The following is a 124,108-nucleotide window of genomic DNA, read 5'->3' on the forward strand; positions in this document are numbered from 1 at the left end:
GGGGGGGGGGGGGAGACAGGAACCTGTTCCCCCGTATGGGGGGGGAGACAGGAACCTGTTCCCCCGTATGGGGGGGGGTGGAGACAGGAACCTGGTTCCCCCGTATGGGGGGGGGGGTGGAGACAGGAACCTGTTCCCCCGTATGGGGGGGGGGTGGAGACAGGAACCTGTTCCCCCGTATGGGGGGGGGAGAGACAGGAACCTGTTCCCCCGGGGGGGGAGACAGGAACCTGTTCCCCCGGGGGGGGGGGGGGGGGGGGGACGAGACAGGAACCTGTTCCCCCGGGGGGGGGGGGGGGGGGGGGACGGGACGAGACGAGACAGGAACCTGTTCCCCCGGGGGGGGGGGGGGGGGACGAGACAGGAACCTGTTCCCCCGGGGGGGGGACGAGACAGGAACCTGTTCCCCCGGGGGGGGGACGGGGGGGGGGGACGAGACCGGAACCTGTTCCCCCGGGGGGGTGGGGGGGAGGAGAGAGGAACCTGTTCCCCCGGGGGAGGGGGGGGGCATGAACCTGTTCCCCCGGGGGGAGGGGGGGAACATGAACCTGTTCCCCCGGGGGGAGGGGGGGGGTGGAGACAGGAACCTGTTCCCCCGGGGGAGTGAGGGGAGAGACAGGAGCCTGCCGCTCCGAAGATGGGGGGGTAGATGAGGAGCCTGGTCCGCGGAGGGGGGAAGGCAGCCTCTTCCTCCTGCCTCTGGGGAGCAGGCTCCTGTCTCCTCCTGAGACCCCGTTTTTAAATTTATTTATTAGTGTCGCAAGCATGCTTACATTACACTGCAATGAAGGTTACTGTGAAGTTCCCCCAGTTGCCACATATTAGTGCCTGTTCGGGTACACTGATGGAGAATTTAGGCAGAGCCAATACATCTAACCAGCACATCTTTGGACTGTGGAGGAAGCCGGAGCACCCGGAGGAAACCCATGCAGACACGGGGAGAATGTGCAGATTACACACAGGCAGTCGCCCAAGCTGGAATTGAACCCGGGCCTCTGGGTCTGTGAGGCAGCAGCGCTAATCACCGTGCTGTCCCCAGGAGATCAGGGAATTGACAGCCCTGCCCCCACCGTCGCCCCTCTCTCCCCCCCCCCCCCCCCCCCCCCCCAATGCAAGCTGAAGATCTGATAAACCATAACTGAATGACCCCTTCGTATGATGTCATTTTCTGTTCAATATAGAGATATGTCAATTATGTCGTCAACTGCACCTAGTTTTCCCATCTTTTAGTATTTGTGTTGAATTTACTCATTAACCACTGCTCAAAATATATATTTTTAGTGATTCATTTTGGTAGGACAAATTTAAATGTGGATTACAGGGTCAAAGGTAGGGTTCTGAAGAATGTGGAGGAACAGAGAGATCTTGGGGGTTCATATCCATAGATCTCTGAAGGTTGCCACTCAAGTGGATAGAGCCGTGAAGAAGGCCTATAGTGTGTTGGCGTTCATTAACAGGGGGTTTGAGTTTAAGAGCCGGGGGTTATGCTGCAACTGTACAGGACCTTGGTGAGACCACATTTGGAATATTGTGTGCAGTTCTGGTCACCTCACTACAAGAAGGATGTGGAGACATTGGAGAGGGTGCAAAGGAGATTTACCAGGATGCTGCCTGGTTTGGAGGGTAGGTCTTATGAGGAAAGGTTGAGGGAACTTGGGCTTTTCTCTTTGGAGCGGAGGAGGTTGAGAGGAGACTTGATAGAGGTTTATAAGATGATGAGGGGGATAGATAGAGTGAACGTTCAAAGGCTATTTCCTCGGGTGAATGGAGCGGTAACTAGGGGGCATAACTATAGGGTTCATGGTGGGAGATATAGGAAGGATGTCTGAGGTAGGTTCTTTACGCAGAGAGTGGTTGGGTGTGGAATGGACTGCCTGCCTGGAGTCAGAAACTTTAGGAACATTTAAGAAGCTATTGGATAGGCACATGGAGTACTTCGGGATGATAGGGAGGAAATAGCTTGATCTTGGTTTCAGACAAAGCTCGGCACAACATCGTGGGCCGAAGGGCCTGTTCTGTGCTGTACTGTTCTATGTTCTATCCCAGAAAGTATTTCTTATTATCCTTATTATTCAACTGTTCCAGTCAAGAGGACATCTTTTAAATTTGTTAAAAGTATTTACTGGACTAGATGTGTACATCTTGAAATAGTTCCTGTCTCTCAATTTTTAAGGAATTGATTAATGAATTTTTATTTTGGTGCAATAATGGGTGGGTGGGGCGAACAGATTCAAATCTTTTGTGTTTGTCTTGATTACTGTAACACTGATTCAAAAGATATTGCACAGCTGTTTTAATAAGATTTGGTATAATTCAAGTGATGTGCAGATTGGAAGCAAGTACAACTATTTTAAGTTGGCGAAATGTCTAATTAAAATGTGAAATCCCACAGGTTAGTCAGCATTGCTGGTCTTGAGCATATGTTTCCTAAACCAAAACTGTTATAATTTAGTTAAAATTACATGAAGATCAAAACTTGATAACGTCCTTTATTCTAAATGCTGTTTAGTAATGCAGCCGCTCTTTTTATTCATTCACGGTGTGGGCGACACTGGCTAGATCAACATTTTTATTACCCATTCCTAATTGCCCTTGAGAAGTTCTTGCTGCTCAAAACTGTGCATCCATGAGACACTGTGAGCCATTAGCAGCAGAATTGTATGCCACCAGAGTCTGTAATCTTGTGACCTGGCATATACCCTACTCTATAATGACCATCAAGCCAGGAGGGTCAACCCTGGTTCAATGAAGAGTTTAGGAGTGTAGCAGGAGCAGCACTTGACATTGCAAAATATGAGGTGTGAATTGGGTGAAACTTCAACATAGGCCTTCTTGCATGCCAAACAATGGGAACAGATTGTGATAAACAGATGTCCCAAAGCTAAAACCTCACTCTATATTAAAAAAAAACATGTATCTTGGCTAATATTTAAAAAAATTAAACTGGACAAAGGCATTAAACTGACTGACTATGACTCTGGCCTTCAGAATAGCAGCAACCAAATTATCTCTAAAGAGGCGCTAATGCCCCTGTGACTGCGAGATCAAATTCTAAAGGCACAAAAACAGAAAATGCTGGAAAATCTCAGCAGGTCTGACAGCATCTGTGGAGAGAGAATAGAGCTAACGTTTCGAGTCTATATGACCTTCCATCAGAGTCCTTTGTTCAAATCATCCAGACTCAAAACGTTAGCTCTATTCTCTCTCCATAGATGCTGTCAGACCTGATGAGATTTTCCAGCATTTTCAGCTTTTGTTTCAGATTCCAGCAACTGCAGTAATTCGCTTTTATCAAATCTCAAGGAGTTGTGCATTTACGTTTTTACAGCCAAGCCGTGGCCTATGAAGCTGACCAGTTTGCGAGGACAAAAACACCCGGAAACCTCTGTTGAACTTATTAATGGTTGATGTATCAAGAGCCCAGATGAGTAATGTACATTCTTTGTCCAAGCCGTGGTGAAGTGGGAGTCATGTCCCATTTCCCCTGCTGCTAGAATGTATAATACTGCCTTGTGGAGCTGAAAAAAGCCAGACTGCCATTTTTCCACTTAGCAGGTAGCAGCAGAAAAGGGCTCGCTTCAGGTGAATGCCTGGCTCCCACCTACACTCTCTCATCTGTGCTTTGACTGTACTAGGTAGAGTTTACTGTGAAGTAATTAATAGGCAATTGGATCACCAAAACTGAGGGGTTGAGAAAATGCACCATCACGTGTAAGGAGGGAAATCAAAAACACCTTTCTGTTTATGGATGGGTGCTGAGAGGAAAAATCGGGGCTCTTTAATCTAAACCCTGCTCTTCCAGTCTGTAACACAGAGCCAACAACTAATGGATCAGATCTAAGCTCTGCAGCCCTGCCATTGCCTATCATGAATGGTGGTGGACAATTAAACTTCAAACTGGAAGAGAAGGTTCCACAAATACTCCCAACATCGCAGAATCCAGTCTTCAGCCAATTTAATTTACTCCACATGAAATCAAGAAACAGCTGGAGGCACTGGATACTGCAAAATCTGTGGACCCTGACGATGTTTCAGCACTAGTATTGAAGACTTGTGCTTCAGAACTAGCCATGTCCCTAGCCAAGTTGTTCTAGTCCAACTACACTGGCATCCATCTGGCAATGTGAAAAATTGACCAGGAATGCCCTGTCCCCCCCAAAAGCAGGGCAAATCCAACCTGGCCAATTACTGCCTACCAGCCTGTTCTTGAACATCAAGTGTTATTGACGATGCTCAGCAATAATCTCATCCACACTCAGTTTGGGTTGTGCCGGGGCCACTCAGCTCCTGACCTCGCTGCAGCCTTGGTCCAGACATGGACTAGGGATGTCACAGTGGTTAGTACTGCTGCCTCTCAACGCCAAGGACCTGGGTTTAATTCCTGCCTTGGGTCACTGTGCGGAGTCTGCACGTTCTCCCCATGTCTGCGTGGGTTTCCTCCGGGTGCTCTGGTTTCCTCCCACAGTTTGAATGACATACTGGTTAGGTGCATTGGCCATGCTAAATGCTTCAGTGTACCTGAACAGGCGCTGGAGTGTGGCGACTTGGGGATTTTCACAGTAACTTCATTGCAGGGGTAATGTAAGCCTACTTGCGACACTAATAAATAAACTAAAAACTGACAAAAGAACTGAAGGTGAGAGTAACTGTCCTTGATATCAAAGCAGTATTTGACAGTGTTGCAACAAGAAGCCCTAGAAAAACTAGTCCAATAGGAAATGGGGAAACCTCGCCAGTGGTTGGAGTCATAATGGAGGGCAAAGGAAGATGGTTGTGGTCGTTAAAGTCCATCATCTCAGTCCTGGGACATCACTGTTGGCGTTCCTCAGGGTAGATTGCTAAGCCCAACCACCTTCAGCTGCTTCATCAATGACTTTCCCTCCATCATAAGACCGGAAATGGGGATAATTGCAGATGATTGCACAGCATTCACAATTTGCGACTCGTCAGATGCTGAAGTAGTCTGTGCCCATATGCAGCAAGACCTTGACAATATTCAGGCTTGAGCTGATATGTGACAAGTAACATTCAAGCCACACAAGCGTCAGGAAATGACCATCTCCAACGAGAGAGAATCTAATCATCATTCCTTAACATTCAGTGGCATTATCATCGCTGAATCCATCACTATTAACAATCTGGGGGTTACCATTGACCAGAAACTGAACTGGATTAGCCATATAATGGCTAACTGGTTGCAAGAGCAGTTCAGAGGCATTCCACACAGCATAACTCCACAAGAACTGTCCACCGTCTACGAGGCACAAGTCAGGAATGTGATGAAATACTCTTGCCACTTGTCTGGATGAGTGCAGCTCCAACAACACTCAAGAAGCTAGACTCCAGACAACGCAGCCCACTTGATTGGCACCCTATCCACCACCTTCAACGTTCACTCCCTCCACTGTCAATGCACAGTGGTAGCAGTACCCTAAATAAGGTGTATTGCAGCAACTCACCAAGGCTCCTCCGACAGCATCTTTCAAACCCGTAACCTCTGTCACCTAGAAGGAAAAGGGTAGCAGATGCATGGGCACATCACCACCTCCTGACTTGGGACCACATTGCCATTCCTTCACTGTTGCTAGGTTAAAATCCTGGAACTCCTTTCTTCACAGCAGTGTGGGTGTTCCTAAAACACAGACTGCGGCGGTTCAAGAAGGCTGCACACCACCTCAAGGGCAGTTAGTGATGTGCAATAAATGCTGGCCTAGCCAGTGCAGCAGCCCAGACCCCATGAATGGACTGAAAAATGATGCTCTAAGTCAGCTCCATAATTTTTTTATTACAATAGCTTGAATTTGCAAACTGGTAAGAGTTCCATTATTTTGGATTTTATCATTCCCAGGTCACTTCAATTGGGATAGCAGCTTGCTTCCCATAAAATACTTTTTGGACTGATTTTGTCCTGCAATCCAGAGTTGCCTTTTCCTCAGAAACTTCCTTGCATTTTGAGCACAATGCGATGCTTAGCCAGTAATGATTTTCCTTCCACGTTGTCAGATGAGTGGTTGCCTTTAGGCACGTAGATAAATTCCACTGAAATAGTTGATTTGAAAGTGATAAAGCAGCATTGTTTGTTTTTCTACATTGTAAAGTAGAATTCTGTATAGTTGTATTGCTGTCCTTGGGCTGACTTTAATCCTGGAATATTGCAGCACAGAAGGCAGCCAATGGGCTCATAGTCTCTGTGTCACTTCTTTGAAGGAGCCACCTAATAATTTATCCACTTGCTGTCTCCTATTTGAGCATTTATCCAATTCCCTTTTGAAAGTTTCAGATCATCTTTTTATTAAAGAAGTGCTCATCTCATCTTGTTCTTTTGCCAATTGCCAAAATAATAGATACATTGGTGGTCATCTTCCAAGATTCTATAAACTCGGGAACGGTTGCTACAGATTGGAGGGTAGTTAATGTAATCCCACTGTTTAAAAAGGGAGGTTGAGAGAAAACAGGGAATTACAGACCAGTCAGCCTGATGTCAGTAGTGGGGAAATTTCTAGAGTCCATTTATAGCAGAACGTTTGGTAAACAGTTGTAGAGTCAGCTGGATTAGCGAAAGGGAAATCAAGCTTGATAAATCTACTTGAATTCTGTGAGGATGTAACTAGTACACTTGATGAGGGGAGCCAGTAGATGTGGTTCATTTGGACTTTCAGAAGGCTTTCAACAAAATCCTACATGGGAAATTATTGAGATGGATAGAAAACTGGTTGGCAGACAGGAAATAAAGAGAATAAGTTGGTCTTTTTCCAAATGGCAGGCAATGACTTGTGGGGTACCGCATGGATCGGTGCTTGGGCCCCAACTATTCAACTAATTTAGATGAGAGAATTAAATGTAATATCTCCAAATTTGCAGATGGCACAAAGGTGAGTGGGAGGGTGAACTATGAGAAGGATGCAGAGATGCTTGTGTGATTTGGACACTGAGTGAGTGGTCAAATGCATGGCAGATACAGTATAATGTAGATAAATGTGAGGTTATCCACTTTGGTGGATAATAGCCATTCAGATGATCCTATAAATTAAGAGAGTAGAATGTGCAATGAGACCTGGGTACCTTCATACACCAATCGCTGAAGAATGCAAGTGCAGCAAATAGTATGTTGGCCTTCATAACGATGATTCAAATACAGGAGCAGAGATGTCTTGTTGCAATTATACAGGGCTTTGGTGTGGCCACACCTGGAATATTGTGTGCATTTTTGGTCTCCTTCTCTGAGGAAGGATGTTCTTGCTGTAGTGGAAGTTCAGAGAAGGTTTACCAGACTGATTCCTGGGATGGCAGGACTGGCGTAGGTGACATTCAGTCGGTTATGATATTCACTGGAGTTTAGAAAAATGAGGGGGGCAATCTTGTAGAAACCTATAAAATTCTAACAGGACTAGACAGTGCTGATGGGGGAAGAATGTTCCCAATGATGGGGGTGTCCAAGACTGAAATAAGGAGAAATATTTGCACCCAGAGAGTGATAAGCAGAAAGCAGATGATCCAAAACATCGTATGTTTTCAAGAAGGACTTGGATGTAGCTCTTGGGGTAAAGGGGATCAAAGGATATGGAGGGAAGGTGGGATCAGGCTATTGAGGCTTAAAGGGCCAAATGGCTTATTCTTGCTCCTATTTTTTTTAAAATCTGTCTTTTTCCACTGGAAACAGTTTCTCCATATTTACTCTTATCAAAATTCTTCCTTATTTTAAACACCTCTATCAAAAATAACCGCAACATTTTCTAACGAGGAAAATACCAGCTTCTCAGTCACTCCACATGACTGAAATGTCTCACCCTGAATACGTTTGTTTAACACACAAAAGCATGATAATGAGGGTTTCTTTAAGACCCTTGAGGTGCTGAAAATTGTTTTGTTGCATTTGAAGTTGACTATCACTTTCTTGGGCAAGATAACTGTCCTTTAGGGCTCTTTTATTTCCATCAATGCAAATTCAGTCATTTTATACATGTGTTGTGCATGTGACATTTCTTTCACTGGTACATCTTTGTGCCATTTGGAAACACTTGGATACTTGCAAAAGATGTGGGTGGCACGGTGGCACAGTGGTTAGCACTGCTGCTTCACAGCGCCAGGGACCCGGGTTCGATTCCCGGCTTGGGTCACCGTCTAGGCGGAGTCTACACGTTCTCCCCGTGTCAGCGTGGATTTCCTCCCACAGTCTGAAAGACGTGCTGGCTAGGTGCGTTGGCCATGCTAAATTCTCCCTCAGACGCCGGAGTGTGGCGACGAGGGGATTTTCACAGTAACTTCATTGCAGTGTTAATGTAAGCCTACTTGTGATACTAATGAAAATAAATAAAATAAACTTTAAAAGATGTTTGTAAAGTTTGAATAGTAAACAAATACAATATATAGCCAGACACAGACTGGTTTAACACAATGGTATCTTGAAGTTAATTTTATATACCTGAGATATTTGTGTTGACTGGTTTGAGGTTTATAGAGAACCGTTCTGGAAGCATGTTCATAAAGTTTAAATGTACCATTGGCATATGTCAGCTAAGGGCTTCAAATATTTTGCTGTGCCATTGAGTTCTTTTATCCATTTTCTTCCATAGGGGCAATATTTTTTTAGCAGTGGAGCTGTTGGAGCAACACTGTATGGCTACAATGGCTCCTGCTCTCACTGAAACGGCCACAGAGGGACATGGATTCCAGCTGTCGTCGTCTTCCTTGCCCTCCAGTTCCATTGAACCTGACACATTTATGAACGAGGAAAACTCCACTACAGAACAGAAGCTAAATGGGGAATGTGACACACAATCTGCTTGGTCTCAACTTGCATATCCATTTGCAGGACATGGGCTTGGCAGTGATGCAACTGATCTGAAACATGTACCTTATGGTTCTGCAATTGTGCATTCTTCAATCCCAAACAATACAGCTTTGTTAACCAGTGCTAATTCTCTACTAGACATACTGTCTTTAAAATGTAATTTTAATAGCAGGAAGAAATTGTTTAGCAAAAACTCAGTAATTCTTGCCAAAAAAAAGTTATCTTGTGACAGAACTAAGCCAACATCTGCTTCTAATGCTAGCAAAATATATGTTGTACCTGATGTGGAGCTTGGTAGTAATAAAAATGGTATGAAAGATTTAAGCTCCCAGAAAAACAGTCCTTTGAAGTGTAAGGGCATGTTAACTGCTGCTAGTGACATGAAATTGGCCTGTAATTCAGTTTCAGCGAACCTCAACACTCACGGTGGCATAACTTCAAATCAAAAAGCAGAGTTGAAACCAACCAAAGCAAACAAAACTTGGGAAACTGTACCAGCAGAGGATGACATTCCGATTGGAAATTTATTGAGTGGTGCCAAGCAATCGGCCCAGCAGAGAAAACAAGAAAAACAACTCAGTAATTCTGCAAGTACAAGGGAAACTGAAATGAATACTCAGCTGCTTGAGTGCCTTGGCAGACAACAAGAGCTAGCTAAAAAGGCCAGCCGACTGAGAAAGCGTTTACAGCTAATACAGGCTAAGCATGTTGAGCATCATGTTCAGTGCCAAATTCAAGAATTGATAGAATCCCAGCACCAAAGGCTGACAGAAATGAGCAAAATCACCAGTTCAAAGACCGAGTCTGCTTTTTGTGCTGGAATAGAATACAGTGACGGTGAGCAGGCTGGATTCATCCCAAATCCCAACAACTCTGAACTCTACGAATATACGTGTTTTTCAAAAGCACTGATTTCACACATCAAAGAAAATGTGGATTCCGATGCAACTGTCAATAGCACAGATGAAGATTCAGATAGCGAAGAGATTTCATTGAAGAGGAATATGCCATTGTAAGTAGAATTCTTACTGTCATCTTTTCGGTTATCATTTCTAGCTGGGTGGATTAGGTGCAACTCACAAAAGTGTTTGTATTATTGAACCTCTTTCTCATTTTTCTTTAAGCTCCCTTGTGGCAACACCTGTAAATTGGGTCACTTTGACACCATGGCAAATTATTTACCAAACGCAGAAAAAATGTATACTTTTGTAATATTTTATGGGCTACAGATTGTTGAATCATTGGATTAGTGGTTCTAGCTTATATTATCAGCTTTTAACATCATTTGTATAATGGAGTACTCTTGGATAGAAATTGTTCTCGTGGTGATAAGGAGCTGAGCAAAATTGGTTAGTGTAACTCCTAATGGATCAGAAAAATGTTTGGCTAGAATAGTTTTGAAGTGACAAGGAATTGAAAACTTTCTTTTGAGCTGATCTGGGGATTGGTATTTCATAGAATCCCTAAAGTACAGAAGGAGGCCATTCAGCCCATTGGGTCTGCACCGACGACAATCCCACCCTGACCCTATTCTCGTAACCCCATGTATTTACCCTGTTAATCTTTTGACACAAAGGGGCAATTTAGCAAGGCCAATCAACCTAACCCGCGCATCTTTGGACTGTGGGAAGAAACCAGAGCACCTGGTGAAAACCCATTCAGACACGGGGAGAACGTGCAAATTCCACATAGTCACCCAAGGCCGGAATTGAACCCGGGTCCCTGGCGCTGTGAGGCAGCAGTTCAAACCACTGCTTAAACTAGTAATATGTACATCAAGGGTGTAGTTATCAGCACTTTTGTGTTACTGGTGTGTATCAACTTGAAATGACAACATAACTCCAGTGAACAACAGTAAGGTCCTGTGAGGGAAGTTGTTCTACATTTCCCAGCTTTACAAGTGTGACCGTTACTCCAGTGTGGCTTCAAGTAAAGTTTTAAAAATGTCCAGGTTGTGCTACATTAATTGTGTAACAAGGAAGTGATATTCTGATTCAGTGTGAAGAGCCTGTGACTGTTGTGTAGCAATAAATATGAAACACAAACTTGGGAACATATGAACATTTAAAAAGAAAAGGGGAAGGGAAAGTCATTCGTGCGTGTATTTCTTCCCCGTTTTTAAATGCTGGCTGACTGTAATGTCTTCTAATCCTGACAATGGTTCTTAACTCAAATATTAGCTTGTATATTCTCTCCGTGTGTTTCTCACATGGTTTATCTTTAGTTTTATTTGATTTCAACATCTGCAATCATTTTGCTGCTTATATATGTAGTGACAAATATGACTTATTTTAGCTGAGGAGTACAGAGGTAGGTACTTTTGTTTCGTCACTTAGATTTCTGGGCTTGTTACGGCACATGAGGTATAGTTGACCATGTTTATGTGCACCAAAATTGTTTCAAACTGTTCTGCAACATATTGCTGCCTTGAACACTTATTAAACCAGGATAACAGAACATGGGTACAAACTGGTGAAATTTTGGGATTGATGTCAGGTAGAAATCTATAGAGTAACCAATATCTAGGATGGTGCTGGCATTATTGAAGACTCACCTGAAGAAGGGGCTTGGGGCTCCGAAAGCTTGTGTGGCTTTTGCTACCAAATAAACCTGTTGGACTTTAACCTGGTGTTGTTAAACTTCTTACTATTATTGAAGAGGCAGTTGAATATTGTGTTGGTGGGAATTGTAGATTTTTTAAAAGTAACAACACAACAGCTAAACACCACCTCTTCCTATACTCTTACTGGAAAACACAAATATCTAACTGATATATATCTGAATTGCATTCACACTTTCCACTAGTGCAGCTTTTAAAGATTTATCACACTGGCTTTTTAGTGCCGCTGTACAATTTAATTCTGTTTGAATGTAACTTGATGCCCTCTACATGGTTACAACAGGCACCATTTGGAAAACAAATTGATTGGATTTGCTGTTCACTCAAAATAATTCAGTGAACTTAATCCTCTATTATAAAATATATACTGTTGTAGAATCATAGAAACCCTACAGTGCAGAAAGAAGCCATCTGGCCCATCGAGTCTGCACCGACCACAATCCCACCCAGGCCCTACCCCCATATCCCTACACATTTACCCACTAATCCCTCTAACCTACGCATCACTGGACATTAAGGGGCAATTTTAGCATGGCCAATCAACCTAACCCGCACATGTTTGGACTGTGGGAGGAAACCCACGCAGACACGAGGAGAATGTGCAAACTCCACACAGACAGTGACCCAAGCTGGAAATCGAACCCAGGTCGCTGGAGCTGTGAAGCAGCAGTGCTAACCACTGTGCTACCGTGCTGCCCATGTGTTAAACCTCTTGTCATAAAATGAACCAATACTACCTAAACACTTCTTTTTTTACAGAGAACAACAATGAGTTGGTTGGATGAGAAATTTACCAGATTATAAATTATTCCATGTGATCTGTTCAAAGCAGCCATGAACCTGACTATTCCATCTTTTAGTCATTCATTTCTGTTCTTCACATGCTGAAAGATGCATGATAAGTATTGTATATTGAAATGTTCACTATGCTCTTGGTACAGACAAAATTGCTTTGGATAAATGCATTGAGGTTTTGTAGGAAGAAATTGGTTTAAAAATTTGCATTGTTTATTTGCATGAATTTTTTATATTCCCACACTATGCAAGTTAGGCAAGGCAAAGCATCTCTTGGAGATGCTCTACATAACAAGATTTCAAATGTTGCAGTGTTCTAAATAGTTTCTGCAACAAGATTTTTTTCCCCCTACTTATGGCATCTTCTGTCACTTTAGAACATTAGTCTTCAATATTAGAGGCAGTTTGTGGCTCATATGCTGTCTGACTTATTGCTAACTTGAGTCCTGTACTGAATAACTAATTGAGTTGACAGTCTAGAGACTTTGCAATGTGTTTAGTATTTGGTAGTGATACAGGATTAAAAAATGAGAACTGACACAATGGGTGTGTGATCTTTACTGATTACTGAGACGGGCTAACACCTTCATGGTCCTTGACCTGAAACTTTAATTCTGTTTATCCCTCCACAGATGCTGCCAGACCAGCTGAATGTTTCCAGCATTTCCTGTGTTTACTCTAGATTCGTGTCATTTTCACTATTTGGAGAAACAAAATTCTTTAAAAGGCCAGAAATTGATCAGTTTCATCTTGACACTTGTGTGAACACTGTTTTAAAAGCACAACTTTTAAATATCTCACACCTCATTCTGATGGGCAAAAATTGACAATTTCTGAAGTAGTTAAAATCCTTCTGCTTAACTTACAGCTGACAGTCTGTGAAATTGCAATAGACATTTAATTGCAACAGTGAGAGCTGTGGTTGTCACATGTAGAAGAAAAGCGCAGCAGAGTTTTATCAGTGTTCTCTTTAGTTACATAGTGCAAGCCCAAGTGTACATATAGATAATATAGAGTAAATCTGACATTTTACAAGAAATAGAACCTCGCACACTATTTTCCTTCAAGTGGTTATTTAAATCCTTTTAGATCTTAATCTTCTCCTGAGACCCCCAACGTCATAGCTATCCAGTGTACTCAGCCACTTCTTAATACAACAAGGACTATCAGCCCTGACATAGTGCTGAAGACTTGTGCTTCAGAACTACCTGCATACACAGCACACAGGCATTTACCCGGCAACACTGAAAATTGCTGGGTCAGATTCCTAGATCTCCATCCCTAACAGCACAGTGGATGTACCTGTACCATGTGGGCTTCAATGGTTGAAGAAGACCACTTCCCACCTGTTCAAGGGCACTTGGGGATCAGCAATAAATGCTGGCCTTGCCAGCGATGCTCGTATCTCCGGAACTAATAAAAATAATTATGTCCTGCCACAAGAAGCAAACCAAATCCAATCTAACCAACTGCCATCCATCAGCCTACTTTCACTTACCAGTAAAAGTTATCAACACCACTGTTAAGCGGCACTTACCCACCAATAACCTGCTCATTGGTGCTTAGTTTGGGTTCCACCAGAACTACTTAACTCTAGACCTCATTACAACCTTGGCCCAAATATGGACAAAAGAGCTGAGATCCAATATTGAGGTAAGTGTAACTGCCCTCAATATCAAGGCAACATTTGACTGAGTGTGGCATCAAGGAACCCTAGTAAAGTTGAATTTGAGGGCAGGTTGGGTGAGGTGGAAATCTCTCCACTGGCTGCAAGCACAAAGTAAGATGGTTGTGACCACTTGAGACAACCACCTCATACCCAGGAATTCAAGATGTGCAGGTTAGGTGGATTGGCCCTGAGTGTCCCAAGGTGTGTACATTCGGGGGATTAGGGTAAATAGGAGAGGTTACGGGGATAGGGCTTGGGTCGGATGCTCTGTCGGAGAATTGGTGCAGACTTGATGGGCCAAATGGCCTCCTTCTGCATTGTAGAGATTCTATGATTCAATGTCTTCTTGCCAATCTTTCCACCACTGGAAACAATTTCTCCATAGATCAGGGTTTCAAACATGCCAATTAAATCGTGTGTTAGAAGAAGTTGACCAGTTTAATATTGACGTTGTATTAAGGGTGTTCAGATTGTACATTGTCTCCAGAACCTGACCACTGGTCTGAATCTTCCAGTAAGAAGTCTCACAACACCAGGTTAAAGTCCAACAGGTTTATTTGGTAGCAAATACCATAAGCTTTCGGAGCAATGCTCCTTCGTCAGATGGAGTGAGGAGCATTGCTCCGAAAGCTTATGGTATTTGCTACCAAATAAACCTGTTGGACTTTAACCTGGTGTTGTGAGACTTCTTACTGTGCTTACCCCAGTCCAACGCCGGCATCTCCACATCCTGAATCTTCCAAGCAGCATCAATGATAGTCTGATTGCCACATTGCTTGAAAATTCCCCTGATCTGACACTGCAAAGAACAGTACAGCACAGGAACAGACCCTTTGGCCCACCAAGTCTGTGCCGACACAGATGCCCCTCTCATCTAATATTTTCTTGCCTCCACGTGGTCCATATCCCTCTATTCCCTGCCTATTCATGTATCTATTGAGATGCCTCTTGAACGTTGTTACAGAATCTGCTTCCACCACCACATCCAGCAGTGTGTTCCAGGCACTCACCACCGTCTGTGAAAGATTTGCCGCTTGCATCTCTTCTAAACTTTCCCCCTCTCGCTTCCAATCTATGCCTCCGAGTAATTGACCCTTCGACCCTGGGAAAAAGACTCTGACTATCCACTCTATCCAAGCCTGTCATAATCTTGTAAACCTCTGTCAGGTCCCCCTCATTCTCCAACGCTCCAATGAAAACAATCCAAGTTTGTTCAACCTTTCTTCATAGTCCATATCTTCCAAACCAGACAACATCCTGGTAAATCTCATCTGCACCCTTTCCAATGCATCAACATCCTTCCAGTAGCGTGGCAACCAGAATTGTACACCACTCCAAATGTGGCCTAACCAAAGTTTTAAACAACGGCAGCGTGGTTTTCCAATTCCTATACTCAACGCCCTGATCGATGAAGGCCAGCATGACATATGCCTTCATGACCACCTTGTCCACCTGAGTTGCCACCTTCAGGGAACTGTGGATCTGCATGCCTCGATCCCTCTGTATGTTAATATTTCTAAGGGCTCTACCATTTACTGTATACTTTCTTCTGCAGTAGACCTTCCAAATTGCATCAGCTCTCATTTGTCTGGATTAAATTCCATCTGCCATCTTTCAGCCCAGGTCTCCAGCCAATTTATATCCTGCTGTATCCTCTGGTAATCCTCACACCTACATTTTCCTCCAAATCATCTATTTATATCCGATTTATTTCCACTGATCCTTGTGGAACAACGCTTGTCACAGACCCCTACTTAGAAAGGTATCCTTCCACTGCTAATCTCTGCTTTCTATTCCCAAACCAGTTTTGTATCCATCTTATCAGCTCACCTCAGATCCCATATGACTTCACCTTCTGTATCAGCCTGCCATGAGGAACCTTACAGAAGGTTTTACTAAAGTCCACGTATACATTACTGCACATTTCTTCCGGAACCCTCCAACCTGGTTTTGCCAGAAATGCGGGGTGTCCCTCTGGCAACCACATTGGAGTGGAGTTGAGTCGGGAAGATAAGACATGCCCCATTTTACAGCACTAGCTACCATGATGCAAGTTTAAATTGCCAGTCTTTGTACGAGTGAGAGTGGGTGGTTGGGTAAGTAAAGGGGTGATATGGGTGGGGTGGGTGGCATCAGTAGTGTAGTTACTTAAGTGTTAGACCGTGTTGTAACCTATCTAACATTTCCTCAGTAACCACCCAGTTAGATAATACTGCCCCAGGGTAGATTATTATTTGAAAGGGTGTAAATTGAGAGACGTGGAACATCAGCAAGATCTTGGTGTCCTCATGCAGCAGTTGCTGAAAGTGAGTGTGCCAGTACAGCAGGCAGTAAAGAAGGCAAATGGTATGTTGGCCTTCATAGTGAGAGGATTTGAATAATGGGGATGTTTTACTGCAACTGAATAGGGCGTTGGTGAGGCCACCCCCCCCCCCCCCCCCCCCCCCCCGGAATATTGCGTGCAGTTGTGGTGTTGGGGTCATTGTTTGACAATAAGGGTTAAACCTTTCAAGATTGAGTTGAGGAGAAATTGTCAATCTGTGGAATTCACTACCACAGAATGTAGTTGAGGCCAAAATGTTGTGTGATTTCGAGAAGGAATTAGATATAGCTCTTGAGGCTAAAGGGATCAAGGGATATGAGGGGGAAGGTGGGATCAGGGTATTGAATTTGATCAGCCATGATAATGAATGGCGGAGCAGGCTCGAAGGGTCAAATGGCCGCCTCCTTCTATTTCCTATGTATGTCTCCAACTCAAACTTGGAGTCAGAGTCCTGGGGAGCAGGAAAATTGCCCGTTGGAAATTGAGACTTGGGCAATTCCCACATAGGTCTGTGCCTCAGAACCATTGCATGAACCTGACACACTGGAAGCTAGAAGGTTTTGACCCCTTTTTCTGCAATTCATAACCAGATACATTGTGGAGATTAATAGCATTGATGGATTTAGTAGAAGTGAAGTAAGTACACGAGGCAAAAAGGGATTGAAGGTTATGTTGATAGGGTGAGATAAAAAAGATATAGGAGCACACTTGTGTGTGGCACATTGACCAGGTTAACTGGATGACTTATTTCTGTACAAATTCCATGTAACTCCAGATTCAACAATCTCTCCTTCTAATTGAGTTTGCTCATCCCTGATATAATTCTAAGTCTCTTCTATTCCTTCTCAATGTCCTTGACATCTTCCTAAAGTGTGGTTCCCTAAACTGAGCAAAATACTTTAGCCTTGGCTTCATTGGTAGCACTCACGCCTCTGAGTCAAGATGTGGGTTCAAGTTCTGTTCTAGGACATGAGCACAGCAATCGGGTCTGACCATCTGTGCAGTACTGAAGGAATGCTGCTTAGTCAGGGCTGTCGAATTTCAGATGAGATGTTAAACTGAGGCCCCTCTCTCGTGGGCATAAAATACCCCATGATACTATTTTAGCAGAGGGTTATACCTTATATTTTGCCGACATTGATCCCTCAATCAACATCCTAAAAACTGATTTACATGGTCATTATCACATTACAGTTTATTGGATCTTGCTGTGTGCATATTGGTGCCATGTTTTCGACATTACAACAGTGAATACACTTCAAAAATTATGTCCACTGGGTGTAAAGTGCATTGGGGCATCAGGTTGTCATAAAAGGCACTATACAGATGCATATTTTCTTCTACAATCTTTCAATCCACATGGACCAGGTCCCTCTAACTTGCTGAAATTGGCCCCCTCCAGCTGAAAGTTTTTTCACTTAATTGTTCCCCGACCCTTATTGTTTGTTATATACATCAATGATATCGATGAGAATGTGGGGGGAATAAGTTTTGCAGATGATACCAAGGTTGGTAGGGTGGTAATAGTGAAGACTGGTTGTAGGTTACAGGAAGATATCGATGGGTTGGTCAGATGGGCAGAGTAGTGGCAGATGATATTTAACTCTGATAAATGCAAGGTGATGCACTTTGGAAGAAGTAACAAGACAAGGAAGTATTTAATGACTGGCAGGACACTAGGAAGCTGAGTAACAGATGGACCTTGGGGTACTTATTCACAGATCCCTGAAGGCAGCAGAGCAAATGAATAGGATAGTTAAGAAGGCATGTGGGATACTTTTATCAGTAATGAGTATAGAGTATAAGAGCAAAGAGACTATGTTTGAGCTGTACAGAATGTACACAGCTGGAGTGGTGTGTGCAGTTCTGGTCACCTCACTATAGGAAGGATGTGATTGCACTAGATGGATACAGAGGAGATTCACCAGGATGCTGCCTGGGATGAAGCATTTAAGCTGTAAGGAGAGACTGGATAGGTTTGGATTGTTTTCTTTAGAGCAGAGAAGGCTGCGGGGGGGACATGATTGAGATGTATAAGATTATGATGGGTATGAACAGGGTGAATTGAAAGCAGCTGTTCCCCTTGTTTCAGGGGTCAATTACGAGGGGGCACGGTTTTAGGGTTGGGGCAGGAGATTCAGAGGGGATTTGAGGAGAAAAAAATCCAGAGTGGTGAGAATCTGGAATGCACTGCCTGGGAAGATAGTGGAGGCTGGCAACCTTACAACTTTTAAAAAGTATTTGGAGGAGCACTTGAAATATCATAACATTCAAGGGTGTGGGACTAGCCTCCCATCCATTGAGTCTGTCTACAGTTCCCACTGCCTCGACAAAGCAGCCAGCATAATTAAGAACCCCACACACCCCAGACATTCTCTCTTGCGCCGCCTTCCTTCGGGAAAAAGATACAAAACTCTGAGGTCATGTACCAACCGACTGAAGAACAGCTTCTTCCCTGCTGCTGTCAGACTTTTGAATGGACTTACCTTGCATTAAGTTGATCTTTCTCTACAGCCTAGCTACGACTGTAACACTACATTCTGCACACTCTCGTTTTTTTTCTCTATGAACAGTATGTTTTGTCTATATAGCGCGCAAAAAAAAACTTTTCACTGTATGTTAATACATGTGACAAATCAAACAAGTGCTGGAAAATGGGATTAACCCGACTTTAGTGGTAGTTATTGTCAGTGCAGACCCAATGGGCCGAAGGGCCTTTCCTGCGCTGTACGACTCTGACTTTGCCATAACTACTCTAAACCTTTTCCAAAATGTTCTCCAATTGAAACAAGCTCTAGTTGCTGCAGTTCATTCCCAAGCACTACTTTCAACACTGCTGCCTTCTCTAAAGGCTGGAAATACAAGAAGAAAAGCTTTCTTATACACTCTTCAAGAATTCCTCCCCTGCCCCCTTGTGTTCTTCACACAATTATTAAGGGAGCACTTACCTTTTTTGCAGTTTACTGTTTGCAGCTAACAGTGTGACCCCGAGCCCACTCGACATCTCGTGGTTAGCATTTTTAACTTGATGTGCATGGGAGAACAGGAGATTGTGCGTAATCTACCTGAAAAGGTTTTAGAGTGCTTGATTCTATAAGGGACCAGCTATTCCACTCTTCTTTTGAGCTAATGTGGAGAGAGTAATTTTGTCATTTGGAACAAAAGAGCAGCTGAAGAAATGATTGTCTCCAAGAACCACAGTTGGTTAACCTTGTCAATTCTTTCATCAGTGATCTGGTGAGGTTGATGACTGCTAGGACCATAGCTCAAATGTAAACTTCAACAGCTTTGATCTTCCATCAGATTGATGCAACAGTAAAGATGAGCACCACCTGGAAGCCTGAAATGTGTTCAGAGGAGGAGGATTGGGTGGTTAAAAACAGCTGGATTAGAGTTGAGTTTAGTTGTTGAAAATGTAGGTCTGTTATGGTAATCTGGTGCTGTCCAGTAGCAAGTTCTGACTGGTCGCAGATGTGGCTACAGTGACAGTATTTTAGCCATGTGCACATTTTAGTAGCAAACACCTCCCATGCACGCACTCAATAGATTAATATCTATGTGAAATACATTTACTATTTATTTAACACACTTCAGTATCCAGGGAAATAAAGTTGTTGCAATGAACAAAAAATGCTCACTACCTTTCACCTTCCCAAGAAATGCACTAAAATGTTAACATTCAAATGCACACACTGAATATAAGTATGATATCACTCCATATGGCTCTGCTAACTACACTCAATGAAATATTGGGAAGACTGAAACTATTGTTTTCAGTCCCTACTGCAAACTCTATTCCCTATCTCCATCCCTCTTTAAGGCAATAGTCTGAGGATAAGCCAGTCTTTTTGCAACCTTGGTGTCAAATTTAATCCTGAGATAAGCCCCAGCTTTAAATTTGTGACCATTAAGACCAGCTGTTTTCAACTCTGTAGATTTGTCCCTGCTTTAGATCTTATGCTGAAAGCCTCATTCTTACCTCTGGACTTGACTATTCCAACGCACTCTTGGCTGGTCTCCCGTACTCTACCCTCCACAAACTTGAAGACACCCAAAACGCTGCTGCCCTTGGTCTTGTACTAAGTCCTGTTTGCCGATTACCCCTGTGCTTGCTGACCTCCTGGCTTCTGGTCAAACATTTTAATCCTTATGTCTCTCCCCTGTAATCTCATCCAATACCACAATCCTCTAATTCTGGCTTCTTGTGCAGCCACAATTTTAATTGATCTGCCTATGTCTTCAGTTGCGTAGGCTCAGAACTGCTCTCCCTATGCCTCTCCAGCTCTCTATCTTGCTTTCCTCCTTTAAGATACTCCTTTAAAACCTACAACTTGAACTAAACTTTTAGTCATCTGACTTAATATCTCCTCATATACTTTATTGTGCTGCCTTGGAACGTTTTATTCATTAAAGTTGCTATATAAATTGTTTAGGAAAAGTGTGAAGATTCTTCAGAGGGTGCAGTGGAGTTTTACCAGAATGGTTCCAGGAATGAGGAGCTTTAACTACAAGGTTACGTTTGAGAAAGTGGGCTTGTAATTGGAGCAAAGGATATTGAGTGGGTGTACAAGATTATGACAGGTTTGAATATGGTAGTTGAAAGCTGTTCCCATTAGCTGATGGTACAAACAATAGGTAGGTACAAGACTTGTGATTTGGACCTTTGCCCAACAGGAACTGGGATGGAAATGACCAAGCCCAAATTGATTGAATAGTTTACAACCAGCAGACCAGAAATTTACAGACATCAGCCTGAATTGGACATAAGTCAGAATGCCTACCAGCCAGTCTCTTCATTTTGCATTATATTATAACAGGATATGATTGTGCATTTGAGCTGCTAACATGATTTTTAAAACTCTGTAAATGGCCTAATTAACATAAATGAATAAAAATCTGGCATTGAAACTTTCCAGCCTTACTGTATGAAGGAACTAGAACCAGTCAAAATCTTGTTGGTTAAAGCCCTGTTGGGGTTTGGAGAGCTCTGTGATCATGCTGCATTTTCCGAAGTGAGTTGTTTCAGAGGTCTGGCACTGCTTGAATGAGAAATGAATTATACATGAGTGTAGTAATTCAAGCCCCGAGTCTCCACTTTCTTTAACTATCCCCAGTTAAAGTTTAAAAGGACTATGTAAATAGAAAGCATTACAGCAGTGCAACTGATAAAATACATATTTGAGAAAGTTGCTGGAAAAATCTGGAATATACAAGCATGGAAACTTAGTTCATAAATTCACTAAATTAACCCCAGGGAATTACGACTGTGCATGTCTTTTAATAAATGTTACCTTCAAAGCTAGAAAACCAACTGTTTTGAAACTTGAACTTTTTGATTATTTTGCTTTATAGATTGAATGAAAATAAATAAAGGCTTGGATTTAAATTCAGCAATATTAAATTACTGGATTATTTGTACAGAAAGTTGATTTTTAAAAAGACACTAATACCCAGTCACGAAGTTCATTATTGTCTGTCTTGGTTCAGTGGGGAAGCAGGAAGGCAGATAACTTCTGGGTAACTTCTTATCCTTGCCACTGATTCCAGGCTGAACCATGGTTGTTAATTGTTGAATCTTATGCCATTCGGCCTCATTGCCCCTCCATCACAAAGACAGATTACTTTCACCTCCATAGCATTACCTAACCCCATTCCTGTCTTTACTTGTCTCCTGTGGAAATGTTTATCTATGCATTTGTCATCTTCAGTTTCAACTACTTGTGTTCTGGCTGACCTCTCACCTTACCTCATGCTTGGTCCTACTTATTTATCTCCTCCATCTGACCATTGACTAGAGTCAGTAGATAGTATTGTATAGAAGCGGACTATTTGGCTCATTGAGTCTGTGTTGACTCTTTTGAAGAAGTCAGTTAGTCTCGCTCCTTTTCCCCATATCCCTACATTTTTGTTCTTTCAAGTGTTTATCCAATCCTCTTTTGAAGGCCACTATTGAATTTGTATCCACAACCCTATTGGATAATAATTTCTGAATAATAGTTAAGGTGAAGTCTCCATAGTCCCAGATGACCATAGGGAGAGCAGACTGGTGGTGATTTAACCTGAGGATCACCATACCTCAGGTGAGGGGCAAGGTTGAGAAGGCAGGCCTTCATGAATAACCTAATGAATAGTAACATAGGCTAAATAGCCTACTTCTATTACTATGAAACTATTTAACCATTTGGTGAAATCATGGCCAGTCTGTGCCTTAACCTCATATACCCACCCTTGCCCCATATCCCTCAATGCTTTGGGTTAACAAAAATCTTTCAATCTTTGTTTTAAAATCCCTTCTGTACTCTGCATGGCCTTGCCAAATTTATTTGAGCAAGGAACCCTAAACTGGGCACGATATGCTAACTATGATCCACCAAATTATTTCATGGTGGGACAGTTTAGAAAAGTTATCTACTCCACCTAACTTGTGCTGTACCTGAAATGGTACTAGAAATATTAGCTGGTGCTTGTGAGCCAGCTTTATTACCTTGGGGTTGCTGCGTATCCATGAGGTGCGTGCATTTGAAAGCTGGTGAAAACTTATTAAGTAAACCCAATATATAAAAGCAGTTTCTGTCCTCGGAAATAAGAGGCCACATCAATTAAAGTTCGCACTTGGAGAAATAATAATGAGCAAGTTAGAGAAACACAAAATAATGTCTCTGGAACCCCACCAAGACCAGCCTAGAAAAAAATTGGAGCAGGAGCAACCCAAGTCACACAGATTGGTGTTGAAATGGCAAAAAATAACCCAACAAGGAAGGATGTGACAACTGAATGGAGCCTGGAGAGAGAAGAGGTGCCTGAAGATGGAAGTAGGAGCAGAAGATGACAACCTTCAACCTCCTGATCCCATTGTTAACTAATATTTTACAGAAGCAAATTAGTGTGGATATTAGAAATCTGAAAAATAAACTGCTCAAAATACTCAGCAGATTATGTTGGCATCCTTGGTGAGTGAAATAGAATTAATGTTCCTGCTCCAGCATCCAAACTGTTCATGTGGTATTTTTGATGCATAGTAATAGTGAATCTTTATCACCTTACAGGACAATAATCCAAATGTTTTAAATTTTGAAAAGTGCTATTTATGGAGCAATGTAATATTGACAGTGGAGCAGAGGTTGGTATATTTGTAATAAAGAATTATAAAACATTTTTTTTTTCAGTGAGTACAGGTCAGAATGGAGGTGGACCGTTCACCGAGCTGAAATTGCAAACCGGTGGACGTGGCTTCAAACCCAGATATCAGAGCTGGAGTATAGGATACGACAAATAAATGAAATCTACAGGCACATATGTGCTGCAAAGGTAAAATAAAGACTAATAGAAATCTTATTTCAATAAATTTAAAGGGAAATACTTAATATGACCATTGGCACTAAATAATGGCTGAATGCTTCTCTGGTTCCTTATGCCATTCCATCTGAGAACATGAACACGTCCTGTAGGGGTCATTTGTCCAAATTTGCAGCCTGTACTCTCAAACTGTACCAACAGCTGCATTTTTAAAAAAAAATATTCAGCCAACCTGAGTTAGCATCAAAACATTCTCGGGTACATGGCTATCCCAGCTAATGTTACTACTGGACAAGTCAGACCCTAGAGTGAAACCTAGTTTGCTAAATCCTAACTTATTTTTTCAAGAAACTGTGGAGGTAAGTTACTGAACAAATTCACAGGAGTCTGCTGATGGACCTTTGACAAAAAGAATAAAATATTTATTAAACATGAAAAATGAACAATATTACACCAGACCAATAAGGTTGGAAAGATCACAATGGAGACAAGAATATGTTTTAACTATTTATTCCTTCATCCCAGCTGAATCTTTACAGATGCATACAAATTCGGAAAGATAAATCAATTTATTATATCTATCTTGTATGCTAATATCCAAGGTATGTATGCAGTACATGTCAATCAACTGGCGAATTGTGGTCAGTCAGAAGTACATGACAAATATGACCAAAGCAGCCTCTATGGATTTCTCAACAACCCACCTAGATGCTTGTCACACCTTGAGCCAGCTTGTCTCGTTGAAACTCTTTCTCTCCCGTGTTTCCAATCTCCACATCTGAAGAACTTTCCTTAGAATTCTCTTCAAACATTACTCCTACTCAGACGACTTCAACCAGGATCCACCTCCATGGTTCCAATTTCCCCTTCTGAGATTCCTTTCCTCTGGATCTCTGCGTGCACTTAAACTTCACCCTCCAGGCACATTTTCAGGCTTTTGGCTGTGCCACACAGAATCCACTGATCCAAATGGGTACCTTTGCCTTTATGGTCCACAGCATGGAGTCACCAACTGCATGTTCGGCTGCATTCTCTAATGTCCAGGCTTTCTCTTGAGCCTGCTCACAGCTCTCTCTCTTTAATTTGGAACCCATTGCTCTGCTCTTTTTTTTAAACAGAATCTGCTTCTGATCTCCGTCCTGGGACAGTTTTACTTGGGATAGTCTTCTGAGACCTTTGTCCCTCTCCCTTTGCCTCTGTCCTGCCCCTGGGATGCTTCTTCAAGATGCTTCTCTTTAGTTCACCTGACCTGCAGTTTTGCACTGTTTCACTTTTTTTTCTTCCATTTCTTCTGTGCATGTGCACAGGGTCGGTTCCCAGCTGAAGAATGTAAACCGTGTCAAACTGCGCACGTGTGGCTATCTCCCCCGCGCATGCGCTGACGTCCTGAGCACCTCACAGCTCCCATTCAACTCTACGTTTCTCCCAACTCTGGCTATTTGTGAACACCCCAGTTCCATCACCTCACAATCACCAGCTATGGAACTCCTGTCATCAGGGTACGTCTTTCTTTTCAGCACAGGTACCAGGTTTTGCCTAACAACAAAATCTGGAAGAGGACTTTACTACTCAGTCGGTATTGCAGTTGGGAATTTTTAGTTGTCCTCATCAGCCCTGAGCTCGGATAGAGAAACTCACCAGGGTTCTTATTACTGATCATTACTCAGCGATTCTTGTTGAAAATTGCATAAGAAGCAGTCTGGACCCAAAGGGTAAATTATCTTTCATCACTCATTATATAGGATCACATGTAAACCGGTTACTTGGTCAATGTAAGCTAAATGCTTTTAATTTCTTGTGTAATCTGCTGTTTGCATGAAGGTATTTCATCTTTCAGAACAATCTTTTGAAGGCTGCTTTGTTAATTCATGAGAAAAGGGAACTCATTTGAAAATGTTGTTGCAGCCAAATGTTTCTTAATTCCAGTCATTTGTGTAATTGTTGTCTAGGAAGTGGTGATCCTGGATGATCCTCAGCCTTCCAAAGCCATTCTCAAAAAGCAAATGCAGATGATGGATGCAGCAGCTTTATCCGCTGTAACTGAGGATAACAAAACTCCTGCAGAGATAAAGGATTCAACCCTGGAATGCAATTTGGAAATGTCTCCAAGCAGCCCTTCGCTTCTTCTAAGGAATATAGATAAACAGGTAGAAAGAAAATGTAGAAAAATGTTAAAGCTGGAACCAGTTGATTACTTGCTCTGCCAGTAGTATTACAGTCACAATCTATCATACAAAAAACTGTTTAAATAGTTGAGATGAGAAACTGAGTTCTGTAAGATTGTTTTTGGCTTAAACTTCATGGTAAGGATAGTTCAAGGTGGAAGTTGCTGGTTTGGTATTTACTTCACATACACAGAATCGTGCTCTTTAAGACAGAGGTTGAAAGGATTGTTTATTAATTGTCTACAGAGTGCACAGCTAACAGAATCAGTCAACAGTTTGATTCCTCCACTCAATTTATCACCTGCTTCTTCTCCTGTCTCCTGTAAGGCATGCAGACGTCTCGATGGCATCACCTGCAGGTAAGAATACTTGTCAGTTTGTCTCTTTCAGTCTCGTTTTTGCATTTCTTACAAAGGAGTGTGATTCACAAATGGTTAGCAGTTACTTTATGCTGTAGGACTGAATGTCATATTGTTGCCAAAGTAATGTTAATCAAATGGAGCTCTTTAGAGTTACTGACCCATGCAAACCAGTTTAAAATCTCCAGGCTGTTAGATTAATTCTGAGAAGGGGGTCAAAAATGCATGTCCTTGAGCTTAAAAGATAGAGTTCAACTGCATTTATAACTTCTAAGTTTTGTGGTCTATCAGGAAAATCCCAGATCATCTGTGCTGACCTCAAATTTCAGTGTGGGTGTACTTGAGACAACATTGTTCCGGGCAGTGCACCGAAAACATGTGATGGAAAATTGTGTTGTTAAGACAGATGCTGAAAGCCCTTCCTGGATGATTTGCGGATTTTAGCTATATAACGTTAAACTTGGAATATAGAATGAATTTGCAAATGATCTTTTAATTCAATCTACTATTAAAGACATGGGAACAAGACATTTGGAAAATCACCAAGGTTAGGTAGAGTCAACACAGTTATATAAACAAGAACTTGTGTTTGGCAAATCTGTCAAAGTGTGTCATTATAAAGGTGGATGAGGGTAAAACAGTGGATGCAGTTTATCTGGATTTTCAGAATGTATTTATTAAGGTGCCACATGAGCTTGTCATGGGATTGGGGATAATTTATTAGCATGGATTGGGGATTAGTTAACTGACAAGTAACGGTATAGTAGAATAGTGGTTACGTTGTTATGTTACTAGACTAGTAATCCTTGGGGTCTGAATTAATAATTTGGAGACATGAATTCAAATACCATCATGATATTGAGGGAATTTAAATTCAGTTCATTTAATAAATCTGGAATTAAAACGTGCTAGTATCAGTAATGGTGACTATACAGCCAGTGGGATGTTGTAAAACCTATCTGGTTTACTGATCTCCTTGAAAGATTGAAACCTGCTGTTATCCAGCTTGGCCTTTATGTAACTTCAATCCACAGTATTGTGATAACTCTTCACTGACCTCTGAAGAGGCCTAGTTAGATACACAGTTGTATGAAACTGCTATGAAAAACCAGAATAGAAATAAAGCCAGATAGACCACCCTGGCATCAACCTAGATATTGGATTAAACATGGCAAAGACCTATCCATCCCAATAGAGCCTGCAAATCACCCTGACAACGGTCTAGAGACTTCTGCCAAAATTGGGAAAGCTGTTCCACAGACTAGTTAAGCAGTCGCTTGCCATAGTTCTACTCAGAATCATACCTTTCAACTGATGTTTTAGACTCTGTATTAACATCCTTTTTTCAATTCATTCATGTGGGCATTGCTGGCAAAGTCTAGATTTATTGTCCACCTCTGATTTTCCCTTAAGAAGGTGGTGGTGTAGCCCTTTCTGGAACCACTCCAGTCTGTGTGGTTTAAATACTCCAGTGGCAGGTTAGGTAGGAAATTTCCTACTTGGCAGTGGGTCAAAATCCATAAATGGCAATATATTGCCAAGTTGGTCTGTAATTTAATGGCAAACTTGTAACACCTACTAGGTGCTAAGAGTTTGGAGATTTGGGAGGTGCTGTTGAAGAACTGTGGTCAGTTGCCACAGTGGGTTGTAGATCAGACAGACTGTAGCCCCAGCACATCAATGGTGGAAGGAATGAATATTTAAGTGATGTTTGGGACACCAATCAAGCAGGCTGCTTTGTGCTGGATGGTATCATATCGGAGAAGGGGGAACATTATTGAGGTGTGTAAGATGATGAGGAATATGGACAGGATAAGTAGGGAGCAGCTGTTCCCCTTGGTTGAGATATCAATCACGAGGGAGCATAGTTTTAGGATTAGGGCAGGGGCACTGTATGAGAAGCGTTTTTCATTCAGAAGGTGGTGAGAATCTGGAATGCACTGCCTGGGAAGGTAATGGAGGCTGGAACCCTTACAACCTTTAAAAAATATTTGGATGAGCACTTGAAATATAACATTCAAGGATATAGGGACAAGTGCTGGGAAATGGGGTTAGCGTGCCTTTGGTGGTTATTGCTGGTGCGGACTCGATGGGCCAAGGGCCTTTTCTGCAGTGTATGACTCTGTGATTTCAGTGTTGTTGGAACAACACAGCCAAGCAAGTGAAGAGTATTCAGTTACACTCAGAATATGGTGCTTGTGCATACTGACATAATTTCATGATGTTGCCAGGCACATTAGAGGGATCAGGCTGCAATCAGAGCAGCATTGTTCATAGCCCCAGAAAGGCCAACAAGCTTTTATTTTAAGGCGATAACCACCTAGACTCTTTCATTCTTTTCCGAAATTTAAAAAAATATTAGAAGTAGAATTTCCTTGACCTGTTACGATTGCCATAGAGACTGATAACATTTGAACAAACAAACTAAAATCAACATAGGTCAAACATTAATTACCAGGCAACAAATAGACCAAGCTAATGAAAAGATAATGCAAAAGTAACTGACTAACGGAATTGAGGTATGTCTTACAACCCCTTTCGGGGTGCGCCATGTTTCTGGCAGATCTGTAGCATTACAGGAACAGTTCCAAAGTAACACCCAGCTGTCCAGCAGCCTCACTGTTTCCTGCTACACCAGGTTGAAACTTTCAGGGTCCTTCAAAAATTGTTCCACTCAGCCCGATTTTCTGGATCCAGTTTTTACCAACTAGGCAACTTCCTGTTCCTTAACTCTCCAAGAGCCCAATTTGTTCTGTTTTTTCCTCCCTTTTGAACAAAAACTGAATATTCACAAACATTCTGCTTGGTTGTTAACACAGGACAGTCCATCTGCTTCCCCACAGCACTGGTTTCTTTGTTTCTCCGCATCTCGAAAGCTGGCCTTTCCCTATGTAAAAGTATTAAGTCTGTCACTTGGCACTTCAATAGGTTTCTGTTTGAGTTTCTCCCCTCCCCCGCATGGCAACCAGGTCATGGGCATATTTCCAAACAGATGTTCAACATGACTGCATGACCCTTCTTTTCAGGACATTGTAATTCACCTTCAGTTAAAGCAGACATTTTAAAACATTAAAACATCTTGTAAAGGTCAACTACATAACATTTATACCAACTTGTCCCCTGCCAATTGCTACTTACCTTGGAGTTTCCTGAGATTTTGTTAGCAAATGCCAGAGTATAAAGGAGCAGATATCAGTGTAAATAAACAGTTGGAACGTGAAGAAGGCATATACCACCTTTCTTTAAATTTTTAAATTTCTCTTTATCTTAACGATATGAAGGTTAAACTTTAAAGGCACCAAACCATCTTTTATGCATATTAAACGCAGCATGTTTAAGAAAATACAATTATAGAAGTTTTTTATACCATGTAACCAATTCTGCTATCACAGTTTATAAATAAGAGTCCCCCACTATAACTACACTTAGCAAATTTGCAGGGAAATCACAGAGGCACATAAACCAATCTATCTATCCCACTAGTTGGTGGCCTATAAAATATGCCAGAAGTGTAATAAAGCTGTATTCTTTCTTATGCCAACTAAATAAATTCTGCTTTGGAGCCGTCTAGGACTTCCTCTCTCTCCAGCATTGTAATATTATCCTTAATCAATACTGACAGCACTCCTCCTTTCTTTCCTTCTCTATCTTTTCTGGGCATCATGTACCCAGGAACACTGACCAGTCTAGCTGTTTTATTTGAGTCCGATCTCCATTATTGGCGCAACTTTATTCCCCCCCATGTGGTTAGCTGTACATGCAGCTCACCAGTGTTTCTAACCATGTCCTATTCATTTATATACATGCCCAGTAAAACTGATGTAGACTGATTGCATTCTCTCTCTTACTCTAACTGGCTCTTCCAATCCTTTGTGCACCATTCTTCTTTTGTTACATCCTGGTTTCTATCCATTTTAACAGGTTGATTTAAATCCTCCCCAACAGCACTAGCAAATTTAGGGCACTGGTGCAAGCTGTCTAGGTTCCACCTCCCCAGAAGTAGTTATAATGTATCAGGGATCTAAAGGCATTCCTCATGCACTGTGTCCACCTATGCATGCATGCACTCTGTCCTCCTATTTCCAGATTCACCAGTGTCGCATTACTACCATTGAGGCCCTTCGAACTAATCTCCTTCCTACTCCCTAAAATCTGGATGCAGACACTCGGACAGTTAATGTGTAAAAGCCTAGTTAGTCTCCATAGTCCCAAATGACCATAGGCTGCTTTCCCCTTTTGGAGGGGAGAGCTGACTGGTGGTGATTTAACCTGAGGATCACCACACCTCAGGTGAGGGGCAAGGCTGAGAAGGCAGGCCTCCGTGAAAAGCCTAATTGGGTCACAGCTGGAAAATGACCTGTATAAAAAGTTGAATGGCTGCCATCTGTGCCTTAAATTTTCTATGGCTGGAATTTTATCAGATGTCAGGTCATAGAGTCATAGAGGTTTACATCATGGAAACAGGCCTTTCGGCCCAACTTGTCCATGCCGTCCCTTTTCTAAACCTGCTGCCTGAGAGGGTGGTGGAGGGAGATACTCTAACAACATTTAAGAAGCATCTGGAAGAGCACTTAAATTGCCAAGGCCGAGTAAGCAATGGACCAAGTGCTGGTAAATGGGATTACTATAGATTGGTATTTGATGGTCGGCATAAACGTGGTGTGCTGAAGGGCCTGTTTCTGTGTTCTATGACTCTGAATGTTTACAAATTTAAAGGTTTCAATATGTTTTATTTGAGAAAAGATTAAAACACTTCCTCATTGCTATCACTTCAATTAACAAAATGTTCTTGGAGTTCCAAGAGAGAGAATTACCAAAAAAGACACACTTTTTCACGCCTTCTACTTTAAAATAAATGAAAAGTAATATTTTGTAATCCTATTGTAGAAATTAGTTGGACAACAATAATGAGACTTTCTGAAAACAAAAATTTTCATAAGTATGCTAAATTAAGATTTGACTGCTTAGTAGGAAGTGGGAAAGATTTTTATTTGAAAAGGCCAATTAATACAAATAGTCACTTCCACTTCCCTCATTTCTATGCACATGATATCAATTGATTCACATTTTCTTGAATACGAAATAAAAAATTGAAAATGATTTTATTTGTTGTGTTGGACACCTAATCTGAATTATAGTGGGGCTCCAGCATGCATGTGGCAGTGTTTTGAGAATAAAATTGATCACTTCTGGTAACCGTTGTAAGCATCTCTAACTGCTACAATTGACTTTAGGTTGAAAACCTTTGTCGTGAAACAGTGGTTTTCTATTATATTATCTACTAGTCACAATAGTTAAATTTAACTTTGGCTGTTAGTGTTTTAGGTGGTGACGAGTCTGGCTCTTCAAACCGTTCTGGTTGTGAAGAGTCTAAGAAGAAGCACCCAGACAGGAATACACAGCGGGTTCTTTCTATGGATGAAACGTCAGCCAGAACCAGACCTCTCCAGATGCGACATAAACACAGACTTTTCAGTTGTATTTATGACACAAGCAGACAGGTGAGTTGAACTGCTTAAAACAAGTGCAAAAGGATTTTTGTTTTGTGGTCAATGTTTCCAGCTTTGTAATTTGAATTTTGTGCTCATCAAAGCAGTGTACTGTTGGGAATTGGAAAAATTACCATGTCTAGTATCTAGTGTCAAATGAATGACAGTTTACAACCGTGGGCCCTCATTCATTGGGTTGAAACTTTCCAAACTTGGTTAAAATAGGACAGTAAACAGAGGAGACTTCCATCTCATCAATTTGAGCTGAAATGAACGAGGTCCTAAAGATAAATAGCAGTATTTGTCCCACGATATCATTTGTACTTTTTTGCCAAATAACCACATTCTACTTTCATAATATTGATTGTCATACATTTGTGATGTATTAGGCCGTAGCTTCTGAGCTTCCCAGCTTAGGTTTGTTGGGTGAGGGTACCTCAAAGATGCACTGGGAAACTTCTCTCAGAACTTCACAGGTAAGGTTTGCTCGCTAGTTTCCCAGAAATGCAAACCTCTCATGAACAATTAGATGGATTAACCATGGTAAATGTATGGGGTCATGGGGATAGGGTGTGGAAAAGGGCCTGCGTAAGATACTCTGACAGAGTCAATGTAGATTTGATTAGCTGGATGGCCTCTTTTGCACTCTAGGGATTATATGAAATCCATCTAAAGTTTCCAAACAACAGTCATTCATTTTGTCTTTCTATGTTCAGATAATGCTACATGTTGTGGGACTAAGCTTGCACAATACATTTCCAACTGCCCCTTATCCATCACCTACTCCTGTAAATGACAAATTCTAAACTGCTAATTATGTGACTTCTTACCACAGAATCCCTACAGTGCAGAAGGAGGCCATTCGGCCCATCGAGTCTTCACTGACTCTCCAGAAGAGCATCTTACCTATGCCCACCCCTTTGCCCTATCCCCATGACCCCGCATGTTTACTAAGGCCAACCCATCTAACCTACACATCTTTGGAAGATTAATTATTTCAATCTCTGCTGCAAGTCTCTTGTCACACAGAACATCTACTGCTGACAACTGTCAAATCTCTTTCACTGTTGTTGTACATGTCTTTCCCATTAAATTACCTTTCATTCCATATTATTGAAATGCAGCCGACATCCACATAGGAATTTAATTTTCTTGGCCGAGTACTACTGAATGTGTTCACTGAGCATTCCTTTGATGCTATTTTAATATAACCCTAAGGACATCATACAGTGAGCCTGCAGAGGAAATTAAAGCCTACCACTATAGGAAATTTAAACTCCAAAATGTTTAAAAAGAATCTGTCTACTGCAGTATTGCTTTACTTACCAAATGTCAAATCCACATTCCTCAATAGGAAGTACATGATCACATTTGCTTCCCTGGAACCCATACAAATCCTGAATGGGCTTCTTACTGTTAGCAATATCACTAGAAATTGCTCCTATAGGAAACACACCGAGCAGTTAATTAAATCAAACCCCATTAATTACACGAATGGCAAAGCAGCAGCCAAGGGAGTTTAGCTTATAAACTACAAATCCGTTCTAATTCTCTCTTGTCTAAGTCAATCTCCTGTGGAAACAACTGCTTCTAAAAGACCAGTGGTAATTAAATTATTTGTGGTAGGAATTTCTTGTGTGCTTAAGTGCAGCCAAATTAACTTCAAAATATATGAAATAAAATCTAAATTCAGCATAAGCATCAATGCTACAGGTTCTTTGATGCTGATTTTGAGCTGCTCTTCAAGAGCAGGTCTTGCAACAGGTAGCAACGAAAAAGTACGCAAATGCTGTAAATAGGGCAGTCAACAGCTGAAAAGGGAAAAGACAGATGATAGAACAAATCGAGAATACGTACCTAAAACAGCTTGTTACAAATGTTGACTGATCGGTCATCTATATCAATGATCTGGATGATAATGTGGTAAATTGGATCTGCAAGTTTGCTGATGATACAAAGATTGGAGGTGTAGTGGACAGTGAGGAAGATTTTCAAAGCTTGCAGAGGGATTTGGACCAACTAGAAAAATGGGCTAAAAAATGGCAAATGGAATTTAACGCAGGCAAGTGTGAGATATTGCACATTGGAAGGACAAACCAAAGAAGAACGTACAGGGTATATGGTAGGACTCTGAAGAGTGCAGTTGAACAGAGGGATCTGGGAATACAGGTACAGAATTCCCTAAAAGTGACGTCACAGGTGGATAGGGTCGTAAAGAGTGCCTTTGGTACATTGGCCTTTATAAATCGGAGTATTGAGTATAAAAGTTGGAGTGTTATGGCAAGGTTATATAAGAAATTTGGAGTATTGTGTACAGTTTTGGTCACCTAGTTACAGGAAGGATGTAAATAAGATTGAAAGAGTGCAGAGAAGGTTCACAAGGATGTTGCCGGGACTTGAGAAGCTGAGTTACAGAGAGAGATTGAATAGGTTGGGACTTTATTCCCTGGAGCGTAGAAGATTGAGGGGAGATTTGATAGAGGTGTATAAGATTTTGATGGGTATAGATAGTGAATGCAAGCAGGCTTTTTCCGCTGAGGTTAGGGGAGAAAAAAACCAGAGGGCATGGGTTAAGGGTGAAAGGAGAAAAGTTTAAAGGGAATATTAGAGGGGGGCTTCTTCATGCAGAGAGTGGTGGGAGTGTGGAATGAGCTGCCGGATAAAGTGGTAAATGCGGGGTCACTTTTAACATTTAAGAAAAACTTGGACGGGTTCATGGATGAGAGGGGTGTGGAGGGATATGGTCGAAGTGCAAGTCAGTGGGACTAGGCAAAAAATGGTTCAGCACAGACAAGACGGGTCAAAAGGCCTGTTTCTGAGCTGTAATTTTCTATGATTCTATGGTTTTGTATTTCTAGAATTTGGGAAGCTTACTTTCAGAAATAATGACCGATTCACTAAGGCTGGCAGTTGGGGAGATGGATTTTTTTTTTTACAAACTGCAAACACGATATCAAACCTTAAGACCTCAATTAGGATGAAACGTGAAGCATTGTCCTTAACTATAGGAAGGATGTTGAGGCTTCAAAAAGGATGGCCAAAAGCTTTGTCGAAGAAGCAGGTTTTCAAGCGCGGTTTAAAGGAGGGTAGAGAAGTTCAGGGATTTGGAGCAGGAGTTCCAGAGCGCAGCCACCAATGTTGGTTACAGATGTTGCCTAACCTGCTGAATGCTTTTCAGCATTTTCAGATTTCCTGTATCTAAAGTTTATTTATTGGTCCCAAGTAAGGCTTACACTAACACTGCAATCAAGTTATTGTGAAATTCCCCTCGCCATTGTCTGGCGCCTGTTCGGGTCAATGCACCTAACTAGCACGTCTTTCAGAATGTGGTAGGAAACCGGAGCACGGAGAGAACGTGCAAACTCCACACACAGTGACCCAAGCTGGGAATCGAACTCGGGTCCCTGGCGCTGTGAAGCAGCAGTGCTCTGTGCAAGCTGACTGCACTGTTTGTTTAAACAACAACCATGCGCTTCCAAATAATCCATTGGTAATCAAGTACTTTAGGATGTCCTGATGATGTGAAAGTCTGTTTTTCTTATGTGATGGAACATAGAAGATAGGAGCAGGCGGAGACCATTTGGCCCTTCGAACCTGCTCTGCCATTCATCATGATCATGGCTGATCATTCAACTCAATAATCCTGCTTTCTCCCTATAACCTTTGATCCCATTCACCCAAAGTGCTATATCTAGCCGCCTCTTGAATACATTAAATGTTTTGGCATCAACTAATTCCTGTGGTAATGAATTCCACAGGCTCACCACTCTTTGGGTGAAGAAATGTCTCCTCATCTCCATCCGAAATGGTCTACCCTGAATCCTCAGACTGTGACCCCTGGTTCTGGACTCTCCCACCGTCAGGAACATCCTCCCTGCATCTACCCTGTCTAATCCTGTTAGAATTTTATAAGTCTCTATGAGATGCCCCCTCATTCATCTGATCTCCAGCGAAAGCAATCCTAACCTAGTCAATCTCTGCTTGTACATCAGTCCTGCCATCCCCGGAATCAGCCTGGTAAACCGTCACTGCATTCCCTCAAGAGCAAGAACATCCTTCCTCTGGAAAGGAGACCAAAACTGCACACAATATTCTAGGTGTGGCCTCACCAAGGCTTTGTATAATTGCAACAACACATCCTACTCCTGTACTCAACCTCTCGCAATGAAGGCCACCATACCATTTGCTTTCTTTACCGCTTGCTGCATCTGCATGTTTACCTTCAGTGACTGGTGCACAAGGACATCCAGGTCCCACTGCACACTCCCCTCTCCCAATTTACAGCCATTCGAGTAGTAATCTGCCGCCTTATTTTTGCTTCCAAAGTGAATAACCTCACATTTATCCAAATTATGCTGCATCTACCATTGATTTGCCCACTCACCCAACCTGTCCAGATCATGCTGAAGGATCTCTGCATCCTCGTCACAGTTCACCTTCCCACCCAACTTGGTATCATCTGCAAACTTTGAATGTTACATTTTGTTCTCTCATCCAAATCATTAATATATATTGTGAATAGCTGGGTTCCCAGCACCGATCCCTGTGGCACCCCACTAGTTACTGCCTGCCAATTTGAAAAGCACCCATTAATTCCTACGATTGGTTTCCTCCCTGCCAACCAGTTTTCTATCCATCTCAATACAGTTCCCCCAATCCCGTGTGCTTAATCTTGCACGATAATCTCTTGTACGCAACTTTGTCAAACACTTTCTGAAAGTCCAAATATATATCGACTGGCTCCCCCTTGTCCATTCTATTAGTTACATCTTCAAAGAATTCCAACAGATTTGTCAAGCATGATTTCCCCTTCATAAATCCATGCTGACTCTGTCTGATCGTGCCACTACTTTCTAAATGCTCCATTATAAAGTCCTTGATAATGGATTCAAGAATTTTCCCCACTACCGATGTTAGGCTTACTGGTCTATAATTGCCTCTTTTCTCTCTCTCTATTGGAGTAGCATTAGCTACCCTCCAATCTTCAGGGACTGTTTCTGAGTCTATAGAATCCTGGAAGATGACCGCCAATGCATCCACTATTTCTAGAGCCACTTAAGTACTCTGCGATGTAGATTATCAGGCCTGGGGATTTATCCACCTTCATTCAGTTCTTCCCTCTCACTAAATCTTACATTCTCCAACATTTCTGGTATCTGATTTGTGTCCTCTTTTGTGAAGACAGAACCAAATTATGTGTCCAGTTGCTTGGTAATTTCTTTGCCCCTTATTATACATTCCCCTGTTTCTATCTGCAGGGGATCTACGTTTGTCTTCAACCTCTTTCTCTTCACATATATCTGTAGAAATTCTTAGTGTCAGTTTTTAGGTTCCCTGCCAGCTTACTTTCATACTGTATTTTCCCCTTCTTAATCAATCCCTTGGTCCTTTTTTGCTGAATTCTAAACTGCTCCCAATCCTCAGACCTATTATTTTTCTTGGCCAATCTGTATGCTTCTTCCTTGGATCGGATACTCTCTCTAATTTCCTTTGTAAGCCATGGATTGGCCCTCTTACCCATTTTGCTTTTGTGTCAGACAGGAATAAACGGTTGCTGCCGTTCCACCATGCGTTTCTTTAATGTTTGCCATTGCCTATCCACTGTCATCCCTTTAAGTAACTCTCTTCAATCGATCAAGGCCAACTCATGCCTCATATCCTCATAATTTCCTTTATTAAGATTCAGCGCCTTAGTCTCCAAATCAACTACTTCATTCTCCAGCTTGATAAAATATTTTGTCATGTTATGGTCACTCATTCCCAAGGGGTCTCGTACAGCTAGATTGGCAATGATTCCCTTCTTATTACACAGTACCCAGTATAAGATGGCCTGCTCTCTACTTGGTTCCTCCACATATTGGTCAAGAAAACTATCCCGTATACACTCCAGGAATTCCTCCTCTACAGCATTATGGCTAATTTGATTTGCTCAATCTATGTGCAGATTAAAATCACCCATGATCACCAATATTCCCTTATCACATGCATCTCTAATTTTGTGTTTAATGCCAGTCCCAACATCACCAGTGCAGTTTGGGGGTCTATGTATGACACCCACTCATATTTTTTGCCCCTTGGTATTTCTCAACTCTACGCATACAGACTCCGTGTTGTCAGAGCTAATATCCTTTTCTCACTATTGTGTTAATTTCCTCTCTAACCAGCAATGCCACTCCACCACCTTTTCCTTTATTCCTGTCCTTCCTAAATACTGAATACCCTGGGACATTCAGTTCCCATTCCTGGTCATCCTGCAGCCATGTCTCCCTAATCCCAATTATATCGTACCTGTTTACATGTATCTGCGCAATTAGTTCATCGACTTAATTGCAAATGCTCCACGCCTTAAAGTACAGAGCCTTTAAGCTTGTCTTTTTAACGTTGTTTGTCTTGCTCCCAATATTTTTCTCTATAGTCCTGTTTGAACTTTGTCCTTGGTTTCTCTGCCTATCACTTTTCTTATTCCCTTTTCTACCTTTTGTTTTTGTCCTTGCTCCCTCCTTCTCTAATTCCTTACATAGGTTCCCATTCCCCTAGCATATTAGTTTAAACCCTCCCCAACCGCTCTAGCAAACACTCCCACTAGGACATCCGTCCCAGTCCTGGCCAGGTGTAACCTGTCCAATTTGTACAGGTCCCACCTCCCCCAGAACCGGTCCCAAAGACCCAGGAATCTGAAACCCTCCCCCTGACGCCATCTCTTCAGCCACATTGATCCGATATATCCTGTCATTTCTACTTTGATGAGCACGTGGCACTGGTAGTAGTCCTGAGATCACTACCTTTGAGGTCCGATTTCTTAACTTTCTTCCCAACGCCTTGTATTCTGCTTTCAGGACCTCATCCACTTTTTTTTTTAACCTAATGTCATTTGTACAGATGTACACCACGACCATCGGCTGTTCACCCTCCCCCTCCAGAATGTCCTGTTCCTGCTCTGAGACATCCTTGACCCTAGCATCAGGGAGGCAACATCCCATTGATGCGCGATTAATTCACTCGGGAGGCTAGGACGTACCCGGGAATAAAGGCTTTTATTCACAACAAGAATAGAGCATACTGCTTAACAATACCATCCCAGACTAAGGGCCACTAGGAAGGAGCAGTGACCTTCTTACTCCTGTAAGAAGGCGGAGCCAAACGGAGTGTACCACAGAACAATGCTAACAGGTGGAACACCCCAACCCTAACCCCAACAGTAACAAGAGTAACATATGTACAAGTACCCATAGTGGTAACCATCTATGGTTCACCACATTCACCCCTCCTTTAAAAACAAAGGCCGGTGGGGTAAGGAGACAATACGAACTGTCCATATGTTCACAAGTTCAGTCGTATCGGAGGTCCGCACAGTCTCTGCGACCTCTGCAGCACTGGCTCCAGTGCCGGTTCTGGTGACCGTGGTAACGACCCTCCGAGGTGGTGTCCCGTGACTCCTCCATTTCCTCACACACCTGTGGACCTCGAGGTGGTGACAATCTCCTGGACTCAGGCAAGCTGTACACGGGAGTAAGAGGATTAAGTGGAGGTCCCGATGCTGCCCGTGCTGTGTCAGGAGGGGAGAGAATGGGCAAAGGAATCCTAACCAGGGGTGCGGGAGTGACGGGGGTTTCCAGGTCTCCTGCAGGCGCCAGATCTCTGATAGAGATCGTGTCCTCTCGCCCGTCAGGATATGCCACACAGGCATATTGAGGGTTGGCGTGGAGGAGATGGACCTGTTCAACCAAAGGGTCAGACTTGCGGGCCCGAACATGCCGCCGCAGGAGGACAGGTCCTGAGTACGTCAACCAAGACGGCAGTGAGGTCCCAGAGGAAGACTTCCTAGGGAAGGTAAACATCCGCTCGTGGAGTAGCGTTGGTTGCCGTACACAGGAGGGACCGGATTGAATGGAGCGCATCAGAAAGTACCTCTTGCCAACGGGTGACTGGAAGACCCCTAGACCTTAACGCCAGTAAAACAGCCTTCCAGACTGTAGCGTTTTCTCTCTCGACCTGTCCGTTACCCCTGGGGTTGTAACTCGTAGTCCGACTTGAGGCAATTCCCTTAGAGAGCAGGTATTGCCTCAAGTCGTCGCTCATAAACGACGAACCCCTATCACTGGATATAACTGGGGTAGCCGAACAGGGTAAAAAGACTCCGCAGGGCTTTGATGACCGTGGCAGCGGACATGTCCGAACAGGGAATGGCAAAGGGGAATCGGGAGTACTCGTCAACCACGTTGAGGAAATACACATTCCGATCTGTCGAAGGAAAGGGGCCCTTGAAATCGACACTCAGTCGTTCAAAAGGGCGAGTGGCCTTAATGAGATGTGCCCTGTCAGGCCGGTAGAAGTGCGGCTTGCACTCTGCACATACCTGGCAGCTTCGAGTTATCAACCTGACATCCTCTATGGAGTAGGGCAGATTCCGGGCCTTTACAAAATGGAAGAGCCGTGTGATCCCCGGATGGCAGAGATCATTGTGGAGGGCCTGTAGCCGGTCCTCCTGCACACTGGCACATGTTCCACGCGACAGGGCATCTGAGGGCTCATTGAGCTTCCCCGGACGGTACATGATATCATAGTTGTAGGTGGAGAGTTCGATTCTCCACCTCAAGATTTTATCATAATTTTTCCCCTTAACGTGTTGTTGAACATGAAAGCCACGGACCGCTGGTCCGTGAGCAGGGTAAATCATTTGCCAGCCAAATAATGGCGCCAATGCCGTTCGGCCTCCACAATGGCCTGAGCCTCTTTTTCCACAGAGGAGTGCCGAATTTCAGGGCCTTGGAGGGTGCGAGAGAAAAAGGCGACGGGCCTGCCCGCCTGGTTAAGTGTGGCGGCCAGGGCGAAATCAGATGCATCACTCTCCACCTGAAAGGGGATGGACTCATCGACAGCGTGCATCGTGGCTTTCGCGATGTCGGCTTTTATCCCTTCAAAGGCTAGGCGAGCCTCAGCTGTCAGGGGAAAAGAGGTAGACTTGATGAGCGGACGGGCTTTGTCCGCATAATTGGGGACCCACTGTGCATAGTACGAGAAGAAGCCTAAGCATCTTCAGTGCTTTGATGCTAGTGGGTAGGGGAAGTTCAAGGAGGGGACGCATACGGTCTGGATCGGGGCCGATGACCCCGTTTTCCACCACGTATCCGAGGATTGCTAGGCGGTGCTTGCTAAATACGGACTTCTCCCTGCTATAGGTCAGGTTCAGGAGAGACGCAGTGAGTAAAAACTTCTGGAGGTTGGCGTCGTGGTCCTGCTGGTCATGGCCGCAGATAGTGACGTTGTCCAGGTACGGGAAGGTAGCCCGTAGCCCGTTTTGGTCCACCATTCAGTCCATCTCACGCTGGAAGACTGAGACCCCATTAGTGACGCCGAAAGGGACTCTTAAAAAGTGGTAGAGACGGCCATCCGCTTCAAAGGCCGTGTATTTTTGGTCCTCTGGGCAAATGGGGAGCTGGTGGTAGGCTGACTTCAAGTCGATGGTGGAGAACACCCGGTACTGCGCAATCTGGTTGACCATGTCAGATATGCGCGGGAGAGGGTACGCGTCCAGCTGCGTGTACCTATTCATGGTCTAACTAGTCTATGATCATCCGGGGCTTGTCTCCAGTCTTGACCACCACGACTTGTGCTCTCCATGGGCTAGTGCTAGGTTGAATGACCCCTTCCCTGAGGAGCCGCTGAACCTCAGATCGAATAAAGATCCGATCCTCAGCGCTGTAATGCCTGCTCTTAGTCGCGATGGGCTTGCAGCCTGGCACGAGATTTTCAAATAGAGAAGGCGGGGTTTTTGAGTGTCGAGAGACTGCATGTGGAGCGCGCTGGACAATTTGGAGGCTGCTGTTCTCCCACTGAAAGTGGAGGGAGTGGCCCATCGTACTGCAGGGTCACACTCTTCAGGTGGACCATAAAGTCTAGCCCCAGGAGTACCGGAGCGCAAAGGTGAGGTAACACGAGGAGCCTGAAGTTCTCGTAAACTGTGCCCCACACCGTTAAGGTTACCACACAGCTCCCAAGAACGATAACAGATCGGGACCTCGACGCCATGGAGATTGTCTGCCTGACAGTTTGCACACGGAGAGCGCACCGTTTCACTGTATCCGGATGGATGAAACTCTCCGTGCTCCTGCTGTCAAACAGGCAATGTGTCAGGCGCCCGTTTACCTCTATGTCCATCATGGACTTGTCGAGTCTGTGAGGCTTGGCCTGGTCCAGGATGATTGACGCCACTGTTGGATCCCGAGTGTAACTGCAGGCAGCTGAGATAGTCGACGACGAGGACCCCTGCTGGTCTTCTGCGGCCGGTGTCGACCAAAATGGCTGTGCCCACGCATCGCACGTGGTCGCTGATGTTGAAAGCGGCGGCACCCACAGGTCGCACGTGGCTTGCATCGTCGTCATCGGAAATGGCGGCGCCCGTGAATCGCACGTGGCTGAAGACATCGACGAGGCCGGAGACGAGGAGATGGATCCTGGGGAGTCACACGCAGCACTGCTAGGCTTGGAAGGGGTCTTTGCTCGGCACACTTTTGCATAGTGCCCTTTCTTCCCACAGGCGGAGCAAAACACCGTCCTGGCCGGACATCTCTGACGAGGGTGCTTCGCCAATCCGCAGAAATAGCACCGTGGGCCTCCAGGAGCTGCCACAGCCGTCAGGTCTGAAGTTGAGAGCATTATCGCGCAGTTCCAAAGAGCCGCTGGGTACAGTTGAGGCGGTGGCTGTACTTGCCACGATGTTCCCACGTGGTCGGTGGGGTAGGTTTCAAGACTTCTGGAGGCCGTTTCCATCGCATCAGCCAATTCTACCGTCTTAGCCAGGTCCAAGTTACCCCGCTCTCGCAGCCGCAGGCGAATATAGGATGAGCCGATTCCCGCCACGAACGCATCTCGGATCAGATCGTTGGTGTATTGAGTAGCCGACACCTCCTTGCAATTGCAGGCTCTGGCTAGCTGTTGAAGTTCGCGCAGGTACTGTCCCGTAGTTTCGCCGGGCTGCCGCCATCGAGTGGCTAATAGGTGACTAGCATGAATTTTGTTCGGCGGTTTATGGTACAGCTTCTTGAGTAATTCGATGGCCTCTTTGTAATCTTGGGAATCACGGATTGTTGCATACACAGTGTCGCTCACCCTTGCATGGAGGACCCGCAATCTGTCGCCGTCGGTCTGGACTGCTGTCGAGGCGTCGATGTAATCCTGGAAACACTTCAACCAATGGTCGAAAGTATTCGACGCTCCCGCGGCACGCGGATCCAAGGTTAGCCGATCGGGTTTCAGCATCTGCTCCATTTTTCTTCGAACCAAATTTTCGGTATTTTGTTGTGAATAAAATTGATGCGCGATTAATTCACTCGGGAGGCTAGGACGTACCCGGGAATAAAGGCTTTTATTCACAACAAGAATAGAGCATACTGCTTAACAATACTATCCCAGACTAAGGGCCACTAGGAAGTAGCAGTGACCTTTATACTCCTGTAAGAAGGCGGAGCCAAACGGAGTGTACCACAGAACAATGCTAACAGGTGGAACACCCCAACCCTAACCCCAACAGTAACAAGAGTAACATATGTACAAGTACCCATAGTAGTAACCATCTATGGTTCACCACAACCATCCTGGAGTCTTGTTGCGCCTGTCTATTCCCCTTATAATTGAGTCCCCTATAACTATTGCACTGGCACACTTTTCACCTCTCCCCTCTGCAGAAGAACCAACTGTGGTGCAACAAGTTTGGCTGCTGCTGCTATCCCCAGACAGGTCATTCCCCTCAACAGTATCCAAAACGCTACATCTGTTTTGTAGGGGAATGACCACAGGAGATTCCTACACTACCTGCCTATCTCTTTTGCTCTGTCTGGCGGTCACCCATTCCCTTCCTGCCTGCGGAGCCTGAGCCTGTGGTGTGACCACCTCTCCATACGTGCTATCCATGATCCTCTCCGCCTTGTGGATGTTCCAAAATGTCCCCAGCTGCCATTGCAGCTCTGAAACTCGAGCTTCCAGGAGCTGTAGCTGGAGACACTTCCTACATGCATGCTGACCCAGGGGACTGGAACTTTCCCCAGCCTGCCACATGGAGCAAGAGGAGCAAACCACGGCTTGGAGCTCTCCCATCATGCCTTACCCCTTTAAATTAAACTTTTGAAAGATGTTTTGTTTCAGATTATATCCAATTCTCTAGGATCCTTCTTTCCTGCTCCTCATTACTACCGAATATAAACTTTAAGCCACAGAAATTATCTCTGAGACTACTAGTGATAAAATTATTAAATACTTACCCCACCTTTCTACTTGCCAATCAGCTCTTTCCCTTGTGTCCTCTACTACTGCAGCAGGGCAAGACAACACCTTTCTTTTACCTCCTCTCAGTGCCTTTTTTCTTTGGTTAGAAGAGGAGGGAGGGAAGGAAACACTATTGCAATGTTTTGTTTGGGCTTAACCACTCCTTGACACTTCTTAGTAAATGTTGCTGCGCCGACTTCTCCAAGAATGAATAAACTGAAGGGAAGTTATTACTATACAGCACCATCTCATTCTCTTCTGCTGTAAATATTGGGAATGGTTAGATTCGGTGCAAATATAAGCTTTTTCCTGAGTCAGTGGAATATTGTAATACATAAAATGTATATTTTATTCCAGCTAAGCTGCTGCAAGGCCTTGAATGTGTGGTGGCTTGGTTCAAATTGTCGTCTGCTATGAGTTCAGTTGTGAGCAGTGTATCTGTACACATGAAATTGCTGTTTACCAGAATTTAGTTTTAATATATTAATTACATTTACAGGTTCAACAGGCTGCAGTGGTGCAGTGTAACTGTTGCTGGCCAGTATCCTGTGAAATGTGTGGCCCAGACAACACAACTGACGCGTTGGACCCGAGGACAATGACACTGGAAGAACAAGTAGCAATGTTAGACCCTTGCTTCCACCCAGTATTGTCACTCCATTGTGGTACGGCTGATCATATAACTATATTTTTCCATCAGAAAAGTCTATTTTAAAATTGCTACATATTTATACCTTTTCTTGGGATGTTTTTGTTCTATTTATATTTTCCCTCCATTCTCTGCTAAAACTATTGATTATGGCTTGATACTTCATACATGGAGGTGATGGCCTAGTAGTATTATCGCTAGACTATTAATCCAGAAACTCAGCTCATGTTCTGGGGATCTGGGTTCAAATTACTAGATTGGCTCTTTCTCCCCTCTTCCCACTTCCAAGGTTCCACCCACGAGAGCATCATTCATAAGGTGGCTCCTCCCAAGCGTTGTAGCCAGTTTTTCTTGAGTCTTAAAAAGTGTTACTTTCTCTAAAGAGCATCTTTTTTTTATTTTTATTGGTACCTTTCGGTACTTTATTTCGAATTTAAAAATTCAATTCAAATTGCCACGGCAGATGGTGGAATTTAAATTCAACAAAAAATATCTGGAATTAAGAATCTACTGATGACTATGCAACCATTGTCAATGGTTGACTAGGGATGAGCAATAAATGCTGGCCAGCCAGTGACTCCCATGTCCCATGAATGAATAAAAAAAACTACACATGCTGTTAGAACTGTGGTGTATCACTCATATGAACTTAAATAGTGAGTAATGATAGGCTGTCATTTCTGAAACTATCTCTCTGTGTACTTTCCAGCAACGGTCACTTTCTGGGGTCAGGAACTGAAGCCCTGGCTGTGTCCCCTAACCACCTCATATCTCACACTGGGATCATATTTGACTGTATCAGTCTTTCCCTGTGAACTGATAAAATTGCCAGGTTTTCGGCTTCCGATTTCTATACAATCACTCCAACTAATGTGGCTGAAATGAGTTAAATCGGCAGAAATCTGATGTTGGGATCTTGCGATCTGTCTGCTTTATTGCTACACAGATGATAGTCACAAAATATCAAAGCCAAACGCCACTAGTAACCAGCATAAATTTCTTCAGCCAGAACAAACCCAAGCATTCAAGTAATCCTATACAGTAAATTATTGGCTTTAAGCAAAAATAAATATTTCTGTAATTATTTAGGTCAACTGATTGACCATTTCATCTTTGTTTTAATTAATGTGGATAAATTGCATTGACAAACACCCACAGGATTTAATTACATAATTGAGAGGGAGGGAAAAGAAGATCTTTATTGCAAACTGTGCTGTTCAGTTTCGTAATTCTTAGTAGGGCACAAGTTTCCTATGAATTCAAATGGCTTAAGTAAATGAGTTTAGAATGTTGTACCATTTCTGTCCCCTTTCGCCCGCTGCTGGCTAGCTCGCCCTCCTCCCTGCCGGTGCCGCTGCCTGTCTCGCTCGCCCTTCTCCCTGCCGGTGCCGCTGCCTGTCTCGCTCGCCCCCCTCCCTGCTGGCGCCGCTGGCTGTCTCGCCCTCCTCCCTGCTGGCGCCGCTGGCTGTCTCGCTCACCCTCCTCCCTTTTGCAGTGAAGTTAGCAGGCCCATGTACTTCCATGATATAATTGGTTTTTAAACCCTGACCATGGCATCTAAGAAAAGTGTGTTTACCTTTGAACAGACTATACTTACAATATCAAAATAAGTGGAAATCATAAACTAGATAAGAGTGCTTTAGTGAAAGACGTCTGAAAAACATTGGTGTAAGGTGTGGATGTCTTAACAGTTTGACATCAAGAAGCAGCGTGAAAACACGCAGAATAAATTTTTATCACTTTTTATGTTTATATCTGCTATGTTTGTATTTAGGGTTCTCTCAGTGTGGTTCAGCATTCTAATGTCATTCTGTAATCCAGAAATTTCCAAGTCCAGGAAAGACTTGGTACCAAGCAGGTCTCCAGGCTGGAGAGGTTATAATACTTGGATCAACAGTATTTGTGAATGGCCAAGATATTTGTGATTGAGTGTGATGGCACAGGATGAAGCTGTGTGTCCAGCCTGTCTGAACTCTGAGCTGATTGTTTGTTTGGATTTCTGTGGAGAAGTATTGTGTAAGAGCTTGATTATCAAAATCCAAAATTGATTCCAGTTGTTCAGAAACCTGGGTATTGTCTTCTCATCAACATTTAGCAATAGATTTAGATTTCGCCTGTTGCCAGTTGTGACATAGAACTGGGATCTTCAAATGTATTAAATGCAGCTAATTTCTTTGCTGCTACTGGGGTGAGAGGTTTAATGCCAAAAGCAATTGGCAATGATTCTGCTTTCATCTTCTCCTTTTGATAAATGAGCTCTGTAAATTGCTTGCAGAACATCCAGAATAAATGGCATGCCAGCATCAATCACTTTTTGCACCAGGCATTTCAGGGCACAAGTCACACCAGCATCATTGGTTGAATCAAGTTTGGCTGTTGAAATAGCATTTAGATGCTGGTACTTAATGTGAACCCTGTGAGTGAAGTACAGAGGGATTTAGGTGTTCCAGTCACAAAAAGCTAGCAGGCAGGTCCAACAAGTAGTTAAGAAGGCAAATGGCATTTTGGCCTTTATTACAGAGGGGTTGGAGTTTAAAAATAGGAAGGCTTTGTTGCAAACTTGTACAGGGTGTTGGTGAGTCGTCCTCGCCTGGAATACTGTGTACTGTTTTGGTCCCCTTACTTAAAAAAGGATACAGTAACATTGGAGGCAATCCCAAAGATAATTCACCAGGCTAATTTTTGGGTTGAGAGGGTTGTCCTGTCAGGAGACTAAATAGTCTGGGTGTGTATTCCTTGGAGTTTAGAAGAGTGAGGGGTGACAAACAAAGAACAATACAGCACAGGAACAGGCCCTTCGGCCCTCCAAGCCCGTGCCGCTCCCTGGTCCAAACTAGACCATTCTTTTGTATCCCTCCATTCCCACTCCGTTCATATGGCTGTCTAGATAAGTCTTAAACGTTCCCAGTGTGTCCGCCTCCACCACCTTGCCTGGCAGCGCATTCCAGGCCCCCACCACCCTCTGTGTAAAATATGTCCTTCTGATATCTGTGTTAAACCTCCCCCCCCCCCCCTCACCTTGAACCTATGACCCCTCGTGAACGTCACCACTGACCTGGGGAAAAGCTTCCCACCGTTCACCCTATCTGTGCCTTTCATAATTTTATACACCTCTATTAAGTCTCCACTCATCCTCCGTCTTTCCAGGGAGAACAACCCCAGTTTACCCAATCTCTCCTCATAACTAAGCCCCTCCATCCTGGTAAACCTCCTCTGTACTCTCTCCAAAGCCTCCACGTCCTTCTGGTAGTGTGGCGACCAGAACTGGACGCAGTATTCCAAATGCGGCCGAACCAACGTTCTATACATCTGCAACATCAGACCCCAACTTATTCAACCTTATTCAAACTCCTGAGGAGGCATGACGGGGTAGATGGAGAGATGTTTTCATTAGCTGGCAAGTCTTGAACAAGGAGATATAGCTACGAGATAAAGGGCCAGTCATTTAAAACTGAAGTAGAAATTTCTTCTCACAGAAGATAGTGAACCTCTGGAATTCTCTGTTCCTAAGGGTAGTGGAGTTTGAAACATTGAAAGTATTTAAAGTGGAGGTGGATATATGTTTGATTGAGGAATAGAGGGCAATGAGGAAATGGCACGGAAAAGGAGTTGAGGCTGGCACAGATCAGCCATGATTGTATTGAATGGTGGGGCAGGCTTGGCCTACTCCTGCTTCTATTTCTTGTGTATTCTTGTGTGCATGTGTGACACAGTTGCCCCACAGTGCCAGGGACTCAGGGTTCGATTCCAGCCTTGGTGACTATCTGCGTGGAGTTTGTATATTCTCCCCATGTCTGCATGGGTTTCCTCTTGGTCTTCTGGTTTCCTCCCGGTGTTCTGGTTTCCTCCCACAGTCCAAAGATATATGGGTTAGGTGGATTGCCATGGTAAATGCGAGGGCTAACCGGGATAGGGCGGGGAGGTGAGCCTGAGTAAGATGTTCTTTTGGAGAGTCAGTGGGGACTCTGATTCTATTCTAATTGTCAACTACAGAGGGATTATTTTTCTTGCCCTGCAATGCCAATTTTAGTAAAAGTGATACAATCCCAACCCTGACCTTTTTGATAGTTTGCAATAACACTACCAGCAGAACATTAGAACTTTCTGGAATGCACAGTCACCAGGAAGTTTTTTTATCCCCGTCATACTAGTCTCAGGTCATGATAGGAGTTCAGAGTTTGTTTGTTTTTTCCTCACCTGATGAAAGCCAGTATTCTACTTGAGCGCAGTAGATATATATATCTTTCAGATGAGACGTTAAACCAAGGCCATATCTGCCCCCTCGGGTGGACATAAAAACATGGCACTACTTCAATAAGAGCAGGGGAGTTATTCCCAGTGTCCTGTCCTTTATGTATCCCTCTTATCAGTCTCTCAAAAACATGCTTATCTGGTCATTATCACATTGTTGTTTGTGGGAGCTTGCTGTACATAAATTGGCTACTGTGTTTCCTACAGTACAAGATTTGTCACACTTCAGAAGTGCTTCATTGGCTGTAAAACACATTAGGAGGTTATTAAAGGTGCAAAATAAATTCAAATATTTGAGATGCAATTCCACACTACTCTTATGCTACAAAAGGAGTGTTACTTCCCTAACTATGTGTGAACCTGGACTTGATTGTGTGGTAGTGTTTGAACATAGAACATTACAGCGCAGTACAGGCCCTTCGGCCCTCGATGTTGCGCCGACCAGTGAAACCAATCTAAAGCCCATTCCAATCTTTGGAAGTGAAATATACCTACTTTGTCAGGACACTTCTCACCATTGAAAGCTGTGATTCTGGGTGGGTTATGACATTAACATAAGAAACATGCTGAATATAATCTCTAATTTATTTAAGGAATTTGTTCAGAAAGCACCTCAACATTTGGAGAAAGTTTTTAAAAAATATCTAACCAGGAGGCGAGTTACTCTCTGCAAAATTTCCAGCCTCTGACCAAGTCTATGGGTGGTTGACTCAATCTCTTTTCTGGGAACCCTCAAGAAGTTAATGGCAGGCATTCAGTGATGGTATTTAGCTATCAATGCTTACCTCATTCCAGTGTATGAAGTAGCAGAACTATGCAGAAACGGGGTTAGTTCCAAATCCTTTTCCATTTGTCTTTTCCAACAAGTTAACTGCTCTAACCTGCTTAATACAGCTCAGCGAAATAGCGACAGTTTAACATAGTCTCTTCCTTCATGAAATCTTTGTATTTCAGCTAGCTTGAAAGTGTGATGGGAATGATAAGTGTCTGCCACAGCTTTCTTTCCTTTCTCCTCTACTCTGCTATTTTCCATAGTGGGAAAGGTTTCTTTAACATCTCACTTTTCTCTGCACTCTGGTATGAAAACACTGCCAACCAATGTTGACGATGGGATTAATTTAACTGCATCTGGGCAGAGCCCATTTCTGATAGGAATTTAACTTAATATTTGAAATTAAGGAATTAATAGTTAATTGACACAATTTTGCATGACTTCCATTCATGATAAAAGATAATTCAACTGAGTATACCAAAGAAGGTCATATGGTAAACATAAAGGATATTAGCCATTTACAGTTTTTAAGCATTGATTCACTTGTGTCTCAATAATAGCCTGTTTTTTTAAAGAAGCAGGTTGTCTAGTTGATGCAATTGTTTGTGCTTTAGAAGTTCTGGGGCTCACTTGAAACACCTAACCTGACTCTGCACTATTTTTAACACATTGGCTAAGGCAAGTATGTTAAATGATACCATAAAAATAGGACCGAGAGAAATAAACTCCATGGGACTGCAATGGCTCGGACTGTGTGAACTTCCTAGGTGTATACCATGGAGCTTCACAGGTACCCCGTCAAGTTTAAATTCATGTTCCTGTTAATTTCAAAATAGGCTTAATTTAAACTGGCTAACGCAAATAGATTTTGGTGTTCTGATTCGGATTTGTCCACTAGGGCTACAAATAGCCAATGCCGCCATCTTCAGCTGTCTGAATTATAAGGGTCAGATTGATGAGATTTGGCCAACAGGCCAAAGTTGGAACAGACCTTAGCATCCGGTGGCGAAATTCTGAGGGAATTGAGGCCAAGATCGATCAAGAAAGCCAAAAGGAAGATTGTAGTGTAATGTTTATATCCGTTTCACAGATTGCAACTTAATAATTAACTATATATGGCGGCACGGTAGCACAGTGGTTAGCACTGCTGCTTCATAGCTCCAGGGTCCCGGGTTCGATTCCCGGCTCGGGTCACTGTCTGTGTGGAGTTTGCACATTCTCCTTGTGTCTGCGTGGGTTTCCTCCGGGTGCTCCGGTTTCCTCCCACAGTCCAAAGATGTGCGGGTTAGGTTGATTGGCCAGGTTAAAAAATTGCCCCTTAGAGTCCTGGGATGTGTAGGTTAGAGGGATGAGCGGGTAAAATATGTGGGGGTAGGGCCTGGGTGGGATTGTGGTCGGTGCAGACTCGATGGGCCGAATGGCCTCCTTCTGCACTGTAGGGTTTCTATGATTCTATGATTATATATTTAAATCATGTACCATATAAACCATGCTTTGTTGACAAGAGGTTGTACTGGAGCTGCAGTTCCATATAAAGATCCAGAACTGGCTTGCCTGCAGAAGGCAGTGAGTGGTTGTAGATGGGTCTTTTTCTGAATGGAGGTCAGTCACCAGTGGAGTGCCCCAGGGATCTGTTCTGGGACCCTTGCTGTTTGTCATTTTCATAAATGACCTGGATGAGGAAGTGGAGGGATGGGTTGGTAAGTTTGCCAACGAGACAAAGGTTGGTGGTGTTGTGGATAGTTTGGAGGGATGTCAGAAGCTGCAGCGTGACATAGATAAGATGCAAGACTGGGCGGAGAAGTGGCAGATGGACTTCAACCCGGATAAATGTGTAGTGGTACATTTTGGCAGGTCAAATGGGATGAAGGAGTATAATATCAAGGGTAAGACTCTTAGCAGTGTAGAGGATCAGAAGGACTTGGGGTCCGGGTCCATAGGACTCTTAAATTGGCCTCGCAGGTAGAGGAGGTGGTTAAGGCGGCGTATGGTGTGCTGGCCTTCATCAATCGAGGGATTGAGTTTAGGAGTCGGGAGATAATGATGCAGCTTTATAAGACCCTCGTCAGACCCCACTTAGAGTACTGTGCTCAGTTCTGGTCGCCTCATTACAGGAAGGATGTAGAAATTATTGAAAGGGTGCAGAGAAGATTTACAAGGATGTTGCCTGGATTGGGTGGCATGCCTTATGAGGATAGGTTGAGGGATCTCGGTCTTTTCTCCTTGGAGGATGAGAGGTGACCTGATAGAGGTGTACAAGATGTTGAGAGGTATAGATTGGGTGGATTCTCAGAGGCTTTTTCCCAGGGCTGAAATGGCTGCTATGAGAGGACACCGGTTTAAGGTGCTGGGGAGTAGGTACAGAAGAGATGTCAGGGATAAGTTTTTCACTCCGAGGGTGATGGGTGAGTGGAATCGGCTGCCGTCAATGGTGGTGGAGGCAAACTCGATAGGGTCTTTTAAGAGACTTCTGGATGAGTACATAGGACGTAGTAGGATTGAGGGTTATAGGTAAGCCTATATATAGGCCTAGGTAGGTAGGGACATGACCGGCGCAACTTGTGGGCCGAAGGGCCTGTTTGTGCTGTAGTTTTTCTATGTTCTAAAACAGCCATTGAAATCTATTTTCAAACTCATTTGTATTTTAATTTAATGAAAAGAACCTTTTGACCATTGTCTTGTATTGTTTGTACGTTTAGTATATACAGTAATGAATACACAGATGTAACTAAGTATTGTGTACAGAAGTCATTGACATTTTATGACTGGGAAATGAAATAATGCAGTTTAGGAAATAATTTTTTTTATATTTTGTAGATATACCTCTCAATGTACACATTCAAGCTTTGTTGCATAATGAAGACTGGAACAAACAGCCCTTTCCATCAATAATGAACGAGTTAAAGGCTTCCTTACCAAACAGAGCACCTTGTGAGGATGTCTTGGATTCAGCCAGTAAGTAGGAGCTTGCTGGCTTTTGCTTTTCACTTTGTGCGTTTACCAGCAAAACTGGTTTTAAAAGTATAAATAAATTAATTACCTAACCAATCCAGAAACAAAAATGTGGATGTTGGAAATCTGAAATAAAAATAGAAAACACTAGAAATATGCAGCAGGTTTGGCAGCACTTGTGGAGAATGACCTTTCAACCACTAACCTGAAACTTACTTTCTTAGATGCTGCCAGACCTGCTGAACACTTCCAGTATTTTGTGTTTTTAATTTAACTATAATGGTGATTTCTGGTTCACAATATTAACGGACATTTCATTAGCATTCTCTTTTTAGCTTTTCCACATTGTAAAAAAATTTTTTTGTTTGATTTGATGCAGGTTTTTAAATTTCTGGAATGTATACTGTAACTGCAAAATACAGCTGTGAGATATCTAATAGTTTTAGTACAAATGTTATCCAAAGTCTGATTTCCCTTTTATTAAGCAGTTGGCAACATAATGTTGATGAAATTACTCTGCAAAATTTCTGGTGCTCATAGAATTTTGTAATGTGCAATTCCTGTGAAGTTTTCTACAGAAGTTGGTGCTTTAGACATTCCTCGCACCAGCAAAATTATTCACGTAGATAGTAATGTGTGTTGTTGCTACCCTTTTTGCAGACCTTTTTGATTTGACGCAGAATATGGCTTTTCTTTTGACACAAAACTCAACATCTGATTTAATCAGCAGCTAATTGTATGGTACTGGTTTGGTTACATTCTTGTAGTTAGGTTAAGTTTTAAGTTCTAGCAGTCCACTTGTGACTTTTACTGGTTTGCATTGCTTTATTCTGCATCCACTTCACCTGATCCCAATTCAATTCCTTGCTGGGATGTAGTTCAACCACTCAATATAGTGGATTATCTAGGTGCCCAATATTCAAGTGTGAATTTTGTCAGAGACCTAATACACTATTCAATCAAAGCCAAGTCCAATCCACAAAACATATTTCCGTTCTATCAACTTCTGTTGAAAATAGAGGCAATTTCTTCTTCCTAACCTGGGGTGCAGAAGCCAGTTCTTCTTCTCCTCCTGCTGCCCTGCCTGAGCTTATGAATTAAACCTGACCCCTCCCTGCTCTGTATAACCTAGCTATTTGCCAGGAAAACTACAGAACTTTCTACTGTAGTGTATCCAAAATCAAGTCACCTGTTTCCTATTTAGCCAGCTAAACAGGGCAACTGTGCTATGTGGTCTTTGTGGAACTTCAGCTCCTGAGGATTTCCTAAAGGAGCCATAGTCATTATGACACAGGAGTCCATGCGACTCTCTGCAGAAATACTTCTACCACCATGGAGGCAGCAAATTCAGTTCTTCCTGCATCCTGCACAGTGCACTCACCAACATGCATTATATTTGATCACTATCCTGGTATTTATAATTTTCAGCCTTTATGGAGTAACGTTGGGCAGCCAACATTAGAGTTCATCTTTATACTTAATCGTCTTGGGGTTTATCTTCTGATCCAATGTGAATTAAGATTTTACCCCAACTTAGTTTCATCTTTGTGTGAAATGATTCTAGTAGCTTGCACACTGTTTGCTTCTGATACATCTGTTAATGTGGGCAGCATTACTCATGGGCGAGAGGAATGAGCAGCTGAGCCTTACAAACCATGATCAATGTGCATCTCTCTGGAAATTCAGCTGGTTCAGCAGCAGTTGTTGTTTTCCTCAGCATTCTAAGATAGAGACTGGAAAATCAGTTTTCATATCCAATCCTAAACTGCCATCCAGCATCCCCTGTTGGCAAAACAGATGTATGGGCATAAAGTGAAGACAGGATTGAGCTCAGCTGTGATAAGACCATAAGACATAGGAGCAGAATTAGGCCACTCAGTCCATTGACTCTGCTCCGCCATACAATCATGGCTGATATTTTTCTCATCCCCATTCTCCTGCCTTTTCCCCATGACCCCTGATCTTCTTATTAATCAAGAACCTATCTATTCCTGTCTTAAAGACACTCAATGATGCTGCTTTAGTTCAATATACTGCTCACATTTAGTTACTAGTTGCACAAGAAGAATGTTCATTTGAGAGAAATATTCTGAATGTGACTTGTGATCATGGGCCCAAAGCCCTATAAGAAGGCAATGCCTTCAGGGAGGGATACAATAATCAGGAAGAGAAATGTATTCTCAAGCTTTTTGCTGTAGTTTTTTTAATGTAAAGATCACAACAGAACTTCCCAAAACTGGTGCATGCAAGGAATAATGGTTAAAAAAAATACTGAATCCTTTCGAGGTTTGCAAGCAGGTTGTATAGAATTTTAAATTCAGATATTGTATTTTGGAGAGCAAAGCCCAAGATTTTTATTTCTATTATCCAATTGCTCACCAGGGTGTAATGTGAATAAAGACTACTATCCAAAGGCACTAGGACAGCACTGGAATCAGTCATCTGTCTCTAAGCTACACACTCCAGCAGAAGCATTAAGGAAGACCTCCAAGGAATTAAGAAAGAGAAGGCATTCAAATGAGAAAAATACCAGTAAGGACAAACCGTTAGGGCATGTATCTGCATCATTGAATTTGCTATTGAAGATCTATTGCTTTCCTCTCAAGTGAACAGCACGTGGCCTGAAACATATTTGTCACACTTAGCTTGTGAGCTTGATCTCCCCACAGATGACATTGTGCCTCGTTGCATTGCCTGGGCGCCACCATCTCTCTCACTTGGTTGGATTTGTGGATGAAACTTGCATCCACACCAGTGGCACCCAGCCCAACCCTGCCACTGCAGATCTGACACCAGTACTCCTGAGTTGGAGTAGTGATCGCTCCCCCCTCGGTGACTGACACAGATGTTCTAATGAGGAAATAAATAACAGTAGAATCGCTTTCTACTTCTGATCCTCTTGTGCCTCCAAATTAGCAGATTTTGTTTCTCCTCTTCCCTCTCTAAATCAGGCTCTTTTCCAATCAAAAGGCCTTTCTTAGAACATAGAAAAACTACAGCACAAACAGGCCCTTTGGCCCACAAGTTGCGCCGGTCATGTCCCTACCTGCCTATAACCCTGAATCCTATTAAGTGCCATTTACTCATCCAGAAGTCTCTTAAAAGACCCTATCAAGTTTGTCTCCACCACTGACGGCAGCCGATTCCACTCACCCACCACCCTCTGAGTGAAAAACTTACCCCTGACATCTCTTCTGTACCTACTCCCCAGCACCTTAAACCTGTGTCCTCTCGTAGCAGCCATTTCAGCCCTGGGAAAAAGCCTCTGAGAATCCACCCAATCTATACCTCTCAACATCTTGTACACCTCTGTCAGGTCACCTCTCATCCTTCGTCTCTCCAAGAAGAAAAGACCGAGCTCCCTCAACCTATCCTCCCAATCCAGGCAACATCCTTGTAAATCTTCTCTGCACCCTTTCAATAATTTCTACATCCTTCCTGTAATGAGGCGACCAGAACTGAGCACAGTACTCTAAGTGGGGTCTGACGAGGGTCTTATAAAGCTGCATCATTATCTCCCGACTCCTAAACTCAATCCCTCGATTGATGAAGGCCAGCACACCATACGCCGCCTTAACCACCTCCTCTACCTGCGAGGCCAATTTAAGAGTCCTATGGACCCGGACCCCAAGTCCTTCTGATCCTCTACACTGCTAAGAGTCTTACCCTTGATATTATACTCCTTCATCCCATTTGACCTGCCAAAATGTACCACTACACATTTATCCGGGTTGAAGTCCATCTGCCACTTCTCCACCCAGTCTTGCATCCTATCTATGTCACGCTGCAGCTTCTGACATCCCTCCAAACTATCCACAACACCACCAACCTTCGTGTTGTCGGCAAACTTACCAACCCATCCCTCCACTTCCTCATCCAGGTCATTTATGAAAATGACAAACAGCAAGGGTCCCAGAACAGATCCTTGGGGCACTCCACCGGTGACCGACCTCCATTCAGAAAAAGACCCATCTACAACCACTCACTGCCTTCTGCAGGCAAGCCAGTTCTGGATCCACAAGGCAACAGCCCCTTGGATCCCATGCCCCCTCACTTTCTCGAGAAGTCTTGCATGGGGGACCTTAACGAACACCTTGCTGAAGTCCATGTAAACCACATCTCCCGCTTTTCCTTCGTCAACGTGTTTACTCACATTTTCAAAGAACTCCACCAGGCTTGTAAGGCACAATTTGCCTTTGACAAAACCATGCTGACTACTTTTGAGAATACTAAACTTCTCTAAATGTTCATAAATGCTGTCCCTCAGGATCTTCATCAACTTACCAACCACTGAGGTTAGACTCACCGGTCAGTAATTTCCTGGGCTATCCTTATTCCCTTTCTTGAATATAGGAACCACATCCGCAATCCTCCGGAATCTCTCCCGTCTCCATCGACGATGCAAAGATCCTCGCCAGAGGCTCTGCAATCTCTTCCCTCGCCTCCCACAGTAACCTGGGGTACATCCCATCCGGTCCCGGCGACATATCTATCTTGATGCTATTCAAAATTTCCAACACATCCTCTTTCTTAATGTCGACAAACTCAATCTTCTTAGTCCGCCGCAATCCTGTAGTACAACCACCCAGGTCTTTTTCCACTGTGAATACCGAGGTAAAGTATTAATTAAGCACCTGTGCTATTTCTTCTGGTTTCGTACAGACTTTCTCACCTTCACATTTTATAGGTCCTATTCCCTCTTGTTGCTGTCCATGATATGTGTTCTCTCTGCTTGTTGTTCATGCTTTCATGCTCTAAATCAAAAGATCATGGATTCAGATCTCACTCTAGGGCTTGATCACGTAATCTAGGCTGACACTCCAGTACTGAATGCTGCATTGTTGAAGATACTGTCACTTGCATGTAATATCTGCCTGCCAGTCCAAGTGAGTGGTGCATGGAAAATATCCCATGGCATTGTTTAAAGAGGAGAGGAGAGTTTGCTTTGTTTCCTGAGCAACATTTATCCCTCAGCCAATATCACCAAAATATATTATCGTACATGTATCTCATTAACTGTGAGACCTTGCTGTGTACAAATTGGTTGTTTAATTGGCCTGCAAGTGACTACACGTAAGAAGTCATGAATTGGTTGTGAAGTGCTTTGTGTGTGAAAGGTGCTATAAATACATTGCGTATTTATTTGATTCCTCTTGCCTCTATCCCTGAAACTATACTTTCTAAGGTCTGCCTTTTACCACATTGTCCTCCACAGCTCCAGATCCCCTTTTCGTTATTTCCTCTGGATAGTTCACACCTATTAACATAAGAAACATAAGAAATAGGAGCAGGAGTAGGCCATCTAGCCCCTCGAGCCTGCCCCGCCATTCAATAAGATCATGGCTGATCTGACGTGGATCAGTACCACTTACCCGCCTGATCCCCATAACCCTTAATTCCCTTACCGATCAGGAATCCATCCATCCGCGCTTTAAACCTATTCAGCGAGGTAGCCTCCACCACCTCAGTGGGCAGAGAATTCCAGAGATTCACCACCCTCTGGGAGAAGAAGTTCCTCCTCAACTCTGTCTTAAACCGACCCCCCTTTATTTTGAGGCTGTGTCCTCTAGTTTTAACTTCCTTACTAAGTGGAAAGAATCTCTCCGCCTCCACCCTATCCAGCCCCCGCATTATCTTATAAGTCTCCATAAGATCCCCCCTCATCCTTCTAAACTCCAACGAGTACAAACCCAATCTCCTCAGCCTCTCCTCATAATCCAAACCCCTCATCTCCGGTATCAACCTGGTGAACCTTCTCTGCACTCCCTCCAATGCCAATATATCCTTCCTCATATAAGGGGACCAATACTGCACACAGTATTCCAGCTGCGGCCTCACCAATGCCCTGTACAGGTGCATCAAGACACCCCTGCTTTTATATTCTATCCCCCTCGCGATATAGGCCAACATCCCATTTGCCTTCTTGATCACCTGTTGTACCTGCAGACTGGGCTTTTGCGTCTCATGCACAAGGACCCCCAGGTCCCTTTGCACGGTAGCATGTTTTAATTTGTTTCCATTGAGATAGTAATCCCATTTGTTATTATTTCCTCAAGTCTATAACCTCGCATTTATCAACGTTATATTCCATTTGCCATATCCTCGCCCACTCACTCAGCCTGTCCAAATCTCTCTGCAGATCTTCTCCGTCCTCCACACGATTCACTTTTCCACTTATCTTTGTGTCGTCTGCAAACTTCGTTACCCTACACTCCGTCCCCTCCTCCAGATCATCTATATAAATGGTAAATAGTTGCGGCCCGAGTACCGATCCCTGCGGCACGCCACTAGTTACCTTCCTCCAACCGGAAAAACACCCATTTATTCCGACTCTTTGCTTCCTGTCGGATAGCCAGTCCCCAATCCACTTTAACACACTACCCCCAACTCCGTGTGCCCTAATCTTCTTCAGCAGCCTTTTATGGGGCACCTTATCAAACGCCTTTTGGAAATCCAAAAACACCGCATCCACCGGTTCTCCTCCATCAACCGCCCTAGTCACATCTTCATAAAAATCCAACATGTTCGTCAAACACGACTTTCCCCTCATGAATCCATGCTGCGTCTGATTGATCGAACCATTTCTATCCAGATGCCCTGCTATCTCCTCTTTAATAATGGATTCCAGCATTTTCCCTACTACAGACGTTAAGCTGACCGGCCTATAGTTACCCGCCTTTTGTCTCCTTCCTTTTTTAAACAGCGACGTAACATTAGCCGTTTTCCAATCAACCGGCACTACCCCAGAATGCAACGAGTTTTGATAAATAATCACTAACGCATCCACTATTACCTCTGACATTTCTTTCAATACCCTGGGATGCATTCCATCCGGACCCGGGGACTTGTCCACCTTCAGTCCCATTAGTCTACCCAGCACTGCCTCTCTGGTAACATTAATTGTATTAAGTATTTCTCCTGCTGCCAACCCTCTATCGTTAATATTTGGCAAACGATTTGTGTCCTCCACCGTGAAGACCGACACAAAAAACTTATTTAAAGACTCAGCCATATCCTCATTTCCCACTATTAACTCCCCCCTCTCGTCCTCCAAGGGTCCAACATTCACTCTAGCCACTCTATTCCTTTTTATATATTTATAAAAACTTTTACTATCATTTTTTATATTAATTGCTAGCCTAGCTTCATAGTCTATCCTTCCTTTCTTTATCACTTTCTTAGTCTCTCTTTGTTGTTTCTATTTTCAGCTCCAATTATTGTACTTTATTTCCCTAACTCTCTGCATTAAACAATATGTCCTGCTTTTTTTGATTTAACCCCCCCCCCCCCCCTCCCCCAATCTGTTCAGACCCGCTTTCTAACTGAAAGAGCCGCGACAGTTTAAGGAGCAGGAACACAGAGCAGCGACAGTTTAAAGAGCGGGAACACAGCAGCGACAGTTTAAAGAGCGGGAACACAGAGCAACGACAGTTTAAAGAGCGGGAACACAGAGCAGTGACAGTTTAAAGAGCGGAACACAGAGCGGCGACAGTTTAAGGAGCGGGATCGCAGACCGGCGACAGTTTAAGGAGCGGGATTGCAGACCGGCGACAGTTTAAGGAGCAGGAACACAGAGCAGTGAGAGTTTAAGGAGCGGGAACACAGAGCAGCGACAGTTTAAGGAGCGGGAACACAGAGCAGCGACAGTTTAAAGAGCGGGAACACAGAGCAGTGAGAGTTTAAGAAGCGGGAACACAGAACAGCGACAGTTTAAGGAGCGGGAACACAGAGCAGTGAGAGTTTAAGGAGCGGGAACACAGAGCAGCGACAGTTTAAGGAGCGGGAACACAGAGCAGTGACAGTTTAAGGAGCGGGAACGCAGAGCGGTGACAGTTTAAAGAGCAGGAACACAGAGCAGCGACAGTTTAAAGAGCGGGAACACAGAGCAGTGACAGTTTAAGGAGCGGGAACACAGAGCAGTGACAGTTTAAGGAGCAGGAACACAGAGCAGTGACAGTTTAAGGAGCAGGAACACAGAGCGGTGACAGTTTAAAGAGCGGGAACACAGAGCACTGACAGTTTAAGGAGCAGGAACACAGAGCCGTGACAGTTTAAAGAGCGGGAACACAGAGCACTGACAGTTTAAGGAGCAGGAACACAGAGCGGTGACAGTTTAAGGAGCAGGAACACAGAGCAGCGACAGTTTAAAGAGCGGGAACACAGAGCACTGACAGTTTAAGGAGCAGGAACACAGAGCGGTGACAGTTTAAAGAGCGGGAACACAGAGCAGTGACAGTTTAAGGAGCAGGAACACAGAGCAGTGACAGTTTAAAGAGCGGGAACACAGAGCACTGACAGTTTAAGGAGCAGGAACACAGAGCGGTGACAGTTTAAAGAGCGGGAACACAGAGCAGTGACAGTTTAAGGAGCAGGAACACAGAGCAGTGACAGTTTAAAGAGCGGGAACGCAGAGCGGTGACAGTTTAAAAAGCAGGAACACAGCAGCGACTGTCTAAAGCGCAGGAACACAGAGCGGCGACAGTTTAAAGAGCGGAGACACAGAGCAGTGAGAGTTTAAAGAGTGGGAACACAGAGCAGTGACAGTTCAAAGAGCGGGAACACAGAGCAGTGAGAGTTTAAAGAATGGGAACACAGCGGCCACAGTTTAAAGAGCGGGAACACAGAGCAGCGACAGTTTAAGGAGCGGGAACACAGAGCGGTGACAGTTTAAAGAGCGGGAACACAGAGCAGTGACAGTTTAAGGAGCAGGAACACAGAGCAGTGACAGTTTAAAGAGCGGGAACACAGAGCAGTGACAGTTTAAAGAGCGGGAACGCAGAGCGGTGACAGTTTAAAAAGCAGGAACACAGCAGCGACAGTCTAAAGCGCAGGAACACAGAGCAGTGACAGTTCAAAGAGCGGGAACACAGAGCAGTGAGAGTTTAAAGAATGGGAACACAGCGGCCACAGTTTAAAGAGCGGGAACACAGAGCGGTGACAGTTTAAAGAGCGGGAACACAGAGCAGTGAGAGTTTAAGGAGCGGGAACACAGAGCACTGACAGTTTAAGGAGCAGGAACACAGAGCGGTGACAGTTTAAAGAGCGGGAACACAGAGCAGTGACAGTTTAAAGAGCGGGAACACAGAGCGGTGACAGTTTAAAGAGCGGGAACACAGAGCAGTGAGAGTTTAAGGAGCGGGAACACAGAGCACTGACAGTTTAAGGAGCAGGAACACAGAGCGGTGACAGTTTAAAGAGCGGGAACACAGAGCAGTGACAGTTTAAAGAGCGGGAACACAGAGCACTGACAGTTTAAGGAGCAGGAACACAGAGCAGTGACAGTTTAAAGAGCGGGAACGCAGAGCGGTGACAGTTTAAAGAGCGGGAACGCAGAGCCGTGACAGTTTAAGGAGCAGGAACACAGAGCAGTGACAGTTTAAGGAGCAGGAACACAGAGCGGTGACAGTTTAAAGAGCGGGAACACAGAGCACTGACAGTTTAAGGAGCAGGAACACAGAGCCGTGACAGTTTAAAGAGCGGGAACACAGAGCACTGACAGTTTAAGGAGCAGGAACACAGAGCGGTGACAGTTTAAGGAGCAGGAACACAGAGCAGTGACAGTTTAAAGAGCGGGAACACAGAGCACTGACAGTTTAAGGAGCAGGAACACAGAGCGGTGACAGTTTAAGGAGCAGGAACACAGAGCGGTGACAGTTTAAAGAGCGGGAACACAGAGCACTGACAGTTTAAGGAGCAGGAACACAGAGCGGTGACAGTTTAAAGAGCGGGAACACAGAGCACTGACAGTTTAAGGAGCAGGAACACAGAGCCGTGACAGTTTAAAGAGCGGGAACACAGAGCACTGACAGTTCAAAGAGCGGGAACACAGAGCAGTGAGAGTTTAAAGAATGGGAACACAGCGGCCACAGTTTAAAGAGCGGGAACACAGAGCAGCGACAGTTTAAGGAGCGGGAACACAGAGCGGTGACAGTTTAAAGAGCGGGAACACAGAGCAGTGACAGTTTAAGGAGCAGGAACACAGAGCAGTGACAGTTTAAAGAGCGGGAACACAGAGCAGTGACAGTTTAAAGAGCGGGAACGCAGAGCGGTGACAGTTTAAAAAGCAGGAACACAGCAGCGACAGTCTAAAGCGCAGGAACACAGAGCGGCGACAGTTTAAAGAGCGGGGACACAGAGCAGTGAGAGTTTAAAGAGCAGGAACACAGAGCAGTGACAGTTTAAAGAGCGGGAACACAGAGCAGTGACTGTTTAAGGAGCAGGAACACAGAGCAGTGACAGTTTAAAGAGCGGGAACGCAGAGCGGTGACAGTTTAAAAAGCAGGAACACAGCAGCGACAGTCTAAAGCGCAGGAACACAGAGCGGCGACAGTTTAAAGAGCGGGGACACAGAGCAGTGAGAGTTTAAAGAGTGGGAACACAGAGCAGTGACAGTTCAAAGAGCGGGGACACAGAGCAGTGAGAGTTTAAAGAGTGGGAACACAGAGCAGTGACAGTTCAAAGAGCGGGAACACAGAGCAGCGACAGTTTAAGGAGCGGGAACACAGAGCGGTGACAGTTTAAGGAGCGGGAACACAGAGCAGTGACAGTTTAAAGAGCGGGAACACAGAGCAGTGAGAGTTTAAGGAGCGGGAACACAGAGCAGTGACAGTTTAAAGAGCGGGAACACAGAGCAGCGACAGTTTAAAGAGCGGGAACGCAGAGCAGCGACAGTTTAAAAAGCAGGAACACAGAGCAGTGACAGTTTAAGGAGCGGGAACACAGAGCAGTGACAGTTTAAAGAGCGGGAACACAGAGCAGCGACAGTTTAAAGAGCGGGAACACAGCGGCCACTGTTTAAAAAGCGGGAACACAGAGCAGCGACAGTTTAAAAAGCAGGAACACAGAGCAGCGACAGTTTAAGGAGCAGGAACACAGAGCGGTGACAGTTTAAGGAGCAGGAACACAGAGCAGTGACAGTTTAAAGAGCGGGAACACAGAGCACTGACAGTTTAAGGAGCAGGAACCCAGAGCGGTGACAGTTTAAAGAGCGGGAACACAGAGCGGTGACAGTTTAAGGAGCAGGAACACAGAGCAGCGACAGTCTAAAGCGCAGGAACACAGAGCGGCGACAGTTTAAAGAGCGGGGACACAGAGCAGTGAGAGTTTAAAGAGTGGGAACACAGAGCAGTGACAGTTCAAAGAGCGGGAACACAGAGCAGTGAGAGTTTAAAGAATGGGAACGCAGCGGCCACAGTTTAAAGAGCGGGAACACAGAGCAGCGACAGTTTAAGGAGCGGGAACACAGAGCGGTGACAGTTTAAGGAGCGGGAACACAGAGCAGTGACAGTTTAAAGAGCGGGAACACAGAGCAGTGAGAGTTTAAGGAGCGGGAACACAGAGCGGTGACAGTTTAAAGAGCGGGAACACAGAGCAGTGACAGTTTAAAGAGCGGGAACACAGAGCAGTGAGAGTTTAAGGAGCGGGAACACAGAGCGGTGACAGTTTAAAGAGCGGGAACACAGAGCAGTGACAGTTTAAAGAGCGGGAACACAGAGCAGTGACAGTTTAAAGAGCGGGAACACAGCAGTGACAGTTTAAAGAGCGGGAACGCAGAGCAGCGACAGTTTAAAGAGCGGGAACACAGAGCACTGACAGTTTAAGGAGCAGGAACACAGAGCGGTGACAGTTTAAAGAGCGGGAACGCAGAGCGGCGACAGTTTAAAAAGCGGGAACACAGAGCAGCGACAGTTTAAAAAGCAGGAACACAGAGCAGTGACAGTTTAAGGAGCGGGAACACAGAGCAGTGACAGTTTAAAGAGCGGGAACACAGAGCAGCGACAGTTTAAAGAGCGGGAACGCAGAGCAGCGACAGTTTAAAAAGCAGGAACACAGAGCAGTGACAGTTTAAGGAGCGGGAACACAGAGCAGTGACAGTTTAAAGAGCGGGAACACAGAGCAGCGACAGTTTAAAGAGCGGGAACACAGCGGCCACTGTTTAAAAAGCGGGAACACAGAGCAGCGACAGTTTAAAAAGCAGGAACACAGAGCAGCGACAGTTTAAAGAGCGGGAACGCAGAGCAGCGACAGTTTAAAGAGCGGGAACACAGAGCAGCGACAGTTGGAGTTTGGGTGGAAAGGATTGCAGTTAGGACTGTTCAATGCTCCTCTTGCAGGATGTGGGAGGTAAGGGTCACCATTAGTGACCCTGCTGACTTCACCTGTGGGAGGTGCACCCAGTTCCAGCTCCTCACAGACCGCCTTGGGGAATTGGAGCTGGAACTGGATGAACTTCGGATCATTCGGGAGGCAGAGGGGGTGATAGATAGCAGTTATCGGGAAGTGATAACACCTAAAAACGAAGCTAGCTGGGTGACAGTCAGGAGAGAGGAGGGGAAGAAGCAGTCAGTGCAGGGATCCCCTGTGGTTGTTCCCCTCCAAAATAAGTATACCGTTTTGGATACTGGGGGGGATGACCTTCCAGGGGTATGCCACGGTGAACAGGTCTCTGGCATGGAGTCGGGCTCTGTGGCTCAGAAGGGAAAGGGGGAGAATAGGAGAGCAATAGTAGTTGGGGACTCGATAGTTAGAGGCACAGACAGGCGGTTCTGTGGGCGTGAACAAGACTCCAGGATGGTAGTCTGCCTCCCTGGTGCCAGGGTCCTGGATGTCTCTGAGCGGGTAGAAAGCATCCTTAAAAGGGAGGGTAATCAGACAGACGTCATTGTCCACATTGGTACAAATGACGTAGGCAGAAAGAGCAGGGAGGTCCTGCAAGAGTAACTTAGGGAGTTAGGTAGAAGGCTAAAAAACAGGACCTCTAGGGTAGCAATCGCTGGATTGCTCCCCGTGCCACGTGCTAGTGAGGCTCGGAACAGGGAGATTGTGCAGCTGAACACGTGGCTAAAGAACTGGTGCAGGAGGGAGAGTCTCAGATTTGTGGATCACTGGGAAGTCTTCCAGGGAGGATGGGACTTGTACAAGAAGGACAGGTTACACCTGAACTGGAGGGGCACCAATATCCTGGCTGGGAGGTTTGCGAGTGTGGTTCGGGTGGGTTTAAACTAATGTGGCAGGGGGGTGGGGATCAGAACAATAGGTCAGCAAGCGTAGAGACTGGGGACGAGCATGGGGCCAGGACAGGGCTACCTAAGAGGAAGAGCAATCTGGGGGAGGATGAACTCAGTGGGCCGGGAGGTCTGGAGTGCATCTGCTTCAATGCAAGGAGCGTGACGGGCAAGACAGATGAACTTAGAGCCTTAATGCATGCGCGAAACTTGGATGTGGTTGCAATGACAGAGACTTGGTTAAAAGAAGGACAGGTCTGACAGCTGAAGTGTTTTAGGCGAGACAGAGGAGGGGCTAGAAGAGGTGGGGGAGCGGCAATACTGGTTAAGGAGCATACTACAGCGGTACAGAGGGTGGACAATTTTGAAGGATCATGTAACGAGACACTGTGGGTAGAGCTCAGAAACAGGAAGAGCGCAGTCACTATGCTGGGGGTATACTACAGGCCTCCCAACAGCCCACGGGAAGTTGAGGAACGGATATGTAAGGAGATTCTGGACAGGTGTAAAAAAAATAGGGTTGTTGTAGTGGGAGACTTTAATTTCCCTCATATAGACTGGAAATCCCTGAGGGCTGGGGGTCCGGACAGGGAGGAATTTGCAAAATGTGTCCAGGAAGGTTCTTTGGAACAATATGTTGATAGACCAACTAGAGAGGGGACTATACTGGACCTAGTACTGGGGAATGAGCCCGGTCAGGTCATCAAAGTTTCAGTGGGAGAACACGTGGCGAACAGTGACCACAATTCTGTAAACTTTCGGATAGTCATGAAAAAGGATGAGTGTTGTCCAATGGGTAAGGTGCTGAATTGGGGGAAGGCTAACTACAGCTGGATTAGGCAGGATTTGGTGGCTGTTGATTGGAAGAGGCTGTTCGAGAGTAAATCCACATCTGGCATGTGGGAGTCTTTTAAGGAGCAGTTGATAGGAGTGCAGGACAGGGCATGTGCCTGTAAAAAGGAAGGACAGGGAAGGTAGGATTCGGGTGCTGTGGATAATCGGGGAAATTGTGGGTCTAATCAAAAAGAAAAAAGAGGCATATATAAGGTCCAGGCAGCTAAAAACAGATGAAGCACTGGAGGAATACAGAGAAAGTAGAAAATAACTCAAACAGGGAGTTAGAAGGGCAAAAAGGGGTCACGAAATGTCCTTGGCAGACAGGATTAAGGAGAATCCCAAGGCATTTTATATATACGTTAGGAACAAGAGGGTTGTCAGAGAAAGAGTCGGACCTCAAGAACAAAGGAGGGGAATTATGCTTAGAACCTGAGGAAGTAGGTGAGATCCTAAATGAATACTTTGCATCAGTATTCACAAAGGAGAGGGACACGTTGATTGGTAGTGTCTCAGAGGGATGTGTAGACCCGTTAGAACAAATCGCAATTACAAGGGAGGAAATGTTACGTGTTTAGGAAGCATTAAGGTAGACAAATACCCAGGGCCAGGTGGCATCTGTCCTAGATTACTGAGAGAGACAAGAGATGAAATTGCTGGGCCTCTAACAGAAATCTTTGTTTCTTCATTGGACACAGGTGAGGTCCCATAGAATTGGAGGATAGCAAGTGTGGTCCCATTATTTAAGAAGGGTAGCAAGGATAACCTGGGTAATTATAGGCCAGTGAGTGTGACGTCCGTGGTAGGGAGAAAATTCTTAGAGACAGGATCTATACACATTTAGAACTGAATAGTCTCATTAGCGATAGCATGGTTTTGTACGAGGGAGGTCATGCCTCACAAATTTGGTTGAGTTTTTTGAGGAGGTGACAAAAATGATCGGTGAGGGAAGGGCCGTGGATTTTAGTAAAGCATTTGACAAGGTCCCTCATGGCAGGCTGGTGCAAAAGGTTAAATCTCACGGGATCAAAGATGAACTAGCTAGATGGGTACAGAACTGGCTTGGCCATAGAAGACAGAGGGTAGCAGTGGAAGGGTCTTTTTCTGATTGGCGGTCTGTGACTAGTGGTGTTCCGCAGGGCTCTGTACTGGGACCTCTGCTGTTTGTGATATATATAAATGATTTGGAAGAAGATGTAGCTGGTCTGGTTGGTAAGTTTGCGGACGACACAAAGGTTGCTGGAGTTGCGGATAGTGATGAACATTGTCAGAGAATACAGCAGGATATAGACAGGCTGGAAAATTGGGCGGAGAAATGGCAGATGGAATTGAATCCAGATAAATGCAAAGTGATGCATTTTGGTAGATCTAATGCAGGGAGGAGCTATACAATAAATGGCAGAACCATCAGGAGTATAGACACACAGAGGGATCTGGGTGTGCAAGTCCACAGATCCTTAAAGGTGGCAGCACAGGTGGAAAAGGTGGTGAAGAAGGCATATGGCATGCTTGCCTTTATTGGATGGGGCATAGAGTATAAAAGTTGGCATATGATGTTGCAGTTATATAGAATGTTGGTTAGGCCACAACTGGAATACTGCGTCCAGTTCTGGTCGCCACACTACCAGAAGGACGTTGAGGCTTTGGAGAGAGTGCAGAAAAGTTTTACCAGAATGTTGCCTGGTATGGAGGGTATTAGCTATGAGGTGAGATTGAGTAAACTAGGGTTGTTCTCCCTGGAAAGACGGAGGTTGAGGGGCGACCTAATAGAAGTTTATAAAATTATGAAGGGCATAGATAGGGTGAACAGTTGGAAGCTTTTTCCCAGGTCAGAAATGACAAACACAAAGGGTCACAAGTTCAAGGTAAGGGGGGCAAGGTTCAATACAGATATGCGGGGGACGTATTTTACACAGAGGGTGGTGGGGGCCTGGAATGCACTACCAAGCAAGGTGGTTGCGGCAGACACGCTAGGATCATTTAAGACTTATCTTGATAGCCACATGAACAGACTGGGAATAGAGGGATACAAACGGATGGTCTAGTTAGGAACACATGATCGGTGCAGGCTTGGAGGGCCAAAGGGCCTGTTTCTGTGCTGTATTCTTCGTTCTTTGATATGCCTGGCTCATACAAACATGAAATAGGAGCAGAAATAGGCCACCTGGGCTGCTGAGCCTGTTCTGCCACTCAATAGGATCAAGGCTGATCTGTTTGTGTTTTGAATTATGCATTCCCATCTACCCACAATCGTTTTTTATTAGGCAAAGAAATCAACCTGCCTCCACCCTAAAAACACATTCATTGATCCCCACCTCCACTGCCTTCTGAGGCAGAGCTCCAGGCCGCATAGCCCTCACCAAGAAAAAAAAATCATTTCTGTCCTAAAAGGGCAATCCCTAAATTTAAAACAGTGCCCCCCTAGTTCTGGACTCATCCACAAGAGGAAACATCCTTTCCATGTTCAACTTATTAAGAACATTCAAGATCTTGTATACTTCAATCAAGTCACCCATCATTCTTCTAAACTCCAGCAGAACCAAGCCCAGACTGTCCAACATTTCCTCATAAGACAACTTGTTCATTCCGGGTATCAATCCAATAAACTTCCTCTGGACTGCCTCCAATGCATTTACATTTGCAATTGAATACAAAAGAGTGTTGTGCTTCAGTTATACAGGGCGTTGGTGATACCACATCTCAAATACTGTGTGCAGTTTTGGTCTCAACAGATCAAATCTTTCCTTAAATGAGAGGGGATTCACTTGAGGTAGGAGCAGCGCTCCAAAAGCTCGTGATTCCAAATAAACCTGTTGGACTTTAACCTTGTGTTGTGAGACTTCTTACTGTCTCCACTCACTGACCTCAATCTCCCGACTGCCTCTCTTGCGCTGTTTTCAATCTCCCGACTGTCTCTCCACTCCCTGTTTTCAGTCTTCTAATTGCCTCTCCTCGCGCTATTTTCAATTTCCATTGTGATAAAAAGTAGATTTGAAAACTGTTTGCTGATTTTTCAATAGCTTTTTTTCATTTTTAAAATATTGGGAACTTCACAAAATTAGTCACAGCTATAAATTATTGAATAAGTGTTTGAAAAATGTGCTGACACCAATTTCTTAAATAGCATTGTAAAATCCTGTTGTCCTTACGACCTTTACTGATTTCTGCACATTTGTTTGTATTTCAGTTTTAAATAAACGATACTGTGCTCTTCTGAACTCCAGTGAATTTCCTCCTGGTTCTTTGGTGAAAACAGCACAGACTCCAGTTTCTATTCAACAAACTCCATGTTCCAGCCCAACAGACACCTGGGCACCCAGATCAACAACACCCCAAAGACCACTTGCACACACAAAGGATGTAAGATATAGTGGACAGACTATAATTTATTGGACTGTGCTAAACCTATCACTGATATTCAGTCATTAGAGATTTCTGTACTGGATTAATTCCTCCCAAGAAGGGGTAAGAGGCAGAAGATAACCAATGAACAACTTCTTCTGAATGTCATAGATAAGTTAGTTCATCTGTTTTTTCAAATTAACCATAACATAAGAATGTTTCCTCGAGTGAAGTGGCCATTTTCTCCAGTAGATTTCACAATAGTACTGATTTATTCTTCACCTGTGACAGTGGCAGGATACTGATTGAAACAGAAAATTTACACTACAGAAGGAGGCCATTTAGCCCATTATGTCTCTGCCATCTTGCTTGTTTAAGATACAGGAACATTACTGAGCTGACATGATTGCTTGATAGGTGGGAATGGTTTGGGATTAAGGATACCCCAGGTTGCATGCTGACTGACTCATGTAAGGGCGGCATGGTGGCACTGCTGCCTCAGTGCCAGAAACCTGGGTTCGATTCTGATCTTGGGTAACTTCTGTGTGGAGTTTGCATGTTCTCCCCGTGCCTGCGAGGGTTTCCTCCCAGTGCTTCAGTTTCCTCCCACAGTCCAAAAATGTGCAGATTAGGTGAATTGGCAATTCTAAAATTGCCCTTAGTGTCTAAAGGTGTGTAAGTTAGGTGGATTAGCTACGGCAAATGCGGGGGGAGTTACAGGGATAGGGCAAGGAGAGTTGGTGCAGACTCAATGGGCTGAATGACCTCCTGTAACAAAGGGGTTTCTGTGTTCTATTCTATGTGCTCATCTGCCCTGTTTACCAAAATGAACTACATAATTCAATAAGGATGTGTTTTGGCTAACATTAATTAAGAACCTCATTTTTTTTGTCCTTGTGACTCTAGCATACCAAGGATGAGTGTGAATCTGCTATCACAGGATGATTGACTGGGTTTCTAATGAAACTTCTTTAAAAGCACACTTATGAAATTTGAGTGTTGCATTTTGATTATGATAAAACTTTTAGTTCTTGCAGCCCAATGATTTGGCTGATTCAAGGCTTTGGGGGAGGTATGCCTCGCAGACCATTCGGGTCCAGATTTGATCCCTGCTTTGTACCAGACCTCAGTTGGGACAGTGGAGAGGATGCCACAGTTGGCCATAGTATCTCTAGGTTATCTCAACCTAGTATCTCCAGGTTAGGCAAGGGAAAATTAGTTAAGTGTCTCCTGTCTAATCCAGTGACCTTCCCTGAAACCATCCAGTGAGGACTGGGTTTCCCTCACCACCCCATATTGTCAATAGTCTGATGGCACTTAATGTCTCTCCTCAATTATTTTTGTCAGTTCGCTGAAGTACTGAGCGTGTTTATTCATAAAATTGTGATACAACTATTGGAGAAGGAAAACAGAAAATTGACAGGATGTTATAAAGAAGACTTATTGTAATCCTGCTATATCATTAAAACTAGGGATTATTGTCACAACTCTACTGTCAATCTTTTCAGAAAAGTAGTTCTGAAAAGATTGACAGTAGAGTTGTGACAATAACTCTAGAAGACTCAAACCTATATAATGAAAAACTCTTTGTACTATTCTAGATTCCCTTACGGCAAAGGCAGCAAAGTGAATGCTGTTATGATATTGATAACATTGTGATACCCATGTCATTGGTTGCTACCTCCAAGATCGAGAAGCTACAGTACAAGGAAATCATTACACCGAGGTAGACTGTTTCTCTTGATTTTATTTTATAAGATGTAGACCTTGTATTATTATTGCTAGCAGAAGGCCAGCATTGAGGAACCACAGATACCTCAGCCATCCAAAAAAAAAACAAAAAAACAAAAAAAAAAAAACCCCCAATAAAAATCATAAAGTAGTTCCAATTTCTTATGTGGCCAGCAGGAGGAATAAAACAAACTGAAGTGGATTATGAGAATGGAAAAATAGAATAATCTTACAGACCCGTTAAACCAAATTTGTAGTAATTGTGTGGAGTTTTCTAGATCAGTATGGTGAGGAACCAACTAGGGAACCAGCTATTTTGGATTTAGTATTGTGCAATGAGAAAGGGCTGATTAATAACCTTGTAGTAAGGATCCCGAGGGAAGAGTGAACTTTGATCTTGGAAATAGAACATAGAAAACTACAGCACAAAACACGCCCTTCGGCCCCACAAGTTGTGCCGAACATATCCCTACCTTTTAGGCCTACCTATAACCCTCCATCCTATTAAGTCCCATGTACTCATCCAGGAGTCTCTTAAAAGACCCTATTGAGTTTGCCTCCACCACCACTGACGGCAGCCGATTCCACTCGCCCACCACCCTCTGTGTGAAAAACTTCCCCCTAACATTTCCCCTGTACCTACCCCCCAGCACCTTAAACCTGTGTCCTCTCGTAGCAGCCATTTCCACCCTGGGAAAAAGCCTCTGAGAGTCCACCCGATCTATGCCTCTCAGCATCTTATATACCTCTATTAGGTCTCCTCTCATTCTACGTCTCTCCAAGGAGAAAAGACCGAGCTCCCTCAGCTTATCCTCATAAGGCATGCCACTCAATCCAGGCGACATCCTTGTAAATCTCCTCTGCACCCTTTCAATCTTTTCCACATCCTTCCTGTAATGAGGCGACCAGAACTGAGCACAGTACTCCAAGTGGGGTCTGACGAGGGTCTTATATAGCTGCATCATTATCCCCGGACTCCTAAACTCAATCCCTCGATTGATAAAGTCCAGTACACCATACGCCTTTTTAACCACCACCTCCACCTGCGGGGCCAATTTCAGACTCCTATGGACCCGGACCCCAAGGTCCTTCTGATCCTCTACCGTACTAAGAGTCTTTCCCTTTATATTGTACTCCTTCATCCCATTTGACCTGCCAAAATGGACCACTACGCATTTATCTGGGTTGAAGTCCATCTGCCACTTCTCCGCCCAGTCTTGCATCCTATCTATGTCCCTCTGTAACTTCTGACATCCCTCCAGACTATCCACAACCCCACCAACCTTTGTGTCGTCGGCAAACCTACCAACCCATCCCTCCACTTCCTCCTCCAGGTCATTTATGAAAATGGCAAACAGCAAGGGTCCCAGAACAGATCCCTGGGGCACACCACTGGTGACCGACCTCCAATTAGAAAAAGACCCATCTATACCCACTCTCTGCCTCCTTTGGGCAAGCCAGTTCTGGATCCACAGGGCAGCAGCCCCTTGGATCCCATGCCCTCTCACTTTTTCGAGAAGCCTTGCATGGGGGACCTTATTGAACGCCTTGCTAAAATCCATATAAACCACATCTACCGCTTTCCCTTCGTCAATGTGTTCAGTCACATTTTCGAAGAACTCCACCAGGCTCGTAAGGCACGATCTGCCTTTGACAAAGCCATGCTGAGTATTCTTGAGCCTACTAAACCTCTCTAAATGCTCATAAATCTTGTCCCTCAGTATCTTCTCCATCAGCTTACCAACCACTGAGGTTAGACTCACCGGTCGGTAATTTCCTGGGCTATCCCTATTCCCCTTCTTGAAAATAGGAACCACGTCCGCAATCCTCCGGCACCTCTCCTGTATCCATCGACGACGTAAAGATCATCGCCAGAGGCTCTGCAATCTCTTCCCTCGCCTCCCACAGTAACCTGGGGTACATCCCATCCGGACCCGGCGACTTATCTACCTTGATGCCATTCAAAGATTCCAGCACAACCTCTTTGTTAAAGTCCACATACTCAATCTTTTCAGTCCACCGCAAGCCCACAGTACATCCACCCATGTCCTTCTCCTCTGTGAAAACCGAGGCAAAATACTCATTAAGCACCTCTGCCATTTCTACTGGTTCCGTACAGATTTTCCCGCCTTCACCTTTTATAGGCCCTATTCCTTCACGTCTCATCCTTTTACTCTTCACATATTTATAGAACGCCTTAGGGTTTTCCGTAATTCTACTCGCCAAGGCCTTCTCGTGACCCCTTCTGGCTCTCCTAATTTCCTTCTTTAGTCCCTTCCTACAAGCCGTATACGCATCTAGATCCCTATCTTCGAAATGATTTAGTTAAGTCCGAAACTGGAGTCTTAAATCTAAATCAAATCAAACTACGTAGGTATGAGGACTAAGTTGGCCAAGATAGATTGGGAAACTACATTAAAAGACATTGTGGTGGAGAAGTAATGCTTTGCATTCAATTAATTAATATTTGATTTGTAATAAATATATCTTTTAAGGAACTCACAGAAAAATGGAACAACCATGGCTAGTGAGGCATTAGAGATAGTATTAGTCAAAGGAAGAGGCTTATAATGTTGCTAAAAAGAATAGCAAGTATGGAGATTAGGAGGATTTTAAAATTCAGCAAAAGAGGATCATGTCTTTGGTAAGGAAAGGGAATGAGATTGGACCAACAAATGATATAAAAACAGATTGAAAATATTTCTCTTGGTATAGAAATAGGAAGGGATGAGTGAAAGAAAGCATGGGCCCTTTAGAGATCGAGACTGATGAAATTATAATTGGGAATAAAGAAATGGCGGACACATTAAACAGCAATTTTGCCTGTCTTCACAGCAGAAGCCACTAAAAACAGTCTGGAAATAATGGGTGATCAAGAGTCTGGCAAGAAATAAACTTGAAGAAGTCAGTATAGATAAAGATATAGAACTGGAAAATTAATGGGACTAAGTGACAACAAATCCCCTGGACCTAATATCCCACATCCTAAGATTTTCAAAGAGTTGGCTGCAGAATTATTGGATGCATTGGTTTTGATCTTGCAGAATTCTGGAATAGTTCTCAAGGATTGGAAATCAGCAAACAACCCCACTGTTTAAGAAAGAAGGGAGAACAAAAATGGGGAAATATTTCCAGAATGTTTTAGCCTTCAAGGCAGACACATGTTATTTTTTAAGAGCTATGGGTGTTTGGTTGTGGGGTATATTCAAGTCAGCTGGCAATACATTTTTGGGTACTAAGGAAATTAAGTGAAGTAGGGATAGTGTGGGAATGGGGAGTTGAGATAAAAGATCAGCCATGATCTTGTTGCAAGCAGAGCAGGATTATAGGGCCAAATAGCCCACTCCTGCTCCTATTTCTTTTGTTTTCAACTCTTTATTTCATCAAAAAATTTCATTAAGTTTGTTGGACAAATCTGTCGTGGCTGCTGTTATCAGCAGATGTTTTGCCTCAGATTATTGTCTCAAAGCTTATTCAAAACCAGCCTGGGACTGTAATTTATCCCTCTGCGTTTCTTGAACAGGCGTGTAACATTTGTAATTCTTCAGTCATCAAAAAAACATTATAAGATTGTTACCAGCGCCTCTGCTATCTCCACCCATACTTCCCTCATTAATCTAGAATGCAAGACAGCCTGACAGGGTGACTTTGCTATTTTGAACCCTGTCAATTTTTTAAGTATCTCCTTTGTTTTTGTCCTATTCCCCCCTATGTTACTGTGACGTTGATAGCGTCATTGTGTCTTCTGAAAACATGCAAAATGTTCATTTAGTTCCTCAGCAATGCCCTCAGCCTCCAAGATTTCCTTTGTGATCACTAATTGACCCCATCCTTCCTTTCGCCACTGTTATATTTTTAAGCTTTATAAAAGATGTCAGTGTCCCTAACTGTTTCAACAAACGGGCAATCAAGGGTGTTTCTTTTTTTGTGGTTCAGTGCTATTCTTGTGGTGTCTTTGCTCGCTGATAGATCAATTAATTTCACATTGTACTGTCTTGTCAGCACATTCAGTAATGTCCTCTTGCTGTGCTCTGCACTTCCTCATTTCCACAGTGGGTTGATAATGACTAACATCACTAAAACTTGTTATGGTTTGCACATAAATTGGTTGCCATGATAACGATGCATAACAATGATTGTCCTTCAGAAGTAAGTCATCGGCTAGAAATGTAAAATACTGTGGATGCTGGAAATATCCAGTCGGCCTGGCAGAATCCATGGAGAGGGAATGAATTAACATTCAGTTTGATCTTTAATTCGCCAGAAGTGCTTTGGGACCTACTGAGGCATTAGATACTGTATAAATAGAAGTTGTTCCTTGCTGTTTTCTGTAAACCAGTGAGTTTTGTAGTCAGCAATGAAAACAAGTTCAGGATTGGCCTTTTTATTAAGAATCATTTTAGCAGTGATTCTGCTGTGATTTTGTTTTTTGAAGTTTTTGGTGTCTCTTTAGTGTTGGTTGATTCCGGAGATGTGAGAACCTTTCTTAACTCGCTAAGAAGGAATGACACAAGTCTTGATCACTGTGAGGCTGATGATCATGATGTTCACAATTGGGTTCTGCCAAAGGTGCTACTTCAGTTCCAACTGAGATAGGAAACCAACCATTTCAGAAACATCTTGGGAGCACTGCACAGGCTCAGTCAGGATGAAGCTGCCCTCCTTCAGAGTTTGTACAATCATACTTAGGTCATGAACCCCCTTTTACTTCTGCAGTCTACATAGAAACTAGGAGTAGGCCATTTGGCCCTTTGAACCTGCTCCGCCACTCATATGATCGTGCTGGTCCTCTATCTAAATGCCACATTCCCACTTTCTCTCCATACCTAATCTATCTTTCTTGAATACATTCAGTGACTTGACCTCCAGAGCCTTCTGTGGTAGAGAATTCCATAGGTTCACTATCCTTGGAGTGAAGGAATTTGTCCTCATTTCAGTCCTCTAGTCTATGATATGGTCTACCCCATATCCTGAGGCTGTCACTGTGACCCCTTGTTCTAGATTCCTCAACCAGGGAAAATATCCTCCCTGCCTCTAGTCTGTTCCGCCCTGTTACAATTTTATACGTTCCAATCAGATCTCTCCTTCTAAACTCCCTGTGAATGCAGGCCCAGTCGAACCAATCTCTCCTCATAAGGCCAACGTATCTTTTGCCTCCCTAATTGCTTGTTGCACCTGCCTCTCCACTTTCATTGTCTGGTGTACAAGGGCACTTCCCAATATATCACCATTTAAATAATACTCTTCTGTTTTTCACTCCAAAGTGTATAACTTCACATTTGGTCATGTTGTACTGCATCTGCCATGTGTTCGCCCACTCACTGAACTTGTCTAAGTCACTTGAAGCCTCCTTGCATCTCCTCACAATTCTGAGTGATGTTGATTAAATGGTGATTACCTCGTGTGGATCTTTCTCATTCTCCATAAATACAAAACAGCTGTGTCCCACCCCTCAATTCACGTTCTCTAAACTGGTACAATGTGAAGCTGCTTTGGTACAAGCAAACTATGGTGCTGATGTTTACATTGTTCTCATTGCTTTGCTCCAAGTCTGAGTGTTGTGCCTCAGATCAGAGGAAGGTGCAGTTTATAACATGGTATTGTATAGAATGGTGTGGATGGAAATAACCTGAAAGGGACATTGTTCCCAAGTGGCCATTTTTCCAAGATAACAACAAGAATTGATTTGCATGTGGATTTTTAAGCTTTCAAAGAATACATCATATACCTGTGTATATGATGATCACAAACCAATCTAATTTGATTAAGAACTAGAAGTATGACGGATTTGCTCTTACTTCTGCACACACTTAAACATTTCCCTTTTTATACCAATGATTAAATGTCCAGATTAACTAAGAAAGAAAGGAAGACCTGCATTTAAATGCCACCTTTCGGGACCTTTGGCAGTTTACAGCCAATGAGGTACTGAGTACAGTGAGGAAGTGTGGCAGCCATTTAGATATTGCTTGAGAATAAATATTGGCTGAGACACCAGAACCTGAGATTAGAGACAGGATCTTGGTTTAATATCTCAACCAAAGGCAACATCTGTGGCAGTGCAGTGGTCCCTCAGTACTGTGCTGGAGTAACAGCCTCGAGCACACATTCTACAATCTGCTGCTAGCAGCAACGGAAATGAGATTCTGTGTCTAATCATTTTGATGGTCACATGTTTAAAGTTCTGTGTTACTTTGACGAGCGAAAGTTATGGGGAATTAATAATATTCAAAGTTATAAGCTGTTATAATTGGATGTAGAGTAGATTGGGAGAAATCTTACACTGACATGTGGGTCTGTATCCAGAGAACACAAACTTCAGATAATTGGTGAAAAAACCAAAGGTGAGATGAGGGGAATATATTTTAAGCAGCGAGTTGTAACGCTCTGGAGTACTGTGCCTGAAAAAGTAGCAGATTCAAATTCAACAATTTTCAACAAGGAAAAATTGAATAAAAATTTGAAAGGGGAATGTTTACAGGGCAATGAGAAAAGGGCAGCAAGTGGGACTAATTGAATAAATAGCGGACACAGGTACATCTGACTAAATGGCAGTTTCATTGTTGTATAGTTCAATAATTTGTTGATTAAATCTGCTTTCCTTATATTAACAGCTGGCGAATTGTGACCATCAAACCATTGAAAGAACGACATTTACAAGGGAAAGTGGTATGTTTGAAGTCTGCTGAAAATGTTGCAATAACAACGTGGGATTGGCTTTTACTGGAGATGCCACATATTAATCATGCAGATGAATGCTGAAGTTGCACTGTCAAATTGGTTAAATCGGTTGCATTTCCATTTTGTACTCTGATGCTCCTGGGTTTTTTTTCCAGCACCCACTTGACATTTTATTGCACTGGTAATAGATAAGTTATGCTCTCAGCATTCATTCATCAACATTGTAAAAACAGCTGATTTACTACCACTACCATCCTAGACTGAATAGTTGTCCATAACCGTTTTTAGAACATTTTGCCTCAATATTAAATACCCCACAACCAGGCTAGGAGCCTTTTAAAAAGGAAAATTACATCCCCAAAATGCAGCAGGTTGTGTGGTGTCTCACTGTGGAGATTCCCGTAAGCAGTCCCATAGGACCAAGGATGGCTCTGATTCAAACTCTTGTCACGTAGGGAAGGGGGTGCTTGAAGTGTCAGTTTGGAAGTTTGTGTGCTCCCTCAATGCCTCAATTTCACCTTTATATATTCCTGATGAAGTCTCTCTGTGTTTGGTAACTTCCCAAATGAGTCTTCTCCATTTTGGTCAGTCATAAGCCATCTCCCATTAAGCCAAAGAGTATATTTGCCCTCTTAAGGGATGCTTTGATAACACCCCTACGGCATTTCCACTGTCCTCCTGGCAGTCTCCTGCCATGACCAAGTTCCAAGTCCAACAGTTGCACGAACAACATGTCCTGTCCCATAGAGCTGGTTTTGCGTGGTTAGAATCTTGATTAGGACCTTGATGCTTGGCAGGTTGGCTCAGGGGAGGACATTGCTGTTGGATCACTGTTCTTGCCACTGGATTTGGAGAATCATGCAAAGGCAGCACTTATGGTACTTCTCCAGTGCTTTGAAGTACTTGTGCAGGTTGTCAGAAGCCTAGAGGAGCGCAGGATCACTGTTGCCCAGAAAGCCATGTACTTGGACTTGGGATTGAGATCCTGGCTCTCAAATGTTCTCTTCCTCAGGTGGCCAAAGTACATTGGAGATGATGATGAATTTCATCATTTGTGTCTGCCCTTGTCAAGAGGAGGCTCTGAAGATACAGTACAGAAAATGGTCCACGTTTTCCTGGATCTCACTGTTGATTGTAATTCACGGGGGAAAGTGTTTTGCTGTGAGAGTTGTTTGGAAGTGGATCTTAGCTTTCTGGGTGTTAAGCGGAAATCTCACTTTCTCGTATGGAGTCGTCGATAATGACTTGGAACTCAGCTTCTGAGTGAGCGTGTACCTAAACATCCATACTGAAACTCAATGACTGAGATTGGAGTGGTTTTGGCTTTAGGTTGAAGATGACATTGGTTGAACAGTTTCCTGTCTATCTGTAGATTATCACCACTCCTGTGAGTTATTTGCTGGAGGAAATGTGGAAGAGTTGGTGTAAAGCCTTGTTTGACCCAAGTTTTCACTGAATGGGTTTATGGTGACTCTGATGATGCGAATCACAGCTTGCATCTCATTGTGGAGTAGGCAGAGGATGGTGACAAATTTCTGAAGATAGCAAAACTTGAGGATGCTAACACTTCACAGAGTTAAAGGCTTTTATGAGGTCGTAAAAGGCCATGTACAGTGGTCAGTGCTGTTCCTTGCACTTGAACTTTTCACAATGAAGATCATGTCTGTGGTGTCTCTTGATGGGTGAAAACTGCACTATGATTTTTTTCCTTTATTCTTTCATGAGATCTGGGTGTTGCTGGCAAGACCAGCATTTGTTGTCCATCCATAAACCCCTTTGGAATGAGTGGCATGCCACTCCATTTTAGAGGGTAGTTGAGAATAAGGCACATTACTGTAGGCCAGACCTAGGTTAGGATGGCAAATTTCCTACCCCCAAAGGACATTAGTGATCCAGATGAATTTTTACAACAATCTTGGCCACCATTACTGATTTGAATTTAAATTCCACCAGCTGCCATAGTTAGATTTGAACTCATGTCCACACAGCATTAGCCTGGGCCTCTGGAATGCAAGTTCATTGAAATTACCAGTACTGTCTCCACATAAACTACAGAAGGCGTTTGACCACTGGAAGAGGCCGTTGAGGCTGATCCTAGCTTTGATCATTTCTGTACAGAGGTCATTGCAATTGGATTTGTCTCTCTTTTTTGAATATACAATCACAGCATTCCTGAGATCCGCCAATATGTGGCACGGTGGCACAGTGGTTAGCACTGTTGCCTCGCAGCACCAGGGACCTGGGTTCAATTCCGGCCTCGGGTATCTGTAAATGTGGTGTTTGCACGTTCTCCCAGTGTCTGTGTGGGTTTCCTCTGGGTGCTCCGGTTTCCTCCCACAGTCCAAAGATGTGCGGGTTAGATGGATTGACCGTGTTAACTTGTCCCTTAGTGTCTGGGGGACTAGCTTGGTAAATGCGAGGTTACGGATTTAGGGCCTGGATGGGATTGTTGTTGGTGCAGGCTCGATGGGCTGAATGGCCTCCTCCTGCACTGTAGGAATTCTGTGCTATTTTTCCAAATGAGGATCAGCAACGATGCCAGGAGTGTAACTTGGCTGTGTTTCAGAATTGCAGCAGGGATTCCATCTGCTCCACACAAATAATTGTTTTTCAACTGTCAGATGGCTTTTTCAACTTTGTTCTAGACCAGGATAGCGCCAAGATCGGTGCTATTGAAGAATGCAGTCGAGGATTTTTGAGTCAGCGAGAGTCTCGGTTGAGGAATTCTTCAGAACGCTGTCTCCAGCGAGCACTGACTGCCTCCCATGTTCTTGATGAGCTCTGGAGGGTATGGAGGGTATCCACAATGTGAAAACGGGACTTTGTCTCCACAGCATTGTGCGGTGGTCACTCCTGCTGATACTGTCGTGGACAGATGCATCTGCGCAGGCAGGTTGATGCAGATGTTTTTCCCTCTTGGTTCACTCCCCGCCTGCCACAGACCCAGTCTAGCAGCTATGTCCTTTAGGAACCAGCCAGCTGGGCCTATAGTTGTGCTACCAAGCCATTCTTTTTAAAGGACGTTGAAGTCCCCCCCACCCAGAGTACATTCTGCACCTTTGTCAACCTCTGTGCTTTCGCCAAATGATATGTACTGATTCATCAACTATGGGGGGATGGTACATGGTAATCAGCAGGTTTCCTTGTCCATGTTTGACCTGGTGCTTGAGACTTCATGGGGTCCAGAGTCGATGATGAGGATTCCCAGGGCAACTCCCTCCCAACTGTATACCACCGCGCTGTCGCCACCTCTGTTGGGTCTGTCCCGTTATGGGACAGGACATGCCCAGGAATGGTGATGGTGTGTCTGGGACATCATCTGTAAGGTATGGTTCTGTATTACTATATCTGTGAGACAACTCTCCCAAATTTGATGCAAGCCCTCATCATTAATAAGGAGGACACTGCAGTGTCAATAGGGTTGGGCTTGCTGTTGTCATTTCCAGTGCCTCGGTCGATGCTGGGTGGTCTGTCTGGTTTCATTGCAGCAGTTGGATACAGCAGGGTGGCTTGCTAGGCCATTTCAGATGGCAATTAAGAGTCAGCCACTCTGTTGTGGATCTGGAGTCACATGTAGGTCAGACCTGGTAAGGATGGCAGCATTCCTTCCTTTAGGGGAGGAAACCTGACGGTTTCATAATCATCATTAGACATTTAATTCCACGTGTTTTTATGGAATTTAAATTCCACCATCTGCCATGGTGGGATTCAAACCCGAGTCCCACAGCATGACTCTGTATCTTTGAATTGTTGGTCCAGTGGCAATGCCAGTATGCCATCGCTTTCCTGGTGGCCTGATTTAATTTTAACAGTTGCCACGGAAACCCAGAGTTAAAGAGAGGTGGGAATGTTGTCAATTTGGGTTACCTAATAGGCAGGAAATAAGGAAAAGGTGATTGCGGTCCTGGTATTAAGGGCATCCGCTTTCCCTGCCTCTGTGTTTTGGTCTTTTTTACTGTCAGCGTTCTGTCGTTACTTTGTGTGTTGTTACTTAGTTTTCTTGCTTTCATACATTTTTCAGTGCAATGTTTGTAGCAATATTTCAACAGCATTTATCTTAATCAAGATACTAGTTTCTGTTGGTCACTGTCTGCCTACTTTGTTCATAGCTGGAAGACCTTTCAGATGAAGCATTTGTCTCGCGGCATAGAAAGCATGAAAGAAGGGAACAGGCAAGGTGGTTCCTATGGGAGCAAAGCAGATGTCATCGAAGAGGCAACAGGCAAGTGTATGGATCCAAAATGACATTCCCTCTGTTTTCTTTCTCCTTCTCGTGTAAACAATTATATTTTAACAAATTCAATTACTTGCAAAATAAAATTGAGAAATACAGTACACGGAGGCACAGTGGTTAGCACTGCTCCCTCACAGCACCAGGGACCTGGGTTTAATTCTAGCCTTGGGTGACTGTGTGGAGTTTACACATTCTCCCCGTGTCTGCGTGGGTTTCCTCCGGGTGCTCCGGTTTCCTCCCACAGTCCAAAGATGTGCAGGTTAGGTGGATTGGCCATGCTAATTTGCCTTATAGTATTAGGGGGATTTGCAGGGTAAATATGTGAGGTTATGGGAATAGGGCCTGGATGGGATTGTTTTTGGTGCAGGCTCGATGGGCTGAATGGTCGTCTTCTGCACTGTAGGGATTCTGTGATTCTAAATACATTCCTTAAGAAATGTGGAGGACTCAGATTGGATATATTCTGTTTATCTGCCCTCACTATGCATTTCTTTCTAAGTTCTTTGTCAAACAACCTTTGTTAAAGCTTCTCCTCTCCTGAAGCTGTTAATTCCTCGCTGTTATGTGGTGGCACTGACTGCCTCACCCACATAGCCACTCCTCAGTGTAATCATCCTCATTCATTTGCCAGTACTCCTTTGTAAGTCGATAAGACCAGCATGGGGTGGATCTGGTTGGGTACCAAGGGCTGTCATGAAATCACAGCCAACAAACTGAGAAGGGTAACAGGAGATGAGAATTTCTTTGTAAAAGTTGGTCTGAAATTTCTGTTTTCAGCTCTGATCACACACTGGCAGTGCTGAAGAATGAGAACTTGCTGGAGTCAGACTGACAATTGCAGACCCAACACACACCTGCATTTAGCTTTACTTCCATCTTGATCAGTTTTGTATTGACGGAGATTATAGTTTATGGAATGGGATAATTTTGTGATCCTGCATTAATCTGTCTGTTAGATAATCACTGCCTATCCAAACACTTTAGAGAAGACAACAGAACCCATACCCCCGCTCCCCCCCCCCCCCCCCGCCCCCCCCCCCCAAAAAAATCTTGGGACATCACTGCAGGGTCGAGTCCTAAGGAGCTTAACCATCTTCAGCTGCTTGATCAATGACCTTAAGGTCAGAAGTGGGGGGTGATCGCAGATGATTACACAATATTCAGCACCATTCGCGGCGACTCAGATAGTAAAAACAGAAAATGCTGGAAAAACTCAGCAGATCTGACCGCATCTATGGAGAGCAAATAGAGCCAATATTTCAAGTTTGGGTGACTCATTGTCAGAGCTTCCTCAGATAATAAAGCAGTCAATATTCAGACATAGGTTGGTAAGTGGCAAGTGACAATGCCACAAGATAACCGTGCTCAATATGAGAGAATCTAGCCATCTCCCCTTAACATTCAATAGTATTACCACTGTTGAATCCCCCCACTTTCAACATCCTGTGTGTTACAATTGACCAGAAGCTGAATTAGGACAGCCATATGAATACTGTGGCTACAAAAGCAGATTTAGAAGCTGGGAATATTTTGGAGAGTAACTTACCTGACTCCCCAAAGCCTGTCCACCATCTATAAGGCACAGATCAGGAGTGTGATGAAATACTCTCCAATTATCTGGATGGGTGCAGCTCCAGCAACACTCCAGTAGCTCAACACCATCCAAGACGAAACAGTCCACTTGATTGGCACCCCATCCATTCACTCCACTACTAATACACGATGGCAACAGTGTGTGCAATCTACAAAATGCACTGCAGCAACTTGCCAATGCTCCTGAGACAGCACCTTCCAAACTCCCATCTCTATCAACTCAAAGGACAAGGGCAACAGATGCATGGAAACACCACCACCTGCAAGCTCCCCTCCAGTCACAGACCATCTTGACTTGAAACTATATAACTGTTCCTTCATTGTTGCTAAGCCAAAACACTCTTCCTAACAGCACAGTGGGTGTTCCTACAGCACATGGACATCAGTTCAAGCACCACCTCCAGGGCAGTTGAGAGTGGACAATAAATGGTGGTCGAGCCAGCAGTACCCACATCGCATGAATGAATATTTTTAAAAATTGTCATTTGCAGAAGAACATTCCAGAATTCTACCATGCTTTGCACATGGAAACTTTTCTAATTTCACTCCTGTAAGGTCAGGCTCTAATAGGCAGAGCTATGTCCACAATCCTAGACTCCCAAAAAGCAGACATAGTTTCTCCCTATCTAGCTGTTCCCTTAAAAACTTGAATTTAATCCCTCAACTTCGACATTCCAGGGAATGCAACTATAGTTTGTGTAATTTCTCCTCCTAATTTAACCCTTAGATTCAGGTATCACCCTGGAAGGTCTGTACCCTAAAACGTCCCAACGTGTGGTGCCCACTTGCAGTATTGCTGCTACGGTCTAACAGTGGTTTGTATTGCTGAAGCATGACCCTATAGTCTAATGCTAGAAGTATAAATTCCAGCATTCCATTAACTTTTTTTGATTAAAATGTCACGAACAGGAAATAATGATTGATGTACCTGGATCTGACATCCTTATCTGGTCTGACCTACATGTGACTCCAGACCCACAGCAAGTGGTTGGCTCTTAACTGCCCTCTGAAATGGCCTCGCAAGCCATGCCGTTCAAGAGCAGTTGGGGATAGGCAACAGATGTTTCCAGTGATGTTCACATCCTATGAAAGAATACACTTCTACATTTTTACCATTTAGAAAATACTGTGCTTTATTTACTTAAGTGGATGCCCTCCCATTTGCTTACATTAAAATCCATTTACCGCAGTTCATTCACTTAACTTCATAAAGCAATATTGATAGGTACAATCTATCTACACTACTTATAAATCTACCTATTTTTGTGTCATCGGAAATCTCCAGATACATGTTCTTAATTTTATTAACTGCGCTCCCAGATGTATTATTTCACAGGAAATCCTCTGATTTTATAAATACATAAAGCGTGTTTCATAGCCTTTTAGCTTATCAATCTGGTATTTTCCTTTAGGTTGTCATCCTTCAGTAAGAATAATGATGAGCATTTGACTCCTCACCTTCCAGCTTCTCCAGATAATGAAAACCAGCTCAACTATTCTAGCTCAGGGTGCTGTGTTTCTGAGATGGCACAAAGTGAAGAAATTCAGGATATACTTCTAGAGGGAGAGACCAAAGCAAAGGTAGGTGAATGGTAATTAAATAGGCCAGAAAAATGTAATCTGTGTGTTGCATATTATTTGAACTGTGTTAGCTACTTGCATTTTTGTTCAGTATGTGTGTTTGAGATCTTATAGAATCATAGAAACCCTACAGTGCAGAAAGAGGCCATTTGGCCCATCGAGTCGTCACCGACCGTAATCCTACCCAAGCCCTACCCCCATATGCCTACATATTTCACCTGCTAATCCCTCTAATCTACACATCTCAGGACACTAAGGGGCAATTTTAGCATGGCCAATCAACCTAACCCGCACATCTTTGGACTGTGGGAGGAAACTGGAGCACCCGGAGGAAACCCACGCAGACACGAGGAGAATGTGCAAACTCCACACAGGCAGTGACCCAAGCCGGGAACCGAACCCACTCCTGGAGTGAAGCATCCTACCCTCACATTTATGCCAAAATAGAAAAATTGTTGCGGTCTAGTCTGACATCCTAATGTAAATAAGTTTACCCCATTGAATTAATGCCACTGACACCAGCAAATTGTCACCTTTGTGACCAAATATTTCCACAGTGAGAAACTGTTATAAGACTTGTTATAAAGTCAATGCTGAGATCCAAAGATGAATATTAATCCCCACGTTCGCCAGATTGAAACCAGGCATTGAAACAACAAAAAATCTGGCAATGATCTTCTATTCAAATATATCCAAATTGATATCCTTCTCCCCAATCAATTGTAAGTAGCAAAATCTACAAAAGATGCTCCAGGTTGTGAAAAAATCAAAAAAATCTTAGTTGCACCCAAAATGGGTTGTGTTCACAAGGCTGTGATACGCCAGGCGTGTGGAATTAACTCCGAGAATAGGGAGGTTGCTGTGCAACACTGAGAGGAGCAGTAATATTTAACTGGCTGCCCGGGGCAACAGCCCTTTTCAACGTTACTGGACAGCGGAATGTAGCAGGATGGAATCCGGGATAACTCCTGTTTGGGAGGAGCAAAGAATCAATCAGCTCAAACTGGTGTGACAGCCGAAAGCTCAGAGAATTTATTTTGGGAATCCTAAAGTGGCTACAATATACCAACACTCCACTAAACTATAGGGATGAAAACCATCCCTTTTGTTTCACCTGAGTGTAGAACATAACTAACATTTCCCTACGCCCTGAAAAACGCTAGCAATCCTATTATTATTTGTGCTGACTACTCATCCAACACTAGTGATTTACCCAGTACACTAGCAATTTACATCCAGGTTTTGTGCTCCTGCACACCCTTTAGAATGGCACCCTTTATTTTTATATTGTCTCTCCATGTCCTTCCTACCAAAATGAATCACTTCATATTTCTCCACATTGAGATTCATCTGCCACCTGTCCGCCCATTCCACCAACTTGTCCTTTTGAAGTTCTACACTATTCTCACAATTCACAATACTTCCAAGTTTCATCTTATCCAACAGATTTTGAAATTGTGCCTTGTACACCACGGTCGAGGTCAATGATCAGTGTGCCACTGCACACTGGCCTGTCCTGAGAACTGTCCATGTGTGCTGTCGAAATTTTGTACAAAGGTACAAAATTGTCTGTATTTTGAGACTGGCACGGTTCCCCTGGAGAGGGAGTTGTGTGTCTGGGCTCTGGGTCGGGGAGTCTGAACTGAGTCCAGATGGAATGTGGGACTGAACGATTAAATGTGAAATTGCAGGTGTGTCCGCGTGAGGCACTGGCGTTTAAAGAGTGAGAATAGATCAAGGATAGCTGTGCAAAAGAGTGAGATCTCAGCCAGGAGAGCGGGATTGCAAAGTGTCAGACTGTACTGAGGATTTTCAAAAGCAAGACATCAGTGAGGACTGAGTTGATTTCAGCGGAGAAAGCGGGGCAGGAAGGAGAGAGACTCCAGCGAGGAGCGCAGCGCCGCAGGGAGTGAAACTCCAGCGAGGAGCGCAGCGCCGCAGGGAGTGAAACTCCAGCGAGGAGCGCAGCGCCGCAGGGAGTGAAACTCCAGCGAGGAGCGCAGCGCCGCAGGGAGTGAAACTCCAGCGAGGAGCGCAGCGCCGCAGGGAGTGAGGCTGCAGCGAGGAGCGCAGCGCCGCAGGGAATGAAACTCCAGCGAGGAGCGCAGCGCCGCAGGGAGTGAAACTCCAGCGAGGAGCGCAGCGCCGCAGGGAGTGAAACTCCAGCGAGGAGCGCAGCACCGCAGGGAGTGAGGCTGCAGCGAGGAGGTAGTGTATGGGGGGGTGTGGCTGCAGGGGGTGAACGTTCAACATAAATACAGACTGCTAAGAGCAAGGTTTCAGGCAAGAAAATGTTACCGTAAATAGAGGTACTTCAGCAAACAAGCGGGGTAGCAAATATGAGACTTCAGTGCATTTAACAGACTATGGAGTGCGACATCGACATGGAGTATCTGCCATGTAAAAAAAAAAGTAACATTAAATGAGTGGTCTCATGCTTTAAATGTCGAGGCTTTGGTAAGGAGGGGTGGATGAAGACTGGAGTAATGCACTAAGTATATTTCACATTCAAGTAAATCAGACTGTGAACACTAACATCAGGAAGTCTCCCCTATTGAATTAATACACTGACACCAGCAAATTGTAATAAAGTCAATGCTGAAATCCAAAGATGAATACTAATCTCCATGTTCGTCAAATTGAACCAAGCAATGAGACAACAACAAATCTGGCAATGAACTTCTATTCAAATATATCCAAATTGATATCTTTCTCCCTGATCAGTTGTAAGTATCAGAATCAACAAAAGATGCTCCAAGTTATAAAAAAAATCAAAAAAATCTTAGTTGCACCCAAAATGGGTTGTGTTCACAAGGCCGTGATACGCCAGGCGTGTGGAATTAACTCCGAGAATAGGGAGGTTGCTGTGCAACATGACTAGTCTTTTCACTCATCCCATCATCATGGGGAGTGATGATATTTAACTGGCTGCCGGGGTAACAGCCCTTTTCAACGTTACTGGACAGCGGAATGCAGCAGGACAGAGTCCGGGATAACTCCTGTTTGGGAGGAGCAAAGAATCAATCAACTCGGAAACTGATGTGACAGCCGAAAGCTCAGAGAATTTATTTTAGCAATCCTAAAGTGGCTACAATATACCAACACTCCACTAAACTGTAGGGATGAAAACCATCCCTTTTTGTTTCACCTGAGTGTAGAAGAACATAATTAACATTTCCCTGCGCCCTGCCCTGAAAAACGCTAGCAATCCTATTATTATTTGTGCTGACTACTCATCCAACACGAGTGATTTACCCAAATTCACTGCTCCAAGATTTTGCATAGACCCCAGTGAGGAGAGGGGAGATGTAAAGAGCCAAACTTTGAACGAGGAGAGCGGGCAATTTGTAAACTGGGAGAGCAGGGTATGAAGAGTGAGGAGAGAGCAGCAGTAAAGGGTGAGATTAAAGAAATGAGAATGGGGTTGCAAATGAAATGCAAGGGGTCTGTACAGTAGCTTTCAGTGAGGAGGGCAGGGCTGGGAGGCGGATGCGCCAGCAGGCCGGGGCTCGAGGGCGGCTGTGCCGGCAGGCCGGGGCTCGAGGGCGGCTGCGCGTGTTCAGCAAGGAGATGGAGGTGCAAGTGCACAACTTCAGCAGGATGAAGCTTCTGTAATAGTGGGATTTTAGCAAAGGGAACGGGGCTTTAAATGAAGCAAAGTGGTTGTGTTGTGGAATTGTTTGTCTCATTGAAGTGTGCCGTGTTACGGAAAAGTGTGGGAGCCACTGGTCTTGGTCATTAATATGTCAGGAAGAGCAAGGGTCCCAACTACAAACTCTCCTCCAGCCTGAAAACACTCACTGCACTGTTTCAAAGAACAAAGAAAGAACAAAGAAAATTACAGCACAGGAACAGGCCCTTTAGCCCTCCAAGCCTGCACCGACCATGCTGCCCGACTGAACTAAAACTCCCTATCCTTCCGGGGACCATATCCCTCTATTCCCAGCCTATTCATGTATTTGTCAAGACGCCCCTTAAAAGTCACTACCGTATCCGCTTCCACTACCTCCCCCGGCAACGAGTTCCAGGCACCCACTACTCTCTGTGTAAAAAATCTGCCTCGTACATCTCCTTTAAACCTTGCCCCTCGCACCTTAAACCTGTGCCCCCTAGTAATTGACTCTTCCACCCTGGGAAAAAGCTTCTGACTATCCACTCTGTCCATGCCTCTCATAATCTTGTAGACTTCTATCAGGTCACCCCTCAACCTCCGTCGCTCCAGTGAGAACAAACCAAGTTTCTCCAACCTCTCCTCATAGCTAATGCCCTCCATACCAGGCAACATCCTGGTAAATCTTTTCTGTATCCGCTCCAAAGCCTCCACATCCTTCTGGTAGTGTGGCGACCAGAATTGAACACTAGTTCCAAGTGCGGCCTAACTAAGGTTCTATAAAAATGCAACATGACTTGCCAATTTTTAAACTCAATGCCCCGGCCGATGAAGGCAAGCATGCCGTATGCCTTCTTGGCTTCCTTCTCCACCTGCATTGCCACTTTCAGTGACCTGTGTATCTGTACATCCAGATCCCTTTGCCTATCAATACTCTTCAGGGTTCTGCCATTTACTGTACATTTCCTATCTGTATTAGACCTTCCAACATGCATTACCTCACATTTGTCCAGATTAAACTCCATCTGCCATCTCTCCGCCCAAGTCTCCAACTGATCTATATCCTGCTGTATTCTCCGATGGTCCTCATCACTATCCACAAATCCACTAACCTTTGTGTCGTCCGCAAACTTACTAATCAATCCAGTTACATTTTCCTCCAAATCAGTTATATACATTACAGACAGCAAAGATCCCAGCACTGATTCCTGAGGAACACCACTTGTCACAGCTCTCCATTCAGAAACGCACCCTTCCACTGCTACCCTCTGTCTTCTTTGACCGAGCCAGTTTTGTATCCACCTTGCCAGCTCACCTCTGATCCCTGTTTCCTGTCACTCAGCAAATTGTGTCCATGTTGCTGCTGTCCCTTTTATTCGAGGGCCTGGAACTTTGCTCACAAGTCTGTTGTGTGGCACTGTATCAAATGCGTTTTGGAAGTCCATGTACATCACATCCACAGCATTTCCCTCATCAACACTGTCTGTTACCTCTTCAAAAAAACACTATTTTCCCTTAAAAAGAAAATCTATGCAAGCATTCCTCAATTAAGCCACATTTACTCAATTAAACCCGCCCTGAGCTGACATTGAGTCCAGATGACCCTTTGTCAAAGCTTTGACAAAGGGTCATCTGGACTTGAAACGTCAGCTCTTTTCTCTCCTTTCAGATGCTGCCAGACCTGCTGAGATTTTCCAGCACTTTTTTCTCTTTTGGTTTCAGATTCTAGCATCTGCAGTAATTTGCTTTTATCCAGTTGGTAACGCATTGTTTGGTCTTGTTTTTGATTTGATTTATTATTGTCACATAAGAACTAGGAGCAGGAGTAGGCCATCTGGCCCCTCGAGCCTGCTCCACCATTGAATAAGATCATGGCTGATCTTTTTGAGGACTCAGCTCCACTTACCCGCCCGCTCACCATAACCCTTAATTCCTTTACTGTTCAAAAATGTATCTATTCTTGCCTTAAAAACATTCAATGAGGTAGCCCCAACTGCTTCACTGGGCAGGGAATTCCACGGATTCACAACCCTTTGTGTGAAGAAGTTCCTCCTCAACTCAGTCAGGGGTAAGACACAGTGACCAGGTCACTGGCACACAGTCAGGCTCTGTGGCCCGGAAAGGGAAGAGAGGGGTTAGGAGAGCGATAGTGGTGGGGGATGCATCAGTTAGAGGCACAGACAGGCGATTCTGTGGGGGCGAACGGGACTCCAGGATGGTAGTCTGCCTACCTGGTGCTGGGGTCACGGATGTCTCCGAGCGGATAGGAGGCATATTAAAAGGGGAAGATAAAGAAACGGATGTCATTATACACATTGGTGGAAATGACGTAGATAGGAAGAGTAGGGGGGTCCTAAGAGAGCAATTCAGGGAGTTGGGAAATAGGTTAAAAAGTAGGGTCACTAGGGTGGCCATCTCTGGGCTGCTCCCAATGCCTCGTGCCAGTGAGGATAAGAATAGGGAGTTGGTTCAAATGAATGCCTGGCTAAAGGACTAGTCCAGGAGGGAGGGCTTTATTTTCATAGACCAATGGGAGGTTTTCAGGAGAGGATGGCACCTGTACAAGAGGGAGGGGTCACAACTAAGTTGGAAGGGCACAAATATCCTGGCTGGGAGCTTTGCTAGTGCAGTTCGGGGGGGTTTAAACTAGTATGGCAGGGGGGTGGGGATCAAACTATTAGGTCTATAAGTGTGGTGGCTGGGGACGAGCTTGGGGCTGGGACAAGGCTGGCAAAGAAGAAGAGCACTCTGGGGGAGGAAGACCTCACTGAGCCTGGGGGTCTGGAGTGCTTATACTTCAATGCAAGGAGCGTAGCAGGTAAAACAGACGAACTTGGGGCCTTAATGCGCACGAGGAATTTGGATGTGGTTGCGGTGACAGAGACTTGGTTGAAAGAGGGACAGGACTGGCAGCTGAATATTCCAGGGTACAAGTGTTTTAGGCGAGACAGAGGAGGGGCCAAAAGAGGTGGGGGAGTAGCGGTATTGGTTGGAGAGCATATTACAGCGGTGCAGAGGGAGGACAATTCGGAGGAGTCGTGTAGCGAGTCACTCTGGGTGGAGCTTAGAAACAGGAAAGGCGCAGTCACTATGTTGGGGGTGTACTACAGGCCCCCCAACAGCCCAAGGGAAGTGGAAGAATGGATACGTCAGGAGATACTGGATAGGTGTAGGAAATATAGGGTTGTTGTAGTGGGAGACTTCAATTTCCCTGGTATAGACTGGAAATCGCTGAGGGCAGGGACTCTGGATGGGGAGGAATTTGTAAAATGTGTACAGGAGGATTCGTTGGAACAATATGTGGACAGCCCGACTAGAGAGGGGGCTATACTGGACCTGGTACTGGGGAATGAGCCCGGTCAGGTCTTCAAAGTTTTGGTTGGGGAACATGTGGCAAATAGTGACCACAATTCTGTTAGCTTTAGGATAGTGATGGAAAAGGATGAGTGGTGTCCCAAGGGTAAGGTGTTGGATTGGGGGAAGGCTAACTTTATTGGGATCAGGCAGAAATTGGCAGCTCTTGATTGGGAGAGGCTGTTTGAGGGTAAATCCACATCTGGTATGTGGCAGTCTTTTAAGGAACGGTTGTTAGGGCTACAGGACAAGCATGTGCCTGTAAAAAAGGATAGGAAGGGTAGGATTAGAGAACCGTGGATAACCAGGGAAATTGAGAGACTGGTCAAAAGGAAAAGAGAGGCGTATGTTAGGTCCAAGCAGCTAAAAACGGAGGGAGCTCTGGAGGAGTACAATGAAAGTAGGAAAGTACTCAAACGGGGAATTGGAAGAGCAAAAAGGGTCACGAAATGTTCTTGGCAGACAGGATTAAGGAGAATCCCAAGGCATTTTATTCATACGTTAGGAACAAAAGGGTTGTTAGGGAAAAAATCGGACCTCTCAGGGACAAAAGTGGGGACGTATGCTTGGAGCCCAAAGAAGTAGGAGAGATCCTAAATGAATACTTTGCGTCGGTATTCACAAAGGAGAGGGATGTGTTGACTGGGAGTGTCTCTGAGGGGAATGTTGAACCGTTGGAGAAAATCTCCATTACAAAGGAGGAAGTGTTAGGTTTGTTAGAGAATATAAAGACTGACAAATCCCCAGGGCCTGATGGAATCTATCCAAGGCTGCTCAGGGAGACGAGAGGTGAAATCGTTGGGCCTCTGACGCAAATCTTTGTCTCGTCACTGGACACAGTTGAGGTCCCAGAGGATTGGAGGATAGCCAATGTGGTCCCGTTATTTAAGAAGGGTAGGAAGGATAACCCGGGTAATTATAGGCCGGTGAGCTTGACGTCCGTGGTGGGGAAGTTGTTGGAGAAGATTCTTAGAGATAGGATGTATGCGCATTTAGAAAGGAATAAACTCATTAACGATAGTCAACATGGTTTTGTGAGAGGGAGGTCATGCCTCACTAACCTGGTGGTGTTTTTTGAAGAAGTGACCAAAATGGTTGACGAAGGAAGGGCCGTGGATGTTGTCTATATGGACTTTAGTAAAGCGTTTGACAAAGTCCCTCATGGTAGGCTAGTGAAAAAGGTTGGATCCCATGGGATAAAGGGGGAGGTGGCTACATGGGTGGAGAACTGGCTTGGTCATAGAAGACAGAGGGTGGTAGTGGAAGGGTCTTTTTCCGGCTGGAGGCCTGTGACTAGTGGTGTACCGCAGGGCTCTGTATTGGGACCTCTGCTGTTTGTGATTTATATAAATGATCTGGAAGGAGGAGTAACTGGGGTGATCAGTAAGTTTGCGGACGACACAAAACTGGCAGGACTTGCAGATAGTGAGGAACATTGTCAGAGGCTACAGAAAGATATAGGCTGGAAATTTGGGCAAGGAAATGGCAGATGGAGTTCAATCCTGATAAATGCGAAGTGATGCATTTTGGTAGGAATAATGTAGGGAGGAGCTACACGATAAATGGAAGAACCATAAAGGGTGTAGAGACGCAGAGGGACCTGGGTGTGCAAGTCCACAGATCTTTGAAGGTGACGTCACAGGTGGAGAAGGTGGTGAAGAAGGCATATGGCATGCTTGCCTTTATAGGACGGGGCATAGAGTATAAGAGTTGGGGTCTGATGTTGCAGATGTATAGAACGTTGGTTCGGCCGCATTTGGAATACTGCGTCCAGTTCTGGTCGCCACACTACCAGAAGGACGTGGAGGCTTTGGAGAGAGTACAGAGGAGGTTTACCAGGATGTTGCCTGGTATGGAGGGGCTTGGTTATGAGGAGAGATTGGGGAAACTGGGGTTGTTCTCCTTGGAAAGACGGAGGATGAGGGGAGACTTAATAGAGGTGTATAAAATTATGAAAGGCATAGATAGGGTGAACGGTGGGAAGCTTTTCCCCGGGTCGGTGGTGACGTTCACGAGGGGTCATAGTTTCAAGGTGAAGGGGGGGAGGTTTAACACAGATATCAGAAGGACATATTTCACACACAGGGTCGTGGGGGCCTGGAATGTGTTGCCGGGCAAGGTGGTGGAGGCAGACACACTGGGAACGTTTAAGACTTATCTAGACAGCTATATGAACGGAGTGGGAATGGAGGGATACAAAAGAGTGGTCTAGTTTGGACCAGGGAGCGGCGCGGGCTAATTGTTCCTTGTTTCTCGTTTCAAGGCTTCATTCTATGATCATCTTGCTGGTGCCAGTACAGAGCGAGACTGCGGATAGTTGGGAACCTGTCTCGGGGGCAGGGAATTCATATGGTGTTCGTGGAAGTGGAAATGACTAGGGTTGGGAATCATTTTCCGATCAGGGCCATTGTGATCTCCTGGACTCGTTTCGATCGCCTCAGGGGGTCGGAGAGGAATTTCCCAGATTTTTTTTCCCCATATTGGCCCTGGGGTTTTCACTCTGGGTTTTCGCCTCTCCCTGGAGATCACATGGTCTGGAATGGGGGGGGTGGGGGTGAGTTAATAGGTTGTGATGAACAAAGCATCGTAGCTGTGAGGGACAGCTCGGTGGATAGGATATTGGTATGTAGATAGGCTGGAAAATTGGGCGGGGATCCTGGATTCAGGATTCAATCCTGGACCGGGGAGCAGCGCGGGCTTGGAGGGCCGAAGGGCCTGTTCCTGTGCTGTATTGTTCTTTGTTCAGTCCTAAATCTGCTTCCCCTTATTTTGAGGCCATGCCCCCTGGTTCTAGTTTCGCCCGCCAGTGGAAACAACTTCCCTGTTTCTATCTTATCTATTCCCTTCATAATCTTATATGTTTCTATAAGATCTCCCCTCATTCTTCTGAATTCCAATGAGTATAGCCCCAGTCTACTCAGTCTCTCCTCATAAGCCAACCCTCTCAACTCCGGAATCAACCTAGTGAATCTCCTCTGCACCCCCTCCAGTGCCAGTATATCCTTTCTCAAGTAAGGAGACCAAAACTGTACACAGTACTCCAGGTGTGGCCTCACCAGCACCTTATACAGCTGCAACATAATTTCGCTGTTTTTAAACTCCATCCCTCTAGCAATGAAGGACAAAATTCCATTTGCCGCCTTAATTGCCTGCTGCACCTGCAAACCAACTCCTTAAGATTCCTGCACAAGGACACCCAGGTCCCTCTGCACATCAGCATGCTGCAATTTATTACCATTTAAATAATAGTCCATTTTGCTGTTGTTCCTACCAAAATGGATGACCTCACATTTACCAACATTGTACTCCATCTGCCAGACCCTCGCCCACTCAGATTATCTATATCCCTTTGCAGACTTTCGGCATCCTCTGCACACTTTGCTCTTCCACCCATCTTGTGTTATTTGTGAATTTTGACACACTACACTTGGTCCCCAACTCCAAATCATCTATGTAAATCGTAAACGATTGCGGTCCCGACACTGATCCCTGAGGCACACCACTAGTCACTGATTGCCAACCAGAAAAACACCCATTTACCCCCACTCTTTGCTTTCTGTTCGTTAACCAAACCTCTATCCATGCTAATACATTACCCGCAGCACCGTGCACCTTTATCTTATGCAGCAGTCTTTGGTGCGGCACCTTGTCAAATGCCTTCTGGAAATCCAGATACACCACATCCCCAGGTTCCCCATTGTCCACATGTATTGGTATACAGTGAAAGCCATGGAGCTATCTCCATGCTTAGCTCTATATACAACTGCCCAACATAATGACGCTAGATCTGGATCATGTGCCTCCTTGAATCACTGTGTGGGTGGTAGTACACTCAGCAGCACATTAACTCTACATGTGCCCGACCTGTATACAATAATGACCTGGAACCCGTTGCTCATGAGGGTGGTGGAAGCAGAAACAATGATTTCGAAGGGAATTTGGATGGGCACTTGAAGGAAATAAACTTGGGCCATGGGGATGGAGCAGTGGAGTGAGACTGGGTGGATTGCTCCATAGGGACCTGGCTGAATGGTGGCTTCTTGTGCTGTAAATGACTCCATGACTGTTAAATCCCTTTTGGAATAAGGTTTGGGCAGTTTATCCTGCAGTAAAGTAAGAAACATTGTCTCTCCCAACCTTTGGAGCACGATTTTTATTTTGGAATTCAAAAATGCCAGCCTGTTGGTTAAGACTTCCAAAAATTTAGGAATATTTATTGTTAAGGATGAACATGAAGTCATACTTCATTATTTTGTGGCACTAATTTTACAGGTGTGACAGATTTAAAATGTACTAAAATTAAATAGCTTGGCTGCAGTTTCAAAATGTTGCTTAATATGTTGATCCTGTGAACATAACATTGACGATTAAGGTGGAACAAAAAATGCATAGCCTTTTATTGTAACAAGAACTGTTGTTTATTCCAGGTTGTTCTGCCATGGGATAGTCGTACATTCCCTCTGAGTGATGAAGAGATAAAATGCTTAACTCACCCGGACGTGGCTGGAACTGATAAAGGTGGCTCTCGGCCACTCACAAGGTCGCCCTCAGCACTCGGTGGGAACAGCCCAGCAGCTCATAACCAGTCACCCCCTCGCACTGAAACTTCAGAGAGAGTGCCACCTACTGGAGAGATAACTGCTAAAGAAACAGAATATAAACACTCACTCCGGGGACACAACAGTGCAAAGAAGTAGTGCAGATGAACCTGAAGTTTATTCAGCAAACAGAGAAAATTATTGGATGATCATAAGGTAACTTTTTTTAAAATTAGGTTTCTTGTGAATGAAACCACCTACCTTCTCACCAATGTTCAGCAAACATTTTTGTGTTATTTTCTTTTGCTAATTTCCTCCATTCCCGTCTGAGGGCACGGCCCCCCTCTTCCTCTCCTCCCCCTCCCCCCCTTCTGAGGGCACGGCCCCCAACAGTGCTTCATCCTAGTGGTTATAATTCATCCATCATCTGAGACAGCGTTCTAGGTACTTTTCTAATGGGGACCATTTTAGCTGTGCTGGATCCTGTTTTCAACTAACATCGATATTGGACTTATTACTGATTAGCACTTAGGAGCCCTGGTTTGGTTCATTTTCCACTTTAATTTAAGGAATGGAACTAATTGCTGATCTGCAACGGAGGATTACAGATCTGGATGCTGCCAGAGTGTAATCCTCAAGCCCATATTTTCCTCCTGTAAATGTTTTGGAGATCCAATATTTATACATCTCCAAGTTTTCAATAACATGACTGAATTTCAGATGCAAGGTGATGAAAGGTCAGACATTTGCTCTGTTTTTCTCTCCACAGTTGCTGTCTGACCTGCTAAGTATTTCCAGCACTTTGTTTTCATTTCAGATAATGAGGTTGATCTGATTCTGTTGAGGTTTCTTCTGCAGTCGTCCTACAGATTTTCAGGCAGCAGATTCCAGTCAAGTTGGAAACAAATATTCCACATCAAGGCAGCCACAGCCTGGCAATTCCAAACCCCAACGAGATCCGGCATAGTAGCACAGTAGTTAGCACAGCTGCCTCACAGCGCCAGGGACCTGGGTTCAATTCCCAGCTCAAGTCACTTGTCTGTGCGGAGTCTGCATGTTCTCTCCCTGCCCTGTCCCACCGGGGCCCCACGTCTGCGTGAGTTTCCTCCGGGTGCTCCGGTTTCCTCCCACAGTCCAAAGATGTGCTGGCTAGGTGCATTGGCCATGCTAACTTCTCCCTCAGTGTACCCGAACAGGTGCTAGAGTGTGGTGACTAGGGGATTTTTGCAGTAACTTCATTGCAATGTTAATGTAAGCTTACTTGTAACGCTAATTAATAAACTTTAAATTATTCCAACTCTGATACCTCCCGACTGCCTTTGGATGTAAATCTGGGAGATCTTCGAGTCAAAGAGAGAGCTCTCCCTGGGTTGGGTTGAAAAACTGAACTGCAGTCTGTTTTTTGGGGCTGAGATGCTTGGGGTAGATTTCTCTGTCCAAAGTGCTTTGACATATCTGATGGTTGTAAAAAGCACTATATAAATGTGCAAGCATGACCCCAATCTTCCAGTCTCCTACCATTTTAATTCTCAGGCCTACTCCTGCTCTGACCACTGTCATCAACCCCCGCCCTGTCCCTTGAAGCAGAGGAGAAATCTGGTAGAGGTCTACAAGACTATAACCGAGAGAAAGATAAAGCTGTGGCCACAAGCTGATTGTACAAGGTCACAGATTTAAGGTTTTGGGAAAGAGATGTAGGAGGGATGTGAGGAAATAATATTTCCACAGCAAATGACCTGGAACTCGCTGCCCATCAGGTGGTGGAGACTATAGTGATTTCAAAAGGATGGGCACTTGGGAAATAAACTTGCAAGGTTATGAGAGTAGAGCAGGGTAATGAAGCTGGCATGGACTCAATGGTTGCCTCTTGTGCCATTCGGACTCCACAGCACCTCCTCTTTTGATCAGGCTCTCAACTGTTTTCAGCAATTTCAGATCAAAGCCTGGTCTATTTTTGTGGATGACAGCCAATGGTGATCATCCTGCTTTCCCCTTTTACGTATCCTCTAGACTCATCTTGTTCTTTTCCCTCCTGCAACATTGCTCTGCCTCTGTACTTGCTTGAAAGATTTGCATCCTTTTTCTAGTTCTGACAAAAGGTCATTGATCAGAAACTTGTAACAATTGTTCCCTGTGCCGATGCTGCCTGACCTGAATAAGTCCAACATTTACAATATTTTACTTGAGCATTGAAGAATAAAATTGCCTCAGTTTACCTTGTTTTACTCACTCTTGCGAACTGCAGGTTCATTTGTAAATGTCATATTGAGTGCCACTGCTAAAAAAACATAGTGTGAACTATTGAGATTTCAATTCTTTTCTTGGCAAATAAGTTTCAAGATTTCCTACCTTTTGGTGATAGAATTGTTTGAACAGTATACAATTAGGAAGGTACTTTCTCATGTATTTGGAAAATGCATGTTGTTATTAACTAAGAATTGCAGAAAATGAGAACATGACCCAAATTGTACAGTATCAAGAAGGATTTTCATGCTGCTTTGAATTTGTGGTTGGCATTTGTTAGCTCCTTATACAGACCACTCGGTGATGGGATGCAGCAGAGGCCAAACCTAATGAAATGGTGTCTGCAACTGATGAGACGTGCATGAATGTCTCTCCATCCATTATGTTGATTGTCCCCAAATATAATCAGCTCAGCAGCAGCTACTGAAATGCAATGCCAAGGACACTAGCAGCCTTGCAACCCTCATCTATATAACTATTCTTCATACGTGAGCCTAGACAGTGAATAAAGGTGAGCTAGTCTAAAATGCATCAAAGCTGAGCTTGATTCTGACCTCACCAGCACATCCTCCCCGCACACGTGCAAATATTGTCTGAACAGAGGCTATTTATTTACTTTCTTAGCCCAGGACTTTTGAAGTCATCATGTGAGTTTTCCATTTGAGAATATTTGAAATTAACCTGAGCCAAAGAGAAAAAGAAAATCAAAGAAGAAAGTTTCTGAATAACATGTTTATTTCCAGTTTTGATCATATTGCTAATCTTGTGTGTTTTCTATCTTCTTGCAGCCAGGCATTAAATTGATGCTATTATCTTCAAGAAATCACCCTATGGTAGTGAAAGACACCTGCAATCTTGTAAGCGTTTAGGCTGATTCTTATCAAAAAGAAATCATTCAAATGTAACTCAGCAAAAGTTTGAAGGTCACGCAAAATGCTGCAGTGTTGGGTGTCTTCATTAAGAGAAATGAGTGTGGATTATTATTAACAGGTCAGAACCTGAAGTAGTCACGTAGCCTCAATGAGAACAGCAGTAAACTTTTCTTAATCTACTGGACATTCTGCACCCTAAAACCATTTGACCAGCAGCTGGATCTGAGGTCGTAACAATTGGATCAAGAGAAAATTTGTGTTTAGGAATCGTTTCGCGACTGTTTTGGTTTTGTTTTCACACCCTGTTGCCTTCTGTTTACTTTTTAAAAAAGTAAAGTTATTTTAGTTACTAAAAAACTTTCTTTGTTCTTTCTTGTGCACAAAGGGTAAGGTGTGGGTAACTGCTGCAAATGTGAAGGAGAAACAGGAAATGTAAATGCTCAACATATGCGCAGCATCTTAAAGAGAAAGCAGGTTAATGTTTGAGGGGGAACTGGGTCACCGGGTGAAACCTTCAGAGCTGTATTTCCTATGTTTACCAAGTCAGAAATGGCTTTATAGTTAAGATCTCAATTTTAACAAGCTGCAGCTTGTGAAGGAAGGGAAGTTTAGCAAAATGTGTCTTCTGCCAGTTTGACATTCTGTCCAATGTTACAATGGCAAACAAGCTTTCACTCATGGCTTCTCTCGGGTTTCATGTGGCTCTGGTTCTCTGTGGTTAATGTATATTATTTTTGTACCCTATATGCAGTGCACCACGGTATGTAATATTTGTGTGCATTGGATGAACGGACACATAGGCAGTTGTTATTCCCTGTTCCTCCTTTAAATGTGTTTTTCTCCTCCATTTATTTGGCCAGATCAGCTTGCTTTCTGCATGCTCTAAAATTAATGACAAATTCCTGCTTTCCCTGCCATGAAGCCAGATGACACAATATTTCCCATGGAAACAGAAGTAGGTCATACAATTAGATCATGGCAGACTTACACACCCATCTTGGTTACATATCCTTAACCAACAAAAACCTATTGATTTCTAATAACCTGGTGTCACTAATAATTTCACAGTGAAGGAATTATTTGTCATGTGTGAAATAAGAAATCTGAATTGATCAGTTTTTAATACCAACATTCTAAATCTAAATATTTTAACCCTGAGTTGGCTCGAAGGCAGTACTGAGGTGGGGTCAGACAAAATAACATTCCACTTTTGCTGTTTAAAAACTTTATTAATGATCTTACAACTATGCAAAAATGTGTTAATCTTTATACTTCTGGGTTTCAACTGGCTTTTTAAATGCCACTTTCATAATACAGGTCCTATTTTCCACAATGAGCTGTGAAAGTCCAAGTCAAATTAACAATTTCATATTAAGTTTTATGATATGTACTTGCTTCAGCCTTTAATCTGTATATCAGGCAAGTGACAAATATGGCTTAAACGAGGCTGCCTAAGTTGTCATCTATTATGATAGCAGGAGGCCATTCAGCCCAGTGAGCCCATGGCAGCTCTAGAGAAATCCATTCAAGTTTATATCCCTTAAATACCCATTCAATTCCTTTTGGAATCATTGCTTGAAAAGGTGATTGAAGCAGAGTTCCCAGTCGTTTCACAATTCAAGACCCCCCCCCAATCAGCTAAGAATTTTCTTTGTCTACCTATCTAAATGTCTTACCCATGTACCTGAAACGTCTCCCCAAAGATCATTTTTTCCTGTCAGTCTTGGTTCCATTTCACTTTGGCGCGATCCCCTCCCATCTTATTGAAATGAGCCATCTTTCAATTTAGAAGTTTTACATTTGCCCAAATGTTACTAGAGACACTTGGTCTTCTTTCATAGTTTGACCAAGAATACCATCAAGGAAGCTGTCCCTCTCCCCTTAATGTTATCCCAATCTAATTGCTAGTTAAATTCCTCCAATACCACCACTTTAATTCTTTGTATATTTCCTCCTCTATCCCACTATTTGAAGGCCTATAGAATACCTCCAATAGCCTGGTCATATCTTTCTTGCTTTTCAATTCTAACCAAATGGATTGTCTTTTCCCCCCTCAAGGATATCCTCTCTCATTAGCGATTGAAGAAATATGTGGTGTCAGTACTATCTTTTCTGAACACTTTGTATTTGTGAATATTAATAACCCAGTCCTCACCATTTTAAGCCATGTTTCCATTATTGCCACAACATCATATTCTCACACAGTTCTTCTTGTAGCTCACCACCATACTGTGTATCTTTGGTCATTTATCTTAGTTTGCTCCTCTAAATCATCACTAACCACACATTGCACCTCAATGGCAGGTGCACTAGTGTCACTTTGCAATAGGTGCTTTCTGCCCCAGAATTGGTCCAAAAGCCCCAAGAATCTCAAGCATATGGCAGTAGGAGTAATCCAGACATTATACCTTCAGGGTCCCTCACTCCAGAAAATCTGACCATAGAATTTCAAAACTTGCCTTCCAAGTTGTTAGTAGCAACATTCCTCACGCTCTAGAAATAAAAGTTGGCTCACTCTTAATGAGCATACTGGGGCACAGTTCTTTACGGAACAACTTAAACACTGATTTATGATGATAAATTTACAATCAACTCACCTGCACATCAGGGAGATCATGTAAACCGTACACACTCATCCAAGGCTGGAATCAAACTCTCTTGGTGCTGAGGCATCCGTGCTAACCACTGCAGCCCACAGGGGCAGATGTCAATCTCACACATTGATAACATTTTGGGTCTGAAGAAAGGTCAACTTTGTTTCTCTCTCCGCTGGTATTGCCAGACTCCAGCTCTTGTATCTATTCATGTACTTCACACAAATTTTGGAATAGAGATATCTTTATTCAAATTAGAAAGGGTATTGAGAGAGGGCAGTGTTTCAACCACAAAGCATTTGCAGAGTACTCTTGCTCACAATGATCACTTGCAATTTGATAGTTTAGTACAAAATGTTTTAAGTTCATATCCGCAGCAACAGAGTTACGCTGTTGTCACTTCACCTGTCCAGGCAGCGCTTCTGAATGGCTTCCACACAAGCATTTCGTAGCAGGTTTATCACAGATCTGGGGTCATCACTCTTCATGACTGCGCTGCCAGATACGATCATGTTTGCTCCAGCCTGAAAGAATTTCAGGTTTAATATTAAACAACAGCCATTTCCTGTGAAACTCTTTGGTTCCTGTTAAATCTATCTTCTGTTCTTTATAAATTACACAATCTACAGCAGAACTTCCCAGTGAGGTCACAAGAAATAGCACCCACCCCCCACACACACCTTGGAGAAGGTAGATAGTTGCTTTTAATCTCTTTTGCCATCCAACACCCTGATCATGGCAATTTTCAGACCTCAAAGTAGGGTTATTTTAGTGCTGTACTTTAGAAATGAGTTCTGCCAGGTTAATTCTACATCATGGAAGAAACAGAGGGGGTGTACTTTACAACTCAAAGGAAAGGGTGCAGATATTCAAAGGCAACATAGAGGCTGCGCAGTGTGGGAAATTCAGCAAAGTCACAATAATACAACCAGTCTGTTTTAATGATGTTGGTTGAGGGATAAGCCTTGGTTGATGGACTAAAGGAGCCCCCTGCTTTTCACCAAATAGTGCTGTGCAACTTTCACATTTGAGGGGGCAGAGTCTTACTTTGCAGAATGGCTGAGAGGTTAAATTATCAGAGCTTAAGATTTAAATAAACCAATGAATTGAAAGTATAAGTATTTTATATGTAAGGTACAGCGTGTAAAAGATGAACATGCTTGATTCTGGAGAGAGCCCCTGAGCATGCAGATCAGAAATTTCCAATTCATGCTCTGTTCAGAGTTAGCTGATCTCAGCCAAGGCAGTGGTTCAAGTACTACAAATGTCCTGAGTGTTCCTAAGCCAGGGAGAAAAATCACCCTGCTCCCAATTATTGCCTGGTCATTCAAACCAGTGTGTAGTTTCTTCCTGCAACCCCACCAAAGCCTGCTGATATCCATGGAAGGTTAGCATCTTCAGCAGAGAATAAGCCAATTTGGAGTCCTACATCTCAGCCTATGTTCTAGCCAATGGGATTAAACCACAACAGTTGACTTGCAGAAAAAATGTGGTGGGTGAGATGAAGAAATTTAATTCTGTTGGAAGCAATTAAAAATCACAGATTCTGTGCTGGATTTTACTCCTGTTATAAATACCTCGGCACATTTGTGAATAGTGTCTGGTCCTACACCTCCATCAACTTCAATATCCAGAGAAGGAAATTGTGTTCTCAACCATTGGATCTGAAAGAAAAGACAAAACAAATTGCTTTCTGTTCCAGAGCTCTCAATGGATAGAAATATTCCAGCGAACTTGTAACAAATGCAGCAAGAAAGAACTGTGCTGCTGCACCCAAAACAAGTAGAAACTAACCTGTCCTAGTAGGAACTATTATTACTTTGCATTTGAAACCAATTCCTTCACCAACTACAAACACTGCAATAACCAAAATATAAACAGTTTAAGAAATTGAATACCTTTGGCATCATATCAACCATGAATTTCTGACCTCCAAACCCAGGTTCCACAGTCATCACCAGGGCCATGTCAATCTGATTCGCCCATGGAGCCAATTCTTCGACAGTTGTACCTGGTTTAATTGCCAGTCCCACCTTAAGAGGAAAAATACAACAGAGCATGATCAGCACATGACGTGGATCTCTGCACTTCACATCAGGATTTGAAACCTCATTCACCTATTAATGCTTCCATGCAGCAGTGAAGAAAAGGAAAGCTTGTTTTATCACAATGTGCTGCCTAGTTCTACAAGTCCTTTGTTGGAAGCTGAAAAAGACACCACCCACTGTAATCCTCTAGTGGGTGTAATGTGAGATTTGGAAAGTTCCAAAATTCCTTTTACATTTGGGTTTTAACAAATGAGTTCTTTTGTTTTGCTCTTACATACAAAATTAATGAAAGGCATTCTCCTTTAAGGCACCCAGTGCCAGGTCAGATGCAGAACAAAGCTTAGTACTAAACCAGAGGCAGTTTTGTGAGCTCAAGTCCACTATAAAATTGGCCATCAGTTAAAACAGCCATTTCAAATAGAATCCTTACAACTAGACAACAATTTCATTCCATCACTCCATGACTCAGAGCCAAATATCTAATCTATAATTACATAGAATATATAGCGCGATCTATAAAAATCTCTTCTCCCTCATCTGCTTATCTAGCTTCTCCTTAAATGCATCCGCTATTCACATCAACTCCATTCATTCATATACACTATGTGAATAAAGAAGCTTTTCCTGAATTCCCAATTTGATTTCTTGGTAACTAGTTTACATTAATCCTAGATTTGCTCTTCTCCACAAACGGGAAACAGTGTGTGTACTCTAAAACAATATTGTCCAGTACACTCAACATGTGACAAACTGATGTTCATTTTGAGAGATAATACTGAGTTATGCTATGTTGCAGCAATGGATATGAGCATGGATCGCTAGATCGCTATTTGTAATCTGTCCATAACTGAACAAGGAAGAATCAAATGCCATTAGACGGGAGTCACATATTGGTCAGACTGCAACTATGTCAGAGGCATTTACAGCAGAAAAGGAGACACACGTGATATCAAGGGTACCACCTCACTGGTGAGCACTGTGCTCCCACCAATCCCCCCTTCTAATATAAGATGGCATCAAAAAAGAACACGGCACGGTAGCACAGTGGTTAGCACTGCTGCTTCACAGCTCCAGGGACCTGGGGTTCGATTCCCGGCTCAGGTCACTGTCTTGTGTGGAGTTTGCACATTCTCCTCGTGTCTGTGTGGGTTTCCTCCCACAGTCCAAAGATGTGCGGGTAAGGTTGATTGGCCATGCTAAATAAATTGCCCCTTAGTGTCCTGAGATGCATAGGTTAGAGGGATTAGCCGATAAAATATGTGGGAGTAGGGCCTGGGTGGGATTGTGGTTGGTGCAGACTCGATGGGCCGAATGGCCTCTTTCTGCACTGTAGGGTTCTATGATTCTATAACAGCAGATACACAGCACAGTCCAAACATAAAAGTTGTTGAGATTACAGAACAGACAAATAATTGTGCAACAACTACAGAGTTCACAATATCGGAGAAGAATATTAGAGATTGGAGGATGCTCTCTACACAGCTTAGGCAGATGCTTTCTCAAAGTGGAGGTGTGAGAGCAACAGGCAAAGTTGTGGGGCTGTCAAACTTTTTGCAAGTTAGGATGGTACAGCAACATCCAAACATGCTCAGCCTTCATCTTAAAAGATCTGTTGAAGTAAGCAATTGTAATGAATAGTTTGCTACCAGGGTAAAATGAGAACACACAGATTGGCCATAAAATCAAAGACCTATTTCATGTTTGGACACTGCTGGGAAATGGCAGGAGAGTCTAAGCAAGGCAAGAGCCAATGCAGAAGTCAATATATTGAGATTTATCAATTGGTTTCTCACCCAGAGGCTCCTATTACATTAATTCTAATCTTTAGCCAATTTGATTCACTACACATGCTATCAAGAAATGGCTGAAGGTACCGGATACGGCAATGAGTAACAACATCCAGCAATAGTACTGGAGACTTGTGCTCCAGAATTAGCTGCGCTCTTTGCCAAGCTGTTGCAGTACAGCTACAACACTGGCATCTACCTGGCAATGAGCAAAACTGCTCGGGTATGTGCTGTCCCCAAAAAACAGGACAAATCCAACCCAACCAATTACCACGCCACCAGTTTATTCCCAATCATCAGGAAAGTGATAGAACATAGAAAGCCACAGCACAAACAGGCCCTTCGGCCCACAAGTTGCGCCGATCACATCCCCACCTCTAGGCCTATCTATAGCCCTCAATCCCATTAAATCCCATGTACTCATCCAGAAGTCTCTTAAAAGACCCCAACGAGTTTGCCTCCACCACCACCGACGTCAGCCGATTCCACTCACCCACCACCCTCTGAGTGAAAAACTTACCCCTGACATCCCCCCTGTACCTACCCCCCAGCACCTTAAACCTGTGTCCTCTCGTAGCAACCATTTCAGCCCTTGGAAATAGCCTCTGAGAGTCCACCCTATCCAGACCCCTCAACATCTTGTAAACCTCTATCAGGTCACCTCTCATCCTTCGTCTCTCCAGGGAGAAGAGACCAAGCTCCCTCAACCTATCCTCATAAGGCATGCCCCCCAATCCAGGCAACATCCTTGTAAATCTCCTCTGCACCCTTTCAATGGCTTCAACATCTTTCCTGTAATGAGGTGACCAGAACTGCGCGCAGTACTCCAAGTGGGGTCTAACCAGGGTCCTATAAAGCTGCAGCATTATCTCCCGACTCCTAAACTCAATCCCTCGATTAATGAAGGCTAGTACGCCATACGCCTTCTTGACCGCATCCTCCACCTGCGAGGCCGATTTAAGAGTCCTATGGACCCGGACCCCAAGGTCCTTCTGATCCTCTACACTGCTAAGAATGGTACCCTTCATTTTATACTGCTGCTCCATCCCATTGGATCTGCCAAAATGGATCACCACACACTTATCCGGGTTGAAGTCCATCTGCCACTTCTCCGCCCAGTCTTGCATTCTATCTATGTCTCGCTGCAACTTCTGACATCCCTCCAAACTATCCACAACACCACCTACCTTGGTGTCGTCAGCAAACTTACCAACCCATCCCTCCACTTCCTCATCCAGGTCATTTATGAAAATGACAAACAGCAAGGGTCCCAGAACAGATCCCTGGGGCACTCCACTGGTCACTGACCTCCATGCAGAGAAAGACCCCTCCACAGCCACTCTCTGCCTTCTGCAGGCAAGCCAGTTCTGGATCCACAAGGCAACAGCCCCTTGGATCCCATGCCCTCTCACTTTCTCAAGAAGTCTTGCATGGGGGACCTTATCGAACGCTTTGCTGAAGTCCATATAGACCACATCCACCGCTCTTCCTTCGTCAATGTGCTTGGTCACATTTTCAAAGAACTCAACCAGGCTCGTAAGGCACGACCTGCCCCTGACAAAGCCGTGCTGACTACTTTTGATCATACTAAACTTCTCTAGATGATCATAAATCCTGTCTCTCAGGATCCTCTCCATCAACTTACCAACCACTGAGGTTAGACTCACCGGTCGGTAATTTCCCGGGCTGTCCCTGTTCCCTTTCTTGAATATAGGGACCACATCCGCAATCCTCCAATCCTCCGGAACCTCTCCCGTCTCCATCGACGATGCAAAGATCATCGCCAAAGGCTCCGCAATCTCCTCCCTCGCCTCCCACAGTAACCTGGGGTACATCCCATCCGGTCCCGGCGACTTACCAACCTTGATGCCATTCAATAGTTCCAACACATCCTCTTTCTTTATGTCCACATGCTCGATCCTTTCTGTCCTCCGCAATCCAGCAGTACAACCACCCAGATCCCTTTCCACCGTGAATACCGAGGTAAAGTATTCATTAAGCAGCTCCGCCATTTCTAACGGTTCCGCACAAACTTTTCCCCCTTCACCTTTTAAGGGTCCTATGCCTTCACATCTCATCCTTTTACTCTTGACATATTTGTAGAAAGCCTTGGGATTCTCCTTAATCTTACCCGCCAAGGTCTTCTCATGACCCCTTCTCGCTCTCCTAATTTCCTTCTTAAGCTCCTTCCTACATCGCGTATACTCCTCTAAATCCTTAACACCTCCTAGCTCTCTGAACCTTCTGTACGCCTCTCTTTTCTTATTCACCAGGTTCATCACAACCTTCGTGCACCACGGTTCCCGTACCCTACCAACACCCCCCTGTCTCATCGGAACGTTGTCATGCAGAGCTCCAGACAAACATTCCTTGAAAATCCTCCACTTTCCTTCGGTACTTTTCCCCAAGAATGCCTCCTTCCAATTTACCCGTCTAATTTCCTCCCTGATGACACTGTATTTCCCTTTACTCCAGAGAAACACTTTCCTAGCCTGCCTGACCCTATCTCTTTCCAATGCTATCGTGAAGGAGATAGAATTATGATCGCTATCCCCAAGATGCTCACCCACCGAGAGATCCTCCACCTGTCCAGGTTCATTAGCCAGCACCAGATCAAGAACAGCCTCTCCTCTAGTAGGCTTATCCACATACTGTGTCAGGAAACTCTCCTGGACACACCTAACAAACTCCTCTCCATCCAAACCCCTAGCCCTAGGGATATTCCAATCTATGTTTGGGAAATTAAAATCTCCCATCACGACAACTCTGTTATTCCTACATCTCTCCAGGATCTGTTTCCCCATCTGCTCCTCAACATCTCTGTTACTATTGGGCGGCCTATAGAAAACACCCAGCAAAGTTACCGACCCCTTCCTGTTCCTAACCTCCACCCACAGAGATTCCGTAGTCAGTCCCTCCACGGCGTCCACCTTCTCTACAGCCGTGACACTATCCCTGATCAACAGTGCCACTCCCCCCCCTCTCTTGCCTCCCTCCCTGTCCTTCCTGAAACATCTAAAACCCGGCACCTGAAGCACCCAGTCCTGTCCCTGAGACATCCAAGTCTCCGTAATGGCCACCACATCACAATTCGAAGCAGCAATCCACGCTCCAAGCTCATCCACTTTATTCACTACACTCCTGGCATTAAAATAGACACATCTCAGACCTTCAGCCTGAGCACTTCCCTTCTCCCTCACTCGTCTAACCTCCCTCTTACCCTGTCTACATTCCTTATCTATTTGCGAGCTAACCTCCTCGCTCTCAGTCCCCTCATTTCGATTCCCTCCCCCCAACCTTTCTAGTTTAAAGTCTCCTTAGCCAACCTTCCCGCCAGGATATTGGTCCCCCTGGGATTCAAGTGCCACCCGTCTTTTTTAAACAGGTCACACCTGCCCCTAAAGAGGTCCCAATGATCCAAGTACCCAAATCCTTGTCCCTTGCTCCAGTCCCTCAGCCACGCATTAATTCTCCACCGATTCCTGTTCTCACTCTCCCGCGGCACAGGCAGCAATCCCGAGATTACTACCTTTGCATTCCTCTTTCTCAGCTGTCTACCCAACTCCCTATATTCTCTTTTCATGACCCCTTCCCTCTTCCTACCTATGTCAGCAGTACCTATATGCATCACGACCTTGGGCTCCTCTCCCTCCCCCTTCAGGATTTCTGGGACTCGACCAGAGACATCCCGGACCCCTGCACCAGGGAGGCAAACCACCATCCGAGAGTCCCGTCTGTGTCCGCAAAAACGCCTATCTGACCCTCTCACCGTAGAGTCCCCAATTAGCACTACCCTCCTTTCCTTACCCCTTTGCACTACTGGGCCAGGCTCAGCTCCAGAGACACTGCCACCGCTGCTTCCCCCAGGTGGGCTGTCCACCCCAGTAGTACTCAGACAGGAGTACTTATTATTAAGGGGCACATCCACCGGGGTGCTCACCATCACCCGAGCTTTCTCCTTCCTCACTGTTACCCAGTTACCCTCCTCCCGTGGTCCCGGTGTGACCACCTGCCGATAGCTCCTGTCAATGACCTCCTCACTATCCCTAACCCGGCGAAGGTCCTCGAGCTGCAATTCCAGTTCCCTAACATGGTCCCTTAGGAACCGCAGCTCAACACACCCAGCACAGATATGGTCGTCTGGGAGGCTAGGAGCATGGTCATGGAAGGGGTCCATGACCGTGCTAGAAAGTGGCACTCTCTCAGAAACAGCATGTTCTCTGCACCATTCGCAACTCCTCAAATACTGAAGTGGTCTGTGTCCATATGGACCTAGCCAGCAAAGTTCACATCCCGTGAAAGAAACTAATAGCGTATCCACGCTATACTAATACCCACCAGTACTGTAAAGATATTCCCTGACAGACTGTACCCACCTATCTTGCACTCCAGTGTTACACAACTCTATAAACAGCCTCTCCATACACAACCCAAGTTTGGCAGCATCCATGAGTGAACGTTGTTTCCAGAAAACAGTGAGTTTTGAATAATGACCATTCCCATTTATCAAAGTCTTAAGGACGGCACTGATGCTTTTCATACTTTAACAAAACAAGCTATTCCTTTACACTTACCTTCATTGAGTTTTCTCGAATGTCTTTGATGAGTGGCCCTGGGCAATTTGTTGCTTCAAGGTGAAATGTATACTGATTAGCACCAGCCACTGCCATCGGTTTCACCCACTGCTCTGGCTTCGAGACCATCATATGCATATCTGTAGAAAAAACAATGCAGAATGGAACACTTAAAATTTCCTATTGACCAATTGCTTCAAAAGGTTATACTTATAAAGTTCAGTCCAGTGGCAAAACTCGGTGTGGCAAATAAAGATGAAATCAGCATACTAAATGGTAAGACCCCCCACGTCACAACATCCCATTCCGTCTCATCAGATGATGGTTTTCACTTTGGTGTTAAACTCTGTTACACATCATCTGATGTGACTTAGGAGGTCCACTTGGAGATGTGGGGCATAATTCTCCCCTGCCAGTGAATTCAATAGCAGACCGGTGGGGGCGGGTGGAATTCAGCAGCAGGCCCAAAAATGGTTTGTACAACTGAGATGAATTTCCAGCAGGATCTTCTGCTGCTGCCTGCCATGGCAGCTCAGGAAAGGAACCCACATTCTACACAATGCCAGTGGGAAAATACATCTGTAACAACATGGCATGCAGAACTCAGGGCTTGCCTGGGGCTGCCTCCGGAGTTCAGTATGGAGTGGTGATGTGGTGGCCCAGTGACCCTGGACCATCACAGCATCAACTGCACTTCCCTCATCCACATACAATCATATTTTCAAAATATTATCAAATTTGTGATGCATGACCTCCCTTTGACAAAGCCAGACTGACTATCCCTAATTAATCCATGCATTTCCAAGTGGAGATTAATTCTCTCCTCCAGAATTTTCTCCAATAGTTTCCCTGTCATTGATGTGAGACTCACCGGTCTGTATTTTGCTGGTTTATCTCTACCACGCTTCTTGCAAAATGGAACCACATTAGCCATCCTCAACGTCCTGTGACACATCCCCCATGGACAGAGAGGAATTAAAAATTTGTGTCAGAGTCCCCAGAATTTGCTGCCTCGTCTCCCACAGCAGCCTGGGATGCAATTCATCCTGGCCAGGAGATTTGTCAATTTTTAAGTCTGCCAGAGCCTCCAATACCTCTTCATTTTCTATGTCAACCTGTGCTAGTTCCTCACAGTCTCTTTTCAGGTGAATCGTCGAACTTCAATGCCATTGAGAAGGTCCCTCTTCCTCCTTCAGGAGGTCCCCCTTCTTCAACAGTAGCTCAATGATGTTGGACGCCTTTTAAATATGTTACTCAGATACGACAGAAGGAAACAAGCAATCAAGACCCCCCCACCATGGAATACGGCACTGAACTCCGGATGTATAAGTAATGAAGTCAAGACCGGAAGATGTGGCATGATTTTCCATTGGCCTCCGCAGTGGGAAACACTCCCCGCCCCCACCACAGGACTTGGTCCCAGATGGAGGAATTCCACCCAGTCTCTGCTGTAAAAGACATTGGGCTGAAGGGGGGGCAGGAGTTGCTGGCCTATTTTCTCTGGACCCTCTTGACCAGCTGAGACGTTAGTTTCTCCTCAGTTCTTCCGATGCCCTAGTCAGCCTAGCTCCCAATTGCAAGTGTCAATATCCACCATCTTCGTATCTCACCCGCAGGTGCCGTTTTAGCAGTTAGGTGCATCCAGCAGGTGGCGAGCCAATGGCCAGTTGACCGTATAGATGAACTTTAGGAACATGGCCATCATGCATCCGATGGTGGATCACCACAGGCTGTTGGCTTAATAATGGGATGTGCTGAAGGAATTAACACATTACGAGACCTCAGATGGTGACCATCTTTCTCCAAGCAATGCTGAGGATGTCTCAGAGAGAGAAGGTGAAAATGTTCAGACTTTTCTGCTGCCTAGCACAAGCAGTCCAGGTCTCTCTACTTCAGCGCAGTGCAACAAGGACAAAGGCTTGGAGCTCTCCATTAAGTTGCTGTTGTTCCACACACACACTTTACAACAGCCCCACTTTTAACAGGAAAACCAACCCATAGGGCTCCAGATTCAGCATCAGCCCAACATGGAAGGCAGCACAATGATAGAGTCATAGAGGTTTACAGCATGGAAACAGGCCCTTCGGCCCAACTTGTCCATGCCGCCCTTTCTTTTTTAAAACCCCTAAGCTAAACCCAATTGCCCGCATTTGGCCCATATCCCTCTATACCCATCGTACCCATGTAACTATCTAAATGCTTTTTAAAAGACAAAATTGTACCCGCCTCTACTACTACCTCTGGCAGCTTGTTCCAGACACTCACCACCCCGTGTGAAAAAAGTGCCGCTCTGGACACTTTTGTATCTCTCCCCTCTCACCTTAAACCTATGCCCTCAAGTTTTAGACTCCCCTACCTTTGGGAAAAGATATTAACTATCTAGCTGATCTGTGCCCCTCATTATTTTGACCAAAGACTGGTCACAAAGGGATTTACAGACAGTTCCAAATGTCAGGGAGAGAGAGAGTGACCAGGGGATGGGGGAGGATTGCTGAGTCCAGATATGGCGCCAATGACAGGATGGAAACACTAAACCGTTCTGAACTACACCTGCTTATCTCAATATAACGCTTGATAAATGGAAATACCTTACACTTAATTGTCAGAATGTTTCCAGTACAACTCCATTTCCATCTCACTGGACGACAGTATTTATCTCAGCTGCTCTCACTGGGCGCCAGCGAGAATGACTGATATAAATACTGTCCCCCAGCAAAGCCATTGGCTTTGTGTCCAACTGAGCACTGCCCTTTCATTTCTCCCCAAAATAGAGTCCGACACAGACCCTACAACTGGAAACTCCCCAACTGACTCCAAATAATGAAGATGGTTCAGTCCTGGGGCTGTATTAACAGTTGCTGCCAATGGTTCAGTCCTGGGGCTGTATTAACAGTTGCTGCCAATGGTTCAGTCCTGGGGCTGCATTAACAGTTGCTGCCAATGGTTCAGTCCTGGGGCTGCATTAACAGTTGCTGCCAATGCCTCTCTTCCCCACCCCCACAATACACTGAGGGACAGGCCGTACACTTTGTTTCATGCCACTATTTCAAGAACACGGCCATCACAGATAGAGGGACAGCTGCTGAAAGCCTTACCAAAGAAGGGTTCTTGCCCAAGTTCCTTACGAAGACATTCTACCACAGGATGACCAAAGGTGATATTTGGCACAAAATGTCTGGAGAAGAGAGAACAGATGTTCTTTAAAACCAGCTTTGCATGAAGATATTTCACAGAATGGCATTTTGCAGCAAAGTGTGTGGCGGAGGGGGATGGGGGGGGGCATTGTGGGGTCCCCGGTGCTGAGGCAGAGTGCTAACCACTGTGCCACCCCAATCCAACACATCAGATTTTTTTCTATAAATTATTTCACTTTAAGTAGACGTCCAATTGCCTTTTGAAAGGTCCAATGGAATTCACTTCCACCACTGTTCTTTCAGGTAGTGTCAAAATATTTCTCATTTCCCCTGGAGATTTTTTTGCACGTTATTTTAAATCTATGACTCTTTTTGTTAACAACTCATTTGTCAGAGGAAATCGTTTCTCCCTCAGCTCTCACAATGCTGCTGATCATTTTCAATGCCTTTATTCAGTCTCCCTTTAAACTTTTGCTCCAAGAAGAACAGCCCCACCTCCTCCAGTCCTTCCACATCCACGAAGTCCCCCAGCCCTTCAACTGTTCTCATGAATCTCCAGGCTACACTCTCCAAGACCTGACATTCCTCAAGTGGTAACTGTACAACATTGAGACCGAACAAGCATGGCTTCCATTAATATATATTCAATGTTCTATTTACAAAGCCAGTATTCCATATGCTTTTTGAATCACCTCATCCACTTTTCTTGCCACCTTCAAGGATTTTAAGGTCCAAAGGATGTGTAGGTTAGGTGGATTGGCCATAGTAATTGTGCTGAGTTACAGGGATAGGGTAGGGCCCAGGTAAGATGCTCTTTTTTGGAGAGTTGGTGCAAACTCAATGGGCTGACTCGGGATATTGAGGCCCTGGTCAAGAAGAAGGAGGCACATGACATGCATAGGCAGCCGGGATCAAGTGGATTCCTTCAAGAGTATAGAGGGTGTAGGAGTAGAGTTAAGAGAGAAATCAGGAGTGCAAAAAGGGGACACAAGATTGCTTTGGCAGATAAAGCAAAGAATAATCCAAAGCGCTTCTACAAACACAAAGGGCAAAAGAGTAACTAGGGAGAGAGTAGGGCCTCTTAAGGGTCAACAAGGTCATCTATGTGCAGATCCACAAGAGATGGGCAAGATCCTAAATGAATATTTCTCATCAGTATTTACTGTAGAGAAAGGCACAGATGTTAGAAAACTTGGGGAAATAAACATTGATGTCTTGAGGAGTGTACATATCACAGAGACAGAGGTGCTGGAAGTCTTAAAGCGCATCAAGGTAGATAAATCCCTGGGACCTGATAAAGCATATCCCAGGATGTTGTGGGAGGCTAGGGAGGAAATTGCAGGTCCCCTAGCAGAGATATTTGAATCATCGACAGCCACAGGTGAGGTGCCTGAAGATTGGAGGGTGGCAAATGTTGTGCCTTTGTTTAAGGTCTACAGGGAAAAGCCTGGGAACTACCCAAAGGCTTGTTTCCATGCTGTAAACCTCTATGACTCTATTATATCCTGTATCTATTAGACACACTGGGAGCAATTTTCCAGCCTTGCCGCCCTGGTAAGCCTAATATCTGTTGTGGGCAAGTTGTTAGAAGGCATTCCGAGAGACAGGATCTACAGACATTTAGAGAGGCAAGGACTCATTAGGGACAGTCAGCATGGCTTTGTGAGTGGAAAATCATGTCACATGAATTTGATTTGAGTTTTTTGAAGGGGTAACCAAGAAGGTAGATGAGGGCAGTGCAGTTGATGTTGTCTACATGGACTTTAGCAAGGCCTTTGACAAGGTACTGCACGATAGGAGATTGTTGCATAGGCTTAAATCTCACAGGATCCAGGGTGAGGTAGCCAATTGGATACAGATGGTTGTAGAGGGTTGTTTTTCAAACTGGAGGCCTGTGACCAGCGGTGTGCTTCAGGGATCAGTGCTGGGTCCATTGTTATTTGTCATTTATATTAATGATTTGGGTGAGAATTTAGGAGGCATAGTTAGTAAGTTTTCAGATGACACCAAGATTGGTGGCATAGTGGACAGTGAAGGTTATCTAGGATTGCAACGGGATCTTGATCAATTGGGCCAGTGGGCTGATGAATGGCAGATGGAATTTAATTTAGGTAAATGTGAGGTGATCCATTTTGGTAGATTGAACCAGGACAGGATTTATTCAGTTAGGGCATTGGGGAGAGTTATAGAACAAAGAGATTTAGGGGTACAGGTTCATAGCTCCTTGAAAGTGGAGTCGCAGGTGGACAGAGTGATGAAGAAGGCATTCAGCATGCTTGGTTTCATTGGTCAGAACATTGAGTACAGGAGTTGGGATGTTTTGTTGAAGTTGTACAAGACATTAGTACGGCCACACTTGGAATACTGTGTACAATTCTGATCATCCTATTATAGAAACGATATTAAACTAGAAAGAGTGCAGAAAAGATTTACTACGATGCTACCGGGACTTGATGGTTTGAGTTATAAGGAGGCTGGATAGATTGGGACGTTTTTCCCTGGAGTGTAGGAGACTTGGGGATGAACTTATAGAGGTCTATAAAATTATGAGGGGCATAAAACAATTAGATAGTCAATATATTTTCCCAAAGGTAGGGGAGTTTAAAAACTAGAGGGCATAGGTTTAAGAGGGGAGAGATACAAAAGTGTCCAGAGGGGCAATTTTTTCACTCACAGGTTGGCGAGTGTCTGGAACAAGCTGCCAGAGGTAGTAGTAGAGGCGGGTACAATTTTGTCTTTTAAAAAACATTTACAGTTACATGGGTATAGAGGGATATGGGCCAAACACGGGCAATTGGGACCAGCTTAGTGGTAGAACAAAGGGCAGCATGAACGAGTTGGGCCAAAGGGCCTGTTTCCATGCTATAAACCTCTATGACTCTATGGAATGGCCTCTTTCGACAGTGTCGGGATTTTATGGTTCTATTCTATGGTTTTGATTTGCAAATCTTCACTTTGTAGGACCATCTGTTCCTCCAACCCCCAAATTAGGACCATTTAAATTATATTGCCTCTCCATGTTGTTTCTCCAAGGTCCATTAATTCAGGTGGCTACCAATGTTCTCCCGAAGCCTGCTCTTATTATGCTCACTATTTATAACATTGTCAAATTTCATAGTATCCGCGAACTTCATAATTCGACTCCCTATAACCCCATCCAGGTCATCTATATATAACAAGAAAAGCAATAGTTCTAATACCAAATCCTGGCAGATCGTAAGTCAGACTTCTCTCCATCAAAAAAGACCCTTTAACCGCTACTCATTGCCTCATATCCTATTGCCAATTACATACCCAAGTTACCAGCCCTCTTAAAGCCACAGGCTTCTGTACAACAGTACAGTGCTAATAGATACAGGTCTGTCACTGTATAACACTGGGGTACAGTACTGGTGGGTACAGCGCTGTCACTGTATAACACTGAGGTACAGTACTGGTGGGTTCAGGTTTGTCACTGTATAAGATTGGGATACAGTACTGGTGGGTGCAGGTCTGTCACTGTATAACACTGGGATACAGTGCTGGTGGGTACAGGTGTGTCACTGTATAACACGGGTACAGTACTGGTGGGTACAGGTCAGTCACAATGTAACACTGGGGTATAGTACTGGTGGATACAGGTCTGTCACTGTATAACACTGGGGTACAGTACTGGTGGATACAGGTCTGTCACTGTATAACACTGGGGTATAGTACTGGTGGGTGCAGGTCTGTCACTGTATAACACTGGGGTATAGTACTGGTGGGTACAGGTCTGTCATTGTATAACACTGGGGTATAGTACTGGTGGGTACAGGTCTGTCACTGTATAACACTGGGGTACAGTACTGTGGGTATAGTTTTATCACCGTGGGAATGATTTGTAATGACAAGGTGTGTGTGTGCATTGTCAAAGTAGCCAATGTTGCAATGTTTTTGAATATTTGAATGCTATTATCAGTTTGACAAAGTTAATGTGTCACCAACTGTAATCTCACTACATTTACTAAGAAATATGTTACAATCTATAGATAAGATCTACAGTTGGTTGTTTGCTAGGTTTTTGTACACATTCAGTTCAGTTAGTGAATAGTGAAAATCTGGAGGATTGATTGCACTTTTGAATGTATTTTAAAGACACCTGCTGAATATTCAGGAGGAACACTTGATTCCTAAATGCAGACTAAACATGGATCAGTTTAAAAACAATGTAAAATTCCCACAGCAAGAAACAGAGAACCATTGGGATGAATATAGGAGTGTGCAGAAAACTGGAGTAAAACCTTGGTCAGTGCAAAGAGCAATCTGAGGAAAAATCTATCTGCAAATGCAAACCATACAGTTCAAAACCCTTTCATAACTAGAACAGCTTGAAGGCAGTCAGAGAAGAGGTTAATGGGACTGAAACAGATTAGGAGTATCAAATAATGAATGTACTGAATAAACAATTCTTTCAAGTACTCACCGGAGCAACATGCTCATTCTAACTGCTGAAAAGAGTAAAAACAATGATATCAAAAGAAAGAAGAAAAAGCGGAAAGGCACAATTCCCTCAGGATTAGAGTATTCCAACCTGAATATATATATAGCTCTTTAAACCTAGTAAATCACTCTAAGGCACTTCACAGTAGCAAATAAAATTTGACACCAAGTGTCATTATGGAGACATTGGGTCAGATGACCAATACATTTAATCAGAGACAAGTTTTAATAAGTTTCCGAAAGGAGGAGTGAGGTTTAGAGGGAGTTACAGACTTTATGCCTTAGCAGTTGAAGGCACTGTTACCAATGTTGCAGCGATTGTGAATGTACAAGAGGTAGGAGCACAGGAACAGGTCGCAGAGATAGGGTCATGGAGAGATCTGAAAATAAAAGGCTGAGAATTCTTTAAACTGGTAAGCTGGGAGATAAAGTCAGTCAGCGAGCACAGGGGTCAAAGTTGAACAGAACTTGGCACAAGCTTAAATATGAGCAATAGAGTTTGGATGAACTTAGAACTGATGAGGGTAGAATGCAGAATTAGAGGCTGGCTGAGAGGTAACTAATGCTTGATTCAGTGTTTCAGCAGATAAGCTGATAGGTGCTGCAGTCAGGCAATGAAACAGGTGTTATTAGGATTACGCCAATATGCTCTGACAAAGGGTCATCTAGACTCAAAACATTGGCTCTATTCTCTCTCCAGAAATGCTGTCAGACCTATTGAGATTTTCCAGCATTTTTCTGTTTTTGTTTCAGATTCCAACATCCGCAGTATTTTGCATTTATCTACTGATATGTGGTTGGAAGCTCATATTGGGGTTAAATTCAAAGTTGTGAGCAGTCTGGTTCCAGCCTCAGACAATTGCCGGGGAGAGAAAGGTAGAGTCGGTGGCTAGGGAACAGAGCTTGTGGCATGGAATTAAAAGAATGGTTTCATGCTTCCCAACATTTAGTTAGAGGAAACTTCTGTTTAGCCAGTGCTAAATACCGGACAAACAGGTCTGACAATTTAGATAGAGTGGAAGAATTGATGAAGGTGGTGGCAGGTTAGAGGTAGGTGTCAGTGTACATGTGAAAACTGATGGGTTTTCAGAGGAGCAACATGTGGAATTAGGAAGGAGCCAAGGGGGAGTCCTTGGGGGACTATAGAAGTTGAGGGGGACCTGGGTTCACAGAGTTAACATTCACACACAGAAAGCAATTAAGAAAGCCTTTATTAGAAAGAATATAACAGTGAAGAAGTCACTACAATTCTCTTCAGATAAAAGCAAAATAGTGCGGATGCTGGAATCTGGAACAAAAACAGGAAATGCTGGAAAATCTCTCTCCACAGAAGCTGTCAGACCTGCTGAGGTTTTCCAGCATTTTCTGTTTGTGTTGACTGTAATTCTCTGTGTTACTGAGACAGCCGCAGTCCTAGCTCTAATGCGGAAGCTTCTTAACCACTTTAATAACCGCACCCGAGCACATCCTCGCAGGCAGGCAGGGCCCAGCTTACCCGTCCATCACATCCAGGTGCAGGTAATCGGCCCCGCAGTCCAGCATCCGCCTGCACTCGGCGCCGAGCTGGGCCAGGTCGCTGTTGAGAATCGAAGGGCCGATCTTGCAGCTCTGCGCCATCTTGGAACCGCCAGCTTGCCTGGTGACCGCGCCAGGGATTCTGGGACTGACCCTCCACCCGGCATGCACTGCGAAAGCGCGCCGCGCATTCTGGGACTGACCTTCCACCCGGCATGCACTGCAAGTCCCTGAGTAGACAACAAATCCCAACATCCACTGCAGTCTGGACGCATGCTGGGTGGGTGCAGTCTATCTGTCCATTGAGCAATGTATTTGCAATGGAATTTAATCAAAGGGCATGCATATATTGGGAAAAGATGAACTAACCCCAAAAACTCCTGCTTGGGTATGATTTATTGAGAAAAATAGGAGGGATTATCTTTCCCAATTTGGATTAAATTTAACATAAACTCTTCATTGAAATTGGGATTGCTAACTTCACTTCAAGTTATTCCTGAGGTTTAACTGTCTGAAGTCTGCCAATATTATTTATTTACTTTGTCTGCATCCTCAGTAGTTGATATCTATTTTTTTAGGTTTTATGCCGGCTGCTGTTATGTAAGAAACTCCAAGAATCAGGAGACTACCTATGCCAGTCTGGTGCTCTCTCCCGATTCCCCCAGAATGTTTCATATTTCTCTGAGATGATGCACTAGCCTCTGCTTCAATGTGGTGTAACCCTCAGTTCCAAAACCTTCCTCTGGCCTCACCTTGGTGCTATCCAGTGAGCAGCTCTAGATCCTCACGCTCTAATGGAAGTGTAATAGATCGAGAGCGAATTGATGAGACTTCAGAACGCAAAGACTTTATTGATAAAGCAATGAATAATGATACATACAAATCGGGTCTGACAGAATAACTATGTGACTGTACGCTACTCCTGCCTGGCTCTAACTCCTGATCCTTCCCGACCAGAAATACACACTCTCATACTTGATTGGCTCAGTTTCCCATCTTGACACTTCGCATTAGATATCGGCGTTCCTGGGCGATGTAATTGTATGCGGGCAATAAGAGAGCCCACCTCTGCACTCTTGCCGAAGCTGTTGGCGACACTGGCTTATCTCCTCTGACTAAGCCCAGCAATGGCTTGTCGTGTGAAATAATTGTAAAATGCTGACCATAAATGTGTATATTACTCACAAGCTTTCTTTATGGATTTGGAAATATTTCTTTTCCGCCTCAGATAATGTCCTTGAGGAAAAGGCAAGTGGCCTTTCCGCTTCACCAGGAATTCTGCGGAACAGAATTGCTCCCACTCCATACAGTGTTGAATCACAAGTCACGCATTGGGGCTTGGTTGGGTCAACTGCAGAATCCATTTGATTTCTGTGAATGTCTCTTCTGGTTTTCATCATTGATGTTTCTTTGGTGGAATGGGTTAGCTAAGATGGTCGATACATTTTGTAGAAACTTACTATAATAGTTCACCATTCTGACAAATGGAATTTAGAGACATTTGATGGCCGTGGAATCTTTTTTATGGCTTTTACTTTGACTTCCAAAAGTTGCAAACTTTTTACAACCAACCTAAACCCTAAATAGATAACTTTGGTTGCTTGGAAAGTATATTTCTCCAATTTAAGCCTAACCCTTGCTTCTTTAAACTGCTGCATAACTTCTTCCAAGTTCTTCAGGTGTGGCTCCTATAATTAAAACCTTGTTCAGATACACCACTACATTCGGGATGCTTTGTAATAGACTTTTCATTGCTTGTTGGAAAATAGCACAGACTGATGAGATTCCGAAAGGCCGGTGTGTGTATACTGGAAAAACCCTTGTGAGTATTGATGATTACCAATCTCGGAGTCCCCATCCAATCCCGGAGTCCCCATCCAATCTCGGAGTCCCCATCCAATCCCGGAGTCCCCATCCAATCCCAACTGCTGGTAAGCATGACTGAGGTCTAATATGGTATATTTTAAACCTCCAGCTAGCTTTGTGTCGAGATCTTCAATTTTAAGAATGGGGTATCTTGTCTATTTGAGCTCCTAGATTAACTGTCAATTTGTAGTCCTCACAAATGTTTACAGTCCAATCGGTTTTAGGATAGGGACTATGAGTGCGGCCCATTCTGAGAATTGAACAGGCTTTATGAGACCCAAATCTTCCACTCTCGAGTTCGACTTCAACTTTATGATGAAGCTCATAGGGCACCGGACAAACCCTGTAAAATGTCGGTGTAGCCTCTGGATTCAAATATATTTTAGTTTTAGCTCCCCTTCTACATCCTACTTCATTTTGGAAGACCTTGGAGTATTTATATAGCAGCTCCCGAAAACCTTCATCTCGCAGATCTAATATCTCCAACCAATTTAGCTTGATCTGCTTAAGCCAATCATGTCCCATTAAACAAGGCCAATGACCCTTAATTACCAAAACAGGTGACGTCTGAAGCTTGTTGGACACTGTGATTGTTGCTGCCTCTAAAGTCTGCAGTGTTTCTCTGGCATAGGTAGCCAACGCCGGCATCTCCACATCCTAGATAGACAATACAGCTCAAGACTCATTTAATCTCAGTGGTATGGTGCTTTTTTCAAGGTAACAAAACATCTGCTTCCCTATGACTATATTGCAGCCCCTGTTTAAGAGTTCTGCCATTTACCATCAAGTCTATCTCTATAGGGGGCACTTTAAGGAAACGATTCGAGTCCTGTGCCAGGCTCTTCACAGGAGGGTTTTTGTTTGCACATTCTGTCCTGTCAGCTTTATTCTATACCATGCTTGGAAATGACCCTTTTTGTTGCATTGGAAACCTCAGCATGCTTCTTGGGAGTGATCTCCCCAGACTGATAACAAGCTTCTTCCCTGGATGCTGTATCCCTATTATTGGACTCTTCAGTTCCCACATTCGGGTTGGCCTTCTCAGCAGCAACAGTCATTTCTCACCACAAGTGGTTGACTTTGGCACGCCTTGCAATTCGCTCACGCTATTATGGCTTGGGCCAGCTACATTGCTTTTTCCAGAGAAACTTTGATCTCTGCCAGTAATTTCTTTTGTATAAATCAGATTGTTTATATCACAGACCGAACGGCTCCTCAACATTCCTGCCATGACACTGATTGTACCTCTCTTCAGCCTTTGCTCTTGGGTGCCTGAGTGGCATCATGGATGATCATTTCAATGAATGCCCTTCATCACCCAGCAACCAATCACCCAGCTGAACCAGAACCACGAACAGCCTTGGAACCTGGGAGTGTCACAGAATGTGTGCACCACGGGAGCTGCCTGAGTGCCTTACACAGACTGGACAAATGGGTCCTGTGCTCACATACTGTCTGCATGTACATGGAGTGGTAACCCTTCCTATTCACAATGGCACCCAGCTGACCCGCTGCAGCCTTGATGGCTACAAGAATGCACCCTACTGCATCCTGGATGAGGGAGAACCCAGCTATAGCGGTGAAGCCTCTGGTTAACTCAGCCTGGCTGACTTGGTCCGTCCGGGAATGACAGTGTGTCAGTTACACGTTTGACATAGCTATGGACAGCTGATTGGGATATTCCACACAGATCCCCCAGAAAGATTTGAATATATAAAAATGGAGGGTTACTGTGGCTTTCAGAGCCAGTGGCACTGGGTGCACACCCACACATTGGAGGTGATCTCCAGCCCAATCATGCAACATAATGGGAGCTAGGGATTTTCTCTTTAGAGCGGAGGAGGATGAGAGGTGGCAATAGAGGTTTATAAGATGATGAGGGGGATAGATAGAGTGGACATTCAGAGACTATTTCCTCGGGTGGATGTAGCTGTTACTAGGGGGCATAACTATAAGGTTCATGGTGGGAGATATAGGAAGGATATCAGAGGTAGGTTCTTTACTCAGAGAGTGGTTGGGGTGTGGAATGGACTGCCTGCTGTGATAGTGGAGTCGGACACTTTAGGAACTTTCAAGCGGTTATTGGATAAGCACATGGAGCACACCAGAATGATAGGGA

The 124,108-nt window shown here is 44.2% G+C and overlaps 2 protein-coding genes across 7 annotated transcripts; one reads left to right on the forward strand and one right to left on the reverse strand.

The window, feature by feature from the left end:
• Positions 1-8,551: 8,551 nt before the first annotated feature.
• On the forward strand, positions 8,552-100,361 carry kansl1l (KAT8 regulatory NSL complex subunit 1-like). 4 transcript variants are annotated; one of them, XM_078228818.1, is made up of 15 exons: positions 8,552-9,803; positions 23,365-23,506; positions 25,444-25,641; positions 25,906-26,018; positions 31,336-31,519; positions 44,268-44,433; positions 52,258-52,395; positions 54,775-54,924; positions 69,418-69,590; positions 71,174-71,298; positions 77,918-77,972; positions 82,094-82,206; positions 85,224-85,392; positions 96,784-97,110; positions 99,927-100,361. In XM_078228818.1, the coding sequence occupies exons 1-14, from the start codon at positions 8,617-8,619 to the stop codon at positions 97,051-97,053; spliced, it is 3,183 nt and encodes a 1,060-aa protein (XP_078084944.1). In that variant the 5' UTR covers positions 8,552-8,616; the 3' UTR covers positions 97,054-97,110; positions 99,927-100,361. The 4 variants fall into 4 exon arrangements, with proteins under 4 accessions (XP_078084944.1, XP_078084946.1, XP_078084947.1 ...); XM_078228821.1 differs by having other exon boundaries at positions 8,579-9,803; positions 25,987-26,018; XM_078228820.1 differs by lacking the exon at positions 54,775-54,924 and having other exon boundaries at positions 25,987-26,018.
• A 1,528-nt stretch (positions 100,362-101,889) lies between these two features.
• rpe (ribulose-5-phosphate-3-epimerase) lies at positions 101,890-120,261 on the reverse strand. Of its 3 annotated transcripts, XM_078228824.1 has the most exons (7): positions 120,104-120,246; positions 118,592-118,616; positions 114,109-114,188; positions 111,014-111,153; positions 104,503-104,637; positions 104,182-104,268; positions 101,890-103,128 (listed from the first exon to the last, which is right to left on the reverse strand). In XM_078228824.1, the coding sequence occupies exons 2-7, from the start codon at positions 118,606-118,608 to the stop codon at positions 103,006-103,008; spliced, it is 582 nt and encodes a 193-aa protein (XP_078084950.1). In that variant the 5' UTR covers positions 118,609-118,616; positions 120,104-120,246; the 3' UTR covers positions 101,890-103,005. The 3 variants fall into 3 exon arrangements, with proteins under 3 accessions (XP_078084950.1, XP_078084949.1, XP_078084951.1); XM_078228823.1 differs by lacking the exon at positions 118,592-118,616 and having other exon boundaries at positions 120,104-120,258; XM_078228825.1 differs by lacking the exons at positions 114,109-114,188; positions 118,592-118,616 and having other exon boundaries at positions 120,104-120,261.
• Positions 120,262-124,108: the final 3,847 nt, after the last annotated feature.

Source organism: Mustelus asterias, chromosome 14, assembly GCF_964213995.1.
Source record: "Mustelus asterias chromosome 14, sMusAst1.hap1.1, whole genome shotgun sequence".
NCBI lineage: Eukaryota > Metazoa > Chordata > Chondrichthyes > Carcharhiniformes > Triakidae > Mustelus > Mustelus asterias.

What these genes read in the sequence shown, in the direction of transcription:
- rpe (XM_078228823.1), bottom strand. Translation starts at nt 120,225, where the DNA reads ATGGCGCAGAGCTGCAAGATCGGCCCTTCGATTCTCAACAGCGACCTG. An exon ending in CACCTGGATGTGATGGACGG is followed by an intron (nt 114,189 to 120,103) that starts GTAAGCTGGGCC and finishes TCTCTTCTCCAG; the next exon opens with ACATTTTGTGCCAAATATCA. An exon ending in CTATTCACAAATGTGCCGAG is followed by an intron (nt 103,129 to 104,181) that starts GTATTTATAACA and finishes AAATTCTTTCAG; the next exon opens with GCTGGAGCAAACATGATCGT.
- kansl1l (XM_078228818.1), top strand. Translation starts at nt 8,617, where the DNA reads ATGGCTACAATGGCTCCTGCTCTCACTGAAACGGCCACAGAGGGACAT. An exon ending in TAAGGAATATAGATAAACAG is followed by an intron (nt 25,642 to 25,905) that starts GTAGAAAGAAAA and finishes AATTGTCTACAG; the next exon opens with AGTGCACAGCTAACAGAATC. An exon ending in TTTATGACACAAGCAGACAG is followed by an intron (nt 31,520 to 44,267) that starts GTGAGTTGAACT and finishes TTACATTTACAG; the next exon opens with GTTCAACAGGCTGCAGTGGT.